The 144,179-nt window shown below is 33.7% G+C and overlaps 1 protein-coding gene across 1 annotated transcript; it reads left to right on the top strand.

Moving 5' to 3' along the window:
* Positions 1–56,856: 56,856 nt before the first annotated feature.
* LOC118185565 (trypsin-2-like) lies at positions 56,857–119,127 on the top strand. Its single transcript, XM_035355444.2, has 6 exons — positions 56,857–57,031; positions 73,825–73,901; positions 79,497–79,603; positions 83,246–83,517; positions 95,727–95,878; positions 116,403–119,127. Exons 1-6 carry the CDS (start codon positions 56,923–56,925, stop codon positions 116,574–116,576), a joined length of 891 nt encoding a protein of 296 aa, XP_035211335.1. The 5' UTR covers positions 56,857–56,922; the 3' UTR covers positions 116,577–119,127.
* The last annotated feature ends 25,052 nt before the right edge of the window (positions 119,128–144,179 follow it).

The following is a 144,179-nucleotide window of genomic DNA, read 5'->3' as shown; positions in this document are numbered from 1 at the left end:
TGCACAGTTCTTCAGTATTCTAGCTTATAAAGCATACTAATTTAGCTAGGATATTACAAGATTTTGATATTAAATGTTAACAATTATTGTTTCTAGAATAGTATATATAGCACAAGAATGACAACGTCTCTCGCTAGTGTACATGAGTAAATGGCGGAATGTAACCATACTTCACCATGGGTAACAATTTAAAGAATTTTAATGTAGTTCTGTGTGCAGTGCTTTTTCGGTCAAAATAAATTGACTGACTAATATCAAATACTAGCAAAATGTGAAAGCATTGAAATTAAGTTTTAATTTCGCCAATTGTTAAAGATGAGACGCGTCTACAAAGTTTCAAGACAAATCTTTCATCAAAACTATGGCTCAAGAAGGCTCAAAACTATCGTTCATATATTATCGTTACAAGAAAACCCATGTATTCTGCAGACACAACTTCAGAGGTATAAAAGGGAAATCTTGCAGCTGTCAAAGACAAAAATTGGAAAATTTTGCAACAACTTTGGTTTGTATTGAACATGTTTTTTTTTTTTACCGAAATAGCAAGAGAGAACTTTAAAATTATATGTTTATTATTAAATCGTTAGCACTCGTTAGCAATTAAGTTTGTTAAATTACATTCAAGATGTTGTACCACGAAAAAATTAAAACTAATTCCTTTTACAACTACAGATGCTATGGAATTTAAATGATTGCGCTTTAGAATGCAATCTACCTTTTCCCTATAAATCTAACAAGAAGTGAACTAATCCTTGTAAAAGCCTAGAAAAAGAGCAGCCTTCCTTAAGAGTGTGTCGAAAGACCCAATATGTCTTGAGATAGGATTCTGGTACATAAGGTTTCCTGACATTCTTTATATTTTAAGCATATTTCATGTTCAGTCATATTGCAACTCCGAAGTATAATTAAGAATTAAACCTTTTAAGATTTGGAAGTAAATTTCTTAAGAGATTCTAGAAAATTTTTCAATTTTCAGCAACCGTTAGTTAACAGCCTTTTTTGATGTGACATCACAATTGCTCTTCATAAAATCCATCTTCTTTCGGAGAGAATTTTTATGAACTTCGTAAAGAACTTATTTTGTTCTAACCAATTATTTTTTGTTTTATAAACTTTTCTTTCCCTTCTGATTTCAATTTCCTGCCAGAATGCAAATTTAATGACTTGCATGAAAACCTAAGTGAGCTGGAAACAGTACTTAAGCAGCAGTGTTTAAGAGTTCGCTGTAGGAGAATTAGTTCTGAATTTATGCCGCGTGATTTAGTCATCTTGTAGTGAATAGAGGGTGCTAGCCATGTTCTTTAGATTATATTGGTATTCTAGGCTCGACTTTGCTGTGTGCAGCCGATTTAGTGGTTTAGATAAAGTAGGATCCATTCGTTGTCTCTTCGAATGATAGCTGTTGGCAGATTTGAATGATAGACGGCAGAGTTTAATCCTGGTTTTTCAAACAAACTGTCGATGTCAAAAAATTTCCAGTAAGAACCACGTTACTCATCTTTTTTAATTGCGAAAATTTTCTCTTCAGAGACATGGTGAATTCAATAAGCTATAACGACATAATGAACGAACATCTAAAGAGACTTCAGCACATTAAGCTCGAAAACGCTTAATCGAGTAACGAACCCGGATGTTAAACAATGAGTTATGACAAGATTCAATAATTCTATCAAGTTCTTAGTACAATAAAGTTCCCAATTCTGCAGTTCGTTAAGCACTTCTAGCACAAAATGTGAGCAGCAGACCTAATCGGTATAGAAGTTTACGTTGCTAGCTGCTGTGCTAGCAATGAATGCTGCCGTGCTAGCAACCGGGAATTGGTTTAAATCCCAGAGAAGATTTGGATATCGCGTATAACATCTGTGAGGCATAGGGTTACTTAAAATACTGGGATGCTAAATGTCCTCTCTTTAGATTTGGTGGTAGGGTAAGAGGGACGGGAGACCCTCGAAATATTTTCCCGGAGCACCATCAAAACTGGCACGAAATTGTACAACCATTCGTGAAATTCCGGCGTCCCACATACTTCCTATCCTGATTTTCGACCATCCTCCTTATTCACCAGATTCGGTATCTACGGACTACTTTTCTTTTACCTAAAATGAAGTCTCATCTACAAGACTAGTATTTTAATTTTAGTAAATGTATTCAGAAAGCGTACTTAAGGGATTTTAAACAGTATGACAAAAGATGAATTCCACAAAAGAATAAACTGTCTATGTATTATTGTTTATGTATTATACTCTTCGTTTTCCTAGTATCATACTCCTCTGCGAGTACTCACATTTCTTTTTTTTTTTTTTTTTTAGAGAGAGAGAGAGTTGTACATGATTTACAAACATTTTCTTCGAATGTAACGTCCTATATAAATTCCTCACGTTGAATTGCTTTAGCCTTGAATAAGTATGCAAGTATTTATATTCTAGTCTTGGGCAACATTTTCTGAGAAAGAATAATTTTACACTTGATGTCTCCATTATCTTGTATTTCATATATTCACCTCGCTTTCTTCACATTGCTAGTACCGCGCCTACACATCACTGCCACACCCATTTCGATAAATACTAGGCTTACACCGACACACGATTTGTTACCATAACAAGATTTATCTCAGAACACAAAAGAACTGCGCACTGCCACGTAACCTAGCATGATCTCAGAGTCAACGGAATCGGTAATGAAGTGCGTAATAAGTTAATGTTATTGTATCAGATTCAGCAAGACAATCGCCCAGAAAATAGCAGATACAAAATTAAAGTAACAAATTTATCATTAGAAATAATCACAGCACGTAAACTGGCAAATTTTAATGATATTTTGAATTCAGATGGAAGAGATTTTAATCACTTTTTTATCTTGACCAATTCAGAACAGTGTTCTAACTGATCATATTTACTGGTCATATTTATTCTCCCCTTCTTTAATTATGAATTAAATAAATGATGTTTAATATCATTTCTTCATAATTATTTTCAAAATTAATTTATGAAAAGAATTAAGAAGATGTGCTAAAAGACACTAGTGTTCAGATCATCATAACTAACGTCACTTCGAACCTAGATAAAAGATCCCAATTTCAGATTTTTTGTAGGAAATGACGTCTATTGGAAGATGGTAGACCATACGCAGACTTGTATTAGAACCTTGTTAAAAATCACCATTTTGAAATTGCCATCAGAATCATTTTTATAAGAAGTATGCATTTAGAAGCTTCTTGCTTTATTTTACAACTTGAAAAGATGGTATTGTTTTCACTTCCCCCAAGTTCACATCACATAAAACGACATCGCTAAGAATTCACGATGAATACAATTTTGCATTTACCGTTGATATTATAAAATAAAATTGTTTAGCAGAAAGTTAAAAAGATGATTTAAAAAGATATTTCTTCTGTAAACTATCGGCTGCTTGGAAAATTTAATGAATACGATTCAGATTTTTAGTAAAATATAATTTAAAAACCTCTTTATACATTTCTTTTATCAATTTTGTTTAAACATAATAGACTTTTTAAACATTTTGATGGTTTCCTTTTATACAATTTTAATTAAAAAAGAAATTGAGAAATAAATATTGAAACTTATAAAATATTAGAAATTCTTTTTGAGAAGATTTTTAACTTTATTTGACATCAAAAATTTAGTTTTATCCGTGAACAAAAGTAGATACTATTTTTATTCAGAGCAGAACCTAAATCGTTTCCGTAATTTTTCCATATGCAAGGTGAATATCAACCGGTTTTCCTTAGAAAGTCTTCCATGAAAGCATCCTACCTCTGATGCAAATAATCCTATTGTGTTTAGCCATACACGTGGTTATCCATAATCAAACAAACCAGTCCCATGTTTCTGTGAAGCACAGTTATGAGACTCATTATATTTCAAATATCTTCATTATTGTTTTATTGAAACAATAATTCTGTGATATTTCTTTAAACTTCATGTATTAAAATGCAAGTTTTGTTTCAAAATGTTTACGCAGTTGAATATTTATTTGAGGAAAGTCACATGTATCTAATTTATTACATGTAGATCCATGATTCCATCTAGTTTGTAGAGCTATTCTGGTAATGAGGGTGGTTTAAATGCAACAGCTGGAAGGAGTGAAACAAGAAATTCAGATAACAAAGTAATTGAAAGAGATCGAACAAAATGTTACCCTCACGCTATTGCCATAGAATTTAATAAAACTGAAAGAAAAGCTCTTCTGGTTTTTTAATCTACCACGATCTGCTTTGTCATTACGATATCTATTTCTGCCATAAATGTGAATATATACTGCTCAAGGTCCTTGTGTAGGGGATTTCCCTACGTTAAAACAACCACTATTATAATGGATCTCTAGCTTATTATATTACATTTAGCACAATATAGTAATCTAGACATATTATATAAAGTATCCCAAAGAATGAAATTAGGATGCTATAATTGCATAAGCAATTCAGATAACAAAGTTCAGATAATTGCATAAGCAATCATAGAGATAAATAAGATAAATAAAAGATAAGATTAATTATAGAGATAAATAAGATAAATAAGAGATAAGATTAATTATAGAGATAAATAAGATAAATAAAAGATTAATTATATAGATAAATAAGATAAGTTCAGATAAATTCAGATAATTGCATAAGCAATTATAGAGAAGGAGGAGGAGGGATTTGAGAAGCTTTATGACTGTGTAAAGTGATTGTGCAAGTTAATTATTTTCAATGCAAATAGGGAAAATCCTAAATTTCTCCAGTTCGAGTAAGAATCCTAAAATCTTCTCGAATCTCACAAATCTCTCAGATCTCTCAAATCTTAATGTAAGAATAATAAATCATCCCACAAATCTCTCAGATCTCTCAATTCTTTATATAAGAATAATAAATCATCTCACAAATCTCTCAGCTCTCTCAAATCTTTCTATAAGAATAATAAAAACTAGCTTAATATTTCAAATTTCTAATTCAAATTTTGCAAGCAAAATGTCAAACATGAGTTAAGTAAGAAACACATTAAAAATACAATTTTCAAAAAAATACACACAAAAAAACCTATGTTAAGAAGATATAAATAATTTTAGTAAAATTAGTATTACATAATTAAAACTGTTAAATCGGGAGAACCATTTCTCAGTTTATATTGAGAAATGGTCCACCAAAAATATTTAGGTAGCAGATCACTATTCTTTGCATTTTTTTCAAAAACACTTTAAATAAGAGCAAGCGAAGGAGGAGAATATTTCAAGAGTTATCATAACCTACATACTGAACAAGGAACGCTGAATACTTTCTAGGAATTTAAAAAACAAAAGCTCGCTGTTTGATTTTTAATTAATTAACTCTAGATGGTAAATAGAAATTTTTTATGGTATGATATTGAAGCTAATCCTTCCAAAGTCTTGAGCTGTAATTTTTAACAGTGTTTTTTAAGTTAGAATCGGAAAGATTTGAATAACGAAAAAATGCGAAAAAAAAATCTGAAAGGTTTCAGATTTTAAATTAAGTCCAAAGAGGAGTCTTTTTTTTTTTAACATTTTGTATGTTACCTTCATTTATTAAATATAAATTCGCTATTCGCACTTAAACCATAAAATTCAGTTCAAGAGCAATATGGCAAAATAATTTTAAAATGAGCATATCTTTAAATTTGCCGATACACAGTTCCGCGCGCTGGAGATAAAAAGGTTTCTTTTCCCCGTAGAGTGTTGCTATTGCTCTCTTTGAAATCGTTAAGTTTGTTAATCAAAAATTCGTTAAAGGTTTACAAAATATGAAAACGATAATAAAAAAATTCCAAATTTCAAATTTGGGCTTTCAAGATGCCCATATTCGCAATAGAATTACGTCATTCAAAATTGGATAACCTTTGTTTTATCACGATGCGAGAAACATGCATACATTAATGCAGATTCTTCATTATTTAATTTCTTCAAATATAATACAGGGCAATAATATTTGGTGGCAACAGTTTGAAAAGTGAAACGGACATTCAGAATGATTCGACGCAAAATCGCAAAACGAAAACAATAGTCCCCTTTGGACTAAAATTTTGGGACTAGTAATTTCGAATCTTTTCACAAGCGTTTGTTATACTCATTCATCCTATTTTTTGTTTATAATATATAATTTTATGCGCACTTCTTACTGATTATAACAATTCGCTAAATGGCCTTGTTATTTTAATGTTTTTATTTTTATTTATATTGTTACGGATTTGGTATTTAAATAGCTAATGTTAGTTGAATTATAAATTAAATTGTTTATATTCCCCGTGCAGTGCAGCGCGTGACGAATAATAAAGGAAAGCTAAGTCGGAAAATTAAAAATACAAGAGCACGTGCATTTAACATTTAATAAATAAATATCTCTTTTTGATTTCGAGAAAGTTCCAGAAAATTCTCGCGCGCGATGTAAAAATCTTATAAAAAGGAGGAAAACCTCTGAATTCGATGATTAGTTAGTTTTTTGTGGTTTTAAGAGTTTGTTTAGAAAACTGCTGTTGTTGACTGTAGCGAATTCGCGGATTAGCTTTCTCTAGCCGTTTTGAATTAAGTTCTCTTGAACGTTTGAGTAGTTAAAAGATAACTACTGTGAGATATTGTAATACTGCACGAATATTTTTAGAAAATTTAAGTATATTTTTTGTGATAATAATAAATTTTTGTTCATTTTTCATCGGACTTGTGCAACAATATATAGCAAAAATAAATATATTGTTGCGTGCGTACGAACCCGTACGCAAGCAACAATATATTTATTTTTTGCTGCAATATTCTTTTGTTATCTCCTTCTTAGTTTGAGTAATTTTCGCATTAAAGAGCAACTGCTAAATTCAAATTTTCTCCTTTTAATCTGTGTAAATCTTTTTCCCTAGAATGGTCTGCAAGTGTACAAATTTATTTCCTAAATTTTATTTAATTCCACAGAAACATTCCACACAAACAAAATATTATTAGCCCAAAGGAGTGTTAGCCCAGAAGGGCTATTAGTCTCAAAACGGGATTTTGCGTTGAATCACTGTAAAAGCCTGAATCACTTTTCAAATCGTTGCCACCAAATATTTTTTCCCTGTATTATATTTAAAGAAATTAAATAATGAAGAATCTGCATGGATGTTTCCTGCATTGATGTATCCTGTGAAAAAACGAGCCATCAAATTTTGAATAACGTAATCCTCCACCCGAACATGGGCAAGCAGAAGCCCGAATTTTGCATTTCGAATTGGTTTTATTATCTATTTCCTATTTTGTAAATCTTTAATGAATTTTTGATTAACAATCTCAACGATTTTAAAGCGAGCAATGTCAGCACTGTACGAAGAAAAAGTTATCTCCAGCGCGAGACTGTGTATCGAAAGTTCTAAAGATATGCTCATTTTAAAATTATTTTGTTATATTGCTGTTGAATAAATTTTATGTGGTTTAAGTGAGAAGAATATAATATTTGATAAATAAAGGTAACACACAAAATGTCAAAAACAAAAACACTCCTTTGGGCGTAACATAAAATCTGAAGGCTTTCAAATTTATTTATTTATTTATTTTTTCTTGTCAGGTTATAAATCTACAATTGAAAAGCGAACATAGACTTTAGGCTATTGTGTGCTTCCTGGACTATTTACATAAATTTTACTTTTTAAATAGTCCCGATTTTAATTGCGAGAGGGAGTTAAAATCAAGAAGCGCTAAAATATGCATTTGATAAAAGGTTCTCTCAAGAATGTTGTTGTTGATCGCTGAAGTTGATCAAATCTATAAAAAGTTAGAGGACTAAGTATAATTCTGAATATAAGAATAAGTTTTGGTATGTTCTTTGAGTCAAATTAGTAAAATGTTGAGTGTCAAGGTAATATCGAATAATTTTTCTTCTTACATTAGTGAGGAAATTTTCCATTATAATATCTCCAGCATTTGACTATACAGTCCTAAAACGAGGAATAAAAATTACAATGCAAGGAAAAATTTATTAATCATTTAAATCATAATGCTAATTAATAACGTCACCCTATAATTTACTCGTAACGAACTTGTAGATTCATATAAAGTTTTTGGATGTCTGAAGAAATTTTCTGTGCAATTGTCAGGATTCGAACTCCATAGCTCCCGATTATGCATCGCACGTGCTTTCAGTCACACCGCGAAGGCACGCTAAAAGGAGGTAGAAAGTATCTTATATACTCCCTTTTTAAAAGACGACTCCCCTTTTAAAAGACGACTGGTGATGAAGGGACCCAGTCTCCAAATCCTGGTGACGAATTATCGTTCCCCACCTTTTAATATGGAAGCCACTCCCAGAGCCTTTAGAAGTTTCCTATGTCAGAAAACTGAAGAAATCCGCTATGCCCTTGTCGGGATTCAAACTCTGGACCTTCCGTTTACCTTTCGGACGTGCTTCCACTTACACTACGAAGGCACGAGGAAAAGGAAGGAGAAAAATACCTTATAATAATCTATTTGTTATACATTTTCGAGCAATGCCTATTTCGTTCATATACACTACGGCTCAGAAAATAGGAAATGCAAGAATCCATACGAAATATAGCCTTTTCTATTGTATGCATGTTTGCAGATAATAAGAATGAATACTGTGTTTTAATTCTAATAAGTGTTGCCACAAAATATTTCAAATGCTTAACTTTGTTGGCATTTCATTAACATACTTTACCTTCTCTACTTATAAACAATGTTTCTTTCTAGTGAAACTACGCCATGTTTCTGCTAGAAAATTTAATTCTTTCTGAATATTTGAAGTGGGAGGGACACAAAATTCCTCTCACGATTTCGTGCATGTTTTAATCTGATCTTCCTTCGTCTATACGGGAAGCCAGTTTATTATTTATTTTGAGAACCTCTGGCCCCTATATTTTTGTTACAATTAATTCTTCTGGAATTCTTTAACGGAAGTTATTTCAAGGATAGCTTCTTTTTGCCATCTAGTTCTGGAAGCTTTCTTTTTTAATCGGGAGGGGGGGATACAATGCTTTGTCGTTTTTTCAAAAATGACAATATATAAGTGATGCTTGTTCTTAGGTTTTAGAAATGAATGTGCAGAGAAGAACGTGTACTAAGTAAAATCAGTATGCAAGAGAGTATTAAGAAGAGACGCAAATCTTTTAAATAAGCGTCATCTCGTTTCTTAGATAGCATCATTTATACAACGTTTAAATTTTTATTTAGCTTTTGGCAACCAGTTTGTGTTTCTTTGCTAATGCAAATTACTTTTTATAGCTGATAATCATCAGCAAGATGTGGTTTTTATAAGAATGATTATACAACTGAATAAATTGCATATATGTCAACTATGAACATTTATGTCTTCAGTACGAAAACCGAATCATAGACCACAAGTTTTCGGTACCACGATATTTGTGGCAACGTGACATATTAAAAAAAAACAATATGGAGAATTGAATTTATCATTTGTAGAAGAAAATCTAAATGATTTAAATGTTTGCCATAGCAGCTTGAATCCAAAACGTGCATTCTCATATATTTAATAATACCCAAACTAGCAGAATTAAAATTTTGTAGAGTTATGTAAAAATATAATTAAATTGGGGTTCAGATAATAAGCTTCTAAATACAATTTTCTAAGTTATTCCTATTATGCAAACGAGCACATTAATATAAAATCACAGTTTTCAAGTTCTTATTTGCAGAAATACTAAAATTATAAATTTTGTATCTATCTAAATTAAATTTTTATAACATTCTTAAAATAAAAATCTTCAGATATAAGTAGTATAAGTCACAATTTTTAAATATTCAAGGACCAGTTCTGTATATTGCAAAACACTCTAAATTTGGTATATCAAAAACCGTTAGTATATCAAACAACAGCTCCCTAATCAGAATTTCAAATATAGAGGACTCAAATATAAATTTCGCACATATGTTTCAAACGTTAAAACTGATATAGTTTGAAAATCTATTTCATTTGATTCATATTGTTGCGTTTTTTTCTTCTTCTGACACCAGTTGTTACGCTATTTTCTTTTCCTTCACGTTCGTACTGTGTTCGTGTGAATTTGGAGTGAATAACGACGACACTACTTGATGAAATATCCAAACATACTTTATTTACCCAATATTAATCAGGACAGCTCCAAAGTCACTTTTTACAGTCGTCGAAGATCTGCTATAAACATGCTGACACAATCAGCGTCACAGCTTTCAGGTTATCAAGCTATCACGGAGGAGACAGCTTCACCGCAAAGCACCACAGTACAGCTCCCGACTCTGCTCGGTCGTTCTCGGAACTCCACGTACTCTCGAGACTCTCCACGTTACAACTCGCGATGCACTCGACGACTCACAGAGCACAGCTCCCGACTCTTCGGTTCAGTCGTTTCCGGAGCTTAACACACTCTCTCTCGACGATGCACTAACCGCGATACACTAAAAGACTCTTCGATGCACTCGACGACCCACTCGGCACTCGTTGCCCGGCTGTCAACTCGATCGACTCCGCACGGCTCGCTTAGACGAGGCACACTCTCTGAGACACACACTGACTGCGGACCAGCAGTGTTTATATAGCTTTCGGCTTGTGTTCGGGAACATTCTGGAGTAAACCGGTAAGAATTCGTTCCAGAAGGTTCTCCAACCGTCCATGGTATATCTCCAATTTTGTCGCGAAATGTCGCCGAATGAGCGATTTCTCGCCAAATGTGGCAACCCTTTCTTCCTTTGTCATTTTATGGCAACCCTAAAACAGCTTTCCGGGGAAGCCATCTTACCGCGCCTGTACATTTCGTAACAATATCTTAAACTGTAACTGGAGCCTACTTATTGCTAAAACGGTATATGACCTGTACAATTTTCCTAAAATTACTCCATATTCTCTTATATTTTATTCTGCGTTTACAAATTAACTATTCATACAATGCAAACTAATTAAACTAATGAAAGTAAGCAACAGGGCGTATATTTTACTTTTTATATATATCGCAGCTAATTACGCTAGAGCCACTATGGAATTTTAAAAATGGAAATGTAAAATTTGAAGATTGTTGAAACATAAAAATTTAGTAATTTTATTTTAAAAGTAAAAATTTAATTCCAGTATTTGAATCAAACGTAGCTTTCTCTTGAAAAGCAAAACTGAAAGAATATACTGAACTCACCGTCTTAAGTGCGTTTGTAACTACCTCCATGTAATTATTAAACGTGACTGCACAAAACAAAGCAGAACACATTATTAGAAATTTTTTTATCTCACAGTGGATTTTTTTTATCTCACCAGGAATAAAATTTGAAATTCTTGACCACTGATAAATATTAATGTACGATGTCTGCAGTAGTATCTACATGATATTTATTGTCTTTTAAAATATATTCATTGTAATAAATCGTTTTTACATACTCACTTTCAATTTTTTCAAGTAATGCAACAAACTCTCGATAATTCAGAGCCCGTGCACGGGTATAATTTATATATATATATACACATATATTTCTAATCGCATATTACAAACACAACTGTAGATAGAAATCCAAAGATAAAAGCGAACAACAAAACTAAAAAAAAAAAGGAGTCCATAGTATAATCTCTAAATCTATTTTGTGTCTCGCTTCCACATATCTCTTCCACAGTGATTCAGCATTAAATGCAGAACAACGACTCAGATGCTATAAGTTATTTCTCCCGCCTTCTTAGCATGCCTTCGTGGTGTAGTGGTCATCACACTCGGCGCGTATTCGAGAGGTCCGTGGTTCCAGTCCCGGCGAGGGCATTGCTCATTTTTCTTCTCTCCTGCTGCTAAATAACCTAATGCCTCTACAGTGGCAAAAGTGGTGGTGAATTATTTTCCACCGCCAGGATTTGGCGATTAGGTCCCCTAATCCCCAGTCGCGCTTTAAAAGGGGGATTATATAAGGTATTTCTCCCCCCTTCTTAGCAAGCCTTCGTAGTGAATTGGTCAGCACAATCGGCGCGCATTGCAGCGGTCAGTGGCTTAAGTCCCGGAGAGGGCATTGTCATTTTTCGTTTGTCCTGCTTTCAAAATAATCCAATGTGAGACATACATATCCTCATGAAGGTTGCACAAATTACAAATTGGGGTTGGGGATATGTTCATTCGATGCAGATGTTTTAAAAGGCAATCATGGACAGTAACAAGACGAAAGATGGCAACAGATTTCTTTCCGGACCTAAAGGAATGTCAAAAATTATGTTAATCCATACTTTATAACTGTTTCCTTCGACAGGGGGGGGGTCGGCGCGGGTAAAACCTGTGAAGCTATTGGCTAGGATTTGTACGTAGGCGTTCTTGACTACGGAGTGTATAATCAATCTTTACAAGATTAGAACGTCCGTTCAGTCGAGGAAAGGTTCAGACTATTCAGGGACCGTACTGGTACCGTCTTTCTGCCTCTTGGTTGTGGAGACTTTATATGGCTTCATATCAAAGATTGTCCTCGGGGATTTCGCTCCCGTTGGTTAACACTTGAGGCGAAGTACGATGTGCTTTTCTTACTTTGTTGGTGGATGCTAGCCGTCCACCTTGTGAAAAATTTCCGAGACGTGTGCATCATATCAGTTCCTCTGGGTTGACAGGGGCAGTTATACTTTCACGAATAGCCTCTAGGGGGTGGGTCATTATAACCGTGAAAATCGTTTTATAAGATAGGGGGATATGGGAGCCCCTTCTTCGTAGTGTACTATTCCTTCCAAAAAACTTCTCTGTAGTAATATTTGATTACTCTTTTGGCAGTGTAAAAAGGGATGTAGTTATCACTAATCTGGAGAATATTGGCCTCTTTCTTTGCCAAAACGTCTGCCTTATCATTTCTATGAAGGCCACAATGTGATAATATGTATTACATGGCAACTTCTTTGCCACTCTGTCCCATTTCTTCCAACAGGATTGTAAAGTAAAAAAAAAATGATTACAAAAGACGCCAACTTTGAGCCAGCTCTCCGCTTATAAAGTTTACTGTTTTAAATGCCGTTTGCATAATATCATCCATTTTCAAACATTTGGCACAGAATGCTTCTTGATGAATAACGCAATGTATAGCGCAAAACATATTCTGAAGGGTTTTCTTTTTTTACGATATTTCTTAACTTTAACCTTTATTCCATTTCTACCAGCAGTAGTAGCTACAACATTACGTGAAAATCCAACCGTTTCATCTCAAACTAATTTATATTTATCCATTTCAGTTTCTATTTCAGAAAAAAATTCTCGGCAACAGTTTTTCCTTTCACTGGAATTATTTCCTGTGATTCCTCTAATTCACATTACTAATTCACATTACTAATTCACATTAATCAGTAACACTTCGTACGAAAACGGCAAGCTGTGCTGTATCTGTGATGTCAAGACTTCCATCAACTTCTATTTACAATCTGTAATTTTTTCTATTTATAATGAACAATTTATAATCACCAACTTCTATTTATAATCTGCAAAATCTGTAATTTCTTCTCTTAACTGACATCATAATATCACTAGCTATTTAGTCAATATTTCCCACCAATGTGTTGGCTGAGAAACTAATATTTTTAAATAATTTTTGCTTGTCAAAACGAAAAAGTTGTGGATTTAATCAAACACTTTTTAACAAATTCACATCACTAAATGGTTTTGATCTTTCTGCAATGAAGTGCGCCAGATCCAAGTTGTATGAACTGTTGCTTCATTGGATTTATTTGTTCCAGTAAAATCATTTTTTTTCTTATCGTAAGCCAGACTTTTAGTACTGCAACTTTTTTTCCCTTAGTTTGTAGAGTCATTACGTTTTTTGAAGCAGAAGATGTGAAAAAGGGCAATGAACTCACTGGGACTACTCGAACCTTGGACCTCTCAAATATACTCCGGTACACTTTAATTTTTAAACACAACTTTAGTTAGCTGTGGCATAGGAAATGTATAAGGAACTTGCATTCCGTAAAGTTTAAGATATATAGCGTTTTATTCACACTTAACTCATTCAGTACTCATTCTATGTGTTACTTATCTAAGCATCAAAGATCAAAAGGGTTCTTTCCGAGCTTCAAAATACTGCCGAATATTTTTCTGTATTTTTTCGTGAATCTTAATATCATCTTCTTCAAAAATGGTTTTGTAAGAGGATGTTATCAGTATGTTCCTTTAGTACGCACACCAATCAATGCACACTTTTCCTACTAAAAGAAGGCATTTCGTGGTCTGCATATAAAATTTTAGTCATGATTTTAAACAGTTTATTATTTTAAATATCACCTTTACTAATGAAAGCTTACTAGTTACACAAGTAAACCTCAATCAAACGCACAAAAACTCTTGAAAGAATTACTAAGAAGTCACAATATTATCGCTATGAACATTCATTGACAAGTGACTCCAAATCGGCTTTCTTTCTTTGGATCCCGTCGATGGAATTAAAAATAAATACATGAATAAATATAAATAAAAAGCTTAGTATTGTGTCCTCCGGAGATTGGCCACGAAACGAGGAACATTGAAATAAGGACCAAAACATGGAAAGAAGGTGCATGGTGGGAACTGTTGAGACTAAGCGGAACACTTTTCACTATTATGGTACATGTTAGGCATACAGTTATATTAAGGATGTGCCATAATAATCAGGTACAGATGTAAAGATGATCAAATACATTACAAGTTGTGAAATACATACATTTCCAAGGAAAAACGTCACTCAGGCTGTCAACAATGGCTGACTCCAAATCGCCTAGGTATGTATATTTATATGGGGCTAAACTTCGAGACGCTCCAAACGGATTCCAGGAATTCTCAAATGTGACGTTCTAAGGAATGGCCAAGCTACGTCTGCTGGAGAAGACAGAAAATAATTAGAAATAGAGAATAGAGAAACAGAAAACAGATAAACTGGAAAACTTCCAAGTTTAAAAATGTAATTTCTAAATTAATTTCTTATTTTCTAAATCTCTCGTTCATCATATTTAAACGAACAGTTATTTTCGGACAACCTCCGACTTCCATTCTTCACCTCTAGTTCGAATAATCTTTTCCAATGTACCGGGATCTCTTTATTTTCTTATTCTTTAATTTCATTCAGGTTTTAATTAATTTATTGTCCTGGAGCAGTTCGTGGAAAGTGCACGCGAACGTGCACCGCGAAAGGACAAATTGGGAACTGCTACTCTAATTCACGAATTGAACTATCATTCACGAACTCTTGTTGTGTTGTTGTTGTCGTGTCCAGGGCAAGTGCTAAGGAGAAAGAGAGAGAAAAAAACAAACTTAGGAAGGAGTATGAACAGGAAGTCAAATATTGTCAAAGGCGTGAAGCACTGCCCTTGCCACGTCCTCGACTCTGTCCATGAAAAGAATGTTCTCTGTCCAGTAATTGCCAATTTGAAAGGGGCCCGCTGCGACCGGTCAAATAGGGCCAAGGGCATGAAGTACTACCCTAGCCACGTCCTCGACTCTGTCCGTGAAAGGAATGTTCTCTGGTCCAGTTATTGTCAATTTGGAAGGCAGCTGCTGCAACGGCAGGATAGGGCAGATTTCCGAGGTCTAGCTGTGTGTTCGAACAGCGCATGCACTTCATGTGTACCCTAGTGCCATCAGGCAGGATCTTCCTGCCTCTTAGGTGCCGGTTCTTAGTCTTGCGATTGTGTTTGTGACATCTCGAATACAGTTTAACTCAAGTATTGAAAATTTCGACCAGGGATAGACAGAAAGCCTCCGCTTTGCGACAGCATTATCATCAGAGAGTGTGGTGGACAGAATGGCGGTTTCGACTGTTCTAGCTTCCTTGGCAGAGGAAAAAATCTTAACGGAAGAGAATATATTTTGTACATGCTGTTTTTGACTGCTCCTATCCTATTCAGTTTCCATATTATCTTTTTCTAAAACCTTAATCGGAGGAAAGCTCACATTTGAAGTAACGAGATTAGACCAATTCTTATGAAACACTTAAAAAATATAATAAAAGCTTAAAAATTTAAAAATATCTCTTATAAACTTGGAGCTACTAAAAGGTCTTTCGAAACATATCTGAAGGATAGAAGCATATTGGGTTCTCAGCAAAAGACCTTTTTAATAGACTTGATCCCAGTAGCAAAGAGTCAAAGCCAGTGTCACGTATTGAAACAGAAGTCAGAGTTCATTTCCCTATTACAATTTTCCACGAATCAGTATTTTTTTTAAAATTATTATTTAGTAGGATTACTTTTATCTGTGAAATTAGGCTGTAAGCTAAGCCTTAAAACAGAGAGATAAAAAAAATTATCTTAAGTCAGTAAAGGTTATGTTTTTCATTCATAAAACAATATTATCCTGACATCCCCCTTACTTAAAAAAATAACATATCAAATTCAAGAATTATAATCAATTACAAAGCTGCACTTGCCTTTGACATTTAGCTCAGCGGAGCTGAAAAAAAAATCAAGGTTAATTTCTTAATCAGCTTTTTTTCCGCCAATACATACCAACACGTCTCAAACATATGTTTATACATTAGAATCAGTCATCAAACAAAAAGTATCTGAGACTTTGACAGACAAGGAAAAAAATCGTACCGCGAGAAAAAAATTTATTTACCGAATTGGGGATCTGTCCACGCCCTTAAAATGCGAGGTGACAAAGTGTGTGGCCGTTCTTCAGTTCTAAAAGAAATTAAATTTATTATAATATTTTTAAATGCTTACCTTTATTTATTTCCTTCAGCAGATCAATAATTGTTTTTAACTAACAAGCTGTTTTAGAGATTCTTGAATTAAAATTATTTTTCAATTTCGTCAGATGAACAGAAATAAAATTCTTAATCGTTTTCAAGGTACAAACCTAAATTCAGATTCCTATAAACAGATTTGGTGCGTAAACAATTCATAGTTTTATCGTGTGTAAAGTTAATACGAGCCAGTTCCCCTTGGAGAGTCTCTACGACAGCATTCTTCCTTTCAAGCAGAGATCTCCCATTAATTGTTTCTTAATCAAATGAAACAAAACAAGTTACAAGCTGAAAACTGCTTTATAACAAGACACTGATATGCTTTAAAATGCATTCTTTTATCAGATTGTTTGCAAAATTTGCGCTTGTCCCCTCTGTGCTAAAGTTTCAGGAATTGAACAGAAGTCAGAGTTTCACACTACCTAAACTCTCAAGTTAAACGCGACTTCTATGATTTGGCTCGGCCCCCATTATTTAACGCATCTATTAAAGCTTGCTAAATGTTCTCAACGCATTAGCTACTTTCCTTTCGCTAGAAAAATTTCTTTTAATACTGCACTGGACAGTTTGCTTATCCGACTAAACGTACCTCTTGATTATTAACCGTATTCTGCCAAACCTCTTTACATCTTCCATCTAATCTTCCATCACTTTTTCCCGCCACATTCATTGCCGTAGCTACCGCTCACAATATTGAAACGAAATCCTATTTTCTGACATTGCATTCTTCACCTTTAGTTCAAATAATTCTTCCAACAAATGGAAATTCTGCAATATCCAGCAATCTCGTCATGATTATCACTGTATCGCTAGGCCTAGGTTCGGATTCCGGAAAAGATATGCATGTGGATACTATATTAACGGAATGAGGTACTTAAAATACTGATTTTGTCATTGGGAAGAACAATGAGAGACAGGTAAAGGTAAAGGTAAAGGTAAAAGTATGGGGGACACCAGCGATGTACCATAGGTCAACTGGTAATGCCTTCCCATACTAACTCTTTGAGAAAAAAAAAAAAAAAAAAAGGGGGGGGGGTAATTGCAAGTTTTATAAGAATTTGCATAAACTGAAGCTTTTCAAAAGGTCTAAAGTTTGCCTATTATGGTACATCGTGCAATTCCACAGTACGCCCCGCATCCAGTATTTATTAAAAATAATGGTGTAGGGCATAAGTAGATTACAAAATAGTAGGAATACAATTTGAGATTCACAAGATAAATGATAAATGAAAATTCACAAGATATTCACAAGATAACAATGAGAGACAACTGGATCCACCCTTCGAAGTATTTCCCATCACGTTGTTAGTAGAACTTCACCTGTACAACCATTGGTGAAATTCTGGTGTCTCGCCCACTTTTTCTGTGTCATATTACTTCGCTATCAGGCATCCGTCCATGCAATAACTTCACAATGCCAACTTTCCTGAACACAAGTGACATTACTTTGTCACCTACCACATGATGCTCTAATTCCAACCGGCCTCAAAATATATCACTTCCGAACTCCTTTAACAAAGTTTTCCGATGTCTTGAAAGGGCAGAGGGCCGTTCGTGTAAAAGCGGAAGCAGCTATCATTAACTTCTGTTGTTTTCCAACTGGGTGAAAAAAAAACGATTTTTATGCCTTTATATATGACTTTTCACTGAGCTCCTACCATCAAAAACTGAGGGCTGCGTTCTTGGAAGCTCGCATGGCACCTAAGAGATACCGATTTGGACTTGCCGGCACACTTTCGGATTGCAAGACTTTCTGGAGTTAAAACTAAGGCTCGCAACATCAACAGGTGTCCTCAACTATGCGCATCGTGTTCCACTGTACCTCCAGGCTACTTTAACTGTAACTCATAGAGCAGTAAAGATAGTCAGAAGACTTATGGTCCTCTCGTAACTCTAAAGTACAGAATAATGAACTCGTATGAAGGGTTAAAATACACCTTAATATCTTCTATTTATCATGAATGGAATTGGAGCCTGGGTATCCATGGCAAGGGAACTGGTTAGATTACAGATGAAGTTAGACAGTATTCAGAGAGCTTCAGGTTTAGCTTTAACCGGATGTTTTAGAACGGTGCCTACCGAGGCCGTCTTTGTGTCGGCTGGGCTGCCTCCTCTCTCAATTTTATACGAATTTTATTATGAGAAATTTTTATTTAGAACTGGACGACTAGATCTGAAAATGTATGAAGATTATTTAGTTACAAAGAATGTTTTTGAAAAATTTAATATTCATTTAATACATCCTTCCAATATATTTGGTTTTGTTTTTGATAAACGTAATCCAACTGTTGATGTATTTTATATTTATACAGATGGTTCTGGGGTCGGAGGGAGGGTAGGAGCTGTCTTTGTTCTTTTTTACTATGGAACTGAGGTGGATTATAGAATGTTTAAGATGAATATATATAATTCAATTTTCCAAGCAGAAAGTGAAGCGTTCAAACAAGCCTTATTATGGATTAAAAATACCTTGTTTATACCCACGTCTGTAAATATTTATACTGACTGCCTGTCACTTCTCCGTGCGCTCTCCCGTCCAATTTCAATCCATTAATTGTCGAAATTAAGTGTCATTTAGAAACTTTGAGTTCATATTTAAATATTAAGCTACTTTGGGTTAAAGCCTATACAGGCTTTGTTGGTAATGAGAGGGCCGACAGTCTGGCCAAGCAGGCGGTCTCAAATGTCAGTGCAATGAATATTTAAGTAACAGGTTCGAAGAGAATTGCTATTCGAAGAATGAAAGAATTTTACGTTAACAAATGAAACATACAGTGGTTCTCTTCACCTAAAAAAAAACGAATTTAGGGAACTAATTAAAATGACGAATAAAATGAAATGTATGAGCAATATTGATGTTAATCAGGTTTTAACTGGACATGGTAGGTTTCCGTTCTATTTCAACCGATTTAATCTGCAGAAAAATAAATTATATAATAGTTGTCAAGTTGATGGTGATGCTAGGCATTTTGTGGTTGGTTGTAGTTTAACAGCCCCTATTAGAAAGATTTTGAACATTACTGATTTTAATGTAAATGTCATTAATTTTAAAGTTTTTAAATCATATTCTATTGCTCTAATGAAGTTTATCAATGAAAATAGGGCGCTGGTAGGAATCTTCTGTTAAAATTGAACTCTGTATTTATATGGGTTTTAGATATCTGTGGTGTTCTATGTTGTGAATTTGTGTTTATGTTTTTTTGTTGTTGTTGTTGGCCTTGTTGTTGTTGTTGGTGGTGGTGGTGGCCTGTAATTTTGTGTTAGATGTGCTTACTTATTTTTAATTTAGTATTTTTGTTTGTTGTTTAGTGGTGGCTGGGATACTGGATGCCCTTTTTTGTGGAGATACGGGGCCCCTTCTTTTGAGCTATGGGGACACTCGTGTCCAGGTGGGCTGAAGGGAGCCTCCAATTCTTACAATTCTTACACCTTAATATTTACTTAGCAGCCTTACGTTTCCAAAAGCCTCAAGTTATTCAATAACATTAAAGTAAAAGCCGCTTCTTGGAGAAAACGTTGAATAAATGTTCTAGTAAAGTTAAAACATTAATTACAAAGTAAAATGCACCTATCAGCTAAAACGAGAGTATCAGCCCTCAGCCTTTCACAAAGCTATTAAGGCTATCAAAGCTAAAACAGATTTAAGCTAATGGAATTAGCAGCAAGAAGTTATCGCTGAGTAACCGGTCAGCAACAGCTACCGAAAGCTCTCTCCCGAACTGTGTGCTATATTTGTTAAATAATTTGCATCTTAGTGGGAGCCGAAGAAAGTAGAAGAGAAAGTATAGACACAATAATAAGATAACTGACTAATTAAACACAAAAACCTTACAGCTTCAGTGGGAACTTTTAGTGATACTAGATGTAAAATAAATAAATGTTCATACTCCAATAAACACAGAAACTTTTTAAACTGCCATTAGAAATCTATGCAAATGAGCAAATTTTTATTCCTGTTATTTATTTTATTATTACGATTTTGCTCCATTTTTGTAAAACAAGCATTTTAACAGGAACCAAAAATACTGTTGTTTGAAAAATTGTCGCAGCATGAGCCTTACATTCTATATTACCATCACATTCTAATTTATGTAAACAATATATATCACTGAGCCTAATTAATATTATAATTAAATAATGAATAACGATTTTTCTTACAGTATTATTCCTTTTTATGGATTTTTAAGACTAAATACAATTTATGGAAATATGTATATCTTTCCATTTCTTTAAAGTAATATCTGGCAAATGGCGACCGTTAACTCTGACTTGATGATCTATGTCCGAGAAATCTTTTCCTTATTCAAGTTTAGATTTCTACCTCTTAATTTGGTTGTCGTATATTGGTCTAAGTCATTGAAGTTAACCCTTCAATGACTTACTGAAAACATCTTCCATTTTAAATAGCCCCAAAGAAAAACAATTTAGGTCTTTAAATCTGGTAATGGTAATCGTAATGGTCAGTTAAAATTCGAAAATCCGGAAATTATACCACCACCAAAATTTCCTTCAAGAGAACCATTGTTGGTCTCTGAATACGTTTTGTGTGTTACCTTTATTTATTAAATATCATGTTCTTTGCACTTAACCACATAAAATTCAAATCAACAACAACACTACAAACTATTTGAAAACTGCATATCTTTGGAATTTCCGATAGACAGATTTGCGCGCTACAGATAAAAATGTTTTTTTCCAGTATAGTGTTGCCATTGCTTGCTTTGAAATCGGCGAGTTTGCTAATCAAATAGTCGTTAAAGTCTTATAAAATTTAAAATATAGATAATAAAACAAATTTGAAGTTCAAAGTTTGGACTTCCAAGTACCCATTTGGGCTTCCAAGTTGTTGGAGGACTACATTACTCAAAATTGGAGGTACCGCTGATGTTTCACAATGCGAGAAACATTTATACGTTCATTGCAAATTCGTCATTATTTAGTTTCTTTAAATATAACACAGGGAGATAATATTTGGTGGCAACAGCTTGAAACGTCAGCCAAAACAGAAAGTGAAACGACGTAAAATGCCGTTTTGAGATGCCTTTGGGTCTAACGTCCCTTTATGCTAAAAGAACTGTTACCTAATCAACCCTTTTCTGATCTGACGTCTGTTTTCTTTCAGGTGTTGGCTTCGTAATTTTTGTTGAGAACCTGAAGTTTAGTACATACTTTTGAAAAACAAATTTCTTAGCTAAATACCGTTTATGCTTACTATGACTACATCTGACGTCATAAATAAAAAGGTTTTTATAACGAATGATGTCTAAAACGAAAATGGTATTAATGTACTCTCATTAGTTGGGAATCTTTCGTTCGGTTCTTTGCAATGGAATGGTCGCTATAGCGAGGCCCGATTTTATTACCAAGCAAACAACGAAGAAAGTCATAACTTTTGAGTAAGTTGAGATAATTAAGTTGAGACAGACTTTTCAATTTAAATTATTAGTGCTCTCATAAATCACATAATATAATGCCGACCTTTGTAACCCATTGTATTAGAAATTTTAACTCGAAGATGCCAACGAAAAAATAAAAAAGCAATTCTTTGTCATTTTTAATGCAGTTAATGGAAATACTAATGGAATTTAAAAATCTCTTTTATGTATAACTCTTATCGATTGGCAAATTTTAGTGAGGCGTTTTTTTTTTTTATTCTATTCCATTTTATCAGCTGGAGTAGCTCTTTCAATTGAGTCTGTAAAATATGATGGCTAAGTCATACTTTCACTTTTTCTTTTTCGCCTGTTGCAACTGAAATACGAAGCAGCATTGTTCACACGCCCTGTCAATAACCATACGTTTGAGCATTGTCTTTGTGAAAAATGGCATTTCGCCTCTTCAGGAGAGCAGAGGGCGTTTCTTTTCAAAGACTTTGAAGACGAGGTAGTAATTTATACGTTCGTTCACAGTATGTATCAGAATTAATTGCATGTTTGGATTTCATCAATCCATAAAATGCTATACACCCTTAAAATCCCCCAACTAGCAATATCTCTTTTTGATATAAACAATATTTTTTAAGACATCGAAGGAATCAACTTCAAGGTGTTTATTGTTTTCTCTTCGAGGATTGCTGTCCTAACAAAAAGGGAAAGTGCTGCTATTTAAAAGCATCTAGTCATTCAAATAAATTAACAGTTACATTTCAAATAACTAAACTTTTTCCCATTCTTGTACGAACTAAAGAAAGTATTGTAGTCGCGAAAAGTTTCGGGTATCATATTTCAACGAAAATATCCATTTTGATCTATCTCGAATCCATTTGAATGTTTTTGCGTGATATCTGTACGTAAGGCTGGAGAAAAGTACTCTTTCTTCCAAAATGGATTTTAAAATAGAATTAAAATTACCTCAGGAGGGGTTTCTCCGTGGCTTCTATACGTACGTACGTACGCATAACTCAAAGAGATTAGTGATAAGAGCTTTAAAATTTTGCATATGAGACTGCTATACCATCTAGTTGAGAACTTCTCTTCTTTGTTGCGAATGGCCGTATCAAACGTATATATGTGATAAAATCAAACTCAGCAGGAATTTTGATGGTATAGAAGTGTTTACCCATAAAGAATAGGAAATTGGAGGCCGAAGGCAGATAAAATATTCATTTTTTAGTTCAGTAAGCATGTTGCGGCCACAATCAAGTTGGCATATTAACTGTGCCTTTTGCAAAAAATTTACATTTTATATAAATTTGCAGTTAAAAAAAAAGGAACAGATAGACTGTAGTCCAGCTAAGCCAAAGAGTAGAAAGCAAGTGCGTTACGTTCAAGGTGAAATCTTAATTTAGACTGAGTTAGTTTTGGTTTTGAATGCATTTTAATTGGATATTCAATATTGCTGTAAAATTTTTATTGACTGTTTTAGTTCCATTTGCATCATCAGAATTATTTAAGAGTCATATGACATAGATTAGTCTCGAAATGACGCAGTGCAAATAGAGATTACTATTTTTAGAATTAAAAAGGGAAATAATTAATTTATGCTGCTAATTTAGTATTTTACATATTCTTTATTTTTCTTACCATATATATCTATATATATATATATATATACATCCACCAGTTACCCGGCTCGGTGAGCTCTATTTTTTTATTCTTATATGTTGGTAAATTGTGCATTTTTATGTTGAATTATGTTGTGCATTTTTATGTTGATTTATTTTGTGCATTTTTATTTTCAATTATGTTGTGCATTTTTATGTTGAATTATTTTGTGCATTTTTATGTTGAATTATGTTGTTCTTATGTTCCGATTAAGGATTTTATGCCTTTAGTTAATCTGCATGTAACAATTTTAGAATTGTCCACAATTTAACAGTTTAAGTGGTTTAATTGCAAATTTGTTTCTTCGGTTGTTTTTAACTGTATTTTGTGTTTAGGATTTTTCTGTATTTTACAATTTTAATGAAGATATTTTGAGTTTTTATATATTTTTGCCTTGCCTTGCAGTCAGAAATGAATTAATCGAATGAGAAATATATCTCTAATGAAATTCGAGAAAATAAGTTTAAATGAAGTGCAGCCAAAATATAAATATAATTTAATATGTTGTACAACTAAGTCATGTGGTATCTACATTAGTTTTTTTTTTTTTTTTTTTTTTTTTTTTTTTTTTTTTTTTTTTTAAATTTAAAAGAGAGCACAAGTCTCCACGTAGCATTACAGTTAGAGAAACAAATATCATAATAAATTTTGTTTTCCAACATTTTTAACATCTCATTTAAACATGCCTGTGATTCTCTCTGCTATTTAAAAACTCAATAACTGTAGTTTTAACATTTGATTAAGATTTTTGTAACATTTAAGCACGCAGAATTTATCTCCTTTGGTATCATAATTATAAAAACACGTTGTTTCGTTCTTAATAGACTTTGTTAAATGAGATGTCATTTTATAAACATTTCTAACATTTAACTGAATTCACCATTGCTTTTAAGGGAATGAACTGATGCTACAATGGCAGTTAATATTTTCATAACTATTATTATTGCTTCTCATTTACCAGTTAAATGTGTCATTCTTATCTGGAGTGTTTAATGTAATGAAGTGAAATAAAAGGCATCGATTTCATTTTCTTTCTTATATATAATACTGAATTATATGTTCAAAATTTAACCCACTTTTCCATAAATTGATAGATAATTTTGGAATGAAGAACAGTCACATTTTTCTGGAATCAAAGAATACGAGTTCATTTTTAAAGCTTTCAGAAGTAGATTCCTTTTAGCACCCCAGAAATGAAAAATCTGCAAACAGATATGTTTCTCCTCATCAGAAAAACAGAAAAAGGAATTCTTTTGTATGTGAATAAGTTTCAGACCAACTACGAATGAAATCGAGTTTTGAAGATATGTTATAAGCAATACAAAATTTCATTAAAAATCAACAACTCTGTGAAATGCCTTTCGGAACAAGGCCAAGATATTTGTGAAAAATAATTATCACAAAACAGGTTGTAGAGATATTAGGTTATTTCGAAACAGGAGAGATGAAAAATGAGCAACGCCTTCGCCGAGACTCGAACCACGGGCCTCTCGAATACGCGCCGAGAGTGCTGACCACTGCACTACGAAGGCATGCTAAGAAGGCAGGAGGAATACTTTACATACTTCCCCCTTTTAAAGGGCGACTGGGGATTAGAGGACCTAATCGCCAAATCCTGGTGGTGGAGAATCATTATCCACCACCCTTTTAGTTCGGGCGCCACTGTAGAGACATTAGGTTATTTTGAAGCCGGAGAGATGAAAAATGGACAACGCCTTCGCCGGGAATCGAACCACGGACCTCTAAAATACGCGCCCAGCGTGCTGAGCGCTATACTACGAAGGCATGCTAAGAAGGCGGAAGAAATACCTTATAAGGTAATATTTATCTTAGTGTAGGTGCTCTTCTAAACAATTATTGCAAAAACTTGTTTTGGAAAGATAACACAGAGCTTGTATAGGATGCTTCACTGTATCTGAAGCTTTGCGAGACAGTACCTATATCAACATGCAGTCAAGTCCTGTCGTCCGTATGCTTATATCGTCCTGTATCTGAAGAATTGAGAAAGGATTCCTGCGAAAAGGTAAAAAGAAATTATATAATTGTGTTTTTAGATAAGTTTTAAAAAATTCTACCTTTTAAGCAAAATAAATGAAGTTACAAAACCTGAGTGATTAGGACAGATAACCTTGGCTACCTAATTATGTCTAGGGTCGTGTAGCGGATAATAGCATTTAGACCTTTTAAGTAAAAGGGGATAAAATCCGAAGAAAACGTTATTGTTTTATAGATGGAGGGAAGAAAATACACGAAATTTTAGTTATAGTTTCACTGAGGTACTTGTATTTTAGAAGGAATTCAAGTACTTTCCGAAATTTTATTGGGTAATTTTATTAAAACATCTTCGCATGGTCTACTTTTTCTAAAACCGCTATCTACTTATTTAAGAACGCCGTTTTCCTGCTATTCCAAAATTCGATAAATGGCAGCTTTACATTTGATTGAGATTTTTGTAACATTTAAATAGAAACATTTTGTATTTTGTGTCTCAATGTTCTTCTAGTCTTAAAATTTCTCAATATTCTGAAAACATCTTATTATCAAGTCGCTTGGTTTTTTTTTTTTTTTTTTTTTTTTTTTTTTTTTTCTTCGTAACAACTTTTCGCATTAATTCAAAAGTTTCAAGACTTTCTTAAATTAAAATTCAGTTTTCCATAGTGTTTTATTCTATGATTTTTACTTCCTTGTACGAAGTAAAAAGGAAGTATTGTAGTCGCGAAAAGTTTCAGTCAGCATATTTCAACGAAAATATCCATTTTGACCGCTATCGAATGCAATTTAATGATGGTTTTGCGTGATATCTGTACGTAAGGACAGAATAAAATACTCTTTTCCTTCAAAAAAATTATAAAACTGCTTTAAAATTAATTCTGAAGAGAATTTTTCGTGGCGTCTGTACGTACGTATCTCGTATACGTAACGCACGTACGTACTTATCTCGCATAAATCAAAAACGAGTAGCCTCAGAACGTTGAAATTTTGCATATAGGACTACTATAACATGTAGATGTGCACCTCGTATTTTGGTTGCAATCGGCCGCACCAAACACATATAAATATATTTATATATATATCCACTCTGTTACCTGTCTCAGCGATCTCAGTTTCTTTACTTTTATATGTTTGTAAATTGTACATTTTTTGCTTTAAAAATGATTGAATTATGTTGTTCTTATCTTCCGGTTAAGGTTTTTATGCCTTTAGTAAATCTCTATGCAATATTTTTAGAATTATCAACAATTTTTGTTTAAGTGCCGCTAAGCCTAATACTTCTCTTGATGGCGGCCATTGATGTTTACATTTGAAACAGGAGACTAGTGGATTTGTTGCCAATCTAGAGAAACTTTGCTTCGCAACAACAAAGGTAACGCATTCATTTATTATTGCCAATTAAATCATGCTTAATTCTTTCAGGAATTTTTCGAGGAAATAAGCGTTTGAAATTTACTTCGTAATTTTTAATATAGATATTTTGAGTTTTTATGTATTTTTGCCTTCTCGCGAAGTGAGAACTGAATTAATTAAATGAGAAATACTCAATCGGCTGTGAAAAATGTCATGTTTCTGTTTTGTTTTGTTTGCTTAATTTTATTTATACATCATTTTAGCTTTATTATAGTATTTGAATAGAATATGTGGCAACGATTAGATAATTCTATTCTTTAAATGATATAAATTTTGTGCATTATGAGTTATAATATGAACGAAATATAATACTGTTATGTGAATCTAGCGCCAGAATGTCGCTATGGTAAACAAATACTAGAGTGAATTTTAAAGAATACATTTATTCTATTGTGGTTTATGCGCTGTCGGCGAAGTAGATTTAATTCAATCCAATAAGTTTAAATGAAATGCAAGAAAAAATGCTTATAATTTAATATTCTGTACAAGGAAGTCATGTGGTGTACACATCAGATTTTTAGATTAATAATAAATATAAGCAAGTGCATTCGAAGAACGTCTGTGATGGCTATGACGAAAAATTTGATAACAACTGTCTTCAACTACACATTGTGCTTTAAAACATAAATACGTAAAAGGTATTTTAATGAAATACTTCTTAACTTGAATAACCGAATTTGATATGCATCTATATATTTACCCTTCCAAGAGCTGTCTGTTGCTTTCCTTGAAGTTTAAATGTATTTTGATGCTCCTAATACTCTCAAAACATTAGTTATTTGCGTCAGTGATATCTTTCGAAAGTCAGATAATATTTTGAAAACATGGGTAAAATTTATTCAATCCGCGGAACGCTGACGAACCTGTGAACAGAGGTTTAAAAAACACAGCGCAAAAACATTTAGCGGAGTGCTGAAGATATATCTGATAGGTATTACATTCACGTCAAAATCGAGTAACATCGTTGCCAACAGCAATCAAGCACCGCCATTTTGTAAAAGGATTTCCATTGTAATAAGCGGGTACTGCAAAGTAACCTGATCAATGTTTTGACTCTCGTAACTTTAGGTGATAAACTAAAAGTACGATATCACTTCATATCAACGTTAGACATCAGCAATTAAAATTGTTCTCGAAATATAACGAAAAAATTTAAATGATTCGACTGAAGAAAAAAACTAAAAGAATACTATGACTTTCACTCCAGACCTTAATCATGGAACAGCTCAACGTAACCTGAGGCCATTTCGTTCTAGGCAAGACAGAGTTAAGAGGGCAACGGCCTTCTAACCTTGCAATTTTATTTTCGTTTCGATTTCGTCAAGCTCTTTTTCAAAACCGTAAACAGTACAAAAGCAAATTGAAAAAAACCTACGGCTCGCTGTGTGTGGACTAATGTGCAACTACAGATAGGTAGGTATTCCTCATTCCGCCGCAGGATACGCACAAATTTTACGCTGAGGAATGCCTTATCAATTATGTTAATTATAAAGTTCTTAGAACAGAAGGTACGATGACGCGGATTGGTTCGTTAAAATCATTTCTTTGCTTTTCGGTGAGCTGTTATTACTTTTTTCTTGGTAGTGGTTCGACTAGTACGACATTTTCGAACGTGCTATTAAGGGTACCCTGTAAAAGGGGTCAAAAACCGACAGTCATGCTGGAGGTCCTGAAGAAATCAACGCACCTGCACCACACTCAATAATGAGATGAAATTAAGTTCTTTATAACCTTTCGTTATCGTCCGTTTAACCTCGATGATATGTCATTTCAAGTAAATATTTTTCATTCGTATTACACATTTATCACCGTCATCATGTAAATGCTAGTGAATATTAATTGTAGGAAAACTGATATAAGTAATAACTGCGAGTGATTTTAATTGCGAAGTTATAAAATAATTTTTTTCATTAACTAGAATCCGTTAATTTCAATCTATACACCATGTCCAAAAAAAGCCTTACCCAGCCTTTATTTTCCCAACTTTTGATCATAGGTATGTACTTCTAGATTACAAAAATGCTTTAAATGACGCTAGTACTCATGTTTTAGAATGTTTAAATTTACAAATGCAGTTTTATAAAATTTACGAACTCTTTTAACTTTTTACACATTCCTCATGTCCCTATACTTATTAAAATTTTGTATTCATTATACAAAATAAAGCGCTAAAAGTATGACTCTCGTACGACAAAAATTAGCTGAGATGACATTTAATATTAAAGCTCAAAATAATATTCGGGGAATGTACATAAATTGCTAAGCGTGATGTTTACATTTGTACGCAATTAAAACTAAGAAACATCAGTTTTGAAAAAGGTTACTTATGTTAGTGGATTAACTGATGATTCAGACTACAGTCATACGTATTGACAGTATTATTTTGTTTCAAAAAAGGGATCCGATTACAAATTCTCCTAGCATTCATATTCGAAAAATGGACTTCGGTGTTATCACATAGCCAATATTTTTTGCACAAATTGGTAATAAAAAATATTTCTATAATAATGAATTATTGTATTATTATTGCTAGATTATGATTCTAAAGTAATAAAACTGCATGAGAAAATTAATAACGTATTTTTAGCATTTGAAAATTCATAAATTACTGGAGTGAAAATTCTTTCGGAATACCCTATGCAGATTATAAATTACAGAATGCTACATATTAATTAATCAATAAGGCCTGATAAGGACCTATGTGAGCCCAATTTATACAGGAGTCTCGTTTTTCCACAGATCGCTGTTTCAACCATTCATATTTACGATTAGAATAATCGAGTCACGAATTTGGAACCTATTTACAGACTTGCGGCAAAACCTCTTAACGAAGGGTCTTCCTTCTCTAATTCAGTGTAATTGATAAGCAGTTCTCGACTTCTACGAATGCCCTTTCAGCGGTCTCGTCGCAAGGCAAGAATTGTGACTTATTTTCTTCTTGATATCTTTCATAAAATTTATGAATTAGGCTTTTATTTAACGTTAAATGATTTTCATTGTCTTGTATATAAATTTGCATAACAACTGTAAACACAATTTATTTGTATATATATAATCACTACATGCCTACATATTTCATGAAATTAGCACATATATTTTCTTTAAATTAGTTAACATGAATAAAACTTTAAAAACACATAAAGGGTTTTCATTTTAAAAATAATATGTGAGTAACCATTTTTCATCATATGGATCATTCATTCAAATTCTTAAGAAAATCTGTTAAAAAGCGGTCGTTTAGGAGTTTTTTTTTTTCATATGTTTTGAGATAACATGCGATTGATTCTCGAATTTCCTTTTTAACTTTCGCTATCCATATTTTCGACTAGCTGACGTCCTTAATATAATTTTAAAATGCAGTAGATAATCCCTTTGTTTTGACGATTTCCCTTCTTTAAATTCTTGTTATTTTTTATTTTCCTACGACTATTTCGTTTTATATACTAATTAATTTATCATCAGTTAATTCACTTCTTCCTAATCTACTAATTCTTCTCTATCCTCTATACTGATAATATAGATCCAGCGTACGTACTACACTGATGGACAAAATTAAGACATGGAACACCTTTCCCCAAATATCTCGAGAAATACTAGATAGAAATAAAAGAAATTATGTATGGTTATAGCTTATTATATGACAATAATGTGTACAAACTGACATTCATTAATATGAGTTATCGCCAAGAGTTCAGTGTTGTCCAAACTTGAGGTTGAAAGATGAGATTGAAAATATGGCTAGTATGGCGTGTGATCGCCTCTCACAGACAGACAGCATCCACAAAGAGTACCTATGCTATTCCAGATAGTCATCAATCAGGTGCACCCTATATGATCGTACATTATTGTCCACAAAAATGAACTCAGGGCCAACAACTCCCCTGAAAAGTCGTACGTAAGGCTCTAGGATCTTCTTTCTGTACCTCTGTCATTCAAGGAACCAATGTCAAACACATGGAGCGGTGTACGGGTATCTTCCATGATCCCAGACCATCACTCTCACACCACCATAATGGTCCTTTTCCATGATGTTGCAGGGATGGTATCGGGTCCCAGGTTCCATCCATATCAAGAATCAGGTTGTAGACTGAATATGGACTCATTCATGAAGAGAACATTAGCCCATTGAAGCTGTGTCCATTGTTGGTGTTGTGTGCACCATTGTAAACCCTCTCTTTTATGGAAGGGAGTGAATGGTATGCAAATAGCGGGCTTTCTGGCGTACAGTCCTGTCTCATGGAGCCTTCTATCAACTGTCTTCTTTTAAACCAATGCTCCTGTAGCACTGACGTATAACAAGGCAGTTCTGTAGACGTCCTTTGGCGCTTGGTAGAAAGTACCAAATACCGGTCGTCGTTGGTCATTAGGGCTTTTGGGTGACCTTGTCTTAGTCTTCTGGACAATGTCCCATTAATTTTAAACTGATTTCACAAATTAGAGATGACGGTGTTACATCCAGGTTCTCTTGCAACTTGAGCTTGGGATGGCCCTGTCTCAAGCCTAGCCAAGATTCTCCATCTCGTATCTTTGTCTAAGCGATGATCTGTAATCATTTCACCTAAAAATAGCAAAAAACAGCAAGATTATTCAAGAAATGTAATAAAAATCACTACTCTGTTGCAGAGAGGAATAAGCTGAGAAGCTGGATGCGACTTTTATGCCTCCTGTTGACGTAGCGACGCACACAGGAACACATACACTCATCTCAGCAACACCAGAACCACAGTGCTATTACATGGCAATCAACTGTCCAAATTTTGCCTGGTATTTTAGGAGGAATGTGGGGAAATGTTTTCCATCTCTTAATTTTGTCCACTAATTGGTCGCTAACTTTGTCCACATTGGCAAGGGTTATATAGCTTAGTTGCACGTATGTAAACGATGTGTGTGTGTATGTACATGGAATATTTTTATTTATTTATGACCACTGAGCAGGCTTCTGACCTAAGGTGTATACCAAACAGAATGGTGCCTGCTCAGCGGGAGGTCAAGTACAACCCAGCAGCCCCCATACAAAAGTGTAGGGCTGACAGATCTAATGATACTTTTTTAAACAAAATCAGAGAGTACATAGAGTAGCAGTATTCCATAAACAAACGCAACTTGCATTCATATGCTACATATAATTCAGAGTTATAAGTTGGTACTTAATATAATGAAAACAAAGTTGCTGATTAAATCTTACAAATATTTAATGTAATAAACAAAACAAAAAAATAAAATAAATGAAGAAAGAAATTATATAAATAAAATGAATAAATATCTACATAAATAAGTAAATGTAAATATAAATAATAAAAAAATAAATAATATATAAAAAATAAAGAAGGGTTATACAACGATAACTTAGCCAGCTGATGAGTATTCATACTCATCAACTAGCTAAGTAATCGTCGCATAAAACTTTTTTTTTATTTTATGCACAGGGAATGGACAAAAACAGGCAATTACCGAAATACGCTTTGCAAGGGAATCATATGTAATCTTCCTGTAAAACTTTGGCCAATTCAATTAACGATGATGGTGCTGGATAGCACTCACGCAAATTTATCTCCAAAATAGCTCACAAAGGCTCAATATTGATATTTGATGACTGTGATGGCAATGGTAGACATGAAATTCACCCTCATGCTCAGAAAACCAGTCCTGGATGATGTGAGCTGAGTGAACAGGAGCTCTGTCGTCTTGGAATACGGTATCACCATTTAGAAACAAAATTTGAACCATGGGATGAACGTGATCAGCCAAAATGGTCATATAATCCTCCGGGGGTAATGTGATTTTGCACAGTGATGATGGGTCCCACGGAATACCACGATATGGCTGCCCAAAACATGACTGAACCCCCGAATATTTCACTCTCGGCAGCAAGCAGTCTAAGCAGTCTCTCTAAGCTTGGTTCGGGGTTTGTTAGTTGTAAACTCGTCAGGAACGTGTGGAGCAAGACTCATCCGACCAAATGACAGTCTTCTATTGCTCTACAGTCCAGGTTTGATGGCGCCACTTTCTCCTCCTACAGTCATATAAAACCCTGCTTGGAGAGCTCCTTTCGTATTAGTTTGGTACTGACAGGGTTTGCGAGTGTTCAGTTCAGAAAATCACTTTTTCCTTTTACGGCTGTAGCTCTTTTAATTTTCATCACCATCCTCTTCAATGATCGTCTGTCATAATCACTCAACACACATTTTCGCCCGAGCTGTGATTTAGCGGATGTGGTGGTTTTTTTTTTTTTTTTTTTTTTTTTTTTCCAGTTTTCCTGTATGAGTTAAAATTGCTAGCTACTGTGCATCTTGCAGCTACGAACACTACAACTACCTTGGTTACGAAATCATCCACAATACGAGCCCCAACAATTTGCTCATGCTCGAATTCATTTAGCTCCAACATGATGCACTCACAATTACACAGAACACTGTCTCGATAACGAATGACACTTACAACCTATTGAGGATGTTGTCCGGTGGTTTTAGTGAGCTAACACATCACCATCACCAACAGCCTTAGCAAGATTAGGACTGATAGCGGTAGTCACTTTATCATGGAGGCACGTAACACGTGCGCCATCGTTGCCTCCTGTGAAAGGAATTACTATTGAATACCTAAATATCACAATTCGCCAACGAGCGTGAAAGACAACGGCTTATTTCTGATTTTTGAAAAAAGCCATGAAAAACTTAAATGCTATATTTAAAAATTTTATTTTTATATATCTGCAACCTAGCATTGAAAAAAATTAAAAAGCTTACTTATTTTGAGTATTATGGAGGAGTTCGTAGGTCTGCTAAAAGTAAGGGTCAGGGCCATAGGCTACGTTTCCCCTCTCTTAGACAAAACTCTGACATCGCCACTATTTCGAACTTATATGCGATGTTTCATAAATTTAAAAATACTTTTTTTTGCATTACTACATATTTTTGGGAGCACAACATATTTTATTCAAGTTTCGCATGCGTTTTTCGAGGACGTTAGTTCCAATTTCTTCCATCAGTCTCTACAAGAATACAAGTTAATTTAAATAGCGAGCGATTTTTTAGTTTATACAAACCCATTTTGCAACACGCGAGCAATTTCTGAATGATACACTGGTGCCGATCTAGCTTTTGGTGAATATTTCTTGAATTTGTTGGCGCATAGGGCTAGAAACCACATCAGCTCTAATTGGGCTGATTCAGCATTGAAATTATTTGTTCTTTAGATTTTAAGCATTTACATTTCCGGTGGATAGCTTTTGCTAACTTTTACTCAAGTAGTAGCTTTTAAAAGACCGTTTAGTTAGATTTTACCATTTGTCCGTGTTCTTAAGTCTTTCAGATTTCTAGTTAAGGACAAAGACTGGAATTCATCTTAATCAGGAAATCGTTAAATTGGTTGTAGGTTTTGGTTATGGCCTTACACGAATCTTTTATGTTATTCAAGAAAATAAAGTATTTAAAAAAATAGTTTAATGGAATCAGAACAAAAGCTTACTAACCGGCGTTATCAATAAACATCGAGTTGTTTTCATTTTACTTACAGAAGAGTTATTGCATCATCCTTTCTGAGAAAAGCAACACCCAGAAGCAACTGGTTGTGACTCTCGCATACAAATCAGCACACGACAGTGTCATGTCTGATTATCCAAACAATTTTATTATCAGACCAGTCCAGCAACTGATAGTAAGAGTGTAAGGTCAGACTGCTCAACTTTGGAGATAAAAACTGTAATGAATATCGTACAGTCTTTAAACCGTTTTTAGATTAGTAGTGATTTGTCTGTAAGAGCTTTCAAAAACATGAAAAGAAGCTTCATTCTCCATCATATCAATGAAAAGAAATGAAATTAATGTGTCTTTAACATGTCCCAAAGAACTTGCAGGACATTTGAGAATGATGTCTTTCCTGCCATAACAAAAAGATATGACTCATAAAGAAGTAAAATTGCTTAATGCTTTTAGCATGTAGGTTGAAACATTAGTTCTTCAGCGGAGCGGTCTGCCTGACGAACAGAAAATCAGAAGCTTTAGTGAAGAACTCATTTATTTGCCAGTCATTACAGAAAAAGATTAATTATTTTAAGACATAATGCATTCAACATTTTCAAATAAAATAATTAATATATTGAGATACATAGTCTCAAAATACATAGGTTGCAATAACTGCGAGGTTTCATAATTTAATAAAATTGTCTTCAGTATTCAATAAGGGCAAGAACTACTTAGTCTAAAATCTTATAACATTTAATTTCGTAACATTTTTAGCTTTTTACACCACAACGTGAGCAACCTATGTATGTATAGATTTCCACTGAAATGCAATTATTATCATAAATCAGATTACGGGAACGTGCACGTTGTATTATGATATACTCAAATCTTTTCCGGTTAGTATATCGCATAATTTAATATCTGTAATATTAAACATTACGAATTAACTAGATTTAATTCGATCATAAAATTTTTAATTTAGATATCGATTACGGAATCACATTTTTATAATGTTAAATTCTTTGCTTCCTAAAGTTATATCACTTTTTATAACATTTCAGTATTGCTAAATAAGTTAAAACATGCATGCAATGAGTTTTACACGAATAGTTATTTTGTTTCAAGATAAAATATTTTCAGTAGTTTCTCTGAAAATGACTAATGTATTGAGATACTTACAATGTTTCCAACTAAATTACGAAAAGTGTTTAAGTAAAACATGAATTCAAGTCATATGAACCTGTACTATATAAATTAAAAGTTAAGATACAAATTATCATTTATTCCATTTGTTACGTGGAAGTTTCAAAATCACACATAAAAAAAAAATTAAACTTCAGATTATTTTAGCAGTTATTTCAAGGACCCATAAAAAGCATCCCAAATTTTCCCCTCAGTCGCAAAACCACACAATGACTTCGAAGAACTGTGCAGGTAAAGCACTCGTACATTACATCGTTTCATTACTTATGAAACAAATTCCTGCAAGAAGCTTCCTTTATAGTCTACCCATAAGTATGCCAATTAAAACGAGAAAAAATAAAATTGTGGTAGCTTTTCTTTACCTAAATCCACTGTAGTATTACAAATACATAGGGGCGAGAGTCCATATATGACGGTTACTTAATCTATTAAAATGTACTTCTAGAAAGGAATTTCTAGTGTGGTGAAAAGTAATGTACCCAAGTTTACCTTGTAAATCTTATTTCTATTCGTGGCTCTATGAAACGTAGATTCATACTGACGAGAATGCAGTCGATCATCAATTAAAAGACATTTTCAATCAATACTGAAAGCAAAACGGGCATTATATCCAGAACATTGGCAGTTATAGTAGTTAAGTAGCTTTGCCGCCGAGGTTCTTCGAACCTGTCGTTGTTCTCAGTATTATCTTCCTTAATAAAAATAGCTGTATTGAACTACAACATTATACCACTAGAGTACCAATAGTAATTCTCCGGATCATCAATATATAGTCATCAATTCCTAGCTTTTCTAATTTCTGTCAAAATTTCATGCTGTGGCATTCGCAAGAGCGCAGATAAAATTCGATTGGCAATTGTTGGCTGTATGTAAAACTCACCATTACCTTATAAGTTATTTCTCCCGCCTTCTTAGCATGCCTTCGTGGTATAGTGGTCAGCACGCTGGGCGCGTATTCCAGAGGTCCGTGGTTCGATTCCCAGCGAAGGCGTTGTCCATTTTTCATCTCTCCAGCTTCAAAATAACCTAATGTCTCTACAGTGTCGCCCGAACTAAAAGGGTGGTGGATGATGATTCTCAACACCCAGGATTTGGCAATTGGGTGCTCTAAACCCCAGTCGCCCTTTAAAAGGGGAAGTATATAAGGTATTTCACCCGCATTCTTAGCATGCCTTCGTAGTGTAGTGGTCAGCACCCTGGGCGAGTCTTCCAGAGGTCCGTGGTTCGATTCCCGGCGAAGGCGCTGCTCATTTTTCATCTCTCCGGCTTCGAAATAAACTGGCTTCGATTCTCTACAACCTTTATATCAATAATATCTGCTCTATTTTTATCTTTGCAATAAGGAATATGTTAATAAAAAATTATTTTAAAAGTACAAGATTATTCTTCAGGTAATAAGTTACGTTAAGAACTTCAGAACATAACTTCGAGCTCTAAATATTTAGTTTTCTTCAAAATGTAGATGCTAATATGTTAATTCTGTAGGAAAGCCTAGTACCATTTCAGGAAATCCGATATGGGCTCGGTTTTTATCAATGACAGAATTATTTTGAAAATTAAGTATTTTTATTACGGAACAAAGATGCATCAGAAATAATTATTCACGAGTACCGAACATCGGAGTGTGGAATTTGTACGAGCCCCTGCAGAGTATAGGGACAATTTGTTTGTATAAAGAGACTATGAAAATGGAATAAATCGATACTTTCTATTGCCAGCTTTGGCATTTAGAATCAGCTCTAGGATAAGCAGAGACAGCGAGGTTCCATTCCCTTAGAAGAGATGGAAATGACCTTCGCAAGAAGAGTAATCATAGCAGAAGTCATGAAAGACTCATGTCGCGTGTGGCCGACCATGTCTTGTTGAAAAACGACTTAGAAGTGCAGTAAATAAGAACAGATATACTTGAATAAATGTCGACGGAGTTTCGCAGGACCATGTGAATGATAATAAAATACCAATGATGTATGACTTTCTTGGAAAATTATTTTTATCGTGATCACCCGGAAGCGATTCAGTTGTCCTTGCTTTGCTCTTTATATACCATCACCAATGCAGATTCTAAATTCTGCATGGCGGGCTTTTACTTTCTTAATGTTTGCGGTTTTAAATTGTTGCCTATTCCGTTCTTGCTTACCTGGATGTAGAATTCCAACTAAATTGAGCGATGTGTATAAGGTATTTCCTTCTTCCTTTCTGCATGCCTTCATGGTGTAACGGTAGCACACTTGGAGCGTATTCGAGAGGTCGACATTCGAGTTCAGGCGAAAGTATTGCCCATTTTACAAATGTCCCTCTTCAAAATAACTCAATGACTCTACATGTTCTGGAGATGCATTGATTCTTTTAATTGATATGGGTGTATTTTACTTTATTCTTTAATCATTTCCGTCAAATGGGTTCAGCTAACCAGCTCATCGAAATTCAAGGCAGTTAGTCTCTAGTAACTGAATTCGTTTCTTCTCTAAGTAAAACGCAGCTTTAATTTTAATATTATAAAGCGTAAATGTTAATTTTTATTTTATTCCGAAGTGTAAGGGAGTGTCAATACACGGAAGCTTTATCATATCCTTTAGGTTTGTCATCAGTTGAAATGGCGACCTCATTTCAATAACTAGGCATACATTTCTTTTCTTTCCAAAAACGATTTGAGATCATAAATACGACACTAGAGAAATACTCGAATTATATAATTTATGCAGTACGTTATGTACAATTATTTTCATTCTACTTTGCTTCACAGAGAATTGTGAGTCCTCTGAAATGCTTTTCTGTACAATAAATCAACTTTCTATGTAGTTCTTTCTACACAAAGTACTCAGTTTATCCCTATGAGGCTTTCTACAAAATCAACATCAGTCTAAAAGTGAATTTTGCTTTAAATATGAATACATACCTAACTTTCATTAGCAAGTTCTTTAAGACTGAAAAAAAGAGAAATACAAGTACACATTTGCATTTCTTCTTAATAATATCGCTCAGCAAGATGAAATTTCTATGCATGGTGATTTGCGTATTATATCTTTTTACTTCCTTGTACGAAGTAAAAAGGAAGTATTGTAATCGGGAAAAGCTTCAGGCAGCATATTTCAACAAAAATATCCACTTTGACCGCTTTCGAATGCAATTTAACGATGTTTCTGCGTAATATCTATACGTAAGGACAAAATAAAAGACTCTTTTCCTCCAAAAAAACTAAAAAGATGCTTTAAAATGAATTCTGAAGAGAATTTTTCTGGTGTCTGTACGAACGTATGTACATACGTGCGTTCGTACGTACGTATCTAGCATAACTCAAAAACGAGTAGGCTCAGAACGTTGAAATTTTGTATATAGGACTGCTATAACATGTAGATGTGCACCTCGTATTTTGGTTTCAATCGGCGGCGCCAAACGTATATAAATATATTTATAAATATATCCACTCTGTTACTCGGCTCAGTGATCTCAGTTTCTTTACTCTTATATGTTTGTAAATTGTACATTTTTTGCTTTAAAATGATTGAATTATGTTGTTTTTATCTTCCGGTTAAGGTTTTTATGCCTTTCGTAATTCTGGAAGCAATATTTGTACAATTATCAACAATTTAAAAGCTGTTTAAGTGCGATTAAGTTTTAAAAAACATGGCGGACATATTTGTTTACATTTGAAATAGCAGAATTGTAGATTTGTTGCCAATCTAGAGAGACTAAGCTTCGCAACACAAAAATAACGCCTTCATTTATTATTGCTAATTAAATCATGCTTAATCCTTTCTGTAATTTTTTCGAGGAAATAAGTGTTTAAGATTTACTTCGTAATTTTTAATGCAGATATTTTGAGTTTTTATGTATTTTTGCCTTGTCGCGAAGTAAGAGCTGAATTAAGTGAATGAGAAACACTAAATCGTCTGTGAAAAACTGTTTCTTTTCTGTTTTGCTTGCTTAATTTCTTTCATACATCGTTTTAGCTTTATTATAGTATTTAAATAGAACATGTGGGAACGATAATTCTTCAAATGATATAAATTTCGTGCATTCAAAGTGTCGTTATAGTAAACAAATATAGTGAATTTTAAAGAGTGTATTTATTCTATTGTGGTTTATGCGCTGTCGACGAAGTAGATTTAATTCAATCCAATCAATTTAAAAGAAATTCAAGAAAAAATGCGTATAATTTAATATTCCGTACAAGGAAGTCATGTGGTGTACACATCAGATTTTTTCAACTTATTTTAATTACTCCTTCCGTTATCCAGTCCTTTTCAAATAGTTCGCTTCACGTGCAGACTGGCGCATTTTAAATGTTCACATTTCCTTTATCAAGAAATAAAATATTCATTCTAAGCCAAACCAAATTCAGTACAATAAACGATAGAAACGAAAAGCTGACTTCAAGCATCGACGATACAGGCAACCGCTTAGGACGCCAGTACTTGTTTTTGAGTTATTAATATGTTTAATTCATATTAATATAGTCGTGGACTGGCCTAATCTTCTTGGGCGCCGAAACTCCTGGAGCTGGAATTATTCAAACATGGCATCTGTGTTATATACTTCACATACCTGAATATTTTAGTCGATATTCAGAGCAAAGGTCTCAGCTAATGAAATTCCGCAATCTTTATTGAAAATGCTGCGTAATAGTTTGTAATGGAAGATATTATGCTAAAAATGATGCGTAGTATACGTATATTTCGGTGCTATTGAAAACAGGTTGCGTAATTCGTCTTTGGTGAGAGACTCGTTAATTTTCTTTGATTCATTTTGTTTGATCTTAAAATGACAAAATGAATAATTGCCAGGCAGAGCTTTGACGACTTTTAAATTAATGTACCAGAAGAGGTTTCCGTAAGATAAGAAAATGGTGGTGGAAAGACGGCATTTTTTTTTTTTTTTTTTTTTTTTTTTTTTTTTTTTGTCATTTTTTTCAAGGCAAATTGAAGAAATTCGATGAAATGCTTCAAGATGGCCTCCACCACAGCGTTCTTAAGAAATTAAAAAAAACACTTAATTTTTTTCACTTTATTTATCAAATTTATATTTTACTTAGGAAACCACTCGGAAATCCGAATGAGTCACACAGTCAGTTTTACAGTTTTATTTTCAGCTCTAACAATTTATAAAATTGGACGCAGTCAGATCAGTTCTCGTGTAACGTTATCGTGTATCATGCAGATTGTTTTAAAAAAAATGACAGTTAGACATCTGTAAATCAATAATTCACAGACTTTCAGGTAAAATTATTCAGAATTAAAAAAAAATCAAATCAGGTAAAATTTCAGATTATGACAGTTTTGATCTTAAGACACCTTTTTTGAAAATTAAACAAGGCGCAAAAATGTTCTGGGGGAAAATCGACAAACTCTCCCCTTTCTCCCAAATTAAATGACAAAACCACTTTTCATGTTGAAAGAATGGCGGGAAACATTGATTGCAAAATTGAAAGGAATTCAGGGCGATCTTCCCACGTACAACACTTCGCACAAAAAAAAGGGGGGAACAGTTCTATTTTTCCCGTTCTACCGGGCCAATTGACGAAAACTAATTTAAGTTTTTCATGTTTTTCGAAAGCGCAACTTAGCAACATATTTTTATATGCAGCAATGTTCTAACATAACGTTTTCGACACAAAATCGGAATTTCTTTAAAATGACATACTTTGTTTACATATTTCGTTTCTACGAAATATGCATATTTATACCTAAATGTTAAATTTTGTAAAATTTAATGAAAAACTTACCGAGAAATTTAAAATTTTTCTCAATTTTCGGCAAGCACAATTTCCTTAGCGAAACTGTTAATTTATGGCAACCTGTTTTCTCTTCCCTTTCGTTGTGCACGAACAGAAAAAAAGGTGCATCGTTCTCCTTCTTTTTTTTTTTTTTTTTCAAAATAGTTTAAGCAAAGTGCGTAAATACATTTAGCGTTTTTATCCCGCATAACATATATTTGTTTAGTTTGGTTTGGTTTATAATCAGATTTCAACCTGTTTTCAAACAGAAATTTAATACAAGACCCTGCGTTTGATATTTATATGACATAAAAGGTATATTTTTGAAATTCATGTTCCAGAACATGCGTGTTGTTGGTGTTGTTGTTGTTACTAATCTCCATGCCTAGGAATATACTAGACGAGGTCCACGAGTCCATTCACCTTTAGAAAATCAAAAACAAGCTTAGGAGACCCGTAAAGGTCCGCAAGAGACAACTCCAGGCACTCAAGGATATGTGCCGGTGATGCGGGTGCATTGTGACACTTAGAACAAATTGGATGCATCTTGACACCACTCTCAAAAGTAAGTCCCCTCAAGTGTCCACTGAAGAATCGGGAAAGTGTTGTCTGAACACATCTTTCGCAATCCATAGCAAGGGATCTTAAAGGACAATCAGCTTGATACCAGGGATGACTCGGGGGAACGAGCCAAATCTGCCTGTTAGCATGTCCTTTAATGGAATGCAGTTCAAGATATGTCAGTGAATTGATAATTGGCAAAGTTTCTTCAGAAGCCTCCCTCGCCAGAATATCTGCCATTTCATTCCCCCATATATCAACATGGGAAGGAATCCACTGAAGATGCACTTCACAGAGTGACGAGACCTGCCTACGTTTGCTAAGAATTGCGGTTCTGGCCCTATCACCAACTCTTTGCAAGTTTGAAAGATATTTCAACCCCCTCAAGACCTGTAGGCTGCCTCAACGTGGCGAAGGGGTGGCACTGGGTGGAATAGGCGAAGTACGTCGGGAGTGTATACTCCTGGTAGGGCCACCCTAGGCGTGAAGTCTATTCCATTATACCCAGCTAAAGCCTACAGGCATCTGAGCCAAGTCAGTCCTCTACCATTGGTGCTCGGGTCTCACAACTTACAGAGGCTGCCCTTTTCCTCCACCCATGAGTCATGAAGAACATGTTTAACTGTCTTTATGATATTTATACGTACCATATCCTCACGTGTATAAACTGCGCTCAGATTATAAGCCGAAATCCTTAATTTTTAACTCTAATTTAAAAATTAAAAACAAATTCTCAAAGAAAACTAGCGGGTAACCTGTCTCCCATTCACGATTTTTTTGGAGGTGTGAAAGCAGTTCAAATGGTTTATTTAATTACGACAAAGCACACGATGGCTATCTACCTAACGGGAGGAATGCTTTCATGGAGGACTTTCTAAGGAGAACTGGCTCATATACACGCTATACATTAAGAAACCCATGAAAACACCCATGCAGCCACCCCGTTTGCCGGGATTCGAGCCCCGGACCGAACTACCTACAGCGACTTTACCGCTTGGCCGCTGGTAGGCCCAGCAGCTAAAATATAAACAGGAGAGATAACACACTGATATAAAACATTTTTGTCAATCAAAAGTAGTATGTTCCGGTGATTAACACGTCTTTATTCACTATCACTATCGGCATCACTAAAGTAGTTGGCTACACGTGTATTGCTATCGCTAGTATACACAGTATGTTATCACAGCCCGCAACGACAACTAAATTTGTACAATCCTAAATACGATTTACCCAACAACAATGTATTTTATCCTCAATCCTTAAATACGCTCTGGTATTTTGCACGCATTTCTGTTTTGCCACATAGTTAAGTGTATTTTTAATCATTCGCACCATTCCGTACCATTGATTTTTATAAGCATTTTTGTTAAAAAAAAAGTGCGGCTTATGCAAGAGAGAACACGGTAGTCCTCAGATAGTTTAGTTAATAATTTTACTTAATGATTTTAAATGTAATTTTTATCATGGATTTTTCAAATGCCCTAACACTTAGTTACTTTAAGCAAAATTTTTGAAAACACGAAGAATCCAAAAATGTACATGTTGAGATTTTAATTTTGTTAATAAAAAAATTCTGAAACGTTTCAGATTCTAACGGTCGCCCGCGAGGATTTGTTAAGGTTTTTCACACTCTCGCTGAGCTCACAGTCTACCGATATTCTGTTGCAATCACTCCTGCTAACCCTCCTTTTTTTTTATCTTTTTAGCTTTATTATTAAGTATCGTTTTCTTCGCACTTAAGCCACAAAAAATTCAACGGGAAAATCAGAAATATTTTAAAAATAGCGCATCAGCATATGTTTAGAATTCCAAATGCAATGTTTTCAAAAATTCATTTAAGTTTTACAAGATATGAAATAAATAATAAAAAAATATATATAATGTCATTTTTATGAAAATACTGAGTATTTTTAATTAGGTAGATCATGAATTAAATGCATTTTTTTATTTATATCAATCCGCTTAAAAAGTAAGTTTGGTTTGGTTTATAATGGCAAAGCACACTAGAGCTGTCTGCCCAAGGGGAGGGTTGTCTTCGTGGAGTCCTCAAAGGGAAACTGACTCGTATACACGTTAAGCAGGGGAAAAACTGTGAAAAACGCTACGCAGCCAACCCGTTCGTCTGGATTCGAACTCATGTCGGAACTACCAGTGTCCAGCGACTTTACCGCTCGACCACTGATGGGCGTTTGAAAATTAAGCAGCAAATATTCTTAAGAACTACATCTCTTGCTTTAAAATAGCATTTCGTTAATCCATAACAGATAGATCCAACTTGAAAGATTGCAATCCATATTGCAAAATGGTAACAGACTCGAATGAAAAGTGAAACGACGCACTTAGAGCCAGTCATTCGACGGGGAACCTCATTTCAAAGCTACTACCATTTTTGAACTAAAAAGAAAGGGGGAAAATAGAAAAAACAAATCTGTCCGTCAGCTGTTTTCAGATCATACATAATCATACATAATCTGGCCGTCAAGCTGTTTTCAGATCTTACATATGGCCCGATTCAATTTAAGCGAGAGACGATTGGTATAAAGCATCAAAGATTTTTAAGAATTTTATAAAACAAATTGCAGCATAGCTAAGCGAATTTTTATTATTATATTGCCTATGGAAAGTACTTTCTTACTGATATTCTTTCCTACAGGACACATAATATTTCCATTTATTATAATTACTTTCTACTAGAAATTTTTAATTAACCAAAATTTCCGTAATCCGAAAGTCTACCTAACTTAATGCATTTCTTAAAATGAAATCATGCGTGTATGTCCCATCGTTCAAGAGGTCTTTAACCATACAACCATTTCGAAAGATCCTGTATAACATTACAAATGTAAATAATTAAAAAATAATCACCTAAAGTATCACTTCAAAACTGAATATGGCATAGCAATATAAAAGAACAACAAATTCGAACATAAGACAAAAAGCGAACATCTGTCATAACGGAAAGTGTGGGTAGATTTGTGACTTGATTACATGCTACCAAGATGTATCTGTCAACTACATATTGACTTATTCCCCTCTTCTCCAAATAAGTTACGTGAAACCAGAATGATCATGGTACGACCTGCGTGTTAATCATAACCTTGACTTCCTTTCATCAATCATTCCGCGAGTGTGGAATTTCTTACTGGAGGCGCCTTCAAGAGCTGACGCTCTTAAGAAAGAAGCACAATAAAAAGGAAAACAATGGTGTCATAGGTGAATATCTTCTTCGAACGTTAAAATAACGTAAAATAAACAGTTGTTTGAAAAAATACATTACAGCTATTAATTGCGTTTTCTGATAGCCCGATTTTCTACTTACAAATTTCTTCAGCGAAAGAATTGTTTAACTTAGATAATAAATAAGTAAATAAATAAATGATATTAATAAGGATATTTTGAAGAGTTGAAATGCAGGTGTAACGAATTTTCTCCTTCTTTACCCGCGTGCCTTAATGCTATAATTGCAAGCACATCTGGAGGTCTGGAAATTGTATCCTAGCGAAAACATAATAAATTCTTCATGTTTTCACCTCCAGATATTCTAAAAGACTCTACAAGATGCGCTCGAACTAAAATGCAGTAAAAAATAATTCCTCAACACTAGGATTTGTCAAATGGATCCTGTCCTTCTCAGTTGCCCTCAAAGTGGGGCAGAACGTAGCAAAAATTCTTTTTCCCTACAGTATGCTTTCATGGTGCGATTGGGAGCGCGGTCGCCAGCGTAGGGGGCAGGGTTGACTTCGAATTCTGACCAGAGTATGGCTGAATTTCTCACATTTCCATCTCAAAAGGTTTTAAACGATTCTACAGAGATTTTGGGCAATGAACCTGAAACCCTTTAACGAATACAATATCCAAATTTCAAGAAAGTGTACGCTCTTCCAGGTATTTCTCTTTAATGATTTCGAATTCTATCAACAGCAGAAATGTGTAATAAAGTTTGAATTTTCAACTATATTGAATTTGTGACTTTCAACATTGAGAATTATAGGCATAAATAGGAGATATATTGGAGTTCAAAAGGACAAATTGTGGATGTTCATATGGCTTGTTGCCAGACAGCAGATCCTTTTGATGTACGGAGGGCCACAGTACTTAGGTTCATATTTATATGCCTAGAAAAGTGAAAACCTTAGTCCAGTCGAGTATTTTTTGACACAAAAAGACATTACCTGAACACAAGAGTGTTATAACGAATTGCAGTTAAAATATAAGTAAGCATCAACTAAATAAATTATGTCAGCATTTAACATTTTCCTGAACTTACGTTAAGTCTACAAAAATTGTCTGCCGATATATTCGCATGCTTGAAATTCATGGTCAAGTAGCTATAGCAAAACCATTGAAAACTAGCGTCTCTACTAAATCTTAGTTTCAAAGGTCTCAAAAGAGCAAAACATGCGTAGTACGAAAGTGCAATGTATTCACCCTTCTGCGATAAGTCCACCATCACTGTGTTTCGTATTTGGAGGAAAGATTATATGAGGAGAGCTCTTCCACAAGCACATGATCTGGATTGTCTTGCTCCAAGAGTGAACCATGGAGATTGTCGGCAGTATCACGGATGTCTTTAGGAACATTGATTGTTCTTCATGGCCACATATAGGAGCTCATTCAACTGGTTGTTCAAACGTTAACCGAATTATGTTTCGTCCATCAGAATGGCTACGCGTTAATTTGAACCACAAAGTAGAATGATTCAGATCAACGCGCTTCACGTATTTTAGGTTCCTAGGAAAATATCCCATCCTATGTAGAACAACGTGCATAATTAGACCTTATCTATTCTACGGCTAGTCTGCAATGTAACAGAACAAATTTAACAGATATGCAGATAAATGTAAACAGATGCAGTGTAATAGAATAAATGTAACAGAGAAAAGGGAAGGTCTAATGTCTGTTGACAATAGCTTCAGAAACGATACAACAAATTCTCCGTGCGAGAAGTATAGCTCTGATGTAGGAGTCATTGTATGAAAATGCATCGCTAAATGTGGAAGTTAATATATCTGGTCATTTGATTGTTAAAAGCTTGGAAACTGACTAAAGATAAAAGGAGTGAGACAAGAAATAGTGTAAGCTTTGGAGGGGAGAGGGAGAGACCCTATTTAGAAAATAAAATGTATTTTGGAAGGAATAGCTTAAATAAATGCGATAACGGGAAAGGGCAAAATGCGTTAAAAAAGCAAACAATCTAAAAATAATGAATGATATACGAAAATGCTAGACTAACAATTACTTAAATTTAAGTGAAATAACTTACTAGTACCTTACATTAATTGGCATAACCATTAATTTCATTTACTGCTTCGAAAGAAGTATATATTTTATCTCTTGGAGCTTCAGAACTCTAAAGTTTAGACAGGGATTTTCTGATGATTTGATTCATTATTTTAAGTTTGTATTTGCCTATAAGTTTATTAATTTCTTGGACGTGATTGAAGAACTTCATAAATTTAGGTATTTGTGTTTTTTTATTGAAAGTGTTTTGGGATTTCTTGTAGTTAGTGATATCTGTTGAGCTAGTATTGGTCATGGAGACTTAATTATTTCTATTTTCGAATTTAACGTTATTTGATTTTGGACTGGGTGTCCACGACTTAAGTGATTGTGAATAGTTGATGTCAGATTTAAATCAATTATTAGTATTTGGTATTATTTTTAGGGAATTGGGGACACCCACGATATGATGCTGGGTGATATGAAAGGCAGTTACTGCACATAGGATGCTTTATCTTTCTTTCATGGAGGCAATCTATTATTTTATGGGGTATTGAACATTGCACACAGTATGGTTGGAAAAACCAGTTCTCAGAAACCATTTTCCACTTCTAACAACTATAGTCCTGAGGGATAAAATTTTAAGTAGTGTAATTTTTGACTGATACAGAGAACCACATGAGGTCTTTGATGTCATAGACTTTTCCACATTATCTTTTTGCGTTAATTGTGTAGTCTTAAAGCATATTCTCGACACATTTAGATTATTAGATAAGTTTATTTGAAGCATTAAATTTCAAAGATGCCTTATCTCAAAATTCTAAGCAAATGACTAAATTCAGTTTATTTTAAAATCAAAGCAAAGTGTTTCTGGAAAGTCTTCTACTAAATTCCCTTTGAATCTCTCTTTCATTAAATTTACTAAATTTCTTAATCCACTTTATTTTTGCTAGCTCTTTTATTACCTTTACTAATTTTCTAATTTCACATAGCGCAATATATAAATTTCATACATCAAGTTATTGATTAGGTTCGCATTACTTTAAAATTATCCGATTATTTACAGTCTTATTAATACTAAGAATACCCAGGTTTATAATCACATTTTGGCGGTAACAAACGAAATAATCATTTTATATTAAAAAAATTCATCAAATTAGGTATTCTAACTGCTAATTAAAATTCAGAAATCCTCATTTGAAATAAAGCATAGAAGCTAGAAATTTGCAATAAAGGATATAAAAGTAGGTAAAGTTCCAATTAAGTAGAAAAGAAAGGAGAGTCCAGTTATCTTAAGATTACGTTTGATTTTCAAATAAAAGAGAATACAGTCGTAAGCAGTAATTACAGTGTTACTTGCTAATTGATAAGTTATAAACTGATAAACTACCTACTGTTTCATAAAATATTATTAATAAATTTGCGATAATGAAATTCTATGTTTGAAACTTTTTTATCTTTAGAAATATTTTTGAGTGTTACAATTGATTACATCATGCCACTTCTTCCAATTCTTATCTACAAACCTACACTTCCAAAACTGAAAATATCTGATGTGTACACCACATGACTTCCTTGTACGGAATATTAAATTATACGCATTTTTTCTTGCATTTTATTTAAACTTATTGGATTGAATTACATCTACTTCGCCGACAGCGCATAAACCACAATAGAATAAATGCATTCTCTAAAATTCACTCTAATATTTGTTTACCATAGAGACACTCTGGCGCTAGTTTCACTTAACAGTATTATATTTCGTTCTTATTATAACTCATAATGCATAGAATTTATATCATTTAAAGAATATAATTATCTAATCGTTGCCACATGTTCTATTCAAATACTATAATATAACTAGAATAATATATAAAAGAAATTAAGCAAACAAAACAAAAAAGGAACAGTTTTTCACAGACGACTGAGTATTTCTCATTCAATTAATTCAGTTCTCACTTCGCGAGAAGGCAAAAATACATAAGAACTCAAAATATCTATATTAAAAATTACGAAGTAAATCTTAAACACTTATTTACCCGAAAAAATTCCAGAAAGGGTTAAGCATTATTTATTGGCAATAATAAATGAAGGCGTTATCTTTGCTGTTGCGAAGCTAAGTTTCTCTAGATTAGCAACAAATCCACTAGTCTGCTGTTTCAAATGTAAACAATCAATGGCCGCCATAAAAAAAAGGCTTAGCGGCACTTAAACAACTTTAAAATTGTTGATAATTCTAAAAATATTGCGTAAAGATTTACTAAAGGCATAAAACCCTTAACCGGAAGATAAAAACAACATAATTCAATCATTTTTAAAGCAAAAAATGTACAATTTACAAACATATAAGAGTAAAGAAACTGAGATCAATGAGTCGGGTAACAGAGTGGATATATATATATATATATATATATATTTATATACGTTTGGTGCGGCCGATTGCAACCAAAATACGAGGTGCACATCTACATGTTATAGCAGTCCTATATACAAAATTTCAACTTCCTGAGGTTACTCGTTTTTGAGTTATGTGAGATACGTACGTACGTACACACGTACGTACATACATTCGTACAGACGCCACGAAAAATTCTCTTCAGAATTAATTTTAAAGCAGTTTTATAATTTTTTTGGAGGAAACGAGTCTTTTATTCTGTCCTTACGTACCGATATCACGCAAAAACATCGTTAAATTGCATTCGATAGCGGTGAACATGGATATTTTCGTTGAAATATGCTGCCTGAAAATTTTCGCGATTACAATACTTCCTTTTTACTTCGTACAAGGAAGTAAAAAATGCAAGCTATAAATATTTAAATCTGCATTGTCTCTGAATTAGTGAAAAAAGTCATTGACTAGACTGATTATAAACTTTGCGTGTAAACTTTCTATTCAAGGACATTTGGGAGAATTATCAGAAATTCATAAACACGTAAATTTAAAGCTTCATTTCCTAAGGTGATTTTGTAAATTTTCAAAATGACACAGAAGCACGGAACCCGCTTTCCTAGCAGAAACAGAAATAAAAAAGGCCCATAAGAAAAATTACCTAGCAAAAAGTAAACAAGTTTTATACCTAGCAAAAACAGAAATAAAAACGATCACAAGAAAAATTACCTAGCAAAACGTAAGCTAGTATTTGCCTAGCAAAAACAGAAACAAAAAAGATGACAAGAAATAGATTTCATCTTCTTATGCAGGAAATATAATATTACATGCAGGTATTACATTTTATGCCCAATATTATGGCTAGATATTATAAATATGCATGAATCGATCCAAATCATTTTAATTTACATCGAAATTCTCGGAAAAGCATGTTTTTATACTGTTATTTCCATAAATATTTTTGTGACTTGGTTGCCGTACATTTTTCGAATTGAGATAATGAATTGAAAAGATTTTATAACTCTTACAGCACATCCCTTGTTTACAGTACTATTTCGTGCCCTTATAAAAGAGGAACCAAATTACAAATTCTTCATTTCTGGTGAAAGAAATCTGGATGCCTCATAACGTGCGAAACTGTTTTATATGATTCATATCAAGCTTTCTACAATTTCTCTGTTTTCAGTTTCCTATTTTAATTTTATGATAGCATTTATGAGATCGCAAAACTCACTTTTGTTGCTCGTTTACTCGTTTACAGACACTGAAAAACACTTAAAGCGAGATGAATTTTCCGACAGCAAAAACAGTCATGTATAAATTTTTGAAGGGAAAGACAGGGCTTTTTCGCTTAAGTGTATAGTTCAGTACAATACAATGTTTACCGTTTGAGGCCATCAAAGGTTGAAAGAGCAAACTAACCTCATTTATTCTTTAGTGCAAAAGGTAGAGGTTCGAGAATGGGAAGAAGTTGCCTGTATCCCTAGCTGAAGTAATCCAAGTAAAGAACTGCAATCATGGCTCAGGAAATTTGCTGATATTGTTAAACGCATTTCTCGTCAGGAAAAAAATTACTTAGAAATTTATTTGAGTAAGATAAAGCATATGAGGACTATACATTGAAAGGAAGGGATGTTTTCGAGGAGCTCTTTTTAAAGGAAATTATCTCGTATTTACACAAGATCGCGAAAATTTCCATTAAGTCACCCTGCTCACCGGCATTCGTATCTCAGTATAACTAACAATGTTGAACTGCCACTGTGCTAAAGCAGCAGTATTCAGATTCCGCTTGGTGACCATTCATTAACGAGGAGTTGCAACTGAATACTTATTAAACTGTTCCAATAATTAAAACATTAGACATCCAAAGAACTTAATAGAGGACAAATGGGAATCAAATGAAAATTTTTCTTTGTTGTTGCTGTTTTTATTGTTGTTTTACCCATGTATTTAATGGAAGCATGACTGCCAGAGCCTCAAGGAAGTTGTATTTCTATTTTCACCCCTGTTTTAAGGAAGAGCACCCCGGGGGTTCTCCCATTCCTCTTCTCCACCACCAAACCACATGAGAGGACTTTCAGATCGCCATATATTTAGGGTACCCCCATGCCGCAAAGAAACTATATATTTACAAACGTCTTCTCCGGGATTCAACCTGAGCTCTTTGCTAACACAGTAGACTCCTCTAACCACTGTACCGTCCGGACGGCAACACGTTTCTTTTAAAATATGAAAAAAATAATTTAGGTTATAGATTTCCTACGTCGTTAACCATGCTCTTTCTTCTAACACAAAAAAAAATTATTTGCCTTGCTTAAAATGTTTTTCACCTTTAAGATACATGAACTTTACTTCAACGTTCACAGTGCTAAACAGTTACTTATTCCATTAGTATAATAGTGGATGAGTACGGTATATTCACTTTTATGAACATACACTAAGCCCCTCCGTTAGTGCCAGTTTTTGAGAACCAAAAGAAATTAATGGTTCATAAATGAATTTTTAAAAAAATAAAACCAAATGAAAATATTAACTGAAAATGACTGAAATGTGTTCTAAACGCACTGCAGGAAGTCGTCCTTTCTCTGCTAATGTATAAGTCTAATATTTGACGGCAACAGCTAAATGCAGTTGAAGTTACATGGCCAACTAATTTGTAAGGTGCCCTTATTGCTGCACAGGAACAAGGATTTCAAATTGAACTGTTGTTCAATGTTAGAATTAGGTAGGAATGTAATGTTCGATGACCGATCGTCTGCATAACCTATAAGCAAGTACAGAAAGCGTTTCTTTAGTGTCAGATCCACCAAAATTGAACGCTACGACAATGATATATTGTCTTGTTTTAACTGTTGTATTCTAAACAAAGAGTTTAATGATAGTAATCTTGTATTACTGCAATAGAAAACAGATTTTATTCAAAATAATCGACTATATTATAGAGCATAATTTTCTGCCTATTCACAGTGAATTAATTTGCCTTATTTTAAAAGAAGAAAGATGTGTTCGTATAGAAAGACCATTCTATCGCTAAAATTTCCATTGCATGAAGACTCTACCAATGTTAGTATGAGACTAGTTGAATTACAATCAAAACAGAATGAAATAATAAATGATTCCATAGCAGGGAAAGGATGCTGTCGTTATCACTTTCCCTAAATAAAGGAAATATTTCCCTAAATAAACTCTCTCAAACACATCTAACACAGCGCATAAAGCGTATAGAGAAATATAATCTCATCAGCGGCACCTAATTCGGGTTTTTACAAAAGCCATAGCACAGTTCATTCATCAACTGTTAACTGGGTCCATAAAAATGCAGATTATATTTCTAAAAAAATCTCAGTCTTGACATGCTTTCTGAATTTTGGGAAAGCATTTGACTATCGTGAATTAATCTGCTATTAGCGTCTACCATTACTACCATTAGCGTCTACCATCATGGATTAATCTTTAAATTCATAAAATTTTGGCCCTCTTCCAAACGTGTTAAAATCATCAATTCAAACTTAATGCACAGAACGTTTCAAGCTCGCATTGGCGACGTGTTTTCCAGTTAAAAAACGCATTCCATCCAAAGTTCCTCAGGACTCGATGTCACCAGTAGGACAATATATTCCCGCATTGACATAGTGCGGCCTTTCGGGCACCATTGCATATTTTTCGCCATTTTCTTCAGGAAAATCTCCGGAAATGAAAATCTTCAGGAAAATCATTTGAAAAATAGCAGACAGTTACAGGCCTGAAGTTCAATGAAATTTGTTTTCTTTAAGCCAAGTTAGAAACATTTTTCAAGATTGGTTTCGAGTTTTATCCTTACATAATAATCACATATTCTTCTGCTGCTGCTTGAGATATTGCTGATTTTTTAGGTACAATGAAGGTTTCAACTAGTCCAATATAACTCCCTTCTTAAAGCTATGTCAATAAAATATGAAGATACTTGATCTCGACTTGTGGTAAGGGGTCCATCTGAGTTAACTATATATGGCATAATTATTAACACTCAGGATGCTTTCCATTGCGAGAAGCGATGTCTTCGGTAAGAATTTTTAAAGGTAATGGCGCATTGAGAAGCGTCGAAAGAAATCAATCACCCAGAAACAAAACCATTCTTGAACTTGAATTTGGCCATGACTGTGTGGTAAGAATTTTTAAAGGTAATGGCGCATTGAGAAGCGTCGAAAGAAATCAATCACCCAGAAACAAAACCATTCTTGAACTTGAATTTGGCCATGACTGTGTGCATTTTTCACAAAATACTTCAGTTTTCTTAAGCTATGCGAAGCATATGTTCGAGGGAGATTATCTAATTTTCAAATTTTACTTTCTAATTTTACCTTCTTTTCAGGGTGCCATTATAATTTCTAAATTTCAAAAGGAATTAGAATTTCATGAACACTTAGCATCACGGGAAAATGCGCTACTAGAATCTGTAGCTAGATCTTCATAAATTGAGGAACTTCCTCTTGACCTTAGATTTAACGATGATCTGATTCTTTCACGCATGATTCTTGGCTCTTGGAATATTGCGTTGCACTTTGAAATAAAGTCTGATAATAGAAATCTACGAGCTGCCTGAAAAGAATGAGATTATCAATTAATATGCGTGATTTTTGATTAAGGAATTCCAGGTCAACATGCATATTCGAGCTGTTTATCTATGACTATTCTGTCTTACATGTCATAAGAAAGATTCTACTTCGTTTTGACGATTTCGAACAATGAGTAGTTTTTATTAGAAAGTATAAAGTTTAAGAGCCTTCTTGGCAATCATAAACTGTAACTAAACTTTAGGCAGACTGGCAGAGAATTATCGCCAAATCTAAAGTAAAAGCTGAAACTTTAAAAGAGTGTAAAAGACCCTTATTTAAAATTAAATAAGAAAAGAAGGCACACTTTGTACTCAGGCAACCACTTGCGGCGAGATAACCTAAGAATAACAGTAAGTTCAAATGTAAAATTCAAATTCAAATAAACTAGTAGCCAAAGGCTATAGAGATCTCTTAACGCGAAACTGGCTCAAAACTTAACCGGCGTGGATACCAACTATAGGCAATTATAATGCAAGGTCGAAGACTACAGATTTTATCTTATCTGGCAGCCTAGTAACTGCCTTCTGGTGGGAATACGGAAGGAAGAAGTAACAGTAAAGACCGAAAATATAAAGTAACTGGTTGATTAACATAAAGGAATCTTATAAGTGAATCATAATGCAAGGTTTTGGAATATAATATTTTTAAAATAAAACATTAAAGATCACCTTGTAGACAGACAAAATGGGAAAAATGTTACAGCAAATCACGACAGTTTTACAAGATGAACTTTTGTTGTTTTGTAAACAAAACATATATTACAGATAAATTGTAATCATTAATTTTGCATATTTCACATCATTATCGAAAAATTTCTAAGTGAAAAGGAAAGCTTTTAAAAATATTAGACACTGAAACATTCGCAAAGTTGAATGACTTACTAAAATAGTAACTTTATATAAATGCAGCCATGTAATTCACCAACTCAAAATATTTTCGGTAATCTTGGAAGAAGAATTTTTAATTAAACGCAATTTGCATAGTTACCAGTGTTATAAAAATATTTTGAGAAATATTACTTTGCTTAAAATTGTACGAACTGTAACCCTTAGAAAAATACAGACTTTGCTACACATTGTAAAATAAATAACAATATGCTTTATAATGATTTTTTTTTTTTTTTTTTTTTTTTTTTTTTGTGTGTGTGTGTGTACGTATGATAAGGATTTAAGAATGTTCATAACACCCAGCCTGACAGCTTATTTTGACTGAAGGAAAACAGCACGAATACACGAATAAATAATGAACTTTATATTTGGGATTTTTAGATTTAATTTGAAGCATTGTATTTAATAAAAACACTTTTTTTACTTTTGATAAAAGAAGCTTCATAAGTTATCTCTCCTTAAGTTTTCTCCTTTATACCATATTTGGGAAAGAATTGAAAAATAATATAATTAATAAAAAATAATTGAATCAACCAACTCCAGCTTTTTACATAGTAAACCCATTTTTCGATTAAACAAGTTACAATAAGAGTATGATATTAGATTGAACTTTTAAGGTTTACAAATTATTCAGAAACAAAAGGAAAGAGAGAGACATTCTGTTTTTTAAGAATAGTGTAGAGTCATTAGGTTATCTTGAAGCAGGACATGTGAAAAATGTGCATTGCCCTCTCAGGGACTCGAACCTGGACCTATCGAATACGCGCCGAGTGTGCTACCGTTATACCACGAAGACACGCTGGAGAAAATACCATTGTAAGCTAAGCTTGACTGCGTTTCTTTTTCAATGTAAGGTTTGCCGAGAAGTCCTTTTTAATATGTTTAATAAAAATTGCATATAAATGTCGAAAAGTCTCTTTTAATATAAATTGACAAGTAATATCAATTCATATATCATAGCTCTAAATATAAAAATTTGTGATAAAAATTAGCCGTGCTTGGGTAAGATAAATCAATGAAACGGGAAATTAAAAAGAAAAAAAAAAAGAATTTTTTATGATAAAAAGTAAACTGAATTAAACTAGATCTAGCACCTTCTGTAGAGGAGGGGTATCATAAATAAGATGGACTGCAACTGAATGATATGAACTGATACACATGAATCAAAAGAATAATATTCTGCACTTGAAAACCGTATTAGCAATTGGATTTCGATTATTAAATATACCACTCAACTCATCACAATGACAGCAAATGGCTAACTAGTTCTTTTGCCAAGTGATTGATCAGAAGAACAATGTGACTTAAAACATGTTTTCGACAGAAACGTAGTCAAAAGCATTGATAATTTGTTTTTGATTACTAAGCATACTATTTAATTACTGAGGCTAAAATACCATGGATTACATTTGCAATAATATTTACTTCGAATTTCCTCTAAAAATAAAAATTATTTTAATGTTTTCTCTGTGATAAAACTGTTGAGAAAGGCATAAACACGCTATCTCTTTGGAACAACTGATAATGAATCCGTTTCACGTGCAAGAAGTTATGATCGCTATCCTCAGCTTTCTTTTTAATACCTTAACCATGTGGAAAAGTAAAAAAAGAGAGTCATCACTACGTCAAATGTGCAAATCATCCCCGAACAGTGAAATGAGAAGGAAAGGAAGAGGGAGAGAGCGAAGAAGAATCCGGTTTTTTGGGATACTGGCCTCTCTGCGTACGAGCTTATAAATTCTTGGTCTTCGCGGCCTTCGCAATGATTCGCAGTTGTGTCTTCTTCTTTCCATGTGTCCCTCAACATTAGGATGTGCTCCAGAAGATGCTGCTTCCAATTTGTGGATACCTGTAGGATTATTTTCTTCGGACTCTCTTGTTTACTGAGCGTGGTCTCCTCAGAATCTGCCAATTTTGAACGTAAGGTCTCTCTCTTCTCTTAATAATTGCTTGAAATGCTTTTACAAATATTTTTGTAATTCAGATTGACTACGAAATGATGAAGATTCTTTTAAATGTAAATAACTTTTTAGTACGCCGTAATACATTTTGTGCTTTTATTACGATAAATTACTATTCTTAAGTGGTTTTATCAAGTTATGAATATTAAAATAACTTTTCTTTTAACATGTTAAAGCAACATAAGGAGCTATATTTGTAATGCCAAATTTAAATTAATGTATTCTGTATAGTGCATAACTATAGCACATGGTGTAATGGTCAATATAGTATACTGGCAGGGTTATTATTTATAAGTAAAAAACTTACGTAATTTTTATTAGTGTCAGGTGCGAAGACATTAAGTGAAAGTATAAAATATAGTATAAAATGAGATAAAAGCATAGAGTATAAAATGTATATATATACCAAGTATAAAATGAGAGCACAGCTTTTATATAAATAGTAGCAAAGCGAAGGGAGGATATAACTAGGCATAACTTGTATATAAATGTACGTAAATTATATGTATATAAATTTTCTTGAAGGTACACGGATACGTAAGAAATTCGATCAACCAATATAATACTTCTATACATGCACATAACTTTAAAAATTATTTTATACATCCCTGATTCAGAGATTTGATAATAAATATAGAGCCATTGAGAACAAAATGCAGGAAAACCTTCTCCCGAAGGCAATCTTTTTCTCTGTGTTAAGTGATTTAATTTCACGGTTGTGAATGTTTTCTGGCTCCTTGTAGACAGTCAGGAGATTTATCGCCTTATCTAACGCTGCCAGATTAATAGGTGCAAACTCAGGAGAAGATTTCAAGCAAAAAATAAGTCATAACTGCTTGAGAGATTTAAAACATATAACGTTAAGGTCAAATTTAAATAATTAATAGTATGCAATTCACAATGCAAAGTCCTACTATAACCTTTGGCTCACGTTTTCTGACCGCGTGCGAAAATACGTACAAATTAGAACACTAGCAAATGACTGAAGCCGATTCAGGTAGTCTAAGACTAGGTTTCTCAACCGCCAATCCGCGGACAGGCACCGGTCCGCAAGAAATATTTGCGGGTCCTCAAAATATCCAGCTATCTGTCCAAAATCCAGCTACCTGTCCAAAACTTGTAGCAATGGGTCGAATTATTAAACTTACCGGTCCGCGAGAAGGTACCGAAATATTTTACCGGTCCTTGAAGTAATTCAGTTGAGAAACACTGGTTTAAGAGCTTTATGTTAATAGTACGAAGAAAGGTGAGCGATAGCTAACAAATGCTCTCCGAACTCTATTCTTATACATATATTAACCAATTTACATCCTGGTGAGAGCCGACGAAGTGATAGTAAACATGCGTTAACAAACAAACAAACGTGAAACCTTTATTTATATCTTCAAAAATGGTGAGCACTTTCAGACGTGGTCTTTAACGCGACCACGTCTGAAATTAGAATTAAGAATACCGATCAGAAGAAATGTATGCTGAAGATGTTTCTTTTAGGTATGAAATATTTGAAAATAAATAGACATAAAAATAACCTTTATACGTTTCTAGGCTTACACAGTCGAGCATTATATGTCATATATTTACATGCATTGTACATTATATATTACATGTATTAAATACATTATAAACATAACTTTGCCGAAGGAATTGGTATCTTTCTAATCGGGGTTGGGGGGCGTTATATGAATGCTAAGTTTTATATTCAAATATATTCCTATAATATATGTAATCATACAATATGCATATATAATTATATATATATATAAAATTAAAATAAATAATTATTATTAAATATACATATATATATGTAATAAAATCATTTTTGATGATGACGCTAATGACATCCTAACGATGAAAGACAATTCACGAAGAGATAGTTGAAATCATGGCTAATTTAAAGCTTCTTTTATTGAGAAAACATTTTTGATGCAGACATGGCAAAATCGACGTAAAAAGTGTTCCTAGTTTTATAATACTGAGTAACATTGGTACTTTTCGCATTTTAGTAACATTTATTAAGAAAGAAATAGTAACCGCGTCAACCTGCAAGAAGCGGCGAAATTCACGAATTATACTTCGAAGACCAGGTTAAGAGTAATAAAGTTCTCATTTTATTCTTGTTGACTAATATCGAAAAATTTAGTAGTATTATTGGCCGAAGCGTTATGCAAATATATGCATCATTCGAATGGAATAAAAATCATATGATGAGGAATTAATTTTGAAATGACGCAGCTTAAAAAAGCTTATTTTAAGCATGTTACAGGTTTTTATAATATATAAAGAGGAAACAACCAAATTAAACACGAGAACGTAAGGGACTATTGCAAATTAAAGTTAGAAATATTTTTTATCTTACATATAGATGCATCTAAAGAAATTAGTTACATATAAAGTCAAATGTTGTAACAGATGTATTAATATTATTTAAGAAAAATTTTAATTGATTGCGCAGTATTGCGTTAAAGAAAAATTTTAATTAATTCTGCGAGAAAAATCTATTTTTTGTGCATAATATTATTATGAAGAGAAATAAGTTATGATTTCATATAATCTAGCCTCGTATTTGGATTATATGCCCACCAGCGGCCGAGCGGTAAAAGTCGCTGAACACTGGTAGTTCGGTCTGAGGTTCGAATCCCGCGAACGGGCTGGCTGCATGGGTGTTTTCGTGGTTTTCCCCATGTGTAACGTGTATACGAGCCAGTTTCCCTTAGAAAGTCCTCCACGAAGGCATCCCTCACCCCTTAGGCAGATAGCCCTCGAGGCTTTGCCATAATTAAATAACTTAACCTAACCTAACCGTATTTGGATTATTTAAACATTTTCGGATTTTTTTCGTTATGGACAAAACACACCAAATTATTTTCCCTAGAAAAATGTGTCCGCCAACTTAATTCTTTCGATGAGAAAATGTGCATTTGTTATCAGCCCATTTCGGCTGTGATAAAATTTAGCATCCCAGCTGGTATAGTAGCTAGGGACGTAAAAATGGTGCGTTGTCTTCCGATCCAGGTATATTGCCACTTTGTAGCAGAAGTGAACAATACACTGTGCAAAAAATGCAGTAATATTGCAAAGGAAATAAGGTAGCAGCCTGCCTAAGTATTGAACTGAAAGTTTCAACCAGCCAGAGAGGCTGAGTGTTTCACTGGGGATAAAACAAAAGGAGTAGTCTGATGAGTGAAATCTTTTAAAGGCTATCTTCCGCAACAATTATCTATTATAACTTTTTCCTTCCGCCAAGCTACTCTATTATGTTTCAGGCTCTGTAAGTTAGTTTCAAGTTCAAGTTCTGAAAGTGATTAGTGACAGTAAATGCCATACCGATGGAATTACTCAAAATACATGGGAAAAAGCGGCTGTAGACCTTCAGATCATCCTTCTTCGGTTATTGTGTCTCAAAATGAGGAGGAAATGGAGAGTTAGTGAGGCTGGACCCCCGGCATTCTGGCTAGGACTAGTACCTAGACAGACTCGACTTCTGGGGTAAAATTAACAGTCTTCACAGTGACTAGAACCATCGTTTATTCGGTGGCAGGTTCGGGCTCGGCAGGGACCATATGGTCTTATCTGCCCCTTGGTTGTGGGGACGTTACATGGTCAGATATCGGAGGTTGTCCTTGGGTGTTTGATTCAGCTTGGTCAGCACTGGGAAAAGGTCAATGTCTAATTGTGCTGTCTCTGATTTTAGGTGGATGAGCTGGCGTCTACCTTTGACTTTGTGTGCTTAAACCCAGACTGTGTGAAAAAAAAAATTGTCCCTTTGGTTTGACCGGGGCAATATGCCTCTTTGGATGGAGTCTAGGGGGTTGAGGCTTTTAAATCTGTAAGGCAGCTTAAATGCTAGCCAGGTCTGGGTAAAACCCTTCCTCCTAGCATACTGCATGACCAATGGTGAATTCCTGGTGTCCCGCCCACTTTTACCTGTACCTGTGATAAAATTTACCTAAATATAAGATATACGAAGTGAATTATTTCAGTGAACAAAGAACGAAATAGAATAACACATTTTCAAAACATTTGTTAAGAATATTTAATTTCAAAGCAACACATTTGATTTAACGGTTACTAGAAGATATCATTACCACATATAACTGTTTGTAGAAAATTATCTAAAATCTTCATAGTTTTATTGAGAAGCCGAGAACTGAATTAGAGACTACAAGGTCCACTGTCTGATTTTTGAAAAAAGAATAAAAAAGGGGAAAGGAGGAGAAATTACCAAAAGATGAGAAAAAGAGGAGAGGAATTACCAAAATAATTTTTCCCCTATTCCTAATTTTAAATTTCTAAAATATGGAGTTAAAAAAAAGTGTTTAAGATTTTATGCATTTTAAATATTATAAAAGGTTATGGAGACCTACCATGGTACCCCGTTTCCCTCGTATAAATTCAGACCTATCAGGAAGTTAGCGAAGTGCCATTGAACGCCAAAAATGTATCAGAGTACTTATAAGAAGCCTCGTCATTTAAGATTGGTTTGGTTTAACTGATTATGGCAAAGCACACCAGGGCTATCTGCCTAAGGGAAAGGATGCCTTCATGGAGGACTTTCTAAGGGACTTACTGCTCGTACACACTCAACACATGGAAAAAACGACGAAAGTGCTGTTGCAGCTGGCCTACGCCGTGGACTCGAACCCAAGTCCGAACTATCAGTGTTCAGCGATTCTACTAATCGGTCGTTGCTGGGTTTTCGACATTTAAGAAATGTGACTTTTAGATTTCTCAACTATACTTCTAAACGTACACACAGACTGTATACGAATAATTTTCTCTTTCCTTTCAGCATGCCTTCGTGGTGTAACAGTTAGCAAACTCGGCGCGTATTCGAGAGATCCAGCTTCGAGTCCCGGCGAGTACATTGCTCATTTTTCAAGTCTCCTACTTCAAAATAACCTAATATCTATACAAGATAAAGAAGCCTTCTTAGTTCTTTTTATAAATTAAATATCATTTTAAATGAAAAAAAATCAAAGTAACTCTTATGAAGTAAATTTCTTGCACATGGTAAAAGTATCTCTAGTGATCTTAAGTTGCCAGTAACGCACATTTTTCAGCTGTGAACTAACCGTAAATTCACTTGTGAAACAGTCACCCTGAATGTCCATGTTAAACTACGGCTATTACACATGATATTGCATGTAAATGCAGCCTGTATTGTTGTCAGTGTGTTAATCAAAATGTAAGATTAAACCTAATTTACTCTTAAAACTGCATTTTGTTTAATCTTCTTATACTTCGGATGACATTTTGCTAAGTTTATTAAAATAAAAATTTGAAATTTTATAAATTTATAAATTTATAATTTTATAATTTTTAAATTTTGTGGCTATACCCGTTTTTGCTTGGGTTTTTAAATTTTAATTTTGTTATTTTATATTTTTAACCACATTTCACTTAGATAGGTTCGTAATTTTATTATTTTAACTTTTAATCATTTTTCGGTTTTTTCTTTATAATGAATGTTCTCTTTCTTCGTCTTGTGCCTTTGTGATGCAATTAAAAATACATCCGACTAGCAGTCGGAAAGAGCTGAAATTTTCCTGCTTCCTAACGTTTTCTTTTTCCTTCTCCGATAAATACTTAAATAGACACCATAGGATCGTTCGTCCAAAACTGCGCATTTCTTCACCACCTGGATTTAGCGACTGGATCCTCCACCTATCCAGTTGCCTTTTAAGTGAGGAAGAATATAAGGAATTTTCTCCATTCTCGCCATGTGTCTTCGTCTTCCAATAACTGTGCAATCGCTGTATAAATTAACTCTGATGTATTGTTTTAAACATTCTGATTAGCAGTTATTTCAGTGCAGGTAACTCTGTTAAGTTTTGACTGACTGAAGTAAGGCCTGGACTAAATGGGAAGAGAAACACGACAATGCAAAACTTAAAATTAGGGGAAAGAGCAATCTTATTTTGGCATCAGCTTTAAAGATAACTTTATCAATTTCGAGAACAGTCAGACATAGGTTCCTATTCTTCAGTAACAAAATAAAATCTGAATTTTTTTTTTTTCAACATATTAGCAGATTTTTTTTTCGTTTATTATCAGAAATTATTTTTAATTAGCAGGATTTTTTTTTTTTTTTTTTTTTTTTTTTTTTTTTTTTTGCTTTTTGATAAAATTGTATTTAAAATCAAAGCCAAAATTAGGTTACTGTTTTGCCTAATTTTAAAGACTGGATTACTTGCGTTATGGCAAAGCAGACAAGACCTGCCTGTCTAGAAGTAATATTGTCTTCGTAAAGAACTTTTTAAGGGAAATTGGCTCGCATGCCCATTACATATGCGTTTTGAAATAAAAATTGTTAGAAATTGTTGAAACTAAATAACGTTTGCATAATCCGAGTTCAGAAAACAAAACATTTATTTTACATATTTTAAAGAAATAACGTTCTGAAACAACATGTTTCATCTACACAATCAATCGACGCTCTCACCAGAGCATTACGCCATCAAACTTGGCACACATCCAAAAGTTCAAATTGAAGAATTACAGAAGCGTTGTTGCCACACAAGAAAAGACATATAGTTACAACTTCACACAATAATAAAACAAAAACACACTTTTGAAAAATAGACAATAATAATAAAAATAGTAATAATAAAATTCTTAACAATATTTTCTCGATTATGCAACATCCTCCCCCCTTTTTGAGTCAGTGGCAAACGACTCAAAAACATATGTTATCCTATTAAAAAGGTCTAGTACATTAGGCTTCTTAACAAGCCGTCCTGACGACGTAAATTTCTGTTTTATATGCTGTACGTCAGTCTGATCGTTTTTCTTATCGTCGTTAACGTTAGGCTCTTCAACTAAATAATTTTCACCTAGTTGTATCTCTAGTGGATAAACACGCTGAACGGGCCTTATGAAAATCCCATTCTGAGTTTTTAGTTTAACTGTTCGAACTTTGCCATCCCGACCAGGAATTTTCTCTATAATTTTACCCAAAGGCCAATACAAGCGTTTTTTGAAATCATCGCTTATTAAGACTATCTCCCCAATTTTAGGCAACCGGGTTACTTTATTTTGTGGTTGTTTCATTATTAATTGCCCCAAATAATCTTTTCGGAAGCGGTTCCTTAAATCTTTAAGAAGTTTTGTGCGGTATTTAATTCTTCTCAAAAAATGCTGAGAGTCAATTTTATCTATATCTGCTACATTCGAAGTACAATTTTCAATTAAAAACATTGACGGAGTTAAAGGGATAGCATCTTCAGAGTTCTCCGAAATATATGTTAAAAGTCGAGAATTAATTACCGACTCACAATCGCAAATTAAGGTTTCCAGTTCTTCATAAGATAAAACCGATTTTCCCAAAGAACGTCTTAAAAGTTCTTTAACCATGCGAACTAGCCGTTCCCACCAACCTCCCCACCAGGAGGCTGTTGGTGGATTGAATTTCCATACTATTCTCTTTATTTTTGCCTCATTCTCTATTATGTCCCAGTTAAGTTTAGACATTTCGTTATACGTTCCTCGGAAGTTACTCCCATTGTCAGAATAAATGGTTCGTGGTCTGCCACGTCTGGCTATGAATCGTCTTAAAGCCAAAAGAAAAGATTCTATTGATAACGAAGTCACCAGTTCTAGATGGATTGCCCTGTACACAGCGCATGTGAAGAGTGCCATCCAAACCTTCTTACCGTTTTTCAAAAACAATGGGCCAGCTAAATCTACTCCCAAAATTTCAAAAGCCCTATAATCTCCTACGCGATCTTCAGGAAGAGGAGTCACTTCGCAAGACATCGGTTTCGCTTTATATCGTTGACATATTACACACCCTTTTAACACATTACGCACAGTTTTACGTTGTTTTAGTATCCAGAATCTTTCTCTTAAAATAGATTGAAGCATTTGAGTTCCAGCATGACAATGTTTCTTATGAACTGACTCAATTAACAATGTAGTAAAGATACATTTACTCGGTAACAAAATTGGTGTTAAAAATTCAGAATTGTCTTTGCGTTCCAAGATTCTAGTTTTAACTCTTACAATTTTTTCATTATCAATGAATACATCAAGTGGATTAAGAGCTCCAATGTCAGGGAAATTTGAGCTTTGAACCAACCGAATCAAAACTTTTTCGGAATTTATGATTTCAGCAACAGTTAGTTTAGATTCTTTACACAAATTTGACTTCTTCCTACAGTTAGAAATAAAACGGAACACCCAACCGGTTACACGAATCATTTTTTCATAATCAGAAACTCTTTCTGCATACCAAGGAGTGGTATCCTCTGAAAAGTTAACATTAATAAGTTTTACCTTCCTCTTTTCCAAGTCAGCTTCGCTCGGCTGACAAACAATATTCGTAGGCCAAAATTCAGGGCTTTCTCTTAGCCAGAAAGGTCCCTTAAACCACTCCGAGTTAATCATTTGTTTAGCAGAGCAACCTCGAGATAACACATCTGCTGGGTTCATATTACCAGGCACATGCCTCCATGATTCAGGTTTTGTCAACTTAGTAATTTCTTTAACACGATTGCTTACAAAGTTTGATCAATTACCAGGATTTCTGATCCACCATAATGCGACTGTGGAATCACACCACAAAGTTACATTTATGTCAAAATCATTAAGAGCTTTACAAACAGAATATAATAATCGTGATCCAATGCAACAGGACATTAATTCTAATCTAGGAATCGTCAAATTCTTAATAGGAGCTACTCTAGATTTTGCTCTTAAGAGAGTAATTTTTACACTGCATGAATCAACACTTCTCGCGAAAATACATCCTGCATAAGCATATTTGCAGGCATCGACAAATACATGCAATTCAACTGTTGCAAAGGTTCCAATGAATCGGGGTATTGCCACATTTTTCAACAAAAGTATATCAGATAACCACACAAAATCATGAGGCAATACCTCGTCCCAAGAAAATTTCAACTTCCATGTTTCTTGTAACAAAAGTTTTGGAAGCAAAGTTATTGGTGCAAGTATTCCAATTGGATCAAAAATTGATTGTACAATAGACAGAATCAGTCTCTTAGTTACCTTAGTATCACAAGTTATCATATTTACATTTATATTACACCTTAAAGTATCATTGTCTAAATTCCACAATATTCCTAAAAGAGGTGTGTCCCCAGAATGTTTTGTAGTATATTTGGAAGCAACATTGCTCTCCCATCCCCTTAAATTAAATCTGCTTCTCGACATAAGACTTTTGGCCTTTTGAATTAAATCCTCTTGTTCCTCAATATTGTAAACACCCGTAATACAATTATCTACATAGAACGAATTTTTTAATTTGTCAGCCACATCTAAAAAGTCAGATGGAGAATTATTCAAGAGATATTTAATAGACGCACCTAGTAGATAAGGGCTGCAGGAAACCCCAAAAACTACTCTGCAGTGCCTATACACTATTTCTCCCTCATCACTTGGATAGAAAAATCGCAAGTAATCTCTATCCTTCGGAGAAATTCCTAACTGCAAGAATGCTTTCTCTATGTCTGCACTCAGACCAATAGGAAAAAATCTCATTCTGTCTAAAATATCAGGGACTAATTCTATTAAATTAGGTCCTTTCAATAAACACTGATTCAAAGATGGTTTTCCCTTTTCACAAGATGAAGCATCAAAAACGGGTCTTACCTTAGTGCTTTCACTATTCATCTTAATAACCGGTCTGTGTGGTAAAAAGTGGCATTTATTGTTTAATTCCTTTTCCGGAACCTTTTCTATAATATTTAAATTTTCCCACTCTCTAAACACTTCTTGATATTCCTTCAAAGAATTATTTTCTTTTGCCCTCTTTATCATTTTTTGATGACGTGTCAAAGTAATGCTTTTATTATCTGATAAATTGGTAGATTCGCATTTCCAGGGTAATTCTAATTCATATCTACCATCGGGTCGAATAGATAATTTATTCTGAAAATCAATCTCGTAGTCGAAATGAAGATTTTTCGTTTTAGTATTTTCCGTCGGGTCGGAAATACCCAAAACTTCAAGCTCCCATAAAGATTTCAAAGAAGCATTATTTACATGTAAGGAAAGACTTATTAGGGCATTATCCCTGACAGTATCATTTTCTTTACCTATAACCGTCCAACCCAGTTTTGTTTTGACTTCAGTTAAACCAGAGGGTAATTCTAGGTATTCGTCAGTTAACAGTTTACCAATGACATCTGCACCTATCAATAAATCAATTTCACTTTCCTCGCAAAATGTGTCACTGACCTCAATTTTCCTGCTTTTCAATTCCTCTATAATCTGAGCATTCTTGATTGTTGGAACAAATCCACATATCTTTTTTTCAGAAAAAGCTTCAAAACAACACCTAAAAGTGTTATCTAAACTGCTTATGTCAATAGCAAAAACAGAATGGGTTACAGGCTGTTTCTTTCCCCCCAAACAAACCATGAATTACTTTCTCCTGTCGAATAGGATCAGCCTTCATTCGCTTCATAATTTTCTCCCCAAGGTATGATCGTTGGGATCCCGAATCCAAGAGAATTCTAATTTTTCTCTCTCGATCTTTAAATTTAATTAGAACACATAAAGTTTGCAAATAAACTTTCTCGCTCTTACTATTATTAGAAAGGGAACATCCAACTTAGAGTCATTTTGTTTTACAGAACTAACATTCTGAGGACACATAAATTTTATATGATCACAACTGCAAATGGGGCGTTTAATATTGGCTTTACATTGGTTTTTTAAATGGCCAATTCTTAAACATGAAAAACAAAGACCTTTCTTTTGTACAAGTTGCCTCTTTTCATTTAAGCTCATATTTTCAGCTTTAAAACACTTAGCACTCATATGAGGCTTACCACAAAATATACAAACATTTTGCTTACCTTTACTGGTTTCATTTGTACTTACCAGCGCGGCAGCTGTTGCTAAATCTGAATTACCTGAAATAACATTTTTATTAAGACGCTTAACAGAATGAGTAAATCCTGATTGTGCTAATCTAATCATTTCTTCCGATTCTACTTCATGCCTTAAAAAACACATTAGTTTTTCAAGCGTTCTTTCAGAACTCTTTTCCTGTCCCTGTTCAGAAGTTCGACTCCGCTCCCAGGCACGTAGAATATTCTCAGGTAGGCACGACTCCACTAAAGGTCCCAAGAAATCAGCAAACTTTTCCTTGGTGCGTCCTAAGCTTTCCAGCGCTCGTAATTTACTTTCTATACTATCATAAAGTACTCCTAAGTCCGACGCCGTTCTGCCTGTTGTAGCATTCTTTGTAACAAGCCCAAGCAAATCTCTTACATAGATCTGCATCAGAAGGTCTTCTCTACCAAATCTTTCTTTCAGCTGCTAGATAGCTTTAGGATAATTCGCGGCGGTAACAGGAAAACTGTTCAAAAGTTGAGCTGCCTTTGAGCCAGGTACTGCACTTTGCACTAAGTACAAAAATTTATCTTCCGGCACAATATCCGCATCTTCATGAATTTTGGAGAATTGGCTCCAAAAGCCTAAAAATTCTCTTGCATCTCCAGAAAATTTTTTCAGCTCAAGCTTAGGAAGTTTGAACTTCCTGTTTTTATTTTCTTTAGGATCCGAAATCGAAACTGAAGCAATATCTGTAGTAACATTCATCGAATTCAATTGTCCAATTTTATTCTGAAGTTTCACCTTTAAAGCTATAAAGGAATCTCTGTATCCTTCAGTCGTATTAAATTCATTTTCAAAATCAGCTTCCTTGGTTTGTTCTAAAACACTGCTTTAAGTACTGTCCAAGCGTTCAAATTTGTCAATTAGTTGCTCCAACAACACTTGCAATTTCTCAGGATCCGTACAAGTAGGCAATTCTTCTTCCACAATCTTCGTAGTTAACGTAAACGAAGTACGTTCACTTTTACGTTTTGCCTTTAACAACTCCATTTTAACAAAACGCCTAAATCAAAACTACTCGAAATCACACAAACGTCCTGTCAAACGGACGCCAAACTTTTATGTTGAAACTAAATAACGTTTGCATAATCCGAGTTCAGAAAACAAAACATTTATTTTACATATTTTAAAGAAATAACGTTCTGAAACAACATGTTTCATCTACACAATCAATCGACGCTCTCACCAGAGCATTACGCCATCAAACTTGGCACACATCCAAAAGTTCAAATTGAAGAATTACAGAAGCGTTGTTGCCACACAAGAAAAGACATATAGTTACAACTTCACACAATAATAAAACAAAAACACACTTTTGAAAAATAGACAATAATAATAAAAATAGTAATAATAAAATTCTTAACAATATTTTCTCGATTATGCAACAGAAATTAATGATTTTTCAAATTTGCCAGTCTGACTAAAAAGGGAAATCAGAACATCACTTTTTGGTAATACTTTGCCTAAAAGGCTGTAATAAATAAATTAAAAAAACTTGTTGAATCATTAAAGGCTTAAAAGAAGCTGGGCAGCTAAAAATGCCGAAATGAATTTACTTGCTACTGGAGAAAATGGAATAGAAGAACTTGAAATAAAAATGCGGAAGCATGATGACGAAAGCGAATACCATCCTTCTACAGCTAAGGTAGCGGTCAAGGACGCGCAGGTTGGTTTTCTGCGATAGCTTAACCACATCATCAAGATTCAATTGGTGTGCAACCCGTAGGAAATGCCTCCCACCTAGAGGCACAAACAATTAATAAAGGGGCACACCTGGCTTCGGCAAATTAGAAGAAGACGAAAAAGACCTTAAAATCGTTTTAAATAATCAGGACTTTCTCTTGAAAACGATCAGAATGTTATTGTATTTCATATAAAATTTGGAAATATATAAATACTACGAATAAATTAATAGTTAAGAACAGAGCTGAATATCTTTAGTAGTCAATAGTACTAATCTTTTCCTCTCCATAATAAAATCTTGTCATTTTTAAATTTTATACAATAAGCCCTCAAATCTTTATGCAAAAATTTAAACCCAAACGTAACAAAAATTACGCGTGGACCAGCATAAAAATGCTTATTCTCATGATTTAAAAATTTTTTGCGTTAATCTGGTCGTAAATGTATCAGACAGGAAAATCTGATAAAATTTTATGTATACGTCATTATAACATTTTTACTTTTTCAAACATTGTAGAGTATCATTTAATTTTCTAAACAGCTATTTTAAGTTAAAGTACTTTTCCTATCAAACCTCAGTTCGTTTCCCTGCCAGAATACAATTTCCAGCACGCGCGATATTCAAACTAGGTACAATAATGGAAGGATTTAAAGGAAGGTTTTGGAGGGTGAAATCAGAGCATGTTCTGCCTATTTGAAGACCACGTTATTAACTTCCATTCTCTAGCGATTAGAATTCTGTGGCTTTGAGTTTTTCTTACCCTTAAGCTTGTAGAAAGGGTATAGTAACCACTATACCCTTTATACACGTATTTTAAAGATCGCTGTATTCGCCCATGATGTGCGCGTGTGCTGAAATCTTAATCATCTACCTATTCCATCGCGATATACGTATGATGTCAGTTTCATGCAGTTTGAATGCTTCCTTCATAGTGTTCCATTTCGGATTTATAAATCAAATTTTTAAATCTATAAATCAAATCAGTTTATAAATTAAAGTGATCTTGATTATACAAGAGCTGAAATCAATTTTAACCGATTAAGTATTGTTAGGATATTACAATTTACTTCAGATAAGGATATTATAATGTTATGCGGATATTATAATTTACTTCAATCAGGTTTTCTGTTCGTTGCATCCACGAGTAAATATATCGATACAGGAAAATTAATTCACTTGAAGAAATATTGGGTTACTAAATTTCCAATGATTATAATTTTTCAAATTCATACATCAAACGGAGAAGAAATCTGCGAATTTTCAATACTCAGATACAGAAAAATTACATTTCCTCAATGTAGTGCTTTTCTTGTATGCTCGTAAATGATCCGCCAAAGTGGCTACGACAGTTTTATGTCCACTAGCTGCCTGCATTTTATTATAGTACGCTTTCCTGCGGAAATTCATTAAAGATAATTTTGGTCCAATCTTTCCAAAATCTCACATGTTCTGAGTTGAACTGGACTGTAGTGGAATATTCGTATATAGCAAAGCACACTGGGGCTGCCTTCATATGAGGGGGATGGGACGCACATGAGCAGAATTTTTAACGTAAGCTGTGTAGTATTTACATTACTCATAAAGAAAACCGCAAAATCTTCCTGAAACCAGGTCATTTAACTACTGATTATAGAAGCAGCATAAATTCAGATTTAACCAGTCATCAGAGGTGAGTGCCTGTATAAAAAACATGTATCGCGCTATTACTTCTGTGAGAAGCAGAACAAAGATTTTCTATAATCAGTATGGTAAGAAATTTATTATTATCTTAGCATTATTTGCGTAGTACAGCCCACCAGCGGCCGAGCGGCAAAGTCGCTGAAAGCTGGTAGTTCGGTACGAGGTTCGAATCCCGTGAACTGGCTGGCTGCATGGGGTTTTTCGTGGTTTCCCCCATGGGTGTACGAGCCAGCTCCCTTAGAAAATCCTCCAAGAATTCATCCCTCCCATTATGCAGATAGCCCTCGAGGCTTTGCCACAATCACATAAACCCAAACCCTTTGCGTAGTCAAAGGATGCACAACATATGTAGATGAGGTGTGAGGTGAGGTGTATTTAATTATGGCAAAGCACACTAGGGCTATCTGCCTAAGGGGGAGGGATGCCTTCGTGGAGGACTTTCTAAGGGAAACTGGCTCGTATACACGTTACACATGGGGAAAACCACGAAAACACCCATGCAGCCAGCCCGTTCGCGGGATTCGAACCTCGGACCGAACTACCAGTGTTCAGCGACTTTACCGCTCGGCCGCTAGTGGGCCCATATGTAGATGAAACGTTTCTATAGTTTTCCTTCTATTTAAAGGCACATCAACGGCCGAGCGGCAAAGTCGCTGAACGCTAGCAGTTTGGTCCGGGGTTCGAAAGCAGGCGAACGGGCTAGCTGCATAGGCGTTTTCGTGGGTTTCCCTATGTGTAAGGTATATATGTTACCGTGAAAGACCGAAATTGGAGAATGTCGACTTTCACCGGAGAATATCAACATTCACCAAATATGTCGGTGAAAGACCGAATATTTCAATACATTCTTGTATGTTCGGAATTTCACCGGTGTATGTCGACAATCACAGATATGCTCACAGATATGCTCTGGTGAAAGTCGAAAAGAGATATCATAAAGTGCCATAATAGTTTAAGTTGTTGCAATAAATAAGATTTGAATCACATAATTTAGTAAGTTTTTTATGACTGTTATTTTATTTTCTCATTTAGAACGTACTGTATAATTAAGTAAGTTTTTAACTTCTATTATTTTCCTTTCTCATTTTGAATGTATTGTGTTTTAGGTTCTCATGTTCTTAAGTTCTTATTTCAAGTTTCAAGTGCGTTTATTCGCGACTGAATGACGGAGAAGAAAATATAATATTGTTATATGTTCAACGTTCACCGTTAGTACATGGTGAATGTCGACATTGACCGGTGTAAGTCAGAAATAAGAGTATTTGGAAAATATTTCGGACATACGCCAAGAGACTATATGAATGTTGACTTTCACCGGTGAAAGTCGACATTCTCCAGATTTTGGTGTTTCACCGTAGTATATATAATTCAGTTTCCCTTAGAAAGTCCTCCACAAGTCATCCTTCCCTTAGGCTGATCTCTTTCGTCTGGTTTGCGTTAATCAATTAATGAACGAACTGCAGGCAAATTCTGCCGTAACAATATTCGAAAAGGTGAAAACATTTCTTTTCTGTTCCTTTACTGAAGTAAAATCAAGAAATAATATTTCTATGCTATCAAACTTCTGGATTACATTCAAATGAACGCAAGCGTTTGATATTACAGCGTAATATTTGATAAATTGCTTGCACTCGTATGTACTCATGTTTTTAAAGATTAAATCATTTAAGAGACACTCCTAAATAATTTCACTGTTACGATGTTTCTATTGTGTTATTACTGTTCAGAGATTACTTTTTTAAAACGCTTTTTCTTTAATATGGAACACCAGATTTCAAATACATTTTTTTTCATAAAAATTATAGCCATGTATAACCCAGAAAATAATATATTTAAGCCCATTGAACGCGAAATTTTTATATTCCAATGCTATAAAATAGCTCACAAGCGGCCGAATGGTAAAAGCCGCTGAACACTGGTAAGTCAACCCGGGGTTGGAGTCTCAACGAACGAATTAGCTGCATGGGCGTTTCAGTGGTCTCTCCCAGGTGTAAAGTGGATAAGAGCCAGATTCCCTTAAAAAATCCTCCACGGGACATCCCACCCTTTACATGCAGTGCCAAGCGGTGGAGCACCTGAAGTAAAACATTTCATAAAATTATTTTCAACTTCAGATTCGAAATTCACATACATTTTTTTATATTCAACATCCATCAGATGAGATATTGATTCAATACGCAAATTTTTATAAAATTTATCAGTTTACAGCAAATTTACACAAATCCTATGGCAAGTGGAGAAAAACGCGCCCTCTACATAAATATTACAAAAACTTTCCTTTCTGATTGAGATATATTAAATGTATATATTTGCTCATCAGTAGAATGTACATTAACTATACAAATTCTATCCAACAACTTTGAGCGATATTACATCAAGAACATAAATAACTTCGTAAGCTTGAAACAAATCGTTAGCTGTGTAAGCAGGAAATTTTTATTGCTACATTAATTTTGCATATGTTATTAGTTAAACTTATAGGAAAGAAATGAGGCTGAAATCGTTTTGCTTTTTATTTTCAGGTTGTGGTATCGGACCAGTCTTAACTAGTCGAATAGTTGGTGGCAATGAAACAGAACCAAATAAATGGCCTTGGCAGGTAAAATTCTTCAATCATTATTCATTCCATCACTAAATTATGTATCTAGTGAGTTCACTTTGACAGCATACTTAGCATGTTACTGAAACATAACAAAAGGAAAAGCATTCCTATTTAATATTTTCTTTTGGATGTTGATTATTTCATTAAATTATATTATTTAACGTGAACTCATTTTCCGTCTTATAAACAAAAAAGAAAAAATGTCTGAAAGGGTTCAGATTTTAACGGTTGCCCAAAAGGTTTTGTTAAGGTTTTTTACCCGTTTGCTGAGCTCCCAGTCTTCCAGTTGCTTCTGATAAGCACAAATGCTTAGGAAACGTGTATGTATGTAAAAATGGGGAAAAAATCCCTTTGGGGAATAATATAAAATATGAAAGCTTTCAGAATTTTTCTGCTTTTTATTCTTATTCTGCTTTATTTCCCCTATTCGTTTTCAATATTTTCTCAGGTCGTCATATCAATATTCAGTTTTCTTAGTAAGATGGCTTTCAAACACCCCCTTTTTTTTTTTTTTTTTTTTTTTTTTTTTTTTTTTTGTCTTTCAATTATAAACTTTTTTATGCTAATTTTATTTGTTAAATATCACGTTCTTCTCGCTTACGCCACATCAAATTCTATTCAACAGCAAAATCACAAAATCTTTCGAAACAGCATAACTTTAGAATTTCCGACACACATTCCTTTACTGAAGTAAAATCAATCTGTCTCGCTCGCTGGAGATGAAAATGTTTTGTTCAGCACAGCGTTGCCACTGTTCGCTTACAGATCCTTGAGTTTGTTATTCAAAAATTCGTTAAAATTTTATAAAATATGAAATATAAAATTCGAAATTCAAAATTCGAAATTCAAAATTTGACGGCCTATCGTTTTTTCAAAGTGCGAGGAACCTACCTACATATATGCAGATTCTTTATTATTAAGTTCTTTGAAAATAATACAAGGTGATAATATTTGGTGACAACAATTTGAAAAGTGGTTCACCGTTTACAGTGGTCACAATTTTGACACTCATACATAAGGATCTCATTTTTTATTCTGGCATACAACGGTCCTGAAATTTCTACTCAAGTAATTCTTTGCCACTTAAGGATTATTCTCTACCAGTTTATTAGTCCAAAGGGATTTGAATCCCGAAGGACTATTAGTTTCGTTTTGACATTTTGCGTCGGACTCCTATAAATGTCGGTTCACTTTTCAAACTGTTGCCATAAAATATTAGAGTCCAGCATTATATTTGAAGAAATTAAATAATGAAAATCTGCGTAAATGTATGTATATTTCTCACATTGTCATAAAATAACGGTACATAGAGTCATCGAATTTTGAATAACGTAATCCTCCAACGAATATGAGCATGTGGAAGACCAAATTTGAAATTTGAAATTTGTTTCATGATCGATTTCCTATTTTTTAAAACTTTGACGAATTTTTGATTAACAAACTCAAGGATTTCAAAGCGAGCAATGGCAACGTTGTGCAGAAAAAACATTTTTATCTCCAGCGCGTGAGTCTCTGTATCGGAAATTCTAAAGATATGCTCGTTTTAAAACTATTTTGCGATACGCCCCTTTGGACGTAATTTAAAATCTGAAACATTTCAGATTTTTTTTATTTTTTTTTTTTTAACTTTTTTTTTTTAATTTTTTTTTTTAATTTTTAATTTTTTTTTTTTTTTTTACTTCTGTGATAAATTTTATGTTTAAATTTAGCGCCGTTTTACTGTATGCCGATCTTGGTTTTAGAACTCCAGCTGTTCTTGAAATGAGAACAAGGTCATATGCGACACGTGCGTTTGATGACGATTGTTTGAAGTGTGACGTTTCTTGCTGCAACATTAACAAGTTTGCAGATAGTCTTCATGAAGCAAAAAAATTTGAAATTAATATTATAATGAATCTACTTTCGAAAATTATCTCCAGTCTTTTTAAAAATTGCTCATTATAACAATACCTCTATTAATTTAACACATTACGAGATAACATCCTGGAAAATACATATTGCTAATATACTGTGAAATACTTTCTTCAGATTAAATGTTTTATATTTTATAATTTAGTAATTTACTATTTAGAAACTTACTATTTAACAACTGATTAATTAAATAATAATTTAGTAGTTAGTAATTCATCAGCGAATGTTTAGTAATTAATTGAAAATAATTAGATATTAGCAATGAATAACTAGTGTTGACTAGTTAATAATTGATTCATTAGTATCAGTTACTAATTAGCTGGTATTTTAGTAGTTATGCAAGACTTTTTATTTAAAATTATTATAATTTAGTAATTTTATATATCAGGTATTAAAATCATACAATCTATCAATGATGTATAATTTTAAATGCCTCAAATGTATTCACAGTTTATTTCAAATACTATTTGTTTAAAGCTATTTGTTACTGAACTACAGAATTTTTACTTAGATGTTCTTATTTAAGCCTAAAATTAAGTTCGAAATAATATTCGCAGACATGCTATTAGATCTACATTTCTAAATAGATAAAAGAAAAACTTTAATTGATCATTCTTCGCAATTTATCTTTATTTAATATGCTAGCTAGTCGCTAGTATTCTGAGATTTCTCAAATTTTATTTTTTTTCTTCTGACGAAAGACTTTAAACTGCACCTATAGACACTTTTCATAAACTTTATTGATAATTAATTAAATGTACAATTAAATTCAATTTCATTTTGTTGTAAGTGTATATTTTAATAACCAGAAATCAGTTTTTTACTACTTACTGCAAAATAAAATTAAGCATAAGTTATTGTCACTAATTAAAATATTGGATTAAATTTTATGTTCATTAATATAACCCACGCCTTTCCTTTATCTTTCATATTTTTATATTTTAAATGTTTTTCATAAGCTGCTATGGATAGGGCATGCAATATGTTACATTCAAAATTCTTTAACTAACATAAGAATAATATGATTATTTCCTTGAATTATGTATTATTGTCTTGAATAGCGTTTCCAAACCGAATATAATCTAAATAAAAATACATACTTAGTTTTGTGAAAACAAAGTTAATTGGTAAAATCTCTGCGTATTAACAAATTTTGAGAGAAATACGGTATTTATGAGATTGCAAATCTGCCACTTTTTAGTCCAAAGGGATTTGAATCCCGAAGGACTATTAGTTTCGTTTTGGCATTTTGCGTCGGACTCATAAATGTCGGTTCACTTTTCAAACTGTTGCCACAAAATGTTAGAGTCCTGCATTATATTTGAAGAAATTAAATAATGAAAAATCTGCATAAATGTATGTATATTTCTCGTATTGTGATAAAACAACGGTACATAGAGTCATCGAATTTTGAATAACGTAATCCTCCAACGAATATGAGCATGTGGAAGACCAAATTTGAAATTTGAAATTTGTTTTATGATCGATTTCCTATTTTTTAAAACTTTGACGAATTTTTCATTAACAAACTCAAGGATTTCAAAGTGAGCAATGGCAACGTTGTGCAGAAAAAACATTTTTATCTCCAGCGCGTGAGTCTCTGTATCGGAAATTCTAAAGATATGCTCGTTTTAAAACTATTTTTCGATATTGCTGTTGCACTGGATCTTATGGTTTAAGTGCGAGGAACATGATATTTAATAAAGAAAGGTAACACACAAAATGTTAAAAAACGCCCTTTGGACGTAATTTAAAATCTAAAACATTTCATACTTTTTTTTTTTTTTCTTTTTTCAGGATCCATAAAAGTTCTCTTCAAATCGGCATTATTGATAGGATCAGCATGGTTAATTTTTGTATTTATTTTCGATTTCAATTCCTTGACATGGGTTTACATTCAGTGTCAGCTTATATTGTAATAAATTCAATATACTTTCTTTTCTGAAAGGATGTTAAATTCTTGGCAAATATCTAATCATTTTAAATGTGATTTCATTGCATTTTTGCATGTACACTTTTAATTTGATGATCAGGCAAAGGATCTTGCTGGTATACAAATAAGCTGTGGATCTGTGTATTTTTATCAATTTCATATGCTGTTTATTTGATTTTAACTCATAATACTGTAAAATAAAACATCTAAGAATTTATCTAAATTACTGAAGACTGTAAAATTTCCTTTGCATCTGCTCACTTCTACCATTCTGAATCCAGAATTTGACGTGTATTAACAGCAATTCCTGAGACTCTCCGGGCTGACGTAGTTGCTCTTAAGATTTAAGAGATAATGTTGGAAATGAAAGATATTCAGAGTTCAGTTCAACACCTAAACTATTGAGACTAATACAATTCTAGACTGTTGAGGTTAATACAAGATCTGAAATCTTTATAAGCAACCACGTATTTGTCGGCATATATTGATATTCACTTTTAATAGATTCTCTTCCATATTACTTTTATAAAAAATTGTGTTTCAGAACTGTGAAAATTGTGTTTTCACTGGTTTTGCCGTTACTTTGACCTAATCGGCTACTATTTCAGAAAGGTTTAACTAGAACTAAAACTTGTATGAAGTACGCATGTAAAATGTCTTTTGACCAAGATTAGTCTTCAGAAGAATTCGACTTCTCACATTGTATTTTATGAGAAGATATCATAAACTATTCTGTCAAGGCTAAGCAGTGGTTACAGGTGAGCACACTGTGGTAAGAATGCTGCGGACGAAAACGTCGCAAGAAAATAACGCAAGGGGGAAAACATCGTCGTACAAAACATTGTGGATGAAATGAATGACAAATCAATAGACTGCAGTTTATTAATTAACAAGAGAGACAAGTGCACCTTCTTTCCTACTATTAAATTCTTTGAGAAAAGAAGTATATTGGTAACCATTTTTTATTATAAACAATATCTCTGAATTCCTATGTGTTCTTCTGAAGACCAAGATTATGAACAACAACAATAATATGACTATTATTGTATAGCAGCCGGTTTTAAAGAAAAGAAGTCTATAGGCAGCCCTTTTTTTCTTATGACAGTGCTCCTAAAGCATTCATGAGTAGACTCCTTGAAACTCTTCAGCAGTTTAAAGTTTTGCTTCCAAAACCCTAAGGTAAAAGTGACAGTTTTTCTGTGTGGGAACTTCAAAGTACCTTTGTTATTTCGATTCGTTTCCTTGTTATATGCTGCCCAAATGGTATATTGAGCGTGTATGTTGCTATATACTTGCTAATATAATTTGATAATATTAAAATGCTTGTTAAATATTTACACTTTGTATTTTTCTTATGCCCATATTCAAAAATGGGCGTCTTCAGAGTATGATAGTGTAGTAGCTGACGTGCAAGAAATGGTCAATGTTTTATTATGAGGTAGAGCATATCTACATGCGGAGGAGAATACCTAGAAAATATCATCTATTAATTAAAGTGGAACTGTTATCATTCTTCAACGATAGTCAAAAAATATTATTTCTCAATCGACACTCCCAGACCGTTCTTAAGATAGCAAAAATTGCTAACATCACCTACTGCTCAAGAGTCTTAAACCTGCGTAGCAGAATTTCTGCTATTTCAGGTCTCAGGAAGAGATATCTGTAGAATGTTTAATCTAACAATATTTGAGCTGATATATGTTTAGAATTTATGCTCCGGTTAATTTAACTAAAATTCTCTTACGTAGGCATCGTTAATGCTGACCCATCCGCAGTATGGTAAAGTGGGACACTGGTGTGGAGCTGTCATTATTCATAAACAGTGGGTCATGACTGCAGCGCATTGCATTTTAAAGTAAGTATATTCATATACTATACTAATAAATATATTTAGAAATCTTGTTTAAAATAATTAAAAATATAAATCTAAGTAATTTATGAAGATATGGCCTTTAATGTTTGTTCTACGGGCAAAACCTTCATACAAATTCTAGATTTTATTCATAAAAATAAGCATTAAAGATACTGAGCTTTTAAAAGTTATTTGTTTACAGTGTTATTGACTTACGTATAGTTTATCTGAAGCAATTTTTCTAGTGATAAACGTTTCAGTGCTGCCAGACAAATTGCATTTTAATATTTAATCGAATCTAAATCTGACAAATATTGATAAAAATTTCTTATGTTATACATTATTAGACATATCTTGATAATTTTTCCAATTTAATAATACAACAGAACTCCAAATTAATTGTCTTATTTTATAACAATAAAAATTATGCAGTTAAAAAATATAAAACGTTTTTATTTCCGTTAAACCAAATATAAATTACTATTATTTTTGATAAAATTAAGAAAAGAAGTTGCTTATATTCTTTACAAACCCACCTCTAGCGCAACTAAGAAAATAGCGAAATTACGTTTTATTAGAACAGACCTAAATGAAAGCATATAACTTTGGTGCTCTTTTCACTTCATGTCTGCACGAAAATTAAATAAAAGAATTATTTCATTTGAATAAAAACAAATGCATCACTAAAGGAGCAAACAAAAGAGAGGACTACATTTTGCATTGAAGTTTAGAGAAGGGGATCTCAATCGGGGAGGGGGGATTACATATTTTCAGGGGGGAATGCGTCAGATTTTTATTTACCTGTTAAGTATTAAGTTTTATTTTATGAATATAAAAAAACTATTCAGGTTTTTGGTACTTATCAACAATTTTTGCAATTTTTTCTTTATTTTATAAAACACATTAAAAGTAAATTTAAATAAATGTATATGAATTTTTCGGGGGGAGTGATCATCTAGCAATGGTAAAAGCGGTTCATGGGTCGAAAAAGGTTGAGAACCACTGGTTTAAAATCTATATATTCGCTTTACATTGTTATATACAATATAACAATATATATATTATTTAAAATCTATATATAGTCCTGACATCTATATATTCTTCTTACATTCCTCCTTCATGTCTGTTGCCTCCTAGATTCTACCTACATTGTTATCTACTACATGTCACATACCTTCTTCTAAATTAATGCAAAGTTACTTCAGAAGCATATTATTTTTTTACATGATTTAAGTAGCACGTTAAACTTAATTACCTGTAAAACTACATTTGTTTATATTTCTGTGTTTATACGAATTCTTGTTTTCACACTTATTAAAATTTTAAACTCTAAAAGCACAGATAAAAGTTAAATGGGATTAAAAAGTTTATTAAGAGCTTAGAATTAAATTTGACAAGACTAGCCATTGCTACTTGCGGGAAATCAAAAATTTTTATATTTAAACACTTATAATGCAGAAGATTGCTTCTGACTCCTCACTATGCATTCATTAAAACCCAGATATAGATGAACATCTTAGGAATAAACAGTTTTCTAGTGGGTTGCCGTAGTTCTCTTCTTTAATAAAACGTTTGCTCGCTATCCAGATTTTAGCTGATATTTTGCTGACGGCTGACGGAAGGAGCAGAAGATACAGAAAAGAATTAACATAAAAATAATGCGTTAGTTAAAATAAAGTTTACAAATACATCGAAAAAAAATCAAAAATCCATTTCTAATTTAACAACGAACTTAATTTTATTTAACTTGGCGAAATTAAATAATTTGGATTTTCAGCTATTTACAGTTAAAATAACTAGCGTTTTACAATACATATCTGGTGAGGTTTGAGTTTTCCAAAAATATTCACAGAATTACTTGTTTTCAGTAATATTTGGACAAATATCTCCATAGAGATGTGCGATGATAGTTTTTCATATTTATGCTCTTGCCGTATTTGATATATACTCTTCCTTTTGATTTTAAAAAATAGACTTCGATTTAACCTTCTTTTTTCTAACCGTATAATATTTTGCTCTATACAGCCTCTTGAATGCTAATATAAATGCATTATTTTTAAAGCTTCAAAATGATAGATACTATACAATCAGGGTGTAATATTAAAAAGTGTCTTCAATAACTCTAAAAATATGGTAAGATAATTATCCTTGAAAATATAATAAATTCAGTATTTTCTTTTCATATGGGCTCTGTGAGTTGAGCTATATTTCTGAATGTTTTCTGATATATTGCTCATCTAAAATACCAGAGACTTTAAATGAAGTTGTAAGATTCCTACGTGTTTTAATTTGTAGCTAAAGTTGAGGAATCTTAAGAACTGATAAGCAAATAATCGCTTGAGTTCGTGACTCAGACAACAAAATGTAAAAAGGGTTAAATTACCCTTTATCCAAAATAAAGTTTAATAGATGACACCTTTCTTGTAGTTACAATAAAGCCTCCACTCGGGCTTGAACTCAGGAAACTAAGAACTAGAACTTAACTAAGCTAACTAAAAAGATATAGCCAAAGCTATCAAGATTCTAACAGAGTTGGCCCCTTAATGCTAACTAACGTTGAAGCTATCAAGGGCCTAAGTACGGCCGAGCGCAATAATAGCTTAGCCTAAAAAGACGAACGCGCACTAGTCAGAATCACTGGCCCTCTCACGAAGTCAGTAGAACTTCACAGTTAAATACATCTCCTCATTTGCATTTAAACGAGATTCTAAAAATATGTTTTGGCCGGAAGTTGTAAGTTGAAATTCAGGAATATAGGAAAGTGACTTTTAACTAAAGATTAACCGTTAGAAAAATTAACATAAATCTTACAAAGTGAAGAATTTATTTCCTAAAAATAAATCGGAATAAATTCAGCAGTTTATACCCAAAATCTTTTATTATTTAGGGTACATTTTTAAAACATATGCTAGATACGGCGGAGCTAAAATATTGCAAGAAGCTAGCACGAATTAAGGAAACATATCCTTCATTTTTTGTCAAATACCAGCTCTAGATTTTACGCTCAGTTTAAAAACTCTTATTTAATTGCAGTTTAATTAAGCTTCTAAATTCGTATTATTATGCGAATTAATAATTAAATATTTCCACATGTACAATAAAATACAATGCTCCAAGATTATATCCAGTTGTATACCTATTGTACGCGTGATTGAATCCTATATGACTATACAATTATTATGATGATTATACGTTTATATGGTGATTACAGGATTACTATTATGATTGTACCCTACAAGAGGTACAGGTGATAAGATTATATCCCGTTGTACACCTGTATCTAGATTTATACAATGTAGTACAATAGAGCAATACGTCAATTTCTTTAACATCAAATTCATAAAAATAATAACAAATTTTTTTTATATGTAAAAATGGTTCAGTGTCTTTCCAATCATTCCTTTTAATGTGTACAGGGTTCGAATTATGTCCTTAAATGCATATAGGGTTGTCCTTAATTGTGTATATGGATTAAGACAAATTCATGGTTAATACATTCAGGGAAAACCCTTTCCTCTAGAGTGATGAGAAAGAATTCCGATAACTGGAAAAGCTCTATTAGCTTACGAATATTAGAAAGAGGAAGAGGTTGACCCCTGTCTAGCCGCAAGGCCTACAAAAAATATTATCCTCCATCCGTTACAGCCCACTGTTCTCCCTACCTCAGCCCGTATTCTGGAAGGTGCGAGTCGGGGAACACAATCTCAAGCTGACGGAAGGGCCTGAAAAGACGATACAAGTATCTGAAGTCCATTTCCATCCTTGGTACCATGCCTACGACAAAGACATAGCACTACTCAAGCTCGAGAAAGAACTAGAATTCAACGACTACGTGAGAGCCATTTGCCTGCCTGATGAGGATGCAGGATACTTGGGAATGAGGTGTGTGGCAACAGGCTGGGGAAAAATCGATTTTGGTGAGTAAATTTTAAACTGTTAAGTCCTTAATTATAAACATCATCAAAGCGGATGTTAAATTTCTATATTGTGCTTTATCGAAAATCAATGGTTTTAGCTTTTATACCAAAATAATAGCAGTCCAAATTTTTATTGTAAAGAAAGACGGGATAACTTGCGCAGAATTTTTGTTCATTAACAGTGACTCCACCACCTTTAAAACCATCACTAAAAGTGCAATCCATGTTGTTGTGCACACCCTCTAAATCTTTTAATTCTTCAGCGTAATTTTTTGATGAACTTTTATTGGATCCAGTCAGTTGTGGGCGATGTTGCAGTCACATTCGTCATGATCCATATGGATACGTGGATAAAAGCAAAGTATCGCTGATATCTGAAGATCCAGTCTTAAAACATCGTGACATGTGAGGATCTAGTCATAAAACAAAGGATATTAGTCATCTTATTTGATGATTGTTTGTTTTACTAGCTCGTAGTTATCTGGAATGAAGATTAAGACATTTTCATTTTTTTTCACTGCTGATAGGACAGCAGTCCACTAGGTAGAATCTATCTTTACAACTGGATCTGCTTGATACGGTCCTGTCTATTCTGTCCTCGAGCTTCAACACAGAGATATGTGTTCATGAATGGCAAGCTATTCAACCGGCTAAGAGTTCAAAGTCAGGAATGGAGAAAGGGACCAATTGCAAAAATTAGTACTGTATAAACATTTAAGATACTTTGATATGTATTTAAGCTTATTCCTTCTGCCATGACATTTCACTTACCAACCGTCAGTTTATTCGCAATATACGAAACTATAATTACATTCTTCCTTGAATTTCTAAATTTAAAGCATACGAAAGTTGTCACAGCTTCCATGGATGAAATAAGGGCACTGTTTGTCAAAATCTTAGAAATGCAAAATCTAAATTTACCTAACCGTTTAAAGGAATTTCAAATGATAGTACTTCATTTTTCTAAACTACTTCAAGTACGGATCTTAATTTCACAATATTTGCTTTAATAATTTATGAAATCAAATCACATATTATGGTTTCAGATACAAAACTTTCTCAGTGATGTTATTTCTAATGTTCTTATTTCATATTTGAGGGTTTATATGTAGATTACAATTGCGATTATCAATAAACTTACTGACAATATCTGATGCACAAAATTTGTTATGTAAAACTGTTATACGCATTTTGATATTTTTGCTAATAAATTTTTAAAAAAATGACAACAACGCAAACTGTATTCATTTGATTTTTTTAATTATATTCATCATCGACGACGGGAATTCGAGAAATTACTTAAACATTAACTCAAGGTTTTATAATAATCATTTCGAAAGTTTTAAATACAAATTCAATTCTAATACTTTACTTTCTTTTGAAGAAAAGTTGCTTTATTTTTCTAATTGTCTTAAACTTAATAACTTGTATAGAAGTATTATAAGTAATCTTGGTATTCCTTAATAAAAGTTTAATTGTTCAAAAATGCATTATAATGCAAAATTCAAGTACTGAAGCCACGGACACTCGTATGCAAAATTAACAGAATTTGCATACTATGACTATTTTTACGAAACGTATTGAACCCAAGGTGCTAATTATGCTGCAGAAGAAATATACAAATATTCAGAGTTGAATACATAAGCGTACACGTGTGTGTCTCCGGAGCTGGGATTGTGGAGGGTATATAAGCGCACGAGGAGTTTTGGCGATTGGTATGCTCGAATTCCTTCATGTCATTTGCCGTGTTTCTCGCAAGAGCTGGGTAACCTTTATAAGGTATCGGATACGTATGAATTAGGGAATGATATGGAGAATTATCGGTAGACTGGAAGCAGGCCAGTTACAAGTGCTTATGGGCTACAGAGCTCTTGAGAGGACTCAGCTTCATTTGCAATTTGTGGAAGCAGTTTCAAGACACTGGATCTATATCGAGAAGACCTAGACGAGGCCGACCAAGATTCACAACGACGAATGAGGATCGTTATTCCGAACTTTCAGCATGGCAACACAGAACTGTTAGAGCTTCATAGCTCTCATATGAGCTATATGCTGCCATCGGAATCCGAGTTTCAGATTCTGCAGCTGCCAAAGGCTTCGTGAATTAGGGCTGTATGCCAGAAGATCCGCTGTTTCCGTTCCGCTCATTGCAACACACAAGAGAAAGTATTTAGCATGGTGCAGATAACATGCGTCTTGGTCCAGACTTCAGCGCAGCACCGTGCATTTTACAGATGAGTCTAAATTCAGATTCTCGGCGTACCTGTGCCTGTATCTGAAGAGAGCTTGGAACACGATACTACCCCTCCCTCATCAGAGAAAATTATAATTACGATGGTTGAGGTGTAATGGTTTGGGCAGGCATTATCCTGGGCGCCACACCACCTGCGTATGTTTGACAAAGGCTCCGTGACTGCTGCAAGGCATAGAGAGGAGATCTTAGAGCTTTATGTTTGATTTTCAAGGCCACAGTTTGTCCAGGATACCTGTTAATGGAGGGCAACGCTCTTTCACATAGCCATCAGTTGATCAACGATTACCAGGAAAATGAGGATATTCGCTGCATGGATTGGCTAACCAGATATTCTGACCTTAACCCTATATAGCAAGTCTGAAACGTTATTGGACCATCTAATCTCGCCATATTCCTTCGAGAATCATCATGAGTTGAAACCTTCCCTGCTGTAACAGTGCCATACGGACTGCCACAGGGACTCCTCAAATGCCTCTTATCCAGTATGCTTCACGCTGCGCATCCTGTCTGGCTGTGAGAGGGGATCATACCCCCAAGTTAGACTAATTTTCAGTTTGATATCACAGCGTGGAGTTTGAATATCCCTTCACTATGAACTTGACTAATAACAATGCATACATAAAATGACTTTTGAATCTCGTATCTTTTTTTTTTTTCCTGTTATAAGCGTATATACTTGCCAAATTTCATCAAAATTTGTCCATTAGTTTTTCAGAAATTCGACATAATCTTCAAATTCTTTTAATTTTGCTACACGAGTGTATATATTGATAACAGTGGCAGATACTGCAATACAATCTGGCAAAAAGGAACGTAAATATTTTTAAAACTGACTAATCTGCTATGATTCTGAGAAAAAGTACTTTTCGTATACGACGTAACTATAAAAACAAAGAAACAAAAGGTACTGAAACTGCTATAAAAGACTAACATGCATTTGTAACTAGCATGCGTTTCGTCATGCATGCTAGTTACAAATCCCACAACACCTAAAGTGCCTAAAGTGTAGTTTCTTATATTATAAAGGGCTTTATGTTGATTAACCAATTAGTATGATTTAAATCTTTTCTACAACACCTGTTTTACGTAGCTTTCACTACGATGCAAATTAAGTTGAAGAGTATGTAAAGTAAGGATTTTGAATCTTTTAGATACAGAGCTTTCTTTAGGCAGCTGCGCTTGCAGCTTCTTGTCATCCGCCCAATTTTACCTGTTAATATTACAGCTTTAGCGATTTTATTAGCTAAAGTTAAAACACATCATTAAAGTTTTGACCTAGCCCAGTAAGCTAAATTTGCTTTACGATATTTTTAAACTGTAAATTCAACTTTATGTTGCCTTTCTACCGCAAGCGGCGGAGTTTTATCTGTACGCACAAGCTGTGCGTTTTCTTTAAATTTAAGTTAAATTTTAAAAAACGATTATGTAAAAACATTTTGGAACTTTGTTTGGTTCACCTTAGACAGAACGGTAACTCGCTTGTCAGTCTACTAAGGTCAGAAGGTCATTTGAATTAACATTTTACCATAAGAAACCTATAATACTACGGTACAAGGAGTCTGTGAAGTATTGCTGCAGTTTGTAGTGGAAGTTTAATAGCAGCTGCAAACATACTTAGTGTATTCCCAAAGTTATCAACTGATTCAAGTTCGTGGACTTTGAGGGTGATACCATCGCTTTCCAAATATACTTTTGCAAGAGAAGAAATACCTGGACATATCCACCTCCAGCAATTTCGGCACCCAAAGCGAAGAATGCATTTGCCACCCTGTATAAATTAAACGCATTAATAATTCGAAGCGAAATATACTTTTGTTTATTTGTCGCTTGTGACAACATCTAGCTACCTCTGAAAATATGCGCTCTGGATGGCTGCCTGCATTGCCTATACCTATCATTGACCTTGTGCGTGAATTCGAGAACTATCTTGCTTTAAGAAAAAAATGGAGAGCAAACTGACAGTGCTAACACATAGTCCGCGACCTTGTGTAATATTGGGCTAATACGATAAAACTCGTAGAAGAAATGTAAAGGTTAATTCGTCGATAGTCCATATTATATCAGTTGACATCATTCAATCTTTAATTCCAGTACATATCTTCTTCTCTAGTTTATGATGGATCATAACGAATGACAACTTTGCAGCATTACAAGTGAGTTCTGAATTCTCTTTGGTTAAGCACTATTCAGCAAGAATTTGGTCTCTCATCAAATTTGGACACGTTTACGAGGCTTCTGTAACTATCTCCAAGTTATGTCTCTATCCTTGAAGCAGTCCTGACATTATGAATTGGGATATTGCGCTTGAGTAATTAGGACTAGAAAACTATCATAACATTTCCTTCGAGCATTTGAGTACTTGGATGTGTACTAACTAGTCCTTTATTTTTTAAATATTGCCACAGTATGTTCACCATCATTCGGGATATATCGAGCCACAAGTCACATAGTAAGTTTTGATTGGTATCCGAGTTTCAGAGTTGCACCCTAATCAAAAATCAACGAAAACTATTTCATTAACATTGTCGGCTTCGCGTATAATGCTCAAGGAATTCTCCTACAATATTACTAAGGTGTTGGATTTTAAACTGTCTCAACTGTCATCCTCAGCTTATGCTACTTCTTAACGAATGGGAAGCTAACATTTTCTCACCAAGCTAAAATAAGAAATTTTCAATTCAATTTTTGCACAGCGGTATATTTAAAGAACCACTCACTTGGAACTAATATTAACATCCGAAGTCATGATGTATGAATCAAATTAATCTCATTTAAGAATGTAAGGTGTTAACATATCCGAGCTATGAAAGAATATCCAAGACCCTAACTGTGGAGCCAGTTTGTCTCATTAAAGAACGCAAGCTGTTTTAATAAGACCCAGCTTCAAGAAAAATAATAAAAGAAAAATGCTTAACACTCGAAACATTTTTCTCATGAAACAAGATCAAAGCGGAATGTGAAAATTAACGGTTATTGATAAGAAATCTTTCAAGGATAAAACACATGTTGATCTTGACCTTCCGAACAGAACTTCAAGGTCGAGAGCTTTTGTTTTCAAAAATATTTTTCCTTCGTCCTCATAATATTTATTCCTCAAAAGCATTAGGATTCTCAGAACGCAGTAATGGCGTTGTTATAATTCTAAGACCAGCTGAATGTCACTTTTCTTTCCTTTATGGTTCCATTTATAGAAAGAATAAAATGATAAATGGATAAATATATATTCATATTGCATAACTGAACAGTGAGAAAGTGATGATTAGTAAGCAGCTCACAGTTCATTAGACATATGGAGACATATATCTTAAACGTTAAGTATCATTACATTGCAAAAGCACTCTCACTCAACCGAGCATTTCAGTTACTCACTTGCCTGCAATGTTAAGTGCTATGGCTATCAGTATTATTTTTCAACTTTTGAGTCATGATTAATTGAGAAATAAATAAATCTATATATATACATATACATACAAAGAAGAAAGTCTGTGTGTTTTGTTGTCCTCTAATAACTCGGTCACTACTAAAGCTATCGTCACAAAACTTTCTACAATTCTTTTCTGGGTCCTGCAAAATGTCTACGTCTACCTTTTTCCAAAAAAAGTAGCTAAAATCAGAGATATTAATTAAAAACTCGGAAAAAACGATCATTTTCGCCCTCATCATTCCGAGTGGCAACAGTCTCGCAAGCTGGAGATGAAAATATGCTTTATGTTTTGAAAGTTGTTGCCACTGCTCGCTCTTAAATCCTAGAGTTTGTTAATAAAAAATTTCAAAGTTTTACTATGTAATAAAAATAGCATTGCCAAACATTAAATACATTATTCGCGATTCCAAAGATTCGTAGGTAGCCATTTCGACTATTCCCATCTTCCTTCTACTTTAATAAGCCGAAATGTTAATTAAAAACCCTGAAAACGTCTTATTTTTGCACTCGTTTTCCCGAATGGCAACAGTATCGCGCGTTGGAGATAAAAATGCTTTATTTCGAAAAGTGTCGCTACTGCTCGCTTTCAAATCTGTTAATCGAAAATTTCTAAGTTTTACAGATTCTATACATATAAAGAAGAATGTCTGTTTATGTGTTTGCTGTTTGTTCGCGTTTTTCATGTCTGATCAATTATGATAAATTTTTTGCCCCATTTAATCGACTAGAATTAAACATAGGTGAAATATTGTATGGAACTTGATCTTTTACGACCATTTAATTAGAAAGACGAAAATCATTAAAAACTGCGGGCCATTGTTGCTGATATAATGAAAGAGAATTAGCTTATTTTTCTATCGAAATTTTTTATGTGGGTTCTATATCGCATCAGAATGAAAAACGTATGACTATAAATCGTATTTTTTGGCATCGTTATTAGAGAATGATTACAGCGGTATCGGTCTCTGAGTTGTTAGATGCATTACCCTGAATCTAACTTATATTAAAAATTAACTAGAAATATAACTGACATCGGGTACATCGGTTAGAAAATAAAGTAAATAAGTCTTTCTCAAATTAAATTACAGCAGCACTCGTCCATCTGAATTAAAGAATTAAAAATTTTTGTGCTGCAAAGAAATAAGAAAATTTGTCCCGCTTTGAAATTTGATGAGTTCAGAAATGAAAAAAAACGGGGAAGGACGAGGAAGAGCAAAAAGGAAAAATTAAGAAAATAAATACGTAGGTTGGGGAAAAAGTCATGGCAACTATTTTTTTTTTCTTGAAGATACCAGTCCAGTTGGAAAATGTGACATATACAGATGAAAGAACAAGGTCTTAACTACATGTGTGGACAATTAATAGCACTTAAATATCGTAACACACGAATTTATCATGGGAGTATACAGGGCAATATGGCCTTCACCGTGCAAAAGAATGATAACACAATACACATAAAGTTGACATGCGTCCCTGTAGTACCGTGCGGTAACTGTTTTGCCATGAGGAACAATGTGGCAAACAATGACACCTCTGACGTCATACGCGACGATCACCATCAATTTGACTGGGAAAGGATTCTGACTGACCTTCTGCTGCCTTGGTGATCCAGGATGTCGCCACTCCGCGGACTGACATTTCAGTTCTAGTTTGTATGCCCTGGCCCAAAATTCATCGATGGCGATTATTCGTGAAAAGAATTGATCGCCGTCCTTTTGCCAGCGTGCAAAGTGGTCGGAGCATATTGCATAGCACACCCACCTTTGAACTTCCGTCAGTGCATGCGGTACCCACCGCGAAGCGATTTTGCGTAGCTGTAGCTCATTACGCAATATCCTGTGGACGGGGCGTTTCTCGATGCCACTTGCCCTCTCTAAATCCAGTAACGTCCATCGTCTGTCTTCATCCATGAGGAGCTCGATGACAGCGCACTCACCGGTCGTCCCGAACGTTGTTCATCACTGGTTGACACATGTCCTTCCTGAAACTTCTTACCCACCGTGCTACTGTACGATATGGTAGGGCAGTATTCCCAAGGGCTTCTACTAATTGACTGTGACATTCCATCGCATTTCTCCCTCGGAGAACGGCTATTTTGATGTAAGCGCGCTGCTCAACACTAGTTATTTCCATCTCGCACGACACTCACCAACTGACTGATTTCAGAGCCCTCGCTACCACACAGCCAGCTATCACAGAGCCATCTGTTGTTCTGCATACACACTATGCCTGCAGAACTTCCACATGACACATATATGTTTTGTGATCCGTTCACATATCTACAAGAAAAAAATAGTTGCCGTGACTTTTGCCCCAACCCAATTAAAGAAAAATTTACATCTTCCAGTACATTGTTTTCAGGAAGTCATTTAAAACATTTTTATAATAGAAAATTGACAACATATAAATAAATGGGTAGTATAGTTGGCCTAGAAAAAGTATAAGATATCCAGATATCTGAAGTCCGGGTAAAGTGTCATTAAAATTAGAGGTCTATACCAGGAAATAAAACTGAAGAAGTACTCTTGTTAACTGATTTCATTCAAAGAGTTTGCGTAAAATATTATTGAAGTGCTCAAAGATGAAAAAACAGCTATATAAATCATTTAAAAATTCAAAAAGTTGACTTTGAAAATCAACCAAAACGTGTGATTCTTTTGGAATCGTATGTCACGGAAGCAGTTTTTTACGTCTGCCTCATGTTAGTATACCATATCAACATAATTTACGAGAACGTATTTACGTGCAGAGCTATAGAAAGGCTGAAGGCCGGAGAATGATAACATATAGTATTACTCGCTATTGGAGTGCGCCAATGGATTGAATAATTGAACGCATGGGAAGTCAGTTCCAAGAGACGGAAGGATTTTGAAAATGCCACAATAAAGTTATCCGCTAGTTACCACCTCGGATGATGACTTCTTTGACAATGAAAGTCTTTTGTCAATCAAATGCCCACAATAAATTTGTCCGCTAGTTACCGCCTCGAATGATGATTCCTTTGTCAATCAAATCCCCACGATAAAGTTGTCTCCAATTTACCACCTCGGATGATAACTTCTTTGTCAATCAAAGTCCTTGCCCATCATTGGCGGAGTGGTTATGACTGCAGGATATTTATAGTTTGACGTCGTTCAAATACCAGCAAACGGGTGAGAACTGCATGGATGTTTTCGTATTTTTCCTCATGTGCGACATAGATACCCGATAGTATTTTTATGAAATTCTCCATAAAAGCATCCCTCCTCTTAGGAAGACAGCCTTCTCATGCTTTATAGTAGTCAAATAATCCTAACCAAGCAATCAAAGTCCTTCGACTCCACCCAGTTGCGCATCGACGTGCTCCAATCACAGCAGCCTTCACGCAACTGCTTCGTATGTACGCAGTTGTTCTGCCCCAGTGTCCACAGAAATCGAAGAAACTGTAATGAAGAACACAGCGATTGAGACCTACCGAATGCAGCAAAGCTCTGTTCTCGAGAAAAGAGCAGAGCATATTTGGTTACTGAATGATCGGCGGTTTTTGAACCGGACAGAAAGTTGCATCCGACGCAGTTCAGTAAATTCTAAGAAAGATCGAATTTTGCTAGGAGGCTGTGTGCTTGTTTGAAAAAGAATAAACTTAGATGAGCTTACTGGTTTGTACATAACTTGGTATGGGTTTCTGGCTGCGAAACGAAATTCTTAAAATTTTGACGACGCCTCATATTGCTGTCGTCGACAATTTTACCACGGCATGAATGGCATGCTCTAAGGATCTCATTCCAATGGAACATGCTTATGATTGGAAAATGCCTTTCGTGAGCAGTGTGGAATAATTCCATTAAGTCTCATCGACTTCCTCGTCAATTAAATGCCTTGCAGTCATTAAATCGTCTTGCACATTTAAGTTCTTTGCACACATTATTAAACAATTGGCAGAGTTCTTTAATGCTTGTATTTTCTTCTCCAAAGGGTATGGGTGATATATTTTTCATCACACAAGGTGAGTTTCCTGTAAAATAAGCATTTGCCTGCGTTAAAACATTATTTTCCCTCTACTGTATCCTTCATTTTCTTGCCTCTTTTGAAAATACATTTTTATGTTGTGGTACATATTTACGAGGGAATGTCTATTCTTGCTAAATCCACTGCTCATCTGAATTTGTTGAGCAGTGCTATAATACCAAATAATAAGCACTTCTTATCATGCAGGGATAGAAAACGCGGAAAGATATAGTTAATACTATAAAGATATTTAAAAAAGAGGTATAATATAAACTTGTGAAAACACTGAATTCCAAAATAATATCATAACTGTTTAATTAAGAAATTTACTTTTATGTAACATATTTATCAATAGATGGCAGCACTACCTTACAGGTTCTGGTTTTTGGGGAAAAATTGACCAAGAGCATAACATAACAGAATAATTATACATAATAAATAATTATATTATAGTAGGCATTTTTAGCGCACTTTATGCGATAAGGAAAAAACTTAGGTCCTTACTTATTTGCAGTTTTTCACGTTTTAGAGTAATGATAAATTTCACTCGAAGTTTATTATTCAATGATCAAATATTTAAATTAGTTTTCTACCATTTTTAATTAAATATGCTTAAAAATTATAAAAATATTTTCTATGCATTTTAGTGAATATGTTATAGCAAAAACGCTATATCGCTATTTGATTATTAATTCAAGTATTCTCTAAAAATGTGTTCCGGTAAATAAATCGGAGTTTGCTTTTAGTGCTGCCATCTATTATCGAGATTTAAATATGTTTTCAGTTTCTTGAGTTGAAATGACTTTCAATCGTAATAATATTGTCGATATCCTTCTCCTTTATTGTATATAAAATACATACAACATAAAAAAGTTTAAAAAAATTATTATTTCTGCTTCTCCAATAGTTTTTTCAATTTTTAATTATGTTATTTATAATACATGTAGTTTAGACTGCTGAGCTTTTAAGTACTGTACTGCTTAAATATTAAAAAACAATTAAAAAACGCTAACTACCACAATGAATTAATAAGCATAAGAAACGCTAACTACCACAATGAATTAATAAGCAAAGGTAAAATAAATTTCACTATCTAGATATCATATGTGAGGCAAGACGTCTCCTTAAAGAGAATAAAATTGTCATATGAAGCATTGTCTTCTGTTGGACAATTTTTTTATCTTTACCAGGGGATCTACCAGGGTACTAATTTTTAGTACCACCTTCTTTTCGATTGCGTACCACTGGTGGTACGCAATCGAAAAGAAGGTGGTACTAAAAATTAAAACCCCAACATCCTGATTGAGTTTTTTTCTCTAACACTTGTAAATTTATGCGATCTGAGTTTTGTTCAAGAGTGTAGGTAGTAGTAGTACTTTGTAGTGGTAGTATTAAAGGTTTTCAAGTTTTGTTTAGATGGTATGCGTTCGTCAAAAGGTTGAGAACCACTGGTATTTAGAAACTTTTAAGAATAAAGTACATAATACGTTAAGTATGAAAAATGTAGCACTGGATAAATTATATAAAATTCCTTATTTTTGTACCTTATTAAGTATTTCTTTGTTTAGAATATAATATGGAAAAACAATTAATTTTCAGAAAGTTATTTACAACAATTTTTTGATTTATATCATTTTACATATAAAAATTAGCATAGCTTACGTATGAAAAGAAATTAAATACAAACAGATAAAGATACATGTTTATATAGAAATCAAATTTTAAATGTCCAATTAAAGGTATGAATTCAAATAAAAAATTTCAGAAACAAATTTTTTACATGTGTAATTTTTCTACAGTCAAACCCTCTATTTAAAAAGCGCTCATAGCAACTATCTTTATTCAAAACTATACTGAATGAAAATTTATATCTTTTAACACTATGTCAGCCTGATAAATTAAATAGGCATCAGTAGGTAGGCTGCCTCTGAGAGTTACATGAAATTTATTGCTTTTTCTTATATAATTTCTTAGGTATTTTCTTCCTCCATCCAGCATGCATTTATGAGTCGAATCCCGGCGAGGGCACAGTACATTTTTCGCATCCCCTGTTTAAAAAATACCTAATGACTCTACAAATGGCGCCCGAACTAAAAAGTGGTGGACAATAATATATCACCACCAGGATTTGGCGATTAGATCCTCTAATCAATTCCCAGTTCCCTTTAAAAGAGACCACGAATGTTTGCGGAGAGGAGGGAGATAATACCTTATAATACGAAAGAATATACGGGGTATGACCTTCCTATGATTTAGTTACGTTAACAGAAATTAATATCATAGGAAAGGTCATGACCTAAAAAGTCAAACCAACTATTTAGTATGTTTAGTAGTTGATTAAAAGTAGTAAAAGATATTTAGATCCCCCTCAAAATTGGGGGAGGAAAATAGAAGTCCAACCACTCTTCGGAGTAGGCTCTGGCAAACATTGTGCCGTGTAATATGGACAAGACAACAACAACAGCATCTAATAATTGCTTTTATTAAATTTTTTAATAATGTTATGGAATGACATTAACTGTATCTGCTAAAACATTGTTTCAGATAAGAGGGGATCCAACGTCCTGCGAGAAGTTGAAATCCAAGTCCTTGACAACATGGTTTGCCATAATGCCTATTATCCAACCTACAAAATACCAATCAAAGGCTGGCATCTTTGCGCGGGTGTTTTGGAAGGGGGTAAAGGAACTTGTCAGGTATGTTTCAAATCTCTTTCTTTTATTTATTTAAACAAGCTCATCAAAGTAGATAAGATAATGATTAATGGTGGACAGTTATAGATACGGTTTTTGCAGACAAAGAGTTCGAGAAGCTTGCCGCCTTCATAGGGTTTTAATTGGGTTTTCTCTTCACTTGCGACATAAATAAAGGGCATTTCCACCAGAAAGTCCTTCACGAATTCATCTCTTCCAAGGCAGATAAGAAACGGATGTTTTCCGTAATAACGTATCTCATATTTTATTTATTGTGATTCCATTCGTAAATTAAAATATTGATTATGGGTCATCCTTGACGATCTGTAATCAATGCATAATATCAAGATACTTACGACGAAATCCAATACCAGTTCACGATATACTTACGACGAGAATCGTTTCAGACGTCCCGTCGTAAGTCGGAACTGATGTTATTCCTGGTGTCTTCAGTAATAGTTTTATAAATTGGGATGTCATTTAACATAAAATGGGTTTAGAAATGTTATAAACTTACGTAACATTCATAATAATTTATTCATATACACATACATATGTACTACATGCATGCATATTTGATGAAATAAACACAAACTCTTCTTTGAAAGTAATTAACATGAGCAAAACACACAAATATATAAATTATATCTTTAATTAAAAATATCAGGTGAATAACAGATACTCGTTTGAAAGATATCTATTTACTTCAATAAGAATTGTTGTCTACTTGAAATGGTTCTTTCCCCCCCCGTATACTTCAAGATAACATCTCACTGCTTCTTGTTGCAACTTCGACGAAGCAGGTTTTTTATTCATATTTTCAAGTGGCTGAAATCTTGATTTAATTTAGAAAATGTTTAAGGTAATTCTTTTGTGATAAACTGTTTTGGCGGATTCCCTTCTTTATCTGCCTCATTATTCCTTTCTTCTTATGTAACTATTGCATTTTAGAAATCAATTAAATCTTCACCATTTTGTTCACTTTCTTCTTGATCCACCAATTCTTCTACATCCTCCATATGACTCCTCGTACGTGTCCTACGAGGGCCTCGTACTCCTCGTACGGATCCGGACTCCTCGTACGCGCTATGTCAACCACTTCTTCGCGAATTTGTTCCAAGATATTACGTTTGTTTATGATTCCAGTGTTTACTATGGCATCTGCTTTTTCCAGATTCTTTATAAGCATTTATTTCCATGAGATTCTGATTTCCACTGTGAATTCTTTCCGTGAAATTCCATTATTCCGCATACAGTGACCAATATTATATTTTTCCAAAAATCATATAAACTGCTTTACGCCTTTTTGCAGTTATTTTGCGTCTGAAAGTGTTTTATTAATAAGCATAACAAATAAGGAAAAATAAAAAGCATCGAAGAACGCCCCCCATAGCGCATTTTATAGGTGGAGCGATAGTTTAATGGTCATTCTTCATTACGCGTGCAAAAACAATGTTGTGTGCCTACGCTGACGGTAAACGTTAACTAACGAGAGCCATTTATAAAAGCGAATTGTCGTAAGTCGAGTACACACATCACACACGTTGCAAACTTAATTAGCGCAGTTTCTCATATACTATAAGAAAACCCCACAAGTGCCATGCATGTACATATATATATGTGTGTGTAAGATATAACAAAATACAATATCTGCTTTAAAAAAATAATCGGCGACCTCAAAATTAACATTCTAGATTTGGTGATCTCTTTATAAATTCTTCTGTTCTCCCAAATTCGAGATTTATCTGCGTTATGTAACGCTATTAACTAAGCAATTATAGATTAGCTGTAGTTGTACATCAAACTTGGTATATGTTTTCCCTGGCAGTTAATTGCGTCACTCTTTTCCTAGCTTCCGCCTTGCTAATAGCTCCTCGCTTTGCTTTCTTCGTTTAGATAAACATCTATGGAGATAATTTTAAATCCGTGGAAATAAAGACTGAAAATTCTTCAAGGTCATGCTTTGTTATCTTCATCTGTAGGCCTTCACTCTCAGCTTCGACGACTGCAAACTGATTCTTCTTCTGTTCTTCTCGAAATTATCACATATATATGTGTGTGTGTGTGATTATAAGATAACAAATGCGTAAATCAGCTTTATAATTTAATTTAGTAATAGTCTCTAAATTCCTCATTTTTAATTCGGGTATTTCGTCTCTCTGTTCTGAGAATAACAACATTTCTGGACAGCGCCATTTCTAGATTAATCTATGCCACAGAGTTCGCGTAACGCTGATGACAAAGTTTATTCGGAAGCTAAACTCTGAGAACTGAAACCTTTCAAACCTAAACCCAAACCTTCCTCTTAACGGACTGCCGTATAGGATAAATTCGCGTTTTGCTTCTACCTTTGTTGCCGCTTGGACTCTATTTCGCTGTACTCTCTCCTATCACAAACGTGTTAAAAAATTTAAATGTTCTTCAATAGGCATGATTAGAGTGCCAAGTAAATTGTGGCCCCAAATGTTAGTTTAAATGAAAATGGAATTTAATTCGCATCGACTGCCAAGTTTCTTAGTCAGTACGGATTCAGCATACAAGGCACTAAGAATTCTTCCTCTTCAATATGGATCTACGTTCAACTCCAAACAACATTGTTACGTCTGTGTCTCCTTTTTATCACAAATATATATTTTACTTGAGGCAGAACCTTAACTGCTCGACTCCATATGCAATGAAAGATAACTATATTGGCAGAATTCTATAGTCAACAAAGGTAACTATTTCAAAACTTTATATCACAACACGTATAACAGTTTTTAATCATGCCTTCTTATATCCAGAAAACATTTTTTCCAGAATGGCGGGCGCTTGCCTATAACCGAATTGGCCACTCCTAAAGCCAGAAGTGGTGGCCATCTTACTGTAGAGGCACCTAATACGTGGCTACCGTTGTTTCCTATGAAGAGACAGACAATTTAACATCTATGCCTTCTCCGGGATTCGAACTCGGGCCCTTCGGTAGCATAGTCAGGCTCCCTTAACCACTATGGCGTCTGAGCGGCATATCCAGAGTATAATACCATCTTACCATTAAAGTGCATACTTAATAATTTTATTAAATACCTAGTTAGTTTATGAAGTAATTGATCAAGTTAGTTAAAGTGTGTAACAAATTAAAAATTCCACACTTTAACTAATTATTCTATAAATGAATACTTATTAGACATTTCAAGTGTAAAATAAATAGTTAATATTTTTATGTATATATACATATTTCAGACAAAATAATGAATAACATCGAATTAGTATGACTAAAAATACAAAAATGCATTATTTTTCAAGCATTTTTCCTGCTTTTTAGCCCAAAGGCACAATTTGCCCAGAAGGGTTATTTATTTCGTTTTAGCATTTTGAGTTGTTTCACTACAAAAGGCATTTCATTTTTCAAATTGTTACCACCAAACATTAGAGCCCTGCATTATATTAAAAAAAATTAAACAATGAAAAACCTGCATGAATGTATGTATGTTTCTCGCACTGTGAAAAATCAACGGTACCTAGAGGCATCGAATTTTGAATAACGTAGTCCTCCACATAAATATGGGCATCTGGAAGCTCAATTTTGGAATTTAGAATTTGTTTTATTATCTATTTCATATTCAAAGCGAGCAATGGCAACACTGTACGAAAAAAAAAATCTGATGTGTACACCACATGACTTCCTTGTACGGAATATTAAATTATACGCATTTGTTTCTTGCATTTCTTTTAAATTTATTGGATTTAATTAAATCTACTTCGCCGACAGCACATAAACCACAATAGAATAAAGGCATTCTTTAAAATTCACTCTATTTGTTTAACATAGCGACACTCTGGCACTAGGTTCACTTAACAGTATTATATTTCATTCATATTATAACTCAGAATGCACAAAATGTATATCATTTAAAGAATTATCTAATCGTTGCCACATGTTCTTTTCAAATACTATAATAAAGCTAGAACGATGTAAAAAAGAAATTAAGCAAACAAAACAAAAAAAGAAACAGTTTTTCACAGACGATTGAGTATTTCTCATTCAATTAATTCAGTTTTCACTTCACGACAAGACAAAAATACATTAAAGCACAAAATATCTGTATTAAAAATTACTAAGTATTAAAAATTAAGTAAATCTTAAACACTTATTTCCTCGAAAAAATTCCAGAAAGGATTAAGCATGATTTAATTCGCAATAATAAATGAAGGCCTTTTTTTTTTTTTTTTTTTTTTTTTTTTTTTTTTTTGTTGCAAAGCTTAGTCTCTCTAGATTGGCAACAAATCTACAATTCTGCTGTTTCAAATGTACACAAATATGTCCGCCTTGTTATTTAAAACTTAACCCCTAAAAAGCTTTTAAATTGTTGATAATTGTACAAATATTGCTTCCAAATTTACGAAAGGCATAATAACCTTAACCGGAAGATAAGAACAACATAATTCAATCATTTTTAAAGCAAAAAATGTACAATTTACAAACATATAAGAGTAAAGAAACTGAGATCACTGTGCCGAGTAACAGAGTGAATATATATATAAATATAGTATTTATATACGTCTGGTGCGGCCGATTTCAACCAAAATACGAGGTGCACATCTACATGTTATAGCAGTCCTATATACAAAATTTCAACGTTCTTGAGGCTACTCGTTTTTGAACGTACGTTCGTATCTCGCATAACGTACATACGCGCGTACGTACATACGTTCGTACAGACGCCACGAAAAATTCTCTTCAGAATTAATTTTAAAGCAGTTTTATAATTTTTTTGGAGGAAACGAGTCTTTTATTCTGTCCTTACGTATAGATATCACGCAAAAACATCGTTAAATTGCATTCGATAGCGGTCAAAATGGGTATTTTCGTTGAAATATGCTGCCTGAAACTTTTCGCGATTACAATACTTCCTTTTTACTTTTTACTTTTTACTTCGTACAAGGAAGTAATTATCTTCAGCGCACGAGACTGTGTATTGAAAATTCTAAAGGTACATTATTTTGTGCTATTGCTGTTGAATTGAATTTTATGGTTTAAGTGCGAAGAACATGATACTTAATAAATAAAGGTAATTCAAAAAATGTTAAAAAACACCCCTTTGGGCGTAATATTTTTCTTTCTTCTTTTCTTTTCAAAAAGCAAAATTTTAAGGTTCATTTCAATTACATGTTATTTTTTATATTAAAAATGCGTCCTATATCTCCACTGTTTTATCTGATCCAGTGGAAATATATAAATGAGAAGAGTTTAAAATAGGAGTAAAAATCTAACTTTAGGAGTACTGACTGGGAGTTTCAGCCAGCTGTAGTGAAACTCTGTTTTTTGAACTTTCTGTTGCGAGTGGATATTAAGTAGAAGACACGCAATTATCAAAGCCAGGTGCAAGGATCAAAACTGAAGCCTTTGACCTTGTATATAACTGAATTCATTATCGTCTGTCTGTCTCGTGAAAAGAGAATGTAAATTTATGTTAGTTAGCTTAATTCTGCAACTAGAACTGAAGTTAAAAAAATCTTTAGTTGCTTTTCCCCAATTGTATTTACTAAGTGTTCTGGTTTAGATAATTAAATCCGGGATGATAATTCATCTTGAAGGCTAAAACGTTAGACTAGTACTTAGATTAAGCAAACCTGTGTTTAATCTAAAGTCGTCAGAGTTTTTCAAAATTTACTTGATTATCACACGTTCTTTGAAGAGGATAGATATGTCTGGCAGTTTTTCGTGGCCAGGAGAAGAGTTTTTACTGCTCTTAATTACTTTAAATTTACTGATACTTTCCTCTCACCAGTATCAGTAAATAGGAATTTGAAAAATATTTTTAATGTAGCTTCGGAATTCGATTGGATTGAAACAAATTATATTTATAAACTCTTTAATTTAATCACAGAATTTTATAATTAATCTTTTAAAAAATCATTACCTGCCTTTTGAAAGATCCAAGCTTGTAACTATTTGAGTATGCAGAATTATGCAATTTACTGGTTTTTGAAAACTAAAAATTATTTCTGAGGAACTTCCTAAACAGTTTTTATGTCGTTTGGACGTTTAAGCACTAATTTAAAAAAATAAAAGAAGTTCGCTTTAAATCATCAAAATGCATTGCAGTTATTTCTCATCACCCAGAATGTGAAAGTTCAAAGAGTTTATTTTTTTCACATTTCACTTTTGGCTTGATAACAAAATGAGTTATACCAAAAGAAAGTATTCCTTCTTAAATTTCTTAGTTTTTAGAAATTTTATTATTAATCATTCATATCATTTTCTTATAGTATTCTTCGTTATATTCATTTTCAAAGCTAAATCTTTACGTTTGTGAAAGATACATTCTCGTACCGATGTTAAGAAAACGATAATATGCAGTGTTTACTGTTATTATAAATCTATTCCATTTATTTACATTTAATAAAGATGAACAAACTAATCCTATCTTTAAGTATGTAATGTAAACCATTAATATTGAAAGAAAGCAGCTATTATTTTAAAGATGTTCTTCTTTCGGAAATTCTTCCCAGCAGTTAAACAATAAGTTCTGTTCAGAAGTCAAACAACAAAAATCAGCGCTATATTTTCAAATTTTCACAGGACTCATTTGAGCTTTTGCAGCTGAGGATGGTGGTTCGGTAAAACCATCGAAACTAGTCCTGTGAAAATTTGAAAATATAACGCTGATTTTTGTTGTTTGACTTCTGAATTAGGATTTGTTCGGCGTGTTATTGTGTCTTAATAAGATTGCAGTCTGATTACAGAACATCTTTCGATTGCAGTCTGATTACAGAACTTATTCTGTATTCTTGCTTTTTCTGTTAACATAGGTCCCAGGGCTAATCACTGCCATGTTTAATTCCCAACAAAAAAGCTGTATGCCTGGGGTTTTACGTATGTGTAGCATGAATGCGAGCTCCTTTTTCCTTAGAAAAACTTCCACGTAGTCATTCTTTCAAAGAGTAACCGTAACATGCTTTATTTGAACCAATCACTATTGTACAAGTAACAATCACTGTCCTCCTGATATAATTTCAATTGTATTTTACTTTCTGTTTTTATTACAAGCTGTCAGATATTATTTTTAAAGTATGCGTAGTATATTTTAATGATTCTAATTCATATTTACCCCCTCCTCACCAATTAGCTTTAAGTTAATGTAATTTTAACTAATCTAAAAAACTAATTAAAACTATAATAAATTAAAACTGCATTAACTATTGCAAAAATAGTAGTAGCTTTATGACTGACTTTTTTATCCAAAACGTCAAACAAACAACAGGAGCAAAAAATTGCTTACTATTCTGCAGTAACGGATTTTTATGATTCTATTTTCAATTTTTCTAAATGGAAAACCTTATTGCTTTCATTTTCAGTCTTTCTAAGATTGTTGTTTTTAAAATGTCTTTAGTAAATACAGTCTGATTACTTACTCTTATAACACAGTCGAATTCACAATTCCTCGAATTTCTCAAAAAAGCACAATTCGAAATAAAATGTTTTCGACATTAATAAAGTTTTTAATTTTTTTATTAAATTTAAACAACAAGGAATGAAGCGTTAAAGACATGGAACATATTTTAATCAAAATCTTAAAAGCTCATTTTAAATGTACGATTTTATGTTCTATAGTTTTATTTTCTGAGAGATAATGTGTAAACTAATAGGCTTATGTTAACGGTTTAGCTTAAAATAGTTTAGGGCATTATTATTTGAAATCAACGACTTATATGGAAATTAGATTTTCCTTTTCGTTCCTTTTCGTACGTATCAACTTTATATTTTTCAAATTCTTTTAACGTTCTTAAACTTTAATAATAAATTCTTCAAGACTTGAATCAAAATCTAAAGATTTTAGATAGCAAATTTTTGTTTCATTTTAAATTTTAATTTTTAGTGGCTGTATTTTACTTTATTTCAAATCCTGATTCTCTTTGATCCATAAAAGCTACTTACAGATTTAAGATACAATTAAAGCCATACATTGGTCACATTTTTTTTTTTTTTATTCTAGATCCTGAAGCCGAATCATTTTACATAAAACATCAACATCAAGTTGTATATACTAATTATCATTATTTAAGGAAAAATCACAAAAATGACGATTACTCAAAATGTTACATGTAGAACTTAATGAAACTGATAGTATGCAACAAATAGTAAGGTACAAAATAACATGGAAAGAAGTTGCCAGACAATTACAGTGTTATATAAATTAACATATGTATAAAATGAACAAATCAGATGTGTCAGTTTGGTATAGGAAAATGACCTTCACTATGGAGTATGATCGCTTTTAGAAGCAATACAATACATACGCGATGTGCCATGCTGTCAATTAGGCAGTCTATCAGCTCCATATCAACCATTGCTCTTGCAAAGCAGTTCAAGAGTGGAAAGAGTCTAAAGAGAAGAACTGAGAGCAGCTATTCGTCTTCTTGAAGCATCCCAAAAGTGCTCGATAGAATTCAGGTGCAGTGACTGAGCTGGCCACTCCAGGCGCTGAATTATTTGCTGCTAAAGATAATAATCCACGATGCGCGTCCCGTGCAGTCTAGTGTTGTCGCCCTATACCATTAAATTATCACCTATTGTCCCGGCATAAAGGCGCTCATAAGGATCAAGGATGTCATCTCTAAAAGCCTCAGCATTCATATCCCACGTGGAAAGACGTCCACGTCTATGCGTCCACCCAAACAGATACCACCCCAAACACAGACTCTTCTGCATGCATCTCTTTCACAGTTTGATGGATGGTAACGGGTTCCAGGTTCTCTCCAAATCAAATAACACCTACTCTCGTTTTGGAGGCTAAACCTGGACTCATCCGCAAAAAGAAAAGCCCTCCGTCGATCAGCTGCCCAGTGGACGTGTTGATGTGCAAACCTCAAACGTTCCGTTCTATGAAGTGACGCAAATGGCACATCGTCTCGCGTGCAGAGCTCCTTCGTGAAGCTTTCTACTCACGGTTCCCATTGACATCAACCTTACAGTGGCTGCATCATGGGGGAAACTGAGTTGAGTCGGTGTTGACGTTATTTTCGTTCATGTGCATAACAATAAATATCGGTCATCAGTGCTCGTCGTACCGGTTGGCCATCTTTGGATGAATCTCCTGGATGCCAAAGCTGTGGTTAGAAATTTTTACCAAAGTCTATAAACCACAGAGGGACTAAAATTTAGTCATCTGGCCACTTCTATCTGACTTAGTTCTGCCTCTAATCTCCCAATAGCTCTCCATAGCAGCTCTTTGCACAAATGATGCCGGGAGGTCATTGCTACAAATTGGCTACCCCACATTTCTTATCTCAGTATCACAGCAAAATTTGCATGTTTGCTCTGAAACATGCACTTTTATGCTCCTCGCTGATGACATATTTCGATTGCAGTGGCGTTAATTTGCTTATTGCAGATTTTCTCAGCAACTCTTATTTGATGATATATTCAAATTTTATACAGATTGGCTTATTTTTTAATGAGTTATTTACAATTTTTGTGATTTTTCTTTAATTTTTGGAAACCAGTGTATCTTAGGATTGAGTTACGAAGTCCACTAGCTTACTCCAATCTCATAGCTCATAGTTTAAGTATAGCAATGTTTAAATTGTTACTTTTACATTGTAACAGAATATCATTTGTTCCCTAATTTTCATTGTGTCACAACTGATCCATTAAGATCTATATCTTGAAATTAATTTGCTCTATATATTTGAAATCACTTACACAAACCAAAATTTGATACTCCTTTTTTTTATATATTTATCCTCCTTCATAACTGAAATTCAGAAAATTTGAAACTTAGTAGAACACTATATCTCAATATCATAACTGTAGGCATCATTATTATTACTTCTTACCTTCTGTTACCAACACAAACATTTTTTGAAAAAATAAAATCAGATAATTCTTGACCTACAATTTTGTAAGGGAACTCAAAATGTTTAGTAATTTTTCAGCAACAAAAGCAAAGAAACGAATTTCAACTTGGATATATATTGATAGACGCAAGTCTTTCATTATTAATTTTTGATAAATAACACATATTATTGTTTTAACAACATGTACAAACAGATTCCTTCGACTTAAAGGCAATTAAAGACAAAAAAAAGTGCTTACTTCTAGTTCTTATTCAAAATTCTGTATTAAAATAATTTAATTTTAAGTAACTCGTCACAGAGGTTCTGTAAGTAATTTAGCAATACGTAAAATCGCAAAATCATATGGCATTAATCAACAAAAAGAAGCACATCCATTCTAGTTTATTAAATCAGAATGTTAATTTACAGAAATAATGCCTGAGCCTTCTTAATGCCCGTATATCACAAAGACAGTTTCTTACCGAAATGATAAACACAAATAATAAAAAATAAATTAAAATTTAATAAAAAATAAATATAAAATGTTTGACTCCCGTTCGACAAAAATAGGCCGAGATATTTGATTTTAAAATTTGCGATTTTTGATATCATTTTCAACTTTCTTTGTGGGAATGGTTAATAAATAAATTAAAATAATTCGAGGCTTATTTTTTCTTTAAATGTCACTCATTTATAATCGTTTTGGGATTTACTGCTGTGCAACATTCTTTCATTCATAATTTAGTTACAACTGATATGTCGAAAGAATTTTCTCGCAATCAATGTGTAAGCTCTGAAGGGTTGAAAAAACATTAGTGCTATTCTCATACAGTTTTATTGCTTCACAATTATAATCTAACTAATCAGATAGAAAAATTCATTAAACCAGATATATTTTTAATTTACGCACATATGTAATGTTACAAGTTGACTATGGGCCAATACTGAGGCCTGCCAGTGTTTTCTAGAAAACGAATTGGTGAACAATATATAATATTTTGTACAGCAATGCAAAACAAGACCTCCTTGTAGAATAACATTAACATTGATCAATACTTTTTATGGTAATCTGCCCAGAAATACTCTTTTCTCAATCTATGAGCATCAGAACCACTTTCTAAACTGATATTTTATATTTAGTTTTATACAAATACAATCTTTATGGTCTTCAATAGAGGTATGACACCTAAACATGATTTTCAACTTAAAAAATGGAACATTTAAGTCAATATTTTTGTAGTACGTGAGTCATCCTTTTGGTATTTTATTTTTTATAATGAGTATACAATTTTCCTAAGTATATATAAGGAATATGGAACTATAAAATGTTACCTAGTTTTTAAAAAATTATGTTTTCTTAACGATTCCAAAACATAAATATTTACGTCAATTAAAATTGGAAGTCTATGTTTGTGATTGCTAAAATAAAAACCAGGTATGAAGTAATGTAACCACCAGTTTAAATTATTTTTAAACCTATATCTAAAAGGAAAAAAACAGCACATAATATAATAAATCCTATGGGACGACTTCCCTTAGCAGAAAGAAAAAAAAATCTTCACGGATTATTTTAGATTTATTGAAAATTTGTGTAGTTCTTCTTTTATTCGTTGCAAGGTTTCAGTATATATTCAACCTTTTGTATAAAGTAAAATAGAGTTTTAATACAATATTTAAGTCTATATCCAACTACTCATTTTTTCGGAGAAGCTTGCCAATAGTAACGCAGATTTTTAATACAATCTTAAATCTAGATATATCCAACTGCACATTCTTTCGGACAGCTCACCAGCGGCAGAGCGGTAAAGTCGCCGAACACTGGTAGTTCGGTTCGAGGTTCGAATCCCGCGAACGGGCTGGCTGCATGGGTGTTTTCGTGGTTTTTCCCATGTGTAAAGTGTATACGAGCCAGTTTCCGTTAGAAAGTCCTCCACGAAGGCATCCCTCCCCTTAGGCAGATAGCCCTAGTGTGCTTTGCCATAATTAAATACACACACACACCATTCTTTCGGAGAAACGTTCCAACAGATATAGACTATGAGCAAGTTTCTATGTGAGATAAATAACGTTACTCAAAAACTCAGTATCATACGATTTTGGCTTTGAATAAATGAATGGGTTCTGCGCAAATAATACAGCTTTCATTTTGTCAAATCATGCTTATATTATCGCGAAACTCGTTTTCTGTGTAAGTGATCCTAATGATAGTCTCTAATATTTTAATATCCATAATATAAACGAACGGACTGGCTGCATGGGCGTTTTCGTGGTTTTCCCCATGTGTAACGTGTATACGAGCCAGTTTCCCTTAGAAAGTCCTCCACGAAGTCATCCCTCCCCGTAGGCAGATAGCCCTCGAGGCTTTGCCATAATCACACACACACACACACACACACACACACCATAATATAAATGTTAATTGGTGCCATTTTAAAGTATCTGAAATGAAAAGTTAATTTGAAAGCATACTGAGTAAATCCTAATTCCATAACGTTATTTAACTAAAGTATGACGCAGTTTTGACAAAAATATTAAGACGTAAATGACATTTAGCAAATACAGTTATGACAAAAATGTAGGTATAAGAAATTGCACATATAAGTTGACTTTCTATAGTTGTAGAATTAATTTATAATGTTTTTATTATCGCATCCAAGTTCAGATATTTACTTTAATGCTTTTGCAAACGTTTTGGCTTTAATTGATGTAAATTGCTTTAAAATTACAAATTAACAGAACAAAAATCTGAAGGCTTTCAGATTTTATATTACAATCAAGCATTTGGGCTAAAGACACATTGTACCAAAAATATTTAAAAACAGCATATCTATAGAATTTCAGATAAACAGTCTGGCGCTGGACATAAAAGTGTTTTGTTCCCTATATTTTTGCCACTGCTCGCTTTGAAATAGTTGAATTTTTTTAATCAAAATTTCGTTAAAGTTTTACAAAACATGAAATAGACAATAAAAAAAATCCAGGTTCCCATGTTTGGGTGGAGGACTATGGTATTCAACATGCATTCATGCAGCTTCTTTATTATTTAGTTTCTTTAAATATAATACAGGACGATAATATTTTGTGGCAACAGTTTGAAAAGTGATTCGACGTAAAATACTGTTCAAAGACTGATAACCCTTCTACCAAACATTTTGGCTAATAAAACATGAGTTTTCTCTAATCTTTCTTACGTATATCTTAAAAGCAAAATATTGTTGTGAAGCATTACGATATCATAAATATCTACATTCTACTTTTTTCCAAGTTATTAAAGCACAAAACGAAATAAAGAATTTTTTTAACTTTTCTTGTCAATTTATTATTCAAGAAAGCTGAAGTATAGATGCTTGCCAGCGACTACTTGCATATACGACCGTAAAAAATCAATTACAGAAGGTCGTTTCTTAATGATATTAGACGATCCTTGAACTTTTCCTGCTACACCATTCGATGTCAGTTAATGCATGATTTATAGACTATCGATTGCTTTGCATAAGAAAACAGAATTTTATATTTAAAAAAACTTAATTACTTTCTTTGTTGCTGAAGGGCCATGTCTGTGATATTCTCTGCGGCAGAAATGTGACTAGCAATCAATTATATTCAAAAGACTAACAGACTAAATTAACATAATAAAACTGATTTTGAGAGAAGGTAGTCATGCGAAACATTTTATTAATTTTATTAACTGAATATTAAAAAACAGTTAAATTGAGTTATATTTCTGAGTTTTAATGAAATGAATATTATAATCTTGAAAGTAATGTAATCTTGTATAAAAATGGCAATCTTTTTTGTCAAACAAATATTTCTCCATTGTTTTTAAACGTACAGATATATCCTCTTTTTTTTAGCAGCATAACATCTTCTCATACAAGCGAAGAGAAATAATAATTCTAAGTGGAAGTTTCTTTCTTAAAAAATCACAGAATTTATTTATCTCTTCGTTCGTTTCAAAATGCAAAGCGAGTAATATGGGGTGACTACCGAGAAAAATACTTCGGAAAAAGTCGTGCAAGAAAGTGTAATTATATATCGATAAGACCGCTGAACGATAAGACGGCCGAGTGATAAGACCGCTGAAGTCTATTAGTTCGACCCGGATTAAAACCTCGACTAATGGTTTGATTGCTTGGGCATTTTCGTGGCTTTCTTCATGTATAATGTGAATACAAGCCACTTTTCCTTCGAAAGTCCTTCCATGAAAATCAGAAAAATAAGCACTGTATTTATAGGTGTTTTCGTGCTACCTTCTTTAGATTATTTTGTAATATTACAGCCTTAATATAATGTATGAACTCAAGAAAAACTGCTAAATTAACAAATGTTTAACAAATACGAAAAGAAAAAAGACTAACCCCATAATCGTCATCTATGAAGCTTATATTTTTATTTATCTAATTGTTGTACTCATATATGTACAAACACTTTTATTTCATATCCTTCTCACATACAGTTATTTCATTTTATTTAATACTAGCAGAAGTACCCGATACCAGATACGTTAGATTAAGAGTAATGTATCTAACAACAGAAAGAACAATACCGCTGTAATCCTTCTCTAATAACGATGAAAAAAATACGATACATATTCATATATTTTTTAGTCTGATGCAAAATGGAACTCACATAAAAATTTCGATAGCAAAATAAACTAATTCTCTCTCATTATATCAGCAACAATCGCATTTTAGTCGATGATTAAATGTGCCAAAAATTTATCATAATTGATCAGAAATCAATAACGCGAGTAAATAAACACAACAGGCATTCTTCTTTATATATATAGATTTTGTAAAATTTACAAATTTTTTATTGGAAAAATTCCACGATTTGCAAGCGAGTAGTAGCAACGCTTTTCGAAATAAAGCATTTTTATTTCCAATGCGCGACACTGTTGCCACTCGGGAAAATGAATGCGAAAATTAGCGCTTTCAGAGTTTTTAATTAATATTTCGACTGATTAAAGTCGTACGATCTTCTGGTCTGTTTTAAATGAGGTATAAATTCAGACGTCTTATTATTGTAAAACGTTATTACTCGTTTCTGAGAAAATAATCACTGAAAATTTGGAAAAACCGTAGATCTAGAGTAAAAGTACTAGCATTACTCATCCTGCGCTAGCTGAACGAGCAGGTTCCTCTTTTTGAAGAGTCAATCTGATGAAAGCCATTGCAAAGGCAAGGATCATACTGTCGATAAAAAAATAGCCGTATAATATACACATATGTATAATAAATTAAATTTAATTTCAAACAGACCAGAAAAATACCCCTACACGATCCGATTCCAAAGAAAAATTCTCTAAAATATGGATAAAATACTTTAATGTTGAGGTGAATTAGCTTAATTGAGTTGAATCATTACTTTATATTACATTAAATTGAATTTTCACTTAAGTAGGCAAAGACGAAATATGCTCAGATATGATTAATTTTTGCTGATTTTATCGACAGTGGCTAATGCACTTTGAAAAGTCGACCTTTTTTAATGGAATCAATAATAATTAGTAATGTATTTTTTTTTATTTTGTTCTAAACGAATTTTTAATTAACAACTTTTAATTAACTTCTATTTTACAGTAGTTTTTCACTCTGATTTTATTTCGAGGGGATATTCTCTAATTAATAATTCATATATACATACAGCTTATTTTCATTGATAATATATATATGTAATATTTTTTAAGCATAGAAGAGGAATCAGTTTGCAGTTGTTGTGGCTTATGGTAAAAGCTTACAGATGAAGATAACAAAACCTGAACTTGATGAATTCAGGCTTTATTTCCTAGCATATAAAATCATCTCAGTAGATATTTATCTAATCATAATGAAATATGATAAATTACTATTTACATTGGTTTCTTAAAATCAAGACGCAGGCATTTTAGGGGGAAGCAAAGCGGTGAGATATTAGCTATGTAAAAGCTAGCAGAAGAAAGACGTAATTACTTGCCAGAGGTATTTATACTAAGTAATGATGTAATTGTAGGAGTAAGCTGTGATTGATTAATATTAGGTTTAGTTGCCCTTTTTCAGTAGCATTACATAACATAGATCTCGAATTTGGAAGAACAGATGAATTTAGGGATCTAAAACGTTAGTTTTGAAGTCGCCAATTATTTTTCAAGCAGCTACCGTATTTTCTTATATCATACATATATTTACATATTGCGCCTGCAACGATAGTGAAACAACAAGCAGCTGACATTTATAACTAGACTGAATCTCATCTGCATAGCTTTATTGATCTGTATATTCTCATATTATATATACGAGGGTTGGAACTTTAATAGTGGCAACACAGCTAAAAAAAACGCTACGCAACAAAACCAAAGAATATCGCGTATACCACACGTAAACTACATACCTACCTTACCTCTCAGCAAAAAGACTCGTCCTGCCTACGTCACGCGCATGCGGAGTGACGCGAAGAACGAATCCTTGTATTAGCTCGCGGTCTAAAGTAAGTGTTGTCAGGATGTTTTCAAAACAAGAACAACGATGTTGGATAAAAATTGCATGTGCCAGAGGTCGTACAGCACGACACTGTCATCAAGGGCTTCAAGAGGCTTGAGGGGAATCTGCATTGCCTTACAGAACCGTAGCAAGATGAGTGAAAGCATTCAATGAAGGACGCCAAAACGTGGCAGACATGCTGCGGCCAGGTCGTCCGAGTGTCAGCGATGTAGACGTGCAAGCTGTTGCCGCACTAATGGACAGTGATCGCTGCCAAACGATTCGTCAGCTGGCCGGACAAACAGGATTAGCGCATACGACTGTGCTGCACATTCTGAAGGAACGCCTGTCCATGAGAAAAAATTCTTCGGGATGGGTTCCACATCAATTGACGGAAATGCAGAAATGGCTACGATACGATGCTGTCCGAACCCACCTGGAGCGCTATGAGCGCGAAGGAGATGCTTTTTTACGCCGTATCATTACGCTGGATGAGACTTGGGCCCGATCGTACCAGCCAAAACTGAAACGCCAATCAAACGAATGGCGTCATGAAGGGTCGCCATGACGTTCGAAATTTCGTCAGAAACCCAGCAATGTGAAAGTTATGGTCATTCTCGTGTACGACTGTGATAGTGTCATCCTAACGCATACCGTTCCCCCACAGCAGACCGTCACAGCGCAGTATTACTGCTCATTTTTGGAGCACAATCTCCGACCAGCTTTGAGAAAAAAACGGCGACAATTTCTGCAGAACGCTCCTCTCATTTTGCATGACAATTCTCGGCCGCATGCAGCGCAAGCTGTGACTGATTTGTTCAAGCGATGGGGCTGGGAAGTGCTTTACCATCCACCATACTCCCCAGATCTAAGCCCTTGCGACTATGACTTAATTCCTAAGATGAAGGAACCACTTCGTGGCACTCGCTTCCAAACTGTTCCTGAGATTCTTGTGGTAGTAGACCGGTCCATTCAAACTATCAACAAAACAGGCGCTGCTACAGGTATTCTGCGACATCCACATCGTTGCAAACGGGTTGTACACAATGCTGGTGACTATACTGAAGGACTGTAAAACATGGTGACATGAATCACTTTTGTATTCCTTGTAAATAAATAGTTGCCACTATTAAAGTTCCAACCCTCGTATTTTGCTGCAAAGCTGCACTAGCAAAAAGGCAGACAATATCATCGTCTTTCTTCGAGTTTCTTGGTCTTCTGATTTTCAGCTTTTAGAATACTATATTCTAGAAGTATTCTAGATGACAGTATTCTGCAGAACATGGGGCTCCATGAAACTCCTGTTGGAGTTCTGTAAGTCAAGTAAAAATTCGAAGGAGTATTTTAATATCATGTGAAATGCAAAATTAACCATTTAAAGTAATAATTGCTACAAATTGTTTTATTTCTTTCATTATTGTTTCCTAAAATAATGTGAAATAGATCTGTTTTTATAAAGAAATTATAATTAAGTAATAATTCTGCATATGAAGGATATAGAGTGTTGACACATTTTCAAAGCTTTGTGATAATTATTTTTCTAAGAGTAGTAGGAAATCCCAAAAAAATTATAATTTTAAGTGTTCCTGCAGCCGACAAGTTTAGAAGACAGTTGCTAAAAAAAATAAACGGTTTTAAAAGTGGGTTAAATCTACAGAAAAAAGTGTAATTAAATTTACTCGCCAGTAAAAACGAAGAGCAATCTTAAATTTTAATTACTCTTGTCTTTATATCTCTCATTATCAAAGTTTGTAAACTTCACTGGAGATTTCTCCTTATCTGTAGCTTATAAAAAGTATATAGAAAATAATAACTATGATAAGAATCAGTTTCAAATCAATAAGGTTTTGATTTTGTTTCTTCTGCAAGGATCAACTTTTTTCATAAATTCCTGACTTCTTAGGTATGTGTAGAAGGTTGCTGAGATAAGAATATTTATAAACAGATTGTAATGATGAGAAAATAAATGTTACTGAAAAGTACAGTAACCTTCCTGTTTTTCGGACTCAAAACAGTAAACTTCCTGTTTTTTGCCCATGAGAATGAGAGGATGTGTGGGTAATTGGGTCACCTTTTTTCTGTAAGACATACACAAGTTACTGTAAATAAGGGGGAGAGAAATTTTATTTACTTTTGTTTGCTTTTATTTTGTTTATCGAACTTTGTTCATTTTAAAATTAAATGTTTTTATTTCACTGAAACAAATACAAAAGGTACTTTATTTTAGCCAAAATTAAAAAATGGAATTATATTTTTTTGGCCTAACTGTACAATGTATATATATTTTAAATGATATAAAGCAATGAAATTATACTTTAATTTACTTGAAGGAAACCTTAAAACTAAACATTTTATCTTTGTTTTCATAGTCTTTGTTTGTTGTAGTAAATTAAACGGAGAAGATATTATTTGAGAAAACGTTTACCTTTTTCTGGTCGGCAAAAATTGAACTATAGTTTACGCTGACTTAATAACTTCATAAAAGTTAATATAAATAAATAATAAAAGTTGATTTAAAATAATAATAATGTATCCTTTGCGTGAAAATTATTTAAATTAACGATAAAGTACAAATAAATTAACAAATTGAATTTTAATTAACTAGAAAGGTTGGCTGATTATTTAAAAGCCCAGAATGGGATTGTCTGTCTATGGGAAGGAAGTGACTCATATTCACGTTACACATGCAGAAACCCACAAAAACTAGTCAAGCATCCATCCAGTTGGCTTGGAGTCGAACCCGGGACGAACTCCCAGCATTCACCAGTCTTAACTCTTCGGTCACTGGTGAGGCTTAACTAGCAAGGACAAATAAGATTCACATAGTTGGATTTCTGAATAACTAGAAATACCTAATGCTCCTTGTTATCTTAAAAATAGTGTAATACATCTAAACCTCAAAATCCGACGCATATCGAAAATATAATTATTATTTATAAAAATATTGAAAAATGTTGAAAAGCAGTTACCAGAATTCAAAAATATTCCCCTGGGACAAACATCGATATCCATACTTTATTACTATATAAAAATTTATAAATATTCCTCGAACTTACAGTATTTAAGACTGCATTTTCTATTTGAAATTGCAAATTTCAAGCTATAAATACTACACTGCAAGGCTTCCTTATAAGTTTCGATTACCGGCGAAGGCGATTGCTAATTTTTCATCTTGCCCGCTTCCATAAAAATCCTAATGTCTCTACAGTGGCGCCCGAACTAAAAGGGTGTTTGGATGATGATTCTCCACACCCAAGATTTGGCGATTGGGTCCCTTAAAAGCCCTAGTCGCGCTTTAAAAAGGGGAGTATATAAGGTATCTCTCCCACTTTCCTAGCGTGCCTTCGGGGTGTAGTGATTCTGCACGCTGGGCCGGTATTTCAGAGGTCCGTGGTTCAATTTCCGGCAAAGGCGGTTGCTAATTTATCATCTTTCCTGCTTCCAAAAAAGTATCTAATGTCTCTACATCCTAACTCCATCCAGTCCCATATAAATGCGTCATTGTCAACACTCTTTTAAATTTGTTGGTATAGTAAATGAAATTGCATCGTTTCCTCACTGTATGTTGAAGTTCAGAGGTCCAGTCCCGGGAGGACATCGCTGATTTTCACATTTCCTACTCTGACAAATACCTAATGATTCTACGAAGTGGCTCCCGAACTAACATGTCCTAGACTATAACTGACCACCACTTGTATTTCGCGATCGGATTCCGCTACTTCTTAGTCGCTTTTTAAACAGGAGAGTAGGTAAGTAATTTTCTCTTTCCTCATTGCATGTTTTCGTTACGTAATTGTAAGCATGACAAGCTGGCAATCGGATGGTCTGGAGTGAGAATTTCGGTTAGAACACCGCTGATTTTTCATGTTCTCCGAGCTTAGAAAACGCTTAATAAATTGTACAAGCGACCCTTAAACAAAAATTGGTGACGATAATTCGTCATCTCCAGGATATGGCTATAGAATCCTAGCCTTTCCAGTTATCCTTTATATGAAGAAAATTTAAGGAATTTTACCCTTGCTTATCGCATGCCTTCTTGATAAGTTTAAAGCTCGAATCTACAAATTAAAGGGAGGATTTGCCCCCTCCAGTACTCTGTATAAGCACATGATCTGAGAGAAAACTGAAATCTAAATACTTGTATGTATTGTACTGCTTGAACTGAAATGTTAATTTTATCAGCCAAAACCTGCAAAAATTACATCTATTGCCATAGTTTCTATAGTGAGAATGTTATTCTTTTCTAGGGCGATTCCGGAGGTCCTCTGCAGTGCCTGGTGAATGGACAATATTATGTTGCTGGAATCACGTCTTTCGGATCCGGTTGTGCAAAAGAAGGATTTCCGGATATATACACGAATACTGCTTATTTTGCTGACTGGGTGAAAGAAATCATGAGCCGACCTTCAGCTAAGAAATAATATCTTCGATTCTTTTTCTCGGACTTGCGCATATAAAACAGACAATGTATTATAAAGCAACGTCCTTCACGGCTACATATCGCTCATGCAAGTGAAAGGCACCGGAAATGATAAAATGTGTGTGTTTCTATTTCAAAGCCTTAATGTATAATTGCAGCCATGTTTGTTTGAAAGAATCTTTATGAGATCTCATTATGAATGAAATAATAACGTTTCTTGTATTCATGAGGATTTGAAATCTACTTTTGATTCTTATAAAATCCTAGCACAGTTTATTAGTTTGCTTTTAAATAAAAAATTAATAAATAATTTAATTTTTAAATGATTTTTCAATGTTAAATTTGATGTTATTTATAATATAATTAAAACTTTCTGTGAAAGTTTGTTTTGAAATTCGCTGTCCTGTATGTAAAACCACAATATGATTATTATTCTACCAAACCGTCCTATATGTAAAACCACAATATGATTATTATTCTACCGAAAACAAATTCTTCATATTTTTTTAACTTGACGCACTTTCTTGTGTGATAAGTGATTTTTTGAGTAATTTTAAGGAATGCCTGGAAATTTACTTTTGATTCTTGCAAAGTCCTAGCGTAGCTTTATTATTAGTTTATATTTTGAATAGGAAATTAACAATAATATAATATCAAAATGATTTTCAGATTAAAAGTTAAAATTAATTTCGGATTAATTAAACATTTTTATTAAGATTTATTTTTCAATATAAAGTTTCTTTATTAATAATTCTTTATTAATTCTTTATATAATACCGTTATTATTCTTCAAAATCTATTTTCTACGTATTTTATTTTTAATTTATTTTATGTGTATGAGAGATTTCAGTAACTGTTGTTTTGAACTTTATCAGTTCTTTTATATAATTTTTAACGCAGAATGAAATTAAAGCTCCAAATTTTATTTTTGTTCAGAATTAAATTTTAATTAGGCGCAAATAAGTTATAAAACCCGACCAGTAAAATACAATATACAACGATGGCTGCTGATTTTTAAAGATCCTTTTTAAATTTATGATCATTTTTTAGAAATTAAATATTCTAAATTAGATACATTCTCCAGCACACGACGATAAAACTTATTAAAAATAAATAAAAATTATATTATTTAGATTTCTTGCTTGAGAAACATTTATTTTGCAATTAATTTTACAGTTTTCAAACTTTTAAAGTGAAGGAAAATCTAAATATAAAAAAAGAATGTTTAATAATTACCTCTTAATTTCTCTTATGAATAGTAAGTAATAAATTTAACGTTAAATATATAGTTTTAAGTATGTTAAATGCTAGAATTTTAGTCAAAAGTTACTTCTATATGTTACAGTCAAAATAATTTAATTACTTCTTTACTAATACGTAACATATTCAAGTTTTAACATAAAAAAATCATTTCAAGTGCCTTAATATATTAGAATCTCAGTCAAAAGGTACTTAAGAACATTAGCGTCACAATAATTTAGTTACATCTTCAATGATTAGTAATATATTTAAGTTCTAATACAAATAAAATGATAACATTGAAAGAATTAATATTAGAACCTGAAGTATAAGATACTTAAATGCATTAGAATCACAAATTATTACCTTTTCAATAATGAGTAACATATGTAAGCAGAAGTAAAAAGATATTTGAAGTTGAAAGTGCCTTAAAATGTTAGAATTCTTAATCCAAAGATGTTTTAGGATTACGATAATTTAATTATCTCCTTAATGATAAGTGATATGTTTAGTTTTGGCTTGGCTAAAAAGGTAAATTTGAAAGTATCTAAAATATCGCGAACTTGGTCAGAAGATACTTTAGTACATTAAGATTACAATGATTTATTTAAGTTTTCAGTAATAAGTAATGAACAGAAAGATAAAATTTAAAGTTCTAAAAAAAGAAGTTTTTTTAATGCTCTAAAATCATAATTTTCCAGCAAAAGAAATCATTCAATTTCTTTTAACATAATGAACATAAAATATTAGTAATATTAGTAAGATGACAATAACTGCACAAACAATAAACTGGTTATAAATTACTGTAAATCTGCGAATAATTTTAATTTAATGGTTTCTATTTATTAAAACTATTTCGTAAAATTACATTTACTCATAATTTTTTTTCCAAATTAAGTTATTTCAAGCAACTCAGTGGCGTAAAATGCTCTGTATAGCGTTTGGTGTTTCCTTAACATCTCATCTACTTCTAAATTTTATTCGAATCAAGAGTATTTTTTTTTAAATCTCGTGTTTCTTAAATTAAGTAGTACTGAATTTAAAACCACTTCTGAGAGACATTCATGAGTGAAATTAATCTGGTACCCACATTTAAATGTAACATAAAAATTTCCTGAACTATTTGTGTCTTACAGAGTCAGTGACATGTACTTTTTTGTCTTCCTTGAGTTTTAGGAATATAAAAAGAGAAATTTAGAAATGCTCAAAAATTCTGTTATTCTTCAATTTTATGTCTCAGTTTTCTTACATATTTAATCTTTTATTGTATTGTTTGTTATTGTTGTAATAGGAATAAAGCAATTGCAAATATTTATGGAGGTGCCTTATTTTTACGCTAACTAGTACAGGGTCATTATTGGGGCCAATAATACTTCTCTAAATAAATAGCAACATGTTAGTGAATGTCACCTTGGAAACCGACTTCATAAGCAAAATGGCAAAAGGACTTCATAAGCAAAGGTGAAATGGGGATTATCGATGAGTTTTATTTCACAATTTCTAAAATCAATGGAATAAATACTTAGCATTACAACATTTCTGCAAGGAATAGGCAGTAATACTGATTTTTTTCACTCGCGTTGTGATCTGACGCACAGTTTTTAATGTGAAATACAGGGCGCGGCTATATATCGAGTCCATACAAGACCCTGAGTATTCGTTATTTTCGCATCCGTTGGTCATAGACTTAATATGTCCACTTACAAAAATACTTTAAATCACAGAAACATGCACTTTTGAGTCATTTCTTTAGTTTAAAAAATATATTTTCTAACAATTACGAAAGTGAACATTTTGCGTGTTCTCTCGATACCTATAGTTATACTTAAGAAAAGTTTATATTCATTATAAAAAAATAAAACACAAATATTTCACTCCTGTCTAATTAAAATTGACCGAGATATTTAATTTCAAAATTTGAGATTTTCAATATTCTTTCTAGTTTTCCGTGAAAAATAAATAAATTAGAATAATTCGAGATTAATATTTTTGTTCCTTTTATTGTCATTCAGTGATATTCTTTTTTAATTTACACAAGTGTGTACCTTCCCTAATTTAAAGTTTTCTTACAGATGGCGTGCCTAAATTATTTTCACACAGGTCAGTTAAAAGTTTTCAAATGCTGAATTCGTTATTACAGTATTATTTCTCATAACTGGTAGTAACCGGACGTCATTGGTTCCGAATAACTGAATATATATTTTTAGAACTTATCTGTTCGTGTTTCCTGATATCATTGTCGAAACTGCAGCATTCGTAGTTAGTTGGTTGTGTTTTCAGATCCATTCCTCACAACTAATAAATAAATTTAATATCAAAAATCAGACAAATTATTTAAAATAAATTAAAACACATACCAACAATTTTATATTTCAGAAAAGCAAAATTATCAACATTTTAAAATTACTATATATGACCCCGTAACTCAGAAATTTTTAGCATGATGACATATGATTTCGAATGTCTGCCTGCTTATAAGTATTTCGGGAGAGTTTTTAAAATTCGCTGAGTGTACGATGAAGCATCATAACATAGTGCGCTGAGAATTAATTAATGAACATTAATCGGTAGATCTTATGAAAATGGGCAGTCCTTCTTCAGCTTCCATTTTCCCAGTGTTTTGGTCTACAGCATCATCTTCATCCTCCCCTAACTTCTCCACATCATCTTTCTCATTTCCCAGCATCTATCCAATTATTTCATAGTTATCATAAGAGAGTGTGATGAGAACAGAATTGTTCGACATTCATTTAAGCCAAACTTAAATTTAAATATTTAAAAAAGTCCCAAAGCACAGATATTGGCATCATTTGAAAACTTTTATAATCGGAAGCGTACGACCAACAGTTGCAAAAATAAAATCCGCATCAAGACTTATGTGGGCACAAAAAATTTAAAATTTTACGTTAAATTATTACGCAAACATTTTACAAAACTGGATTCTAGGGGTAAACCCCCTTATGGAAAATCTCTCTGCTCTTTTAATTCTATGCTGCATTTCATTTAAACTTTATTTCCCAGAACTTCATTACAGATATATTTCAATCAATTCAATTCTCATTTCGAGACAAGGCAAAAGTTCATAGAAACTCGAAACATCTTCATTAAAAAATTGCAAAATACAGAAAATCATAAAACACCAAATACTATTAAAAACAGTTAGCAATTTGACCAGCGGGTAGGGAGACAGATTTTTTGGTGCGTAAAACTGAAAGCTTACTTTTGGTCCCACTCGCGAAAAAGGAAATGAAGTTGGTGCAGAAACTGACTTAATGCACTATTCTATTAAGAATTTCAAATATAAACAAATAGCAGCCTCGTTAAGCTTAGTAGAACTTTAAAATATTTTAAATTGTTGATAATTCTGCAACTAGTGCATGCAGATTAACTAAAGGTCATAAAAACCTTAACCGGAACATAAGAACAAATAATTCAATCACTTTTAAAGCAAACTCGGGTAAAAAGGTGGGTATATTATATGGACTTTTGATGTTGCCGATTGCTAAAAAAAAGGAGATGAACAACTTCATGCTATAGCACTCCCGTATACAAAATTTCAGCGTTCTCGGGAGACTCGTTTTTGAGTTACGCGAGATACCTACCTACATATGTATGTACAGATGTAACGAAAAGATCTCTTCTTCTGAATCTATTTTAAATCCATTTTACAAACCGTTCTGGAAAAAGAGTCCTTTTTTTCTGTTCGTACGAACAGATGTCAGGGTAAAACATCGTTCAGACGGATTCGAGAGCTATCAGAGTGGATATTTTCGTTGAAATATGATACCCAAAATTTTTCACGATTACAATACTTCCTTTTCTTCGTACAAGGGAGTAAAAATATCAATTCGACTTGCCCAATAGCAAAATACTGTTGCTAAGCCTAACATGTGCGAAATAATGAGATCAGATAAACTACGAATTCTAAACTGATTAATAATAATAAAAATAATTAGAAGAAACTGCTGTTGTAACATTAAATATGATGTAGCGAAATAAATCATTTTCTCTGTTTTTCTCATGAAAAATTCCGAAAAGCAGAAATTGTCTCTTTAGTCCGAAAAGGTTCAGAAAAAAACTGGTGACCAAGATACAAACAGGTGCTTCAAAGTTGCATGAAATAGGAAATAGCTTCCTTTGCTGAATATGGTGAACGCACTAAAGAAGAATATGATATACATCTTTATCGCCATTACCGCAGCTGCACAATGCACTTGAAGCAAGACCATATCGTTTTAAACAGCTCTTAAAATTTCCTTGTCCAATCAAAAATTAGGTTACTTTAAAATCTGTTAAAAACTGAATAATTTTTTTTCTTTGAAACATTGCAGGAAAAAACTCTTGTCACATTGTGCATTTGGTGGGGCCAGATATTCCCTGTTCCAAATACAGAATAGCATCATTTATATTTATATAAAAGCTCTTCCAGTGAGAAAACAAGAACACGAGGATTTAAATAAATGTGACGTTTCGTGGCTAACTTTGCTGGAGCATCAGCTATCTCATTTCCAAAATGTCCACAGTGTCCACGAACGCAATCAAAATGAATGTCGATGTCAAGATCTTACAAGTTCTTAATACTAGCTTGAATTTCAACAGCAAGTTTCTCTGAAACACGAATTTTCTCTAGTAACTGTAGCAAAGAAAGAGAATCATGTCTGAATAATATATATTTTTAGATATTATTTTATATTTTTTTATGTTAAAATGCTCATTGATCTCAAACCAGTACAAGAAGTCGGAATCCAATTCGCAGCAATGTTTAAGCGCAGCAACTCAGACTGGAAAACAAAACGCTTATCATTAATTCTGTACTGTTTGAAATCTCTTTCTTGTTTATCTTCATAAACAACAAAAGCAAGGCCAACCTTATCATTTATCATATTTCCGTCTGTGAAACAAATTAATTTGTACTGTTCAACAACAGCATCGAAATACCCAACAACCGGTATAGGATTCTTCTTAACATGATGCGGCAAAGAAGAAATTGGAAGATGGCCGTCAAGAAAATTTGACTATTGGTAGGCTAAAATTCTTATGTGAAATAGTGGACTTTCGCCTGAGTAATAGTTTCTCCTGGTCTATAAATGGAACTAAATAAATGCTGTCAGTCTAGAAGAACTATTTGGAAGTGGTCACTCTAGTAGCAGGTTTTATACATTTTTAAGTGACTCAATGTTTTATTTTTATTTTGTTCTAAGCGAATGATAGCCGCTTGAAACATAAAACAGCACTATAATGAGCATTTTACGTAAAGCAAAATTCGAAAAGCATATACCACCAGTTCGTCGTTAAGGGTCTCAAAATAGCAAACTTAAATATATTTTTCAAGACCATTCTTACGAAAAATGGGTCTGGGCTCATTCCTGTGGCAACAGATAGCTATAAACATTTTGTCGGGACGTATTCTTGTAATAATAAATAACATCTATGAATAACTAATACTCAGTTACTTATACTAATTGGGAAATAAATACATTTTATGCAACTTTTTGGTGCAAATACTCATGTACAAATTTAATAACCATGAGCTTACTAGTAGCCGAGTAACAACTGGTAACGAGTATAACAATTTAATAACCCTGAGCTTACTAGTAGCCGAGTAACTTACTAGTACAAATTAATTAACCATGAGCTCACATGCTTTCCCTACGTCCAACGTATTTACGAGACAGTATCATGAAAAAGTTCCTTACGAAAACATTTTCTCTTGAAGCAAATTGCCCTCGTATGTTTTGTTGTATTCAATTAAACAAATTTAATAACCATCAGTAGCACATTCAATGAAATCTGTGAACTTCATATTCTAAATGGGATACTTCGCCCCACAACTTCGACAGATACCATTGTAATCACTTGAAAAATAGTAACTCTACTCAGAATGCAATGCTTCTATATTTCAAATGCATAATTATTTTCATTAGACATCAAATTAATTTCCATACTTCTGAAATATGAAATGGAAAGTAAAAGAAAAGAAAATGGATAAATGCTACGTAGCAATTCAAACTTAACTTGTTAACAAAATTTTAAATAAAGCTCCACATTATACACTTCAGAATCGGTTTTTGTATTTATAAAATGCTATTCACTGATAACTCGGGTAATGTTGAGGATGCATTCTTAGGGAATAAGACGTTAAAGGAAACAGTGTTTAATGTGTCTTTTTAACGTAGAGTAAGTAGCTTTGGGGGGACTTGTGAGTAGAATTAAAGTACTTATTAGTTATCTGGAATCCTCTTGTGCCTCACCAAAAGTACCTCCCATGACTCTGATTCTTGCGAGCGTTCGGCAACCCTAGAAGCTGCTCCGAATTCTTTGACTAAAGGAAGGTGAGTACGACTACTTTTTTCCATCTCATTGGTCAACGTTTCCGAACCTGGCCATGACCTTACTAAGGTCATTGTTTGGCGTCTTCAAGCAAACAGAACTCGTGTGAAGATCGCGAAAGGAGGATTAACTGGCAACTCGGTATGGATCATCATCATTGGTCTTTTCACATATCAGACAGTTCGCATGAAGGCAGATAGTTAAAGAGAATAACAATTCGTTTGATGCGACTTTTAATGGTAATCAATAACCGCCAAATTTTTTTTTTTTTTTTAAGAGAGAGAAGAAGAGGAAGAATATTTAGTTCGTCGTCTATCGGATGTAACGAATAATCAATCAAAGTTTGGCTTTAATACTGTTTCAGCTTTGATACAAAACGTTGAAGTTTAAATTCATTCAAATCGATAGAAGTAGTTCTTTCTTCTTTTAACGACTTGTTTTCAATTTCCTTATTTCAGTTCAGTTGTTCACATATTTGCACAGTTCCTGTGTAAAAGTATTTACTTGTCACATTCATGAGCTATGAATGTGACAAGCATATATTACTTGTGTTATTCCCTTATTTGAAATTGAAGGTAACTCAAATCAGTGTGTAGAGTTGAAAATTTATGTGCTTATTGAATGTGCGGTTCACTTACATACAGAGCACTATTTTATATCTGCTTGGCATTTTGTAGCGGTTACTAGTAAAGAACACTTGAAGATGGGACTAGAAAATATTAAGTTCATTATAACAGCAGTGAGCTGCTAGATCTGTGCTGAGATATTTTTGTGGGGAGGGAGGATGCAGCTCTTTGGTGATTTCTCACTCGAACATGTGGTGATCGATGGTATCTGTTGAGTCGTATACGCATGAATCTACGTGGTGCAATCTAAAGCGAAACAGTTAAGTTGCAAAAGGGTCATACGCCGTCAGGGAATATGTCATTGCTCTGCCTGTAGTGGTTGATTCCATTGAGGGCACCGGGAGGAAGTTAAATGGCTTCTTGCCAAGCTCTTGCCTGCTTGTGTTCAGTTAGTTTTCCACGGGGACATAAGGTCCCGTTCCAAACTTGATTTAAGATGTGATAATAGAATCGGCCAAGAGATGGCTTGGACAAGTTGTCCGTTTGCTGTATCAGCTGCTTCGTTGCTCTCTGTGCCACATGGATGCGTGTCCAATGAAGCTTGGGATGGGTAAAGGGTAAACCCTCTGAGAAGGCCCCCGTCCTAAAGACAAACCAAGCGGAATAATGAAAAACCTTGGGAGTGCCTTGGGACGGGTGTTCTCTGGAAAATGATAGTAAGTATTGAATTTCCGTTACTAGTGGCGAACGGCTCGCTGCAGCTTAGGTTAACGATATGGCAAAGCATACAAAGACTCTAAGCCTAAAGGGGAAAAGGTAAATATGCCTTAGTGAAGGACTTTCTAAGGGAAAATCACTTTTTTTTTTTTTTTTTTACTAGGCGAAAATTAGGAAAATTCCAGCTAACCCGTTTGAAACGAATAGAGCTTCCGAAGTTCAGAAGTTCTGTACGGTTGCTGGGGGCCTTTAAGTAAACTGTAAAATTTGTATGTATAACAAATGTAACTCGGATGGCTGTATCAAGGTTATTATTCTTTCATTCCCTTTGGCAGTATTAGTCCATTCCTTTATTCTTTTAATTGCATAAGAATTGCTCCAGGTGCTACCTTCCCATATGGGACATTTATCGTCTGGAAGATGGTAGATTCTCTTCTTATTTTAAGTCAAAATACGATTTAAAATATTCTGTAAAACTGAAAAAAATATGATTATTGGAAACTTTATTTATTGTTTTCATCTATTAATTACTTTCAATATTTCTTAGAAATATTTCCATACTTTTAATATCATTTCAAAGCCAATGAATATTTTAAAAGTTCAATCGATTCGATGACGATTACTGATATTATGTGTACACGATGAAGATCTAGAATTAGCATTTTTCGTCTGCACACTGAAGTGGAGTCTTATCTGCCGCAAAATACTTGTTAGGTTTCTAATTCTCTTAAATGAATTAAGCATTTCTTATCTAAAAGAATGAGTATTACGCAACTGTAAGGGGTCAAATTTATTAATATGATAGCTACGCATTTGTTATTCACTTCGAAGTAAAAAAAAAAGGGAAATCTAATATTAAATTTAAAAGGTTACTTGTTATGCAAAAATTCTATTTTGCTTTACAAAACAATAAAATTACAAAAACTAGCAAATGCGTTCAAATTTTCAAATTTTAATGTATAACAATTTTAATGTATGGCTCAGAAAACGGATCGTTTTCAGAGGCGATCGCCTAGATGTAGTTGAGTGATATGCGATTGTAAAAAAGATTCAGAAATGAAGAATCTACAACATAATATGTAAAACTAAGAACTCAATTAAACAAAAATGCACAGTAAAATTACTACATAAAATGTACTAATTTCAAACCCGCGTTTGAATCTGTGTGAACGGGCCGGCTGCATAGGTGTCTTCGTGATATTCCCCATGTGTAATTCCCAAGTAATTTAATATTCCTCACGTAAAACGTCCCTCACGAATGGCATCCCTCTTCTTGGCGGCTACCATTATGTTCTACACTTTAATAACAGTTTAAAAAAAAAAAAAAAAAACACCACTAAACAACTATAAGCAACAGCTTTTTCTAAGAGTGAAGTCGTGTTAAACAGTTTATTGCAGAGAAAAGCGCAGTTGTTTATTCTTAATTATCTCTCTTATTCGACAGATTTTGCAGTTGCAGAATATCTTTTTTCCACTAAATCGAGATCATTGCTAAAACAGTTTATTTTGAGAACATTTCAGAAATTGGAAACGCTTAAAAGAGTACGTATACGATGGTTATTTGATAAATATTCCTAAATATTTACAGCTATGTATACATGAGGCTTAAAAGAGTGCTTGATTTGAAATTCCAATTCCTGCGAATTCAAACGTAAAGCCGCTTAAATCTATTTTATATGTGCAAATTCCAAAACCTTTTGTTTGCTCCCATTTAAAAATTCTATCGCATATTTCCTTGTTTTAAAAGTGTAAGAAAAATGTAAATTGTATACGGCAAAATCTGCTTCTGAGTCGAATTTCTGCGCAATTTTTAAGCCAGTGCATTTATAAGGTGGGAAAATCATTTCATAATTTATGTTAATCTCACATGATCCAAACATCACTTTTTAGTCCAAAGGGACACTTTGCTCAGAAGAACTATTAATTTCATTTTGGCATTTTGCGTCGATTTACGATAAGCGTTATTTCACTTTTTAGACTGTTGCCACCAAATATTATCGCCCTGTTTTATATTTAAAGAAATAAAATAATGAAGAATATGTATTAATGTGTATATGTTTTTCGCATTGAGACAAAACAACGGTACCTAGAGGAATCTTAATTTGAATAACGTAATCTTCCATGAAATATGGGCATCTGGAAGCCCTAATTTGAATTTGAAATTTGTTTTATTATCGATTTCTTATTTTGTAACATTTCAACGAATTTTTGATTTACAAACTGAACGATTTCAAAACGAGCAATGGCAACACTGTACATTAAAAAAAATATCTCTAGCGCGCGAGAATCTGTATCAGAAATTCTAAAGATAGTAAAATTGTAAAATTATTTTGCGATATTGCTGTTGAACTGAATTTTATGGTTTGAGTACGTAGAACATGATATTTAATAAATAAAGGTAACACACAAACGTTAAGAAAACGCCCCTTTAGACGTAATTTAAAATCTGAAACCTTTCAGATTTTACTTCAGGTCCTTTTCTTTTATTATTTGTTTATTTTTGTTACTTTAAATGTTTAACTGAATTCAAATCTCCAGCGGTATTCCCACCCAGAAAAGAAGTACAATGGAAACTTACTGAAATAGCTTAATTATAGCTTGAAGGCGGAGAAATAACTTTAATTTTATGATTAATGGGAAATTAAAATAAGACATTTATGTATTAAGGAAGTGTATTTATGGAAAATTTTTGTCGTTGTATACTTTCTTCAGAATGAAGTTTTAGAAAGTGATAAAGAATTAGATATAATTAAAAAAATGTACAAGTATAAGAACTGTTTTTTGTACAATTTTTCTTTTTTTGAATTAATTACATATAATTTTCTTGATGACGGAAAATTTATTTTGATTTACTTGTAAAGCGATATTTTTAGTAGAGCTTTTCGAGTACGGTATTAGTGCATTTGATGTTAAAACGTGATTTGCTGCGTAAGTTTCTCTTGATTATTATGGCAGTGGCGTCCTCTATCAAGAAGAGCTAGAAACACTAGCTTCTGCCAAACAGTACCGAACCCCGAACATTTTTGTTCATTGGCTAGTACTCAGCGATTAGATTAAAAAACTGTTCCAAATTTGTGTGCAGTATAACTCCAATTATCCAAATTAATTGGGACCTAACCTCATTCAGATAATCAAAAATTCGGATAGTTGGATTTTTCTCGTAAGAAAGTGTGTACGTACACTTTAATTAATTATTATATGTACTTACTGTATGTTCAAAATGGAAGAAAAAAAACTATTTTTAAAGAAAAAGAGGGTTTAATTAAAATTATAAAAACAACCTTGTATTTAGCGTAAGTAAGCGTGTTTCTCTTCTAGTCTCTAGTCTTACATTAGCGTGTTTCTCTTCTAGTCTCTAGTCTTACATTAGCGTGTTTCTCTTCTAGTCTCCATCAGCAGCCGACATATTGATTTCTCTCCTATTTCGCAGGGAATTTTTCAAGTAATAGTGGAATAACCATAGCATTTTCAGGACGAAAATCGATTGAAAATCCTTATTGTTACGAAAACGAAATGAAATGAGTTTTCCCCCTGCTTATAAAGAGAAATATTATATATTTGATAATACTGTTTTGGTAATCTCATAAGTCTGGTACGAGATACTGTTTAGATCTTAGCTTTAATTCACGCCTCGTCAGAAAAGCTGAAACCTGACGGCCTCTTTTAGACTATTATTCAAAGCAAGTTATGGCCAGTTCAAAAATAAAGTTTACTTATAATTATATTACATTAGCGTGTTTCTCTTCTAGTCTAGGGTTTAATTAATTAAAATAAAAAGACAAACTTTTAATGTTATATAGCCTACTGTACAGTACTTACAAGTGCTGAAAGTCATTGCTTGCTGAACATCTCGGTCAAAGTAAGCTGTCTGACTGTCTTCATCCGTTTTCGGACAGCCAAATCGCGAGTTCGTTTGACAATGAGAAGTTGCATGTAGTCACACTCGAGCTGACGCTCCATCCACTTCGACGCAGTTTCAAGACCGGCAAACGCTTGGCTAGCTAATGATCCGGTGCCTGCTTCAACTTCGACATTAAGGTCATCTTCTTCCTCAAGACTTTCTTCTCTCACACTTTCAATAAGCTCATCATCGTTTAGAATTTGAAACCCAGGGTCTGACGAATCACATATCATCCATTCTGCTGTATCCTCAGCATTAACTTCTGAACATTGAGGAATTAGAAAAGAATGTTTCTTAATTTCTCAAGTGACCCTCATCTTCTCCTGTCTCTTCCCTTTCCTTTTCTTGAGCTTCTTTTTCCTTTTTCACCTTTTCCTTCTCTTCTTCAGTTGATTCTGTAAAATTCTGAAATTCTGAATGCGATTCGGATAGTCGGAGTTCGGATAACTGGAGCTTTACTGTGTTTTGTAAAAGCAAACATTCGATATAAGCTGCGCATATTTTTTATGTTTTATATTTATATTTTTTTTCTTCCATAACTTATCTATTGTCTAAATAAGGGAATTAAGTATGCTTCAGTTCATAGCTAAACTAAAAAAGCCAATAAAACTTTTCAGTATACGCACTAACATTTTTCGCTTTGGAACAATTACATTTTTTAACTCGTGGTTTGTTCTTATAATAATTCAGGTTATAAACAAGACAGCTGCCGAGATAAAATTTTAGCCAAAAGAAATGGATGGTTTTGGATTGTCTTTCTAAAGCTGGTCTTTAGAAACATACGCTTTACTGAATATATACTGAAAAACGCCATTAGGGCACGAAAAAGAAAACGGCTTTTAGAGATGATGCCGACTAATGCCTAAACCTCCATCCATCAGCAGCCGACATATTGATTTCTCTCCTATTTCGCAGGGAATTTTTCAAGTAATAGTGGAATAACCATAGCATTTTCAGGACGAAAATCGATTGAAAATCCTTATTGTTACGAAAACGAAATGAAATGAGTTTTCCCCCTGCTTATAAAGAGAAATATTATATATTTGATAATACTGTTTTGGTAATCTCATAAGTCTGGTACGAGATACTGTTTAGATCTTAGCTTTAATTCACGCCTCGTCAGAAAAGCTGAAACCTGACGGCCTCTTTTAGACTATTATTCAAAGCAAGTTATGGCCAGTTCAAAAATAAAGTTTACTTATAATACAAATAAACTGACAATGATTAAAACTTTATTTGACCCGCAATTTGTGATTTAATTTAAGATAATGTGCATACAAACTTAAAGACTGGAATATTTCGATTGCGTGTAAAAATGTACTATTGTTCAAAAAAACCAGGGAGAGATTACAATTCAGATCCATTCTTAAATAAATTTATGTTAAAATACGGAGCTCTATTAAAAGTAACTTCGGATAATGGAAAGCAGTTTGTTAAACAAATCTTCGAGAATTTATATTACGAATTTAGATATAACATTTCAAGAGGGTTCCTTATCGTCCACAATCTAATACTGTGGAACGGGTAAATAGAAACATAATAAAAATCATTCGCATCTATGTAAAAAGTCACCATTAGAAGGCTGGAATAACAGCGTCAATGGAACATGTAATTGCCGTGAGGACTGCTAAGCGTTATACTACTGGGGAAATTCCAGCTGAATTATTTCTTGGCAAGAAGTTTATTACGCCCCTTGAAAAACATTTTTTTATCAAAACAGGTCTACAGAATTTAAGATAGCTGACGTCCGAAAACTAGTGAATGAGGCTTTAAAAAATTTAGACATGACTAAAGCAAAGCAAAAATTTTATTATAACAAGAAAAAGCAAAAAGCTGATTTTAAGGTGGAAGATACTTGCCTTTTCAGGTAGCGTCTTGAGAAGCAAACATTCTATGTCGTCTGTCGCTGAAAGCAAAATGGAAAATTTTGCCCTGAATTCGAAAGCCCATTTGTAATTGAGCGAATGAGGGAGGCGCTAGATCTAGCATGTTTGAAGGCTCCAAATGGCAAAATGTAAAGGATATCATTGTGATTATATTAAGTGCTATTACGAGAACAACTACACTACTTTACTAAAAGATATTTTGTAGGAACCACTTAGGATGACCAACAAAGGACCAGCTGGGTAAAAACGGCGGATTTATATCGACTTCGGGAATGCAAAATCTTCGAAAAAAAGGAAGGAGGCGGCAAATGGTGGATCAGACAGAAAATGCGACGATTCAAAAGGTAGCAAATTCAGGCTTAAAGAGGGACCCAGACAGTTGAAAAGAAAATGGTCAAGAAAGAAAGGAAAGTTACAAGAATCCAGCAGATGCAGCGAGTAACGAAGTAATCAGTGACGACTAGTGGAAAGTCAACGCGCGAGGAACCAGATGTCAAAAGAAAGTTGCAGCTACGGATGAAGGTACGGAATATTAAGGCAGAGTTCAGATGGCAAGCGCCCGATGGAGGACTAACCACTGCAATTGAGAAAGTTCCAAAAACGCCAAAGGAGGTTTCCAACAGCACAGTAACACCAGCTCAGCCGATGAAGTTCCAGGAAAATCGGCGGAGGCTTCTAACCACAAATCCAATCGCAAAAAGCGACAGGCATCCCCAAAATTTCCCCAATCGGACAGGAAGTTGACGCTCAAACACGGGAAAAAGCCCAGAATCGGAAAGTACCAGTGTACAGTGAAGCAGAGTGGGAAAAGTATGAGTTTATGGAGAGGTATATTATCGAAGCAAAAGATAACTGAACTTTATTTTCTTTTCTTTAAGAATTCAGTTTCAATTTAAATACAACAGTTGCTGGTTATTTTGAATTTTGCCTCATATTGAGAACATGTTAGATTTGTATGCAGCAAAAAGTTTTTAGTTTGATCATGCATTTATCTGATTGATTTTGAGTTCTTAATACAGAAATGATAGTCTGACTTTAATCCAAAAGAGACGTCCGAAAAAAAAAAACTTAGTCCAAAAGTCTGGCGTATTTTTAGAATCCAAATTAAGCAATTTCTGTACTTTGTGATGTAAAGTGCAAACTGAGTAATCTTTAGAATATACATGAATTGTAAATGTTCTATCAAATAGTTTTACTAACTGTTTTGTAAACTGTTTAAAAGTAAGGTTATATGTGTAAGTATGATGATGTAATAATGTGATGATAATAAAATAATGTAATAATATGTCGTGTAATAAAGCACGATGACGAATGTCTGAGATAATTACGTGGGAATTAACACGTTGTGATAAAATAAATAAACGCTAGCATATGAATGTAGTAGTTAAAATTCAGCTCTCCAACCAACTCTAAAGTTTCGTAAAACTAGTTCCTTAGCCCATTAGGATTAGTCCAGAAATTTAAGGTGTTCTTTAAGGTCTATTGTGTCTAAGTTATTAATATATAGGATTTCGGTCAGGTGGTAGTGTCGGTTTGAACGTCTAGCAAGCACAGGACCACTAGGTGGTAGTGTTAAACGATCTTGTACAAGTATACATGCACTTACATATATTACATTGCTGAAGAGTAGAGGGTTAGAAATTAATTGTAGAGAAACTACGAAGTGTATGAAGAAAACTTTTTATGAAATATTTTAGCTTTACATATATTTAGGGGGGATCAAATAAGACCTATTAATGCTAAATACGGATAACTTTTGTAACAATCATTTATTTTTAGTCCAAAGGGATTTGAATCCCGAAGGACTATTAGTTTCGTTTTGGCATTTTGCGTCGGACTCATAAATGTCGGTTCACTTTTCAAACTGTTGCCACAAAATGTTAGAGTCCTGCATTATATTTGAAGAAATTAAATAATGAAAAATCTGCATAAATGTATGTATATTTCTCGTATTGTGATAAAACAACGGTACATAGAGTCATCGAATTTTGAATAACGTAATCCTCCAACGAATATGAGCACGTGGAAGACCAAATTTGAAATTTGAAATTTGTTTTATGATCGATTTCCTATTTTTTAAAACTTTGACAAATTTTTGATTAACAAACTCAAGGATTTCAAAGCGAGCAATGGCAACGTTGTGCAGAAAAAACATTTTTATCTCCAGCGCGTGAGTCTCTGTATCGGAAATTCTAAAGATATGCTCATTTTAAAACTATTTTGCGATATTGCTGTTGCACTGGATCTTATGGTTTAAGTGCGAGGAACATGATATTTAATAAAGAAAGATAACACACAAAATGTTAAAAAACGCCCCTTTGGACGTAATTTAAAATCTGAAACATTTTAGATTTTTTTTTAATTAATTTTTTATACATTAACTATATTTTATGGAAATTATGTATGAAATATGACATCAGACAAATGTCCACCATTTTTCTCGATACAGAGATTGGCTCTTTTTAACGAGTTTTCCATTACACCACGTAATGTTGCTGGTTGAAGGTATTTCTGAAGGTTTCTGGTATTTCATCTCGAATATTTGCTTCGGCTTTCCAATAGTCTGTAGTTAATTAACATACACTTTGTCTTTTAAATATCCCCATAGAAAAAGGATTCTGCTCCGCCATTGGCCGCAAAAAGTTTTCAATCATTGTTCTGAAAGAAGCTGCGGAAATCATTTCCGGCGTTCCATCCTCATTCTCGAAGAAATATTTACCAATAACTCTATTGGACATAACACTACACCAAACAGTACACTGGAATTAAAATATTGCCGATATTTACGCTGCGTCATAAGAATTGATCGTTGACAAGAATAGAAAAACTCGATAAATTTAACGCGTTGTTTTGTACTGTATGGTTCCATAATAAATGTCCAAGAATTCAATTATAACCTACAAAAAGCAAAAAATTAATTATATCAAAAAAATTAAAAAGTTATTTCTGTTTAACATTAGTAGGTCTTATTTGGCCCATCCTGTATTTACATTGTAAGCTTTAATTAAACTGTCTCGAAATCGCTCGAAAATGTTTTAACTAATATTCACCTAGAAATAATGAAATATATTAAGTCCGCAAAATATGATACGTGCAAATACATAATAAGTCGGTTATATCCCCCCCAGATGGCAATCGCACCATAAAACGAAATCTCACTACTATGCATTAGTGACCACCATAGCAGAGAGTAGGTTAATAATTGTTGCTAAGGAAAACTCATCTGCCTTTACCTTCACTCTTTTTAGAACAATTTATATACAAAACTGTAAAAATATAAAATGCTACGTCCTTCAGCAATTCACGAATCCATTGTCAAAAACTTCTTTTTTGCTTAGTCTTTATGAGCGAACAAAAATTAATGATTAATTCTGCTTAAACTCAGAACCATATAATTCACTTCGTTTTCTCATTGTTATTCGCTAGCGTGTGAATATATACTTAACCACTCAAACTATACTAACAGAATACAAAATGGGCAGATTTTTAAAAGAAACACTTTCATGCATATACTTTTATCTGTTTAAATGACCTACATTCAAAAACTGTGGCGCTGTTCTACTACTAAATGTTTGACGTAAATTCTTTGAGTTATAAATCTTGATTGTAAAAGACCATTATTTATTTAAAATGTTTTAAATACAGTTTTAACCCTTTTAACTCTTTTTAAATTACGAAGAGGTGAGTTCTAACCGAACGTAGAGATTAGCATAATATCTTATTCTAGCCTGAATTTTGTTCATTCCATACAATGGAATAATATACGTCACGTAAAAATACAATGCTGTAAATTTTAATTTATCTTCATGTACTGGTTACAAGGTGGTCCAGAGGGAATAATATGTAAACGCGATAATGGTAAATGCTAATAGAATTCTAATTATCTGGCATCGCTTGTCGTGCTTTTTAAGCCTATTAAAATTAAGCTCGTTTTTAATGTATTTACGTTTTTTTAAAAAAATTTTACTAGTAAGTTTAATAAGATAAAAAGCTAATACTATGTATTACATGGTTCAATAGCAATACAGTGCACAGAATATACTGTACTGCATGTATAGCACAGTACATTACTATGATAGATATTTAAGGTACATTACAGCAAACTTTGGCAGTGAAAAAAGGGAAGACGTTTTTTGCCATTCTCACTAAAATCGTAATTTTATTACAAATAGTACGCTAACTATCTATGATATATATATAACAGTAAATTATGTTCATGCATAATAAATACATGTATAATATAACATAATAAATTTTGTTATTTAATTTATAGAGTCACTAGGATTATCGTGAAAAAATATGTAACACGCTTCCAGGGATTCGAACTCCGGTCCTCCCGATTGCGCGTTGGACATGCTTTCCAGTTACACCTTGTACTAGCACACGGTAACTATGGAGAAAATGCTTTATATAATCCTTCTTTTAAAAAGCGACTGGGGATGTGGGGACCCAGTTTCCGAATCCTGATGGTGACTAATTATCCAAGGATTCCTGATACATTAAAGCTTAGGCTAGGAATGGAAAAACAAGGGTTCGAGGGTCCCTTACCACCAACCTCTGGGAAGGACTTTCAGCTCGCCGCATATTTAGAGTGCTCCCATGTCGCACGGATAATATACATTTACAAGCATCTAGGCCTTTTCCGGGATTCAAACCCGGACCCTTCGGCACGGCAGATATGCTCATTTTAAAATTATTTTGAGATATTCCTCTTGAACTGAGTTTTATGGTTTAAGTGCGAAGAACATGATATTTAGTAAATAAAGGTAACACACAAAATGTTGAAAAACGCCCCTTTGATCATAATTTAAAATCTGAAACCTTTCAGATTTTGTTTTCAGTTTATTTTTATTGTCGATAGCAACATTTCTTGTCATAAGAAGTCTCACATCTTTCTAATGCTCGGGAAAAGTTTTCTAGTACGCTTTCTTCAAACTGAAAACCGCGTTATAAAGTACCACATGCATTTAACATATCTTCTGAAGAAGATTTGTGCATTCATTTTCATCATCACCATCAATCGCTTTCTAGTTGCTATTTTTTATACTCTCCAGTATGTCTTGCGCAGTAGGAATGTCTCAGATCTCAACATCGTTATCTGTAAATAATGATCTTGTAATTGCTCACTATTCTTTAATTATCCTCGATATTCCAACTCCCATATATTATTCAGTTCTTCCTCTTGCCCATCATCGTCATTGACGCTACTATTATCAGCAATTTTAATTCTGGTGGATGAAGCCAGCTTTTCTGAAGCAGTGGCGAACAGGTTTTTGAACGGCATCATAATTCCATGCTTTAGTAAGTTCAAATACACAATCACGTAAGCTTATTACACATAAGCGTTGATTACTTTCAATTCCCATTCGGGACTTCTTCAAAATTCTTTTGCAATAATGCATCTTAACACTTTTTATCACCACTTGGCCTAGCGGTTGCAGTTGTTTTGTAGTGGTATTTGGAGGGAAGCGAAAAAACCTTAACATTTGTATGCTTGTTGTTTGCTATCATGATGGTAAGCACTGATGCAATTGTCTGTCATTAGAGCAATTTTTCGCTTTTGTACAGCTGTTTATTTATCTAAATTTTATAGCCACTTCTCAAACACTCACGAAGTCAAGTCATCCATCTGCTTTAGTTTAAACCACAATCTTCTTCCAGTGATACTTGTAAAACATCTTGGAATTTTAGTCTTTCTTGTAAGAAAAAGGTTTCAGTTTTTCATTTCCTTCCATATTTGCTCATAGCAACTGTACTCTACTTTGCACAGTGCTTTAGAGCGAATCGTACAGTAATTGTGATTTCGCTGTAATTGTCATTTCATTTCCCTTTGCCAAAACATTTCCCCTTTTATTTTTCGGAGACGCTAATGTTCTTTGCCCTAAACATTGATGAAATAAATCAGTTTCATCAGTGTTGAAGGTGTCTTTCAATTTGTACATTTCTATGATTTCTTTTATAGATCTTAGATCATTCCATATAGTACAGCTATCTTCATTAACATCTTTATCACTCAACGCACAGCTTTAAAAAGGATGTGCATTATAAAATCATGAAAAGTGGAAATAAAAATAATGTGCAACTGTTGCTTAATCTTAAGTGGTTTGCGAAACAGGATTAATGGGGAATTTTTAACAATAGGATGGGTAAATGCTTTCTTATTTAAGAATTTCACTCCTCTATTTTCATCCTTCATGCATAATATAATGTGACAACAGATAAAATGAGCCTTCTCATTTTTTAGAAACTCACAGCAGGCAAGTACGTGTCAGAGCTAATGAATAAATTATAATTTAGAGTAGAAAGAAAAATCTCCAATAATCATGCACTCAAACACTTCATTAAATAGAATTTACTTCATTGGGATTTTTTATATAAAGAAATTCACACTTCGGGCAGAATCCCACGGAAAACTTCGCTTAATAGAGGATTTCGTAAAACAGAGTGCTCATTAGAGGTGTGACTGCAGTATATACACCGGAAGTGCGTATTTTGGCGACGTTTGATTTACATGATGATCCTGATCATGATCATGATTTACATGATTTACAACTTCCATATGGATGGAATTAGGACAATACCGAATATGTAACCAAACTGATTAAACATGGAGCAGATACATAGGATGATCGGGTAGGGAAACGTTCCAATAAATTTGCTATTATTTGCTGTTTGCATCGAATATCGGAATTCTCGTTTGAAAATGTAGGCAATGAACCCATTTTAGAAAATGTCATGGTATAACATGATATACGTTTTCGCAACCAGCTCCTGACTAATGATCAGTGGTATCTTCAGAGTTGGATACCTAGATAATGTTGTCAGGATGATGCAACCCACTTCAGGTCCTTTTTCACATAAGCCTTATTTCTTTTCATCTTCTTCATTTCTGCATTCAAATACCTCAACCGTATAAATGTTCGCCTCTTAAACATATATTTTAATAATTTCATTATGAAAAAATCAGGAAATTGTGCAATTTTTTTACACATAGTTTGCATAATCTAACTGTTTCTCGAAATAATATTATTTAATTTCTGGTTCCAGTTTCTATGCAGAGATATCAAACGCTAAAGGCTTACTTTTTCCATTGTTTTCTTAATAATATCTGGAATGGGAATGATGGCTGTGCCATGCCAAACTTCATACTCTTGGGTTAGTCATTTTTGAGTCTCTAATACCGAAAGAATTATTAATCATTTTGAGATATAGTGAAGGGAGTGTTTGAGCTAGGATTTCTCGTTATGATTGATCCGCATAATCATCCCCTAAATCAATGCAATTATGCATCCTGTGATGCAGTTTGTTTACAGTCAACTTACAGAATGAATGATTTTGAGTTTCACAACACTAAGCCCTACCAATACCCAAGTGGTTAAGACCGCCGAATACTGGTAGTTCGACCCGAATTCGAACACAGGTGATCGGGCTGATAACATGATTAGTTTTCGTGGATTTTGACATGTGTAACGTGAATACAAGCCAGTTTCCTGTAAAAAGCCTGTAGAGATATTAGGCTAATTGGAAGCAGAAAAGATGAAAAATATGCAACCGCCTTCGCCGGGAATCGAACCACGGATCTCTGGAATACCGGCACAGCGTGCTACCGTTACCCCACGAAGGCACGCTAGGGAAGTGCGAGAAATACCATATACACTCCCCTTTTTAAAGGGCGGCTATGGTTTTAGGGGACCTAGTCGCCAAATCCTGGGTGCGAAAAATCCTCATCCACAGCCCTTTTTAGTTCGGGCGCCACTGTAGAGACATTAGGTATTTTTTGAAAGCCGGAGAAGATGAAAAATAGCAAACGCCTTCGCCGAGAATCGAACCACGGACCTCTGGAATACCGGCCCAGCATGCTACCGTTGCACCACGAAGATACGCCGCCTCAATGACATCACCGTCCGAGTTGTGTTAATGTCCTCGAAATGAATTCGTCATAGCACGGAACAGATCAAAATCTGACGGGGCTGCATTGAGGGAATAAAGTTGATGAGGAAACAATAATCGACCAAATCAGCTTTTGCAATTGTGGCACGATGAGGAGATTCGTTGTCTTGATGCATAACGACTCCTTTCCCATGATTTCCATCTTTTGGGTCGATAAAATGAGTACCATGTTCGCTTGAGGACTAAACACTGGGGGTCCTGTGACAAGTTGACCACTTGTTCAGGGCATATACTTACGTACCCCGGGGCCCACGGTCAAGAAAGCAGATTTTGGGGCACTGCCAGCATTGGCCCACTAGGGCTGTTATGCCACTTAGTTTAGTAAGTTTATTGCTTTTGAATCGCTCAGTTTATTAAGGAATTAGAGCCTGATTAAATCTGGGATATTAATTATTTATTATTAGGTTTATTATTATTAGAAAGAGCTTATGCTTTGCCGAATGGCAGCATACCGAATGATTACTATACAGCATACTATTTGCGAGAGCGCACGGAAGATAAAGATTTTTTAAAACAACAGCAACATTTACCAAATCCCGAAAATGATAAATGCGTGGTAGCAAAATATAAATATTAAAATCTTTCGTGAAGACTGCGCTAAATATATTTCTAACGTCAAATCTTGCAAACATCCAATCATTTTAAAACGTGAAACATAGAAGCATTTCAAAAGACTTTAATTTCTATTTTCAGTTACATGGTATTTGAATTTAAAATTAGTAATTCTGAATTTTAATAATGTGTGAAGGGTATCTGTCTAGCTTAAACTAATTTTCTTTTTCATTTTTGATAAGTTGCATTTCTTCTTCCCACCATTCCCCAAAAAAGACCGGACACTTGCTTTCATAAGTATTCGTCAAGAATGGCCTGTTTAACCATCTCGTACTCAAGGCGATGCGTTTCTCCCACTGAACTACAGTAAAACGCAACAGAAAATGTCCTTTACAAAAACATGTTATGAAAGCTATGCAGTTACTACTTCATTTCGTACTGCATGTTTTAATGGGGTTAAATCACGTGATCGTAATAGCGATTAGACGGAACCGATATATTTCCGACCCTTACTCCAATGAGACTCCTTACTGCCTTGTGACGTCATTTTACATAAGAATATTAGACATCTTAACACAGTAGCCTTCATAAATACATACACCATGCCCTTAATTTAGTATTTCGATGCATCCATTTCCGTTCATCAAGTCTGCTGTGGTGCCAAATCAATTTGGAGGCGAGATTTGAAATCATATGTTCTGCTGGGATTTCATTGCTATTTTATTTTATTACGTTTTACTAGATTTGATTTTGAGTTTAGATTTACATTCCAAAAGATTTTCATTGATAAAATTAGCTATCTTCCTCTGGCAGAGAATGACGAATTAATTATGAATATGATTATAATGTAGTACACTTACCTGAGTATAATCCACTGTGGGGAGTAGATAGGCTTCATTATTAGTTTTAATAATTAATTATTAGTTTTAATAATTTAATTTTTTATCCTGTTTAATCTACTTTCTTTGATTTTACAGGAACTATAAATATTATGTTAATAGTAGCTTCATTTAATTTAAGATACATAACATTAAATATATACAAAGAATACCAGGATATCCCCTCAAATTTTTTGTCCTGTTAAAAAAAAAAACAACTTCCTGCAATGATTTATATTTTCGTCTTCACATTTGCCAAGTCAGTTATTTCTACAATTACTTTTTCTCTGCCAAACAATTCTTGAGAAGAAGTAAAACAGATGCTTCTCAAAATATATTTTCTTCCACTGAAGGCGTAAGACTACACAATTAAATATGCTAGAATTATCAATTTTAGTGATGTTGAAGATAATTAAATACTATAAATGTTAAGAGTGTTATTACGTTGCTTTCATGAAACATATCATTTCAAAATAGGGGTTTAACGCAGAGAAACTTCTTTTCCAAAATGTGCTTCAGACAGTTTCAGAAACTACTGGGATTCAGGACGTATTCGTACTACATATCGTTACGAAATGTCCAGGCGCAGTAAGATAGCTTCCCCGCAAAACAGGTTTAGGGTTCCCATAAAATGGCAAGGGAAGGCAGGGTTCAAGCCCACCAGCGGCCGAGCGGTTAAGTGTCTGAACACTAGTAATTCGGTTCGAGGTTCGAATTCGGCGAACGGGCTGGCTGCATGGGCGTTTTCGTGGTTTTCTCCATGTGTAACGAGCCAGTTTCCCTTAGAACATCCTCCACGAAGGCATCCCTCCCATTAGGCAGATAACCCTCGTGTGCTTTGCCATAATTAAATACACACACACACGAAGGCAGGGTTGCCACATTTGGCGACAAAATTGGCGATATGCCATAGACGGATGGAGAACCTTCTGGAACGAATTCATACTGGTTTAGCCCAGAATGTTCTCGAACACAAGTCAAAGGCTATGTAAACCCTGCTGAGAGTTAGTATCGAGTTAGTCAGTCCGTGCGGAGTCCATCGAGTTGATAGTCAGTCAGTGAGTGCCGAGTGGGTCGTCGAGTGCACCGAAAGAGTCTCTTAGTGTATCGCCGTTAATGCATCGTCGAGAGAGAGTGTTGAGCTCTGGGAACGACGGGACCGAGGTAGCTGTACTCTAGTGTATCGTCGAGCGCATCGCGAGTTGTAGCGTGGAGAATCTCGAGAGTACGTATGGAGTTTCGAAAACTCCACGTACTCTGGTGCTTTACCGTCAAACTGTCAAATAAAAGTATACATACACTCACGCATATTCATATATACATATACTTTATCATGTTAATATGATATATTAAGCATGCCATTGAGGTTCGTGTGACCCTTACCATAATTTAGGTACCACAAATAAAAGATATTACAATGTACAGAAATAGTGCACAATTTGTGTATGAAAACCTGGCTCCGCATAAATACAAAATTACATATTGAACAAACATATTACATACTCTGTTGCTGATATATTGAACTAGCGTATATAGTTCTAACGTGCATACTGCTATGTTTTGCAGAAAAAGTAATCTGTCTTCAGGTTAATAAATGTTCGAATTCAAGAAGAGTCAATGCCATACTGTAGGTGCAATGTCTAATTCAGAGAGAACTGTGCTTAGAAATGGCGTTGTTAGAACCTAATTTATGTTAGATACGACACAAGTTTGTACTTTATGTCTACTATCATCGTTATCTAGTGGTTAGGGGAGTCTGACTGCGATACCGAATGGTCCGGGTTCGAATCTCGGAGAAGGCGTGGACGTAAAATTGTCTGTCCCTTCAATAGAACGTAACGGTGGCCGCCTATTAGATGCTCTACAATAAAATGGTAACCACTTCTGGCCTTAGGAACTGCCAATGCCGTTAATAGGCAAGTGCTCGCCATTGGTATAAAAACAAATTACAGGACATAAAGGGGACATATGTCAAAATACAATTTCGTTATTTTACGCATGTGTAACGTAAATACGAGTCAGTTTCATTCCGAAAGTCTTCGAAGAAGTTATACCTCTTCTTAAGAAGACAGCCCTTGTGGCTTTGTTATATTAAAATAATCTTAACCATTCTAATTACTCTCCGAAGGTATGCTGCAAGGAATAAAGAAATTTCTTACAGATTGGTAGTTGGATCCTAATTCAAATCTTGACGAAGGAGTTGGCTGCCCATGAATTTTCATGCTTTCTCACATAGAAAGTAAATACGAGGTAGTTTTCTTAGAATGGCATCTACGAAAGCATTCCTTCCCTTAAGCAGATAGCTCTCCTGTGTTATGTCCCCATCCAAATAACCCAGCCCAATCAAGCTGTATATTCTTAAACATTGCTTTATAATTACAGAATGGCACAACGGTAGCTGAATTGATAAGCACACCAAATTCAGTAAGTTGAATCGATTTTTCACCATATTCAATTCCCAGTAATTGAATGTTCTGGTTATTTGGGGTTTCTGTAGATTTTACGATGTATAACATGAATAAGATCCAGTTTCCCTTAATAACTTCTACAAGAAGGATGTAGCGTTGCGCGCCTCCAACTTGCACGCAACCAAGAGGTGACTGTTGAAACTGGATAAAAGACAGAGTCTTGTTAAGGGTTTAAGTCCCTTTTTATTCAACGTAATAAATTACAAGTGCGTGCTCTTGACGCTCACAAACTACGCCAACTTGGCGGTAAAATAAAAATAATAACCTGAAAAGAAACTAAAAACAAGACTCTAACTACGAGGCTCTCTAAAAGTAACTAACCTCACCGCGTTTTACAATACCGCTGCTAATTCAGCAAACTTGAAGATCACGTTGAACGATTAACAATACTTCCAGGCAAGCACACAGGCCGAAACGCGGGGTTCTTCAATTTCTGGCTAACTACCTCCGCGCTCGTGAAGTAAGAACAGCACACCTCGAACTCGTTTCCTTTCTATTTAACTCAGAATACTTCCGCTGATAATTTGAATCCTTGCGCGTTCTACTAAAATTTACATACTCTGGCATTGGCAGTTCCAGGGGAAAGTAAGGCTTGACAGGAAAGGTAGTTTAAACTTAAAATAAATGTTAGTTAAAATAAATATAAACCCTACAAGGAATTCATCTTTTTAGACAGCTATTTCTTGCATTCGATAATAAAAAAACTTTAACTTAACAGTTCCATAATATATAACTTGTAAGAGGTTATTACATTTCTTCGGCAGAGTTCGTGTGCATACAAGATTGTGAATCACGATACATATCGTGATTGTGACATTCGAATTAAAATGTCTCTTCACCATCTGGATTTTGTTGATTGGATCTAGAGCCTCTTCTCAGTAGCTTTTTAAACTGGTGAGTATATCAGATATCATCGCATTTCCCTGTGAGTATTTTCGTCTTGTAAATGTTTACCACGTTCAGCTGGCAAATAAAAGATCCGTGCTTCGAGTCCCAGTGAGGCCTTTGTAGATTTTTAATGTTTTCTGCCTAAACCCTTGTTTAATCATGTTTAACATCCTTGAAGTGAACGACATGAAGACAGGAAAATTATTGTCCATTCCTCCACACATCTAAA

This window comes from Stegodyphus dumicola, chromosome 8 (assembly GCF_044657685.1).
Source record: "Stegodyphus dumicola isolate Sdum_Otavi_A_Nest chromosome 8, ASM4465768v1".
Lineage (NCBI taxonomy): Eukaryota > Metazoa > Arthropoda > Arachnida > Araneae > Eresidae > Stegodyphus > Stegodyphus dumicola.
This window is presented reverse-complemented; position numbering and strand designations above follow the sequence as displayed.

Bases quoted from the DNA above. Each gene is read 5' to 3' on its own strand.
- LOC118185565 (XM_035355444.2), top strand. From the start codon at position 56,923: ATGTGCTCCAGAAGATGCTGCTTCCAATTTGTGGATACCTGTAGGATT. The intron at 57,032-73,824 runs GTAAGGTCTCTC...TTTTATTTTCAG, and splicing joins AGAATCTGCCAATTTTGAAC to GTTGTGGTATCGGACCAGTC. The intron at 83,518-95,726 runs GTGAGTAAATTT...ACATTGTTTCAG, and splicing joins CTGGGGAAAAATCGATTTTG to ATAAGAGGGGATCCAACGTC.